Source organism: Hydra vulgaris, chromosome 06, assembly GCF_038396675.1.
Source record: "Hydra vulgaris chromosome 06, alternate assembly HydraT2T_AEP".
Lineage (NCBI taxonomy): Eukaryota > Metazoa > Cnidaria > Hydrozoa > Anthoathecata > Hydridae > Hydra > Hydra vulgaris.
The window spans coordinates 59351597-59495775 of record NC_088925.1 but is presented as its reverse complement, the minus strand read 5'-3'; the positions used below and the strand labels follow the sequence as shown (position 1 = coordinate 59495775).

General features: G+C 28.2%; 7 protein-coding genes and 3 long non-coding RNA genes across 30 annotated transcripts in view; 5 read left to right on the top strand and 5 right to left on the bottom strand.

The window, feature by feature from the left end:
- LOC136082038 (uncharacterized) overlaps positions 1–550 on the bottom strand; it is a 12813-nt gene extending 12263 nt beyond the window's left edge. The window contains exons 1-2 of one of the 5 annotated variants that reach the window (XM_065800590.1): positions 487–550; positions 68–137 (exon numbers count right to left, since the gene is read on the bottom strand). The gene's annotated coding sequence lies outside the window, so the exon portion shown is untranslated. Of the gene's footprint in view, positions 1–67; positions 140–211 lie in introns of those variants that run through there. The other 4 variants (XM_065800592.1, XM_065800591.1, XM_065800589.1 and 1 more) reach the window with 4 other exon arrangements.
- Positions 551–9086: 8536 nt separating this feature from the next.
- Positions 9087–13232, bottom strand: LOC136082037 (uncharacterized). Of its 3 annotated transcripts, XR_010639362.1 has the most exons (5): positions 11923–13232; positions 11557–11653; positions 10857–10929; positions 10096–10188; positions 9087–9276 (listed from the first exon to the last, which is right to left on the bottom strand). It is a non-coding gene; the product is annotated as an uncharacterized LOC136082037 (long non-coding RNA). The 3 variants fall into 3 exon arrangements; XR_010639361.1 differs by lacking the exon at positions 10857–10929; XR_010639363.1 differs by lacking the exons at positions 10096–10188; positions 10857–10929.
- A 15508-nt stretch (positions 13233–28740) lies between these two features.
- LOC136082036 (uncharacterized) lies at positions 28741–31332 on the top strand. 3 transcript variants are annotated; one of them, XM_065800587.1, is made up of 8 exons: positions 28742–29284; positions 29419–29619; positions 29830–29877; positions 29968–30057; positions 30229–30340; positions 30414–30577; positions 30808–30960; positions 31099–31332. In XM_065800587.1, the coding sequence occupies exons 2-7, from the start codon at positions 29485–29487 to the stop codon at positions 30946–30948; spliced, it is 690 nt and encodes a 229-aa protein (XP_065656659.1). In that variant the 5' UTR covers positions 28742–29284; positions 29419–29484; the 3' UTR covers positions 30949–30960; positions 31099–31332. The 3 variants fall into 3 exon arrangements, with proteins under 3 accessions (XP_065656660.1, XP_065656659.1, XP_065656658.1); XM_065800588.1 differs by lacking the exon at positions 31099–31332 and having other exon boundaries at positions 28741–29284; positions 30238–30340; positions 30808–31082; XM_065800586.1 differs by lacking the exon at positions 31099–31332 and having other exon boundaries at positions 30808–31082.
- A 1694-nt stretch (positions 31333–33026) lies between these two features.
- LOC136081554 (uncharacterized) lies at positions 33027–33533 on the bottom strand. The gene has a single exon (XM_065798880.1). The coding sequence runs from the start codon at positions 33531–33533 to the stop codon at positions 33027–33029; it is 507 nt and encodes a 168-aa protein (XP_065654952.1).
- A 708-nt stretch (positions 33534–34241) lies between these two features.
- On the bottom strand, positions 34242–35011 carry LOC136081553 (zinc finger MYM-type protein 5-like). Its single transcript, XM_065798879.1, has 3 exons — positions 34846–35011; positions 34653–34747; positions 34242–34571 (listed from the first exon to the last, which is right to left on the bottom strand). Exons 1-3 carry the CDS (start codon positions 35009–35011, stop codon positions 34242–34244), a joined length of 591 nt encoding a protein of 196 aa, XP_065654951.1.
- Positions 35012–43028: 8017 nt separating this feature from the next.
- Positions 43029–46480, top strand: LOC136082034 (uncharacterized). 3 transcript variants are annotated; one of them, XR_010639357.1, is made up of 6 exons: positions 43029–43142; positions 43818–44132; positions 44832–44930; positions 45586–45742; positions 46041–46103; positions 46189–46480. It is a non-coding gene; the product is annotated as an uncharacterized LOC136082034 (long non-coding RNA). The 3 variants fall into 3 exon arrangements; XR_010639358.1 differs by having other exon boundaries at positions 43035–43142; positions 43818–43875; XR_010639359.1 differs by lacking the exon at positions 43818–44132 and having other exon boundaries at positions 43044–43142.
- An 18069-nt stretch (positions 46481–64549) lies between these two features.
- On the top strand, positions 64550–81559 carry LOC100205519 (probable myosin light chain kinase DDB_G0271550). Of its 3 annotated transcripts, none has more exons than XM_065800573.1 (9): positions 64550–64935; positions 69425–69459; positions 69875–69950; positions 70046–70388; positions 71911–72037; positions 72442–72676; positions 75182–75230; positions 79908–79979; positions 80131–81559. In XM_065800573.1, exons 2-9 carry the CDS (start codon positions 69450–69452, stop codon positions 81367–81369), a joined length of 2151 nt encoding a protein of 716 aa, XP_065656645.1. In that variant the 5' UTR covers positions 64550–64935; positions 69425–69449; the 3' UTR covers positions 81370–81559. The 3 variants fall into 3 exon arrangements, with proteins under 3 accessions (XP_065656645.1, XP_065656646.1, XP_065656647.1); XM_065800574.1 differs by lacking the exon at positions 64550–64935 and adding an exon at positions 65306–65433; XM_065800575.1 differs by lacking the exon at positions 64550–64935 and adding an exon at positions 67428–67484.
- Positions 81560–106193: 24634 nt separating this feature from the next.
- On the top strand, positions 106194–129211 carry LOC101240241 (uncharacterized). 9 transcript variants are annotated; one of them, XM_065800580.1, is made up of 8 exons: positions 106308–106543; positions 109279–109417; positions 125854–125914; positions 126786–126881; positions 127593–127849; positions 127966–128044; positions 128235–128360; positions 128605–129211. In XM_065800580.1, the coding sequence occupies exons 3-8, from the start codon at positions 125864–125866 to the stop codon at positions 129091–129093; spliced, it is 1098 nt and encodes a 365-aa protein (XP_065656652.1). In that variant the 5' UTR covers positions 106308–106543; positions 109279–109417; positions 125854–125863; the 3' UTR covers positions 129094–129211. The 9 variants fall into 9 exon arrangements, with proteins under 9 accessions (XP_065656656.1, XP_065656652.1, XP_065656651.1 ...); XM_065800578.1 differs by lacking the exon at positions 125854–125914 and adding an exon at positions 109134–109179 and having other exon boundaries at positions 106443–106543; XM_065800581.1 differs by lacking the exon at positions 106308–106543 and adding an exon at positions 109139–109179.
- LOC136082033 (uncharacterized) lies at positions 125101–125774 on the bottom strand. The gene is made up of 2 exons (XR_010639356.1): positions 125571–125774; positions 125101–125426 (listed from the first exon to the last, which is right to left on the bottom strand). It is a non-coding gene; the product is annotated as an uncharacterized LOC136082033 (long non-coding RNA).
- A 2276-nt stretch (positions 129212–131487) lies between the features above and the next one.
- LOC136082032 (THAP domain-containing protein 1-like) lies at positions 131488–132315 on the top strand. Its single transcript, XM_065800572.1, has one exon. The coding sequence runs from the start codon at positions 131616–131618 to the stop codon at positions 132306–132308; it is 693 nt and encodes a 230-aa protein (XP_065656644.1). The 5' UTR covers positions 131488–131615; the 3' UTR covers positions 132309–132315.
- Positions 132316–144179: the final 11864 nt, after the last annotated feature.

Here is a 144179-nt window from a genome sequence, read left to right as displayed (position 1 = left end):
TAATAATAGTAGTAATAATAACAATAATAACAACAATAAAAAAACTGGCTGTTATATAAAAAATTACCCATAAATGAACTAAATTTATGGCAATCTTCTTGATTTGATTCCATTTAGTTTTGAAAACTAAAGTTATGCTAAAAAATTATATAAAGTATGAGTAAATGTAATAAAATTAATCAAATCTAAAAGTTACATAATATTAACTTACAGAAAATAAATGATACTTCTTTTCTAATCTTCACAAACAATAAGATATACAAAAAACGTTATAGCTGTATATATACCTACTTTTCAACATTTGAGTTTATTTGAAGTAAAAGTTTTTAACTTTAAAAATTAAAATTATGAGAATGCTTTTAGACATTAAATACATTAAAATGTACTTAATACCTGAAAGCTAAACCTTGTTTACTTATATGTTATTATTTGTCGAAAATAAAATGTATGTTTAATTTTTCATAAAACAATAATAAACATTTTTACCATTTAACGTGAAAACTCATGATACGAAATAATCCACTTTAATTAAAAGTTAGTTAGATCATACTGTTAATAATCACGTGTAAATAATTTAATTTAGTACAACTACAATACAAACTTAATACTACTATATAACTATAATACAAACTTTAGGCTCTACTATTAGTAGGGCTTAAAGTTTGTTATTGTCTTTATGTAAGATAAAATGGTAAAAACCTTTTATATAAATTATTTTTTTAATAACTCCACTAATATTTACAATATATGTCTTGAATCATGAGGTAAAAATAGAGAATGAGAAAAAAAATTAGAGAATGAGGAGAGAGCAAGAAAAAATCTTCTGTGTAAGTCTTTGTGGTTTCATCACTAAGTCGCAGTCATGAAAAAAAATGAAACTAAACTGGCTGCTGACTCATCAGAAATGACTGACTCATCAGAAATGAATGATCAAATTAATAAAACTTGAATTTATACCAAAAATTAAATTACAGGTCACAGATGTCTTAACTACTGAAAATTTTCACACATTTGTGAAATTTGCTGACATTATGAAAAGAATTTTTTAGAAATGATTACTTACGCTTTTTTGAAAATAACATTTTTTAAAAGGGAGATTTAATGTAACTATTATTTGAGCTTATTTATTTTTATAGTTTAGAAATTTATTTTTGTGCCTACATTTAGAAATTAATTCCAATTTTTTGTTTAATAAGGATTCTTGGTTTGCATGTTTAAGTATATCAAATTTTTCTTGTAGGCATAGTATGCATTTTTTTGAAATAATGTTATATGCAGGCTCTGTTTTAAGGATGGACCAATTCAGTATAAAATCATCAATATTTTTACCTTTTAATTCCCATATATATTTTGACAGCATGATGTCTTTTGAATACTTTTTATTTTTAAAAGATTGCTTATGATTGGCAAAACGCTTTTTCCATTCACACTCTGTTATGCCAATATATTGTTTATCAGGTACATTCTTAGAGGAAACAACACATATACCACATATATATACCACATTTTTTGATAAACAACTTCCACTCATTGGACCATTATTTTTTTGTTTACAATTACAATTTTCTTTAGTTTTTTCATTTAGGATTCTTTTTTTTGTTTAACAAAGCATTATTTAGACCTTTTATAATTCTTTCCATAATTTTTGTGCAACTGTTGCTAACTTTAATTGTATTTCGATTAAAAATTTTATGTAATTTGTTAGAGGGCAGGAAATGCTTATCGATCAATTTTAAAACACTTTTCCTATGTTATTTGGAACATTTTTGCTATATGGGGGTTGAATCAAATTACATTTCTAGTTCTATTTTGCTTTTTGGTATTCTTTTTTTTCAGGGCCAAAATTTATTTCAAAATTTTCAAAACCACTTTTTTAAGAGCATCTTCGAATATTCGTTTAGAGGAATTGAATACATTTTTATTAAAGGAGTTTTGGTTTAGCCTGTTATTAATTGATCAATTCCTGATTTCGATTCCTCTAAACGAATATTTGAAGATGCCCTTAAAAAAAGTGGTTTTGAAAATTTTGAAATAAAATTTGAGTAGTTAGAGATTTGCGACTTCCTGTAATTTAATTTTTGGTATAAATTAAAGTTTTATTAATTTGATCATTCATTTCTGATGAGTCTTTATTGATGAAACACTGTGTAAAATAAAATAAAAATTTAGTTAAGTAATTTTTTACTAATTTATAATTGCTCTGTTCTTTTAAGAACATTGATCACTCTATTCTGTAGAATACATTTTTAAGTTGTCTATATATATATATATATATATATATATATATATATATATATATATATATATATATATATATATATATATATATATATATATATATATATATATATATATATATATATATATATATATATATATATATATATATATATTTTCAGGGTCAAAATTTATTTCAAAATTTTCAAAACCACTTTTTTTAAGGGCATCTTCAAATATTCGTTTAGAGGAATTGAATACATTTTTATTAAATTTATATATATATATATATATATATATATATATATATATATATATATATATATATATATATATATATATATATATATATATAGATAGATAGATAGATAGATAGATAGATAGATAGATAGATAGATAGATAGATAGATAGATAGATAGATAGATAGATATCATATGACATATATTATATAATAATATGTTTATATGTTATGATTTTATAAGAAATGTTTAAATAAAGCTCGAAAATAACACTAAATTTGTTACCTTCTTGCTCTAATGATTGATTTTGTTATATGTGATATATATGCTTAAACAGTATATGTGAAAAACTAAAGTAAGAGAAAAAAAGAAATGTACAAAATCGATAAAAAGTTCACGAAAAAACAACTTTAATAGAACGCAGCTCGGGTTTAGACTCAAAAAAGTGCAAAAAACTCACAATTTTGGCCATTTTAAGTCGGAATTTTAGGGTTTTTTTTGACGATTATCGGACATAATAAATATTTTGAGGCGGATAAGGGGGAATTAGGAGTTAGAAAGATGTTTTACACTAATTTCGAGTTATATGGATTGATTCAAAATCTTTTTAAATTCAAATAAGTAAGAATTACGTTTCCGTATATTCGATACATAAATGTTTTTACCTTATTATTCTTTTTATTACGAGTAATATATACGAGTATCAGTTGTTAATTACATACAACAAATACTGAACAATTTTTGATATCTAAAATATAAAATTTATACTGGAAATGAACACATATGTACATGGAAAAATAGATTTATTGATTTGTCTTAGCATGGAACAAGGGTGTGCATACCTGTGCACTGTGCATATTTTTTGTTAAATCGACCTTGTTCTTTTGCATTGGTATCAATGTCAGCAACTTCGTTCTCATATTAGAGACAGACGAACTACTTTTCTATGCAGTCTGCATTAACTTCGCGTTTTCTGTCATGATTTGTATCTCCAGAAACGAGAAAAATATTAAAATCTGATAAATTGCACGGATATTCTTCGAAAAAATCTCCTTGTTTTTTGAAAGGAGCAATTGTCACTTTGAATTTGTCTTCTACACCATCATATTACATTTCGGAAACAACGCAGACTTTTGGCTCGCCTATTGAACTGTTGACAAGAACAACATTATTTGTGTATTCATTAGAGATCGTAAAGTCCCGAAAAATCAACCTTTCATATAGCGCGTTACTTGGATTTCATAGGCATTCGGTTTGTTTCCTTCCTCTCCCATTTGATAAAATTTCATTGATAGATGGACAGAAGAAATTTGGCTGATTACACCAAAATCATTCTCATTAAAGTTCGAAAGGTGTACAATGTATGTTTCTGCTCCTGCTTGTTCACCTTTAAGAGCACGTCTTCTTTGACAACTCTTTATAAAAAGTCAGAATTAGGATAAAATAAGTAAACAAGAATTACGCTTTTTAAAATTAAGTCAGAATTAGAAAAGTCTAAGTTAAGTTGTAATTATAACTCACATTGGCGGTAAACAATATTTGAAATCTTTTTCCGCATCAAACTGTTGCGGATTTGTGCATGGACAAGAAGTCCGCCTCTTCCGTAGAGCACATTGATAAAGATCTTTATCGAGTTCTCATACAGAAACATGCAGCAATAACGGGTGATGCGGAAGTTATTGGACAAATCCTAATTTCATTATTTGAGCATAATAATTAGTTTTTGTGGTTTTATGCGTAAGCATAAACGTTCTATAAAATATAAACTTTATTATTTGAAACACAATTATTTAAAATGAGGTTAAATGCAGCTGAACGAGAATCTTTTCGAAAGCGACTAAAAATGTTTTTTGTAAATAAACCTAATATAAAAAAAAAAAAATCGTAAATCATTTTGAAAAGGAAGGATTTGCTCGAAGGACAATATATAATAACCTAAAAAGACTTGAAACTGTTCAATCGTTTTCTGATAGAAAGCACCCTGGTCGTCCGACATCCTGGACTAGAGAAAAGAAAGCCGAATTAACGAGACTTGTCAACAATCGAAAAGGGGTCAGTCAGAGAAAAATAGGTATTAAATTCGGTGTAAATCAATCGACAATTGGTCGTCAGTTAAAAAAAATGAATATTAAATATAGAAAACGTGAAAATACTCCAAAATACACTATAGAACAACAAATAAAGGCAAAGAAAAGAAGCAGGAAACTAGTTAACCAACTTTATAACACAAAATCACTTCTAGTCATCGATGACGAAAAATACTTTTGTTTTGCAGGGGACAACATGCCTGGAAATTCTGGGTACTACACAAACAACATAAAGACATGCCTAGAAAGTGTTCGTTTTATAGGAAAAGAGAAATTTCCAAAAAAATTATTAATGTGGATAGCCATATCTGACCGTGGTATGTCCGAGCCATTGTTTCGCACTTCCAAGGCTGTAGCGATCAATTCATCAATCAATATTAATGAATGTTTAGAAAAACGACTTCTTCCATTTATTCACAAGTATCATGGAGACTTTATTTATTTTGGCCAGATTTAGCAAGTTCTTATTATTCTAAAGATTCTCTAAATTGGATGGACCAATATGTCTATTACGTTGATAAAGAATCCAGTCCCCCAAATGTTCCTCAAGCACAACCAATTGAAAATTTTTGGGGACATTTGGCACAGAAGGTTTACGAGGGAGATTGGCAAGCTTCAACAGAGCAAGTTTTGTTTGATCGCATTAAACTAAAACTACAAGAAAATGATTTCAACTTTTTACAGTCGCATATGAAAGGCGTCAGAGCAAAATTGAGATCAATTGCAATTGGTGGTGTTTTTTCATATAAAAAATAATATATTTTTTTTAAAAGATAAATGCTTTGTTTAAAAAAAATATAATAGTAGTTTGTTTTTTTATTTATAAATAAGTTATTGACGTTTTTATTTTGTCCGATAACTTCCGCATCACCCGTTACTCAAGTTGACAATTATTTTTAATCAAATTGTCGACAATGTGGAGCAAGCTATGAAACATATAACGCATGAAGTAAGCGCCATACAGCTTTTGACCCTACTCAATTAAATACAGTAAATTCTGTCTTGTTTTCCTAAGGTGTTTTTTTGGCACTTTCGAACTGTGTCCAGAGCCACCACACGGCGCACAGTGGGACAAAATCGAGATTTTTGTGCCAAAATTATTTTCGTAGTTTTTTTTATTAAAATAGCTATAGTTATATATAAAATGCATAAATAAAGTAATAAACATGTAATTATATAATATAAAAAAAAAATGTTAAAAAAATTAATCATTTTGGTGAAAAATACGAAATAATTTTAATGGACAAGACAACTTTTATCAGTGTAAATATTAAAAATATTACTTTTCGATACATGTATTTGTCATAAAATAACTTTTTTAGATTTATATTTACAAAAATTATATATTGTAACAGTAATGAAAGATTTTGTAGGTATTCTTTGTGTACAAAACATCTTTTTTACATGTTCAGTATTTCTTATCAACTGACCATTAACCGAAGACCAATCTTTTGTTATAACTTTTTTTATTGCAAAAAGTTGCAAAATATTTATGATGCATGGCTATTTACATACATTTAGCATGAGATTTACATAGTCAACTGATTGAAGGATATTGGGGGATAGTTTATCTGATACCTAATAGTAAACGTTAGTAGCAAAAAAAATATCGAAAATTGTCTGTTTTCGATGCATAAAAACTAATGATTACATATACGTTAAACTACTTTTAAAAGCCTGAGCGAAAAAAACATAGTTTAAAATGAAAGTCAATAAAGTTAATTTAAAACAATAGTAGCGTAAGAAAGTTGATAAATAAATAATGCAAAATAGCGTTTTGGAACACATGTCAAAATAACGTGTAAATAGCCGCATAAAATTACGCTTAAATTAATATTTAATGTTTTTTTAATTAGATATTCCCTCTAATGAACATGTCTTCAGCATTATGACAATTTTTCACCGTGCAATGCTGATAATAATTTTTTGGTATTTGGCACACTCTGTCCCACTGTGCGGCGGTTATTCTTACTGTTTTTCTCCCGAATGCTCTATTTAAAAAAAACCATAATTTATCGAAACTTGATCCAAAACATCCGCAAACGATTATTTTTTTTGCAAAATTGCAAAAAAATATAGTCTTTCGCATTATATTAGGGTTATATAATAGTATTTTAAGTATATATTTCGTTAATAGAAAATAAAGTTCGAACATATATCATTCGTTTTTTTATAAAATCTGCTTGTTAAAAGTTATATAGATATTAAAATTCAATTTCTTTTAAAAACTAGTACTAAAACTAAAAGTAATCAGCTTGATAGACTACATGACGACGTTATTAACTATTAATATTATTACTTATAAAAAGAGCTTTCTAATTGATCTCGAATTCTAGTTTGCAACTATATGTCTAAATTAAAGTTATATAGTAGTTTCAAGCAAAATAACCATCAAAATGTCTGTTTTTTTACAAAATACAAATATATTCACTTATAAGAAAATATATGATGTAAACTGGAATTGTAGATTTATATATTAGAAATCCATGCGGGAATTTTCAGATCATATGATTTATCATATGAAGGCTATCTAAGAGTTTGTTAGTTGGTTATTTTTTCAATCAAAAAGATGACTTAAAAGCCATTATGGATTTTGTAAATATATTATTGTCGATGTTATGTTATTAATTGATGCGTAAAAATGTAAATATTGATATTATATCATACGTTTGGTAGGGAAGAAATTGTAATTTTGTTAATAAATTTTAAATTTAACTTATTAAAATCCGACAAATTTTAGTTCACGATAAAGTATTAAAAAAACAGTATTTATTTCAAATAACTTTTGCATAATATTTCTGTCAATATTTTTCTATAGCACAATTTAATGACAACTTTTTATTCAACTAAAAATATTCCTGATTCAAAAAAAGTTTAAATTATTATATACATAGTTTTTAAATGTTGTATATTTAATAATCATTAATAATTATATAAGTTGAACATATTTATCAAATAGTTATATGGGGGAGACCGGGGCTAGTTGGCCGCAGGGGTAAGTTGACGAACTGCGTTTATCTTTAGAGAATTTCATCAGAAAGTAACAAAAATTACTCAGAAACTTCCTTATTGGCCATTTCATCATTCACTGTAGTATTGTCAGGATTCGTGCATGCGCATGGGAGATATTGAGATTTATGCGTTTTTTGGACAAAAACCTAACTTTTAGAACATCACTTCCTTCTTACTTTACAAAGAAAATATTTAGTCGTATGAAAAAAAAATTATTTGTAAAGTTCCAGTCACAATTGGTTTACTGTATCCAGTCAGACTTTTTTTTCAAAGCTGCCGTTTTTCAGGATCTATAGACTGTTTATTATAAAAAAAGCTTTCGGGGTAAGTTGACAAATTTTTCACGGGGTAAGTTGGCTCATAGCATTTACTATGGAAAAAAATATTTATTTTTATAAAATTATTATTTTTTTTTTTTTAATTTTAAACAATATTGAAAATATTTATTCTTGCAAAAAAATTAAAAAAAAATTTTTTTAGTTTTTTTTTTCCACAGATAAAAGGTGGGCTACTGTTTCGCTTTTATACGGACTAATATTTGATACCAGCTAAAAGTAATATTAAATTTTGGGATAAAATTGTTGCAAAAATGAATTTTTAAAAAATTTCTATTAATTTTTCACTTTATAGTGCATTAATAATCATTTTTATAGTTTGCGCCAACTTACCCCGTGGTGGGGTAGGTTGGTGCAAATTTTTTTTTTTCTTTGAGGGTCCGGAAAGGCCCCAAGAATTTTTTTTTGTAAATGAATGCAAACTTTATAAGATACCCTAATTCATACTATTTAAGACCACACTTAAACATTTTTAAAAAAATGTACTGTTAGGGCTATAGAGCTCATAGAGTAAAAACCGAGCCAACTAGCCCCGGTCTCCCCTATTTTTTAAATTCATTTAATTACCTAACTTTTACACAATAAATCTAGGGTATCTTTCTTTGCAAAGAAAGACACCCTAGAAATATCAATAATTTATATTTTGGTGTAGCATCCCAGTCGGCAAATTTAGTTGTAAATGCGCATTAGAAACTCGTTTAAATATGTATCGATGTGGTATGTGTGTTAGCCATTTCATCGTGTCGAACACGCATTCGAAATACGCATTAGATGCGTATAAAGACAGGTATACAATACGACGCCTACTGAGTATCAGACTCGCATTTGAAACTCTTGTAAACACGTATAAAACACGATAACCAGAGAATATTCAATACGATATTTTCCTGGTATTACATGCGCATTTAAAACTTTCCAGAATACGCATTATTTACGAATACATGTTAGCCATTTTATCGTGTCAAGCGCGCAAAAAAATAGACATCAGATGCGTATAAAGACAGGTATACAATACGACGCCTACTGAATATCAAACTCTCATTTAAACACGCATAAAACACGATAACCAGAGAATATTCAATACAATTTTATTAACTAATATTAATTCATAACATAATGATAATGACTAGCAGTAAGCAACCCGTAATACGGGTTATGAGTTATTAAATCATTAATAACAATAAAAACACATTAATAACTTGATATATTATCTAAAATATTAAATACAAATTTATCTATAAATATTTTAACTTTGACTTCGAATCAGCAACGTCATTGCTTATAGATAATGACATAAAGACCGCATTAAGATCAGTTGAGTTCTTTTTAAAATCTGTCACAACACAAGTACCAGAAAAGGAAAGCCAAGTAAAGCCTGCAAATACCTAAAAAAAGACATGAAAAAAAAAATTACAATTTTTAATTACAAAATTACTATTTGCATTTTATTGTTAGTAGAATTAGGATAATAATAACAGAAAATATATGAACCTGTCATTTCAAAAAGGGCACAAGTTCATTTACTAAAACTTTTCAAAATCAACAAAAATATGATTTTTAATAAAATAATGCCTAGGTTGCTAAAGAAATTAAACATAGAAGTAGATAAATAAAGAACGTATATAACTTATGTATTTTTTATTTTTTATAAAAAAAACATAAATCATACTGAAATTTTTAATTCAAACTTATAAACTAACTGCTAAAAGTTTTGGACTTATGTCCTTTTCGAAATGACAGGTTCATATATTCTGTCTACAGAATAATTAAAAAAGATTATAAAAAGGCTAGACAACACAATGTATACATTGTTACTATAGTAACGCTGGCAAATAACACCACAACTTAATAAGATATTTTATTAACTTAAATACTTGGACTAAAAAGATTTTATTTATTACAATATTTGAACAATCAAGGGACAATTATAGTTTAACAATTTGAGCAACTATATCATAAAATAGCAAGCAACTCGTAAAATATTTCTTATAAATGGTCATTATCATTTGTGGTATTAAGAAATATGTAAGAGCTCAGTAATTACATAAGTTTTATTAAATCTCCCTCTCATCTAAGAGAGAGAGAGAGAGAGAGAGAGAGAGAGAAAGTGTTTCCAAAGCAGCATGTTAAAAAATGTAAAAAAGCACGGAATAAATAGTAGTAACTGGTTTTAATATGTTACCAGTAAACAAAATTATTTTTACCTTGATTAAAAGCTAATTTCCAGCATTTCTTAATTAAGCTTAGCTTCTCTCGAACTGTTGACTAATGATTAATAGAGTAAATTTCGCATCATACTAAATTTACAAAATTAAAACCATGTTTCAACAGTTAGCTAACTAATCAAAAAATGACAAAGGGAAGACAAACTTAAAAAAAAAAAAAAAAAAGGAACATAATTATGATGGAAATTATTAAAAAAAAATAAAATTATTTAGATTTAAAAGTGTTAATTGTTACTATAAATAGTTAAACTCATACTTTGCTTTGTTCTGAAGTGTCTAAAGTAAAATCAAATTAACAGACATTAACACTGCTTGACACTGAATTCTGTCAAGTAAGTTTTCTGTACGCCGAATTGCATTTCTTACATTTCAACAACGATTAATTTCATCCTGCCTAGATCTATTTTTTCATTTGACAACTATTTTCAAGTTGCCTATTAGCATTTTACATTAATAACTTTGTTGAGCATAATACTATCTATTTCAATTTCACTGTTATCATTAAACATATTACCAGTAATCTTACTATTGCTACAATTGAATAAATGAACATAAAAGAATCTTATAAATTGTGATCTTTTCTAATCAAAGACTCTATTTAAACTTAAGATTTATTGAAATCCATATCTTTTTATATGTTTATATGTATAAGTCATTTATCAAAAATATTAAACAATATTTATTTACATCAATTATTTTTAATTTAACAAAGAATCTACAATGCACAAAATTATTTTTACCTTAATGAACAAAGATAATAAATGCACAATCTTGTATAAAAAAATTAGGCAATGTCAGTCAGTATATTTTACTCTAAAGTAATTATATATATATATATATATATATATATATATATATATATATATATATATATATATATATATATATATATATATATATATATATATATATATACATATATGTATCTATACATATATATATATATATATATATATATATATATATATATATATATATATATATATATATATATATATATATATATATATATATATATATATACATATATATATATATATATATATATATATATATATATATATATATATATATATATATATATATATATATATATATATATATATATATATATATATATATATATACTGTAATATAGGCAGATTTAAGTTTATAAACTTTTGTGTCAACAAATTACAGTCAGTTTTCCATGTTAAATTATTTAACATGGAAAACTGACTGTAATTTGTTGACACAAAAGTTTATAAACTTAAATCTGCCTATATTACAGTATATATATATATATATATATATATATATATATATATATATATATATATATATATATATATATATATATATATGTGTGTGTATTTAAAATACACAAAATATATATCTAATATAATATATATCAAATATAAAATAAATCCAATATAAAATAAAACAAAATAGTAAACTTACTCAAACCAGTATCAGTTACACTGTGTGAAGTAACTAAAAAACACTTCAGCTTTTTTCAATCACTCTAAAAAATATTTTTCAGCTCTTTCCAATAGCACTAAAAAATAAAACAAAACTTGCTTAGCTGAGTTGCCTAGTTTATAAGAATCTGAAAACAGATAAGTAAAAAACCAAGAACAAACAAACATTTATTTGTTAGAACTACTATATTTAAACAAATTAAATTAAACAAAGAATAACGCCAATTCTCCTTAAAAGCTAAAAAAATTTTCAGCTCAAATTTGCTTGCAGACCTTGCTTGTAAAACCATGTGAATAAGAAACACATTTAGAAAAGCCTAGAAAAAATTCATAAAAATTTACATACATTTGTTCTTTTATATCACATAAATCCATCCTATGATAAATCTGAAATGGAAAAATGTAATGGATAAGTAAATACAAAGAAAAACATCATATACAAATCGAAAATCAATATATCTGAGAGAGATAAGATGTCATGATAAGAGAGTAGTGGTTGTTAAATATTGTTATTTCATGTTAGCTTTTAGAAAACAAACCATGTTGGTACTTCATGGTTCTAAAAATTCAAATTGAGATATAAACAAAATATATATATGGCAAAATGATTTTTCTTGAGTGGCTTTTAGTGAATGATTAAAAGCAGTGAGTTTCAATAATAAAACCACTTATAATTTTTAACAATAGACACCAACATAAAGGTAAGCAAAATGTAACAACATTAGTAACATAAATAACAACTTTACGCAAAATCTTGCTCAACATGTTTGCCAAGTCACACACTTTGAAAACATGGAAACAACATAATATAAACATATATAATAACTATAAAAGAAAATACATTTATTTAACTTTATATAACATATATAAACACCTCATATAATATTTATATACACAATAGATACATTTTATACTATTTTAATGACACATTTATAAAACAATTACATAACACATATTACCACATAATATATTTATCAAAAACTTTTTAACTTTAAACATAATATAAACATATGTAACTTGAATTGCGCGAACAAAAAATTTAAAAATAGCATGAAAAAATCTAAAAAGATTCATATATATATATTCATATATAAAAACATATATCTCGTAATAAAATATCAAATTATAATCATATTTAATTTAAATCAAATACTTATTGAATAAAGAGCAAAAAACAGATAGAAGAACTGCAATCCTTATAACAAAATTTAACGTTTAGCAACAATAAAATGTCAGTGTCGGCTAGAAATTTTAATTTATTTTTCTAAATTTTTTAAAACAGTACAAAAAAAAGGTAATAGCATAACAGAAATGTTAATAAAGTAATAATCAACATAATAACATAAGCAAGGTATGAAATGATAGGATTTATAATATATTTAAATTATAATAATTTAGGACTTCATAAAACTAAATAAATTTAAAAGTAGTGATAAATATTTTTATGATAAAGTTTTAGTAACTTTTTTAGTACAAAAAAGTACTGTTACTGTATTGGAGATATGCGATACTACTTTAGCAGAACGATATCTCTTCATACAACTCTTCATGTATTCCTGACTATTCCTTTTCATTCCAGACAAACTTTTTACTAAATTTCTCAAGAGAAAACTTTTTAAGTTAAATTTTGGTTTCACAATTTCAGTTTAAGCATGCGCTTTTAAGCAAAGATTTTCGATTTTCCGTTATATGTTCACTGTTGTAAAAAATGACCAAAAACTACTTTGAGCTGACCCGAGAAAACCGCTTTGACAGGGTGAAACTACAATATTTCCTGACTCCAAAAATGTAAAATTTGAAATCTAACTATTTCGTCCAAGAAAATAATTTTGATTTTTAGTTTTTAGTACTTTGCACAATAGGGCAAAATGACAGCTTTTCAAATTTTGCATTTTTACAGCATTCAAAAACTCTCCAAAATTAGCATTTATTACTCTAAAACATAACAGTCTATATAGCAAGTATAATTTGTATTTATTTTAACTCAGAAGATAAAATTTTACCTACAATTTCATGGTTGAACTATATTATAAACATTTTGTTGCATCAAAATTGAAAATAAGCTAAAAATTCCAGGAATAGGCAGTGAACATGTTTATTTTAAGTTTTTGCATCAAAATTGTAAACAAGCCGAATATTCCGGGAATTGGCAGTGAACATGTTTATTTAAAGTGTTTCACTTATCAGTTGTGTGAGAAAAATTTCAAAATGCCAAATTTTTCAAAAAATCATGAAGATTGTCGGAAATCTATCTGTGTCTTGTGTCTGAAGAAGTGCTCTCGAGAGTTGAATCAGTTCCTTGTTGAAAAGATCCTCAAGCATTACCATACAAGTCTTGATTTGACTGATACCAGAGTGCCAAGAGGCGTTTGTGACTCATGTCGAACAATTCTTCGGAGAAAAGATGAAGGAAAAGATGTTAACCTGCCACCTTTGTTTCCTTTCTCATCTATAAAAGTTAGACCACCAACAAGAAATCAAGGTTGCAACTGTCTTATTTGTCAAGTTGGACATTTGAAGTTGAATGAGAAGAGCCCAGTGGACTATTCTAAACCTGTGGAAGATTGTACCCCTCAAAGATGTGGTGATTGTTTGAGTCTAGTTGGAAGAGGTCTGCCACATCAGTGCACTCCATTTACTTTTAGAGAGAATCTCAAGCAGCTAGCTACAGCTGATCCACTCGCTGCAGAGCAAATAGCTACTCAAGTCATCTCTACTAAATCTTCCACACTTGGTGGTACTGTCAAAATATCGCATCCTAAAGGCGGCCCACTACTTAGAGTTAAAACAGGTGATACTTTTATATATACATATAAAGATGGCAGGTTCAGAGGGAATACCTTTAATTTTAAAACTTAAAATTACAAAAAGTGTTAATATAATTTCATTTTTAGGAAGCTCAAGTGCAAGGGCTCTTTTTCCTAAACCCAGCATCAAAACTGAAGATCTTGTACAAGTTCAGCTAAACACAGGACTGTCCAACCTTGGCATGAAGAAATTGGCATCAACCATCAACAGAGTCAGTGACACCAAGATTGTGGAGACTAGTTTTCTTGCTAATTTGAAGCCATTGGCAAACAGTTGTCTGAGTTTTTTACTCAAACCAGCATCCAAGTTTTATCAGAGAGTAACTCCACTGACTTTGTGGTTGTGCATTGCAAGGATCTTGCCGAGCTTTTGAATGAAGTCCTGCTTTCTCGAAGAGTTTTCCAGAATCATATTGTCAAGTTGGGAATTAATGGAGGTGGAGGATTTCTGAAAGTTTCTCTTGGCATCATGGAGTTGGATTCTCACTGTGATTCAAGGTCACCACCACGGAAAAAACTTTTAACTCAGAGGACTGCCAAAGACAGTAGTGTAAAGCGTCAAATGCTTGTGGCTTTATCAGAAGGACTACCAGAAAACTTTGAAAATGTGAGGCAGATTTTGTCTTTAATCAAGTTAGACAAAGTCAACTTTGTTGTCTCATGCGACATGAAACTTGCCAACATCCTTTGTGGCCTTCAGAGCCATGCAAGTACTCACCCTTGCTCTTGGTGCAACACAGAATCAAAGCATCTTTCTCAATCAGGATCTTTGAGGACACTAGGCTCACTTGTTGCCTGTTATCAAGAGTTTGCTAAGTCTGGTGGTGATATCAAAAAGGCAAGATCTTTTGGCAATGTAGTGCATGAGCCTTTGCTATCTGGTTCTGAAAACAAACTCATCTTGGAGCTCATACCACCAATGGAACTCCATCTTCTCCTTGGTGTGGTCAATCACATGTACAAAGCCATGACAGAAGTTTGGCCCAACGTTGTCAAGTGGCCCTCAGCTCTCCACATTCAACAAGAATCATACCATGGTGGGCAGTTTGCAGGGAATGCCTGTCACAAGCTTCTCAGCAATCTTGACCTCCTTCAAAGAATTGCAGAGACTGAGTCTGCTTTTCAAGTCTTTGGAATCATTGATGCCCTTCGAAAGTTTAAGTCTGTGGTGACAGCATGTTTTGGTATGGTTCTGGAGGATGACTTTTCTGAAAAAATTGATCGCTTCAGAGACTCATATTTGGCAATCATGAACATCAGTGTGACTCCAAAAGTTCATGCTGTTTTCTTCCATGTGAAGCAATTCATTGAAATCAAAAGGGCTCCCTTGGGGATCTTTAGTGAGCAGGCAACAGAATCAATGCATCATAATTTCAGCTCACATTGGCAGAGATACAAAAGAGACCGCAATCATCCTGAGTATGCAAAGAGGCTTCTTTCATGTGTTGTGGACTACAACAGCAAGCATTTGTGAAGAATCAAATATTGAGAAGAATTTATTTTATGTACCATTTGCTCTTTATGTGTTTAGAATCAAGAGGTTGTTTTTGTGTTATGGCTTAGAATAACTAAAAGAATTATTTAAGAAAGTGTTTATTATTTCCATCTTGTTAATGAATCACTATATCAGTTGTGTCAGAATAAACTATTATTCAAGTGATTTTTAGACAGTTATGTTTTGGAGTAATAAATGCTTATTTTGAAGAGTTTTTGAATGCTGTAAAAATGCAAAATTTGAAAAGCTGTCATTTTGCCCTATTGTGCAAAGTACTAAAAACTAAAAATCAAAATTATTTTCTCGGACGAAATAGTTAGATTTCAAATTTTACATTTTTGGAGTCAGGAAACATTGTAGTTTCACCCTGTCAAAGCAATTTTCTCGGGTCAGCTCAAAGTAGTTTTTGGTCATTTTTTACAACAGTGTGTTGATATTTGATCAAGATCGGGTACGATATCGTGCTTTTGATCTAATATTAAATAATACGTATTTTTGATAAATAAGTGGTATTGAACTCGAATTCGAAACTTAAAACTAAATGTGTATTTTTCTGGTGTCAACGGCGGTATGTTATACGTGATCAATACTCCGAGTATTTACAATACTAGATATGCCGACTGGGATGGTTAAATTAAAATTTTCATTACAGTATTACTATTTTTACTTTACTCTTAGTCTGAATCATGTATGCTTGTGACATTTACTTATAGCATAAGTAATATTATAGGTAAAAGTTAAAAGCATATAATATCATTCAGTCCAAAAGTCTTAATCTTATTAAATGTCTTTGACTAAAGCTTAGTCATCGTCATTGTGTCATTCTTCAATGAATTTTATTTATTCATGAAACAAAAATATTGTAACATAGTGAGATTGTATAAATGACAGCCCAAACAGATCGAAACACTTGGTACAGTTACAGTTTTGTTTATTTAGCGTGTTTTATTTTTAAAGATATGGCAAAGAAAAACTTAAAACTTAGCCATAAATTAAAATGGCAATCATTTTAGAATTGAATAATTCAGCTACAATACATTTAGATAATTTGTAGCAAAGTCTCAAAGTCTTTTCTAAAATTAATGCAACAAAAGGTTAATGATTTCCTTACTAAATTAACAAAATACACAATCAACAAAATTTATTAAAAATTACTAGAGTTAGCGAGAATTATTAACAATTTTTCTTATCTACCTGCTAATCTCACATACATATTTTTTATTAGCAATTAGCATATACAAGCACTAATATTTTTTTGTAATTGTGTGTTGACGATGATAGCTTATTATTATTATTAATTTTTTTCATATTTTTTTTCAAATGTGCATAAAACTACTTTTATTAATTTTCATTGTTAACTTATTAAAGCACAGGAGTGAGCATTTTTAAAAGTTAGTTTAAATCTAATCTTATTTTACTTTTTTTGTGTGTGTGTGTGTGTGTTTCGGAATTTTTAGTTACAAATAATTTTTTATTTTTTAGCAGATAAATTGAATGATGATATTGTGACCCTAAAAGGAGTGAAAAAAGCTATTCAATTAAGCATTGATGCTGACATCTGAAAAAGCAGAGATTGAAAATGAGCTAAATGCATTAAACATCTAATATGTAAAAGACTGATTGACCATTAGTAATATGCAAAATCTAATTGATCAAATAATTCTTTAAATGACTTTATGACTGTTGATAAACATGTTCAAAAAAATATAAGACAAAAAAAAATAAGAAGAAATGAGTCATAATGAAAAATGAATAAGAACAATCAAGAAATAATTACAAGAAAATATGGGATTTATTCAATAAGGTAGTGATGGTGGTAATTATGGAGTGTGGAATCTTTTGTGTAGTAGTACTCTGCATTACGTAGTCATGGCATTATTATCTGGCAAAAGTCTCTTGCATTATTTCAACATAATTAAATTGAATTGTTTATACTTGTTATCACATACGAATATTCCCCTTTTTAAACGTATTAGAAAGTGTATCCATAGTGTGTATGTTCATATTTTTAAAATTTAAATTTATATACAGTTATTTTATCTCATGTATGTATTAAGCTTATGTATATAATGCAATATAGTTGTTTTAATTTATATATATATGGTTTTCTGTTTGTTTCATTCATATAGCACTTGTATATATAGTGTACTATAAACAAAACAATTATATTTGAGTTTTCCGTCAAGCGCAACCCTCAACCAGATCTTCATGTTTAGCCCATTCCATTATTTAATTTTCGTATGAGTTTTCTTTTTATACAAACCAATTAGATTTGTGTTTAAAAAGTTATATTGGGAGTGTGCAAACATCAATTTTTTAAAAAGAAAATTATTTTTATAATCTTCCTTTAAAAACCTTTTAGCAAAAAGAAGTACCAAAAGTTACGCAAGGTAATTTGCATGGTATTACTTTTTCTGTAATGTTTAAAACCTCGTAAAACCATCGTCATAAAATGCTTGTTTCCGCTATCGGTACTCCGCCTTATGGTTCTTCAGAACATCTTGTTAAAATAATGCAACCATTTCTAAATAAAAATAAAACAAGGTTACTGAATTCGCCTTCATTTGTCAACAAAGCAAAATCTTGGGTTGTTTCCCCTAATGAAATTCAAGTCTCCTTTGATGTTTGTACCCCTCGATTGATCTCGTTTGATGCTTTGTACCCCTCGATTCCAATCGACAAAACGATTCCTGTGATTATTGACATACTCAACAATTATAAAGATGATCTTGCGAAAAGAACTAGGTTAACTAATACTGATATTCACCAACTAAGTGAACTCTGCCTAAGCCAATGGTACTTTTTATATAATTAGAATTATATCGAATTCTGGCCCTATTGGACTATCACTTATGGTAGTTGTTGCAGAGGCATTTTTGCAACATTTAGAAACAAAAACTTTGAGATTTGTGGAAATAAACTTATTCTCATCAAAGTCATTTAAAAGGTATGTAGATGACAGACATGCGAGATTTGATTCATTAGAAAAACACGACAAATTTTTGGAAATGTTAAATCAAAAAGATCCAGCAATTCAACACACATCGGAAGTAGAAAACAAATGGAAGGAATTAAATTTTTTAGATATAACAGTATTAAACACAAATAATTTCCATTGAGATTTCAAAATCCATCGAAAATCCCCAATTACGAATATACAAATAAAACCGATTCAAACATTATTCCTGCAATAACTTCTGGAGTTTTTAAAAGTTTTATATCAAGCCTCAAAAATGTGTTCCTCAAAATACCTTCATGATGAAATACAATTTATAATAAATATGTTTGTCAAAAATTGCCATAAAAGGTCAGATTTAGAGCTTATGAAAAAAATTTTCTCAAAATCAAAAACAATCCTGTTAGTGTTGTTGCAGATAAAACAGAAAATGAGTACATAACAATAAAACTTCCTTGGATTCCAATTATAGGATTAAAATTAAGGAAAGAGTTCAAGAGATACGGCGTTAAAGTTATTTTTACAACACCGCCAACTTTAAAAACAATTTTATGTAATAACAATATAGTAATAACAGTATATTATTGAGCATCAGTTAAACAGCATGAAAGGCAATTAGCATGCTTTCGGAGCAACAGAACACTGCAAAGTCTGCCACGGTATATTTAGTTGAATGCATCCAAAACAATCGCACTTAATTTTAACGAACACGAAAGAAAAATAAAAGCGTCTCTTGAGATTAATTATGCTCAAACCAATAACGAGATTTGAAACGAGGACAACGGTGTTAAAAAAGCGTCAAATAGCTAAAGACCACTTTTTAAAAAAATCATCGAAATTTCAAAGTAGTTTTCACGTTATGTCAGCTTATCTTTATAACATGTTATTAACGGTTTTTTGCATTCGTTTTTTGTGAGATTATTATCGTATTTTATTTTTGTGTCTGACTGTGGTCTGAATTAATCAGACTGAAATATCACATAAAAAAAATTATTAACAAAGATTTTAGGGTTTAATGTTCCCATTTTCCTGTCACAGTTTTTTTTTTGTGAAGAATCTTTTCGTCATACAATGATCGTAAAAAAATTTTGAATATACTTCTTGTTTAAAACGTCATAGATAACGCGAAAAATTGGTAGAAAAAACATAGACTTGTGATTTGACAACTTTAAGCTCCTACTAAAATGGGAAACATGTATCTGCACCTTTTACGATGACATTGTGGCTACCTTGGCGCCTTTTCACAATTTATTATGTAATGAAATCAAACTGTAATAAAATAATGTCAATTAAACTGTACTAGTTTTCACGTACTTTTCACAATGAAATCAAACTGTAATAAAATAGTGTCAATTAAAAAAGGCGCTGTCGCTAAATTTCAAAAAGGCACCACCTGCTCCAAATTTTTTGCAGGCACAGCATTCGCTCCATATGAAACCTATAAGACCTATAGGATTGCAATAGAAATCCGAATACAATCCTATAGGTCCTATAGGGTCCATATATGTATCCTATAGGTTCTATAGCAGTAGTGGCCAAACCACTGCCTGCGGGCAAAAAAATACCCGCAGCGACGTTTTTAAATGCCCGTTAAACAATTTGGATATTTAGGGGACAACTTTCTTGGTAATGTGATACTTCTATCTACCTCAAATATCAAAGACATCAAAAAACTAGTTTCAGACGGTCAAGTTCACCATTCTTAATAGTTATATTGCTTTGAAGTCTGGCTACCCCTGTTCTATACTATACCTTTTTGATTCCAATTGCACTTTTATAGGTTCTGTATATTTCATTTCTATGGGATTCTTATTGGACCAATATGCTACCTATAGTAATACAATTGCAATCCTATAGGTTCTTTAGGATTCAAAAAAAATACCACATTATTACATCACCATTAAATTTGCTTAACAAACGAACCCAGCTTGCGTCAAAATGCTGCCATGAAAATAAATTTCTAATAAAGAACTTTTATTTCATCAAAGCGGACACTCCGTCGCATTTTTTGTATATATTATATATCTATATATAATATATTATAAAGATTTCGTGTACCCGGTGGTGCAAGACCTGGTACCCGGCACCGAGACCATTAAAGTAAGAATGAAAAAAGATTCAATTAAATCAAAAGTAAATAAGACGACACTTTTCAGCTATATTACATTTTAATTTCTTTTTATGATTTTTTGTTTGTGACAAATAAAAAACGTTGTCAGCGTTCGAATAAATAAAAATAACTAAAACTACCTTAAATTATGCAATATATCCTTGTTTTTAGCAGCCGTGGCGCAGTGCACAGTGGGCCAGTAGGTGGACAAAATGAGAAAAATTTTAGTTGTCTAATCTTGAAAACCTATTTAATTTTAGTATCTACATATATTAGGTGAAATCTATTGATAATTTATTTATATTAAATCCCTTAGTTACCAGGACTCTAAGCATTTGAATATTGAGATAAAATAAAAAAATAAAAAAATTTTAAATACGTAATTAACGGTGATATTAACGTTGTGTTATATTTCAATTACATCTACGTTTTTGAAACAAAAAATTAGTACATGTTATTCTAGAGTATTTAGAGATAAGAAAAACCAATGTGTGAAATAAATTTGTCATAGCATGTTATCTCAGTTATACTTTGAAAATCACAGATTAAAAAAAAAAATTTCTTAAGAAACTTATTTTTTGCCGCACAATAACTAATAATTACCACAATTTGCCATGTGTTGTCTTATATTTATTTGAGCTATATAATGCTTCAATCGAGTTTTAATTGATTGCTCGTCCCCTTAAATCCCCGTTCAGATTTTATGTATGTTTTAACTTGGTTGCTATGGTACTAAATTTGGATAGCAAAAACTCATTTTTACATTAACGTTGTTTTAACAGTATTTTACTTGCGCAAAATACACAATATTGGGGGTATGTATTAAAATGAGATTCAGAATTCTTATGAGGTTAACTTTTTTTGGTTACTATGGATACTTTACTTTGCATAACATAGCAACAACATATTTTCGCTAGTTGTTAGTAATTTAATTACTAACACTGACAGTAATTTAATTACTTTTAATTTTAATTACTAACACTTGTAGTAACTTGATTACTAACAAGTATTAGTAGTCCAGGCGGCATATATATTATAACATTTTACTTTTAAATACAAAATACTTGTTACAATAATTATTTAGATATGGTTTTGTTAAACTTAGACATTCATAAATTTCTCCAAAAAAACAATCTTAGTATTTCAAAACAAAATATTACTGAAGATATATTAAAATTTATTCAGCCAAAATTTGCTGATTTTAAAGACGTTGATTTTAGACATGCTGTTCAACGATTTGTTTACTTGTATAAAAAAAAGTGGAAATCTGCAAACTATACTGTGAAAAATTTTGAAAAGAAGTTTGTGAACTGGCTTAATGAATATTTAATTGTCAGAAAAAAAGACAATGAACCAACTGCAAGTAGACGTGGTCGAAAACAAGTTGCGTTTGATAATAGTTCTAATAAAACTAAAAAACGGCGTGTATCTTGTTTAATTGAATCTCATTCATCTGATGAATTATTTTTTGCTGCTAATAAAAAATTTAGAGATGAATCTGTTGTTATTGCTGCCAAGAATGTTTTAAATATATCAAATACAGATAAAGCAACTAAATATTCAGCAGACGAAGCACTGGCTTTAATAATTGATGCAAGTCTGACAAAAGCTTCCTATCAATTGATTAGAAGCGGAGCCTTGGAGAAAGAATATAACATCTACCCCGCTTACAATGATGTCAGAGATGCAAAATTGAAATGTTATCCTGCAAACATAACAGTGGAGGACTATTCAGCTTCAGTTCCTTTAAAAGATTTAATGACTCATACTTTGCAAAGAATCTGTGCAGTTCAGGAACCTGTGCTAAGGCACTTGATATTGAACGACAAAGCAATAAAAACAATGACACTAACGTGTAAGGCTGGTTTTGATGGTGCTACTGGCCAAAGTATTTATAAACAAGTTTTATCAGAACCCGACATTAACAGAGATTTAATGCGTGAAGAATCATTATTTATTACTTGTCTTGTCCCATTGGATTTGACTGGATTTAACTACAGCAACGAAAAGGTGCCTATTTGGAGAAATCAAAAGTCGTCCTCCACAGCCTTTTGTAGACCCATAAGATTTGCATACAAAATGGAATCCAAGGAATCTGTGATTGAAGAAGATCAGTACATTAAAAGTGAGATAGAAAGCTTGAGTATGATTTTATTAGAGGTTTGCGGATCTTCTATTGAAGTGAATTGTATTATTGAACTTACAATGATTGATGGGAAGGTTCAAACAATATTATCTGAAAAAAATAACTCATACCAATGCTGTTCAGTGTGTGGTGTCTCTCCAAAAAATATGAATAGTCTTGATATCCTTAATATAGATTATACTAACAGAGAGTTCAAATATGGTCTTTCCAGTCTTCATGCATGGATTCGATTTTTTGAGATGTTATTGCACATTGCATATAAAAAAGAAACGAGAAAGTGGCAAGCAAGATCTAAAGAACACAAAGAAAAGGCATCTGTAGCTAAACAAAAGATTCAGACTGATTTTATGAACAAAATGGGACTTGTTGTTGATTTCCCTAAAAGTAGTGGTTCTGGAACAAGTAATGATGGCAATACCTCAAGGCGTACTTTTGCAGCATATGAACAAACAGCTGAAATTCTGGGTATTGACCAAAACCTTATATTCAGATTTTACATTATCTTGGTAACGCTCTCTTCAGGATATGAAATAGACTGCCTAAAGTTCAAGGATTATTGTTTTGACACTTTTAGACTATATGTGTCCCTTTATCCATGGTATTACATGGCTCAATCAGTTCACAACGTATTGATACATGGACATGACATAATTAAAAGCCTTACATTACCCATCGGACTTATGTCAGAGGAAGCTCAAGAGGCTAGAAATAAAGACGTTAAATCTTATCGCGAAAATTTCAGCCGAAAAACATCCAGAAAAGCAACAAATACTGATCTTATCAATAGACTCCTAGTTTCCAGTGATCCTGTTATTTCATCATTGCGTAAATCAACATCACACCAAACAAATCATAAAGCATTTCCTTCAGATGTTTTACAATTACTTAAACAATCTTCAAACGATATTATTGTTTTATAATTTTTTGATGTAATTTAAAATTGATAACGTTTTCTTGCACTATTTTTTGCTTTTATTATTCCTAAAACATTATTTACCTAAATACTCAATTTTTATTCAATATAGGTGGGTCAAAAATCCGATAAGATATTCAAATATCAATTTACCACTTTGTAACTAAGGAAAGTATCCGGTAACTAAGCAATATAAGTATCCATAACAACTAAATTTAAAAAATTATCACTTTTGTAAGAAGTGTGATCTCATATTGGTACTCATGCCAAATTTAGTGAATATAGCACTTATAAAATATCTGCAGATAACAAAAGTAGGTTGTTGCTAAGCAAAATAAAGGTATCCATAGCAACGAAATAAAAAAATATTACCTTTATAAAAAGCGCAGACATCATATTAGTACTCATACTAATTTTAGTGAATATAGCTCTAATATTAAATTAGTTATGAATTTTGTCCAGTAAAAGTGCATTCTGGCCCACTGTGCATTGTGAAAAGCGCAATATTATTTTATGACGTCAGACGCTTATCAATTTAATATATATATTTTTTTGTTAACATGTTTAAGTGGTTTTGTAATGCAAATTTGTGTTTTTTTAGTTTATACGGTATCAACAACTTAAATAAATGTATATATATATATATATAATATATATATATATATATATATATATATATATATATATATTTATTATATGTACATACTTTTTATATAAATATATATTTAAATTATTATTTATATTTAATAGGTATCAAATATTAATTTAATGTATAAAGATAGACTTTTAAACATATATATAATATATATATATATATATATAAACATATATATATATATTTATATATATATATATATATAAATATATATTATATATATATATATATATATATATATATATATATATATATATATATATATATATATATATATATATATATATATATATATATATATGTTTATATATATATATTATATATATATGTTTAAAAGTCTATATTTATATATTAAATTAATATTGATGCCTATTAAATATAAATCATAATTTAAATATATATTTATATAAAAAGTATGTATATACAAATAGTTATATATGTATATATACATATATATATATATATATATATATATATATATATATATATATATATATATATATATATATATATATATATTATTATATATATATTATATATATATTATATATATATATATATATATATATATATATAAAATAATATGCTGACAACATATATATATATATATATATATATATATATATATATATATATATATATATATATATATATATATATATGTTGTCAGCATATTATTTTATTGTGCCTTGAAATTTCTATTACAAGAAGGCACAATGCAGACAACAAAGCAAAAAAACTTATATATATATATATATATATATATATATATATATATATATATATATATATATATATATATATATATATATATATATATAATATATATAGTTTTTTTGCTTTGTTGTCTACATATTCTTTTATTGTGCCTTGTATTAGAATTTTCAATTTTCACAATGAAAGAACATGTTGACAACATATATATTGTATAGAAGGATTGTACCAATCCTATATAGATATACAATATATATATATATATATATATTGTATATATATATATATATATATATATATATATATATATTATATATTTTATAATATTATATATATATATTATATATTATATAAATTAGTCGATCTATGTACTGAAGCCCTCGTGTTTCCCTAAATCAGTGTGACGTCATATTGCTAACTAATACATGCAATATCAGTTATATATTTTTGTTGTTGTTGTTTTTTGTTATATGTTATCTAGCAATCTCTAAATCAGTCAATATGTTGTCCTTTCCTACCCCTAAATCGTCATAGTGCTCAACAAAGTATGCAATATCGTATATATATATATATATATATATATATATATATATATATATATATATATATATATATATATATATATATATATATATATATATATGAGCCCGAGAGTTCTTCCTTAGAAACAAATATATACATTGTATATATTTACAATCTACAATATATTTACATTCTTCAGGTCAGGTTAGGTTATCCTGCTACTGGTAACATGAAATCCAGTACAACCTGTTTTCATGTTAACGTCAGGAAGGGCATCCGGTTGTAAAAAATTGCTTCAACTCTTACATAGTGGAATTTTTGTCATTTTGTAGAACCATCCAAACTGCACTAGTGTGGAAACATGGATGTAATACTTCAACAAAAAAAATTACATATATATATTTACATTGTATGTATATATATATATATATATATATATATATATATATATATATATATATATATATATATATATATATATATATATATATATATTTATATATATACACACATTGCATATGTATATACATTGTATATATACATTTATATGTATATATATATATACTCATATTTATTTACATTTTTTTAGTATAAAATACATTTAAAATACAATTTATTTTTAATTACTTCTGTATCATATTATTTCTTAAAGGATAAAAAATGGAGTGGGCTGTCAAAGGAGAAAAAAAGGCTTGTCATTAATGAAGAAGTTGATACTTTTTACAAAAAAGCTCAGGAAGATGCTGCAATTCATGAGGTTGTTGTTAGTTACGATCATGAAGAGCCCAAGAGTTCTTCGTTAGAAGCAAGTAGCAATAATAGCATTAACCTTGGTAGTTATTGTTCTTTTGAAAGTATCATAGATACAAGCTCAGAAGAAATTAAAAATAAGTCACTTTTAGAGGAAATTCGTGTTTAGGCAATTCAATACAATGTTGAAAATAAAGCATTGGATGATTTGTTAAAAATTCTTATAACAAAACATCCGGAGTTACCTAAATCATGCAAAACACTTTTAAAATGTTCTTCGACCCATTTGAATATCTCAAAGATGGGTAGTGGAGAATTTGTTCACTTTGGCCTAGTAACTGAACTTATTAGGTATATAGAATCTGGTTTGCAAAGCTTTAGGATAAGTTCAGATTGATATAATTTACTTTGCGCTGAAGCTACTCATTTTCATTCTACTCTTATCACGTTAACATTTAATATCGATGGGATGCCTTTATTTAAATCCTGCTCTAAATCATTTTGGCCTATTTTAGCAAAAGTTAATGAAAGTACTTGCCTTGAGCCTTTCATTGTATCTCTTTATTTTGGCACAAATAAACCGAATGACCTGAATAAATATTTTTCAGGGATTGTAGAAAACTTGAACAATTTAAAATACCCAATTGTAGTTTCAGGACAGAGGTATCTTATTAGAGCTTTTTGTATCGTAAGTGATGCTCCGGCAAGAGCATTTATAAAGGGTATAAAGTATTTTAATTGTTACAATGGGTGGGAGTATTGCAGACAAACTGGTAGCTATATTAATGGAAAGGTTGTTTTTGATAATCATGATGCTCCTGCTCGAACTGATCAACAGTTTTTGAATTTTCAAGAAAAAGATCACCAAAAGGAAATGACAGCAATTGGTGGTATTGTACCTCCTGTTACTTGTGTGCCAGCTGAGTACATGCATCTGTTATGTGAAGGTGTGTTCAGAAAACTTTTGTTTTTATGGGTTTCTTCAACATGTAAGTACAAAGGTTCATTTCACATACCACCGTCTAATCAAGTTGCTTTATCAAATAAGATCGTTGAAAATGGGAAACACATGCCTAAAGAATTTAAACACAGAAAAGTGAGACCATTGGTTGAGATGGACCGATGGAAAGCAACTGAATTTAGAACTTTTTTTATTTATTTGGCACCATTAGTCATGAGATCTTTTAAGCATCCCAGTGTTTATGCTCATACTATGCTTCTCCATTTTGCAGCATTTAATATGCTTGGATCAGATTTTTTACCAATTATGGATAACATTTCCTGGTGTTTGAAGAAATTTGTTACTACGTTTGCAGATCATTATGGTAAAAGTAATTTAGTGTATAACATTCATTGTCTTTTACATTTAGATGAGTTTGTAAAAAACCTTGGTCCACTTGACTTTTGGTCATCATTTCCTTTTGAGAATAAATTAAGGCATATTAAAAAGACCATTAATTCCAACACCAATTGCCTCAAACAGTGCATCAATAATGTAATTAGAAATTCAATTTTCAGAACATTATCGCCATCTTGCAATAACTTATTTTACTTATCTACACATTCAGCAGACAATATATATCTCACCTCTTCTGGAATGTGTTACTTCGTTAGTTACCGATGTTGTGTGTAATGGAAATGTAATGACTTTATATGAAGATGTGTATTCCCATCCATATCCTTCTTCATTTATGCATATAGGTTTGCATAAACACTCTAATAGTAATGTATGCAATGTTTCAATAATTAACAAATGTGTGTGTATTCCTTATGAGAATAGTATATTTTACATTATTCCATTTGCTTCTAATAAATTGTTTAGTTATTGAACAAAATACCAGAATTATTTATATAAACTATTAGTTTTTGAACAGCATCAAATTTTGAACTGTTTAACAATTGAAGACATTTGTACTTTTAGCACTATAGTCTTCAATTTAAATCTTGAAAAATGACTTTTATCTAGTTTTTAAATTTTGTATTTAATTTTAAAAAACAGTTTGTTACATAATTAGTTGTATAACCAATTTATATCAGTTGCGTAAAAAATGATTAATTTTTTAATGAGTTTTTTAGTGTTATTTTTTTATCGGCATTCTTATGAATTTTATATCTATGTAATAAAGATATTTTTTATGAAATAATTATATATAGAAAAGTATGAGTTGTTTTACCTATTTTTTATTTACTTGATATTGTTAATTTATATTGCTATAGTCCTAGCAAGTATTGGGAATTTATATAGTTATTTTACTACTATTACTTATGCAAATTTTTTTTTATTGAATTATGGTAATTCTATTGTAAACATAGTGTCATCAGGGTGGCAAATACCCTGTAAATATTGTGCCAGCCCAAAACGATATTTACTGAAATTATCTTTCCTAATTTCAGAGTTTTTTATAATATGCACAAATAGTTTATATTATTTATATTTTTTACAGTGTAAAGATATGTTTTATATTGTTCATTTCCTTAACGACAATACTGTGGAGTATGTTCCAAAGGAATGGCTTAATGGAAACAGCGAGTGTATGTGGCCAAAATGTAGCATGACTTCATTAAAAGGAATGCGCCGGAAGAGACAGATTCCCAATAAAGATTGGGAAAGATACAAAATACGAATTTTATCTACTGCAGGTAAACACACACATATGTGTGTGTGTTTGTGTGTGTGTGTGCGTTTAAGTTATACCTGGTTTATTAATATTACTTTAATGCACAATCAACTCACATTTTTGTTACTTTGTACTACTTTGACTACTTTGTTACAGACTGTGAGGAAAGAGCATTAGAAAAGTTAAAAATATCTGAAAAAACAAGTGATCTTGCTTCAGAATATGAAGGTAATTCATGTCGTAGGAAAACAACATCAAAACGATTATCCCCTTCATTATTTGCTTCTCGAATTCATGTCTAGTGAAGATGATTCTGATTTCAACATGCCTACATCTCTTCAGCAGGCTGTCATTTCTGTAAGTTTATAAAGTGACTATTAAAAACAAGTTTTTTTCATTAACTTGCTTACGTTAATGAAAAAAATGTTAAATAATTATTTTAAATGTGGAAACGAAAATATTTATTTAAACATGGCTTACTCTTGTTGATTACAATCAACAAATTTTTATTTTCTTAAATTAGATAAAGTTTTACTAGATTTTAATAATTAGCATAAAATATTTTAGACATCAACACCAGGTAGCCAACCATTACTGCCAATACCACATCATGCTGTAAGTATTAAACATGTTGCTTGATAGCAATACTATAAGTTAAAATTTGTTAATGTTATTATTAGACATTTAAATTTGATATATGATTAGAATGTTTTTCGAGAGATGCAACACCAAGGAAAATCTAGTCAAAGCTTTGTGTCATTACTAAATGATCCTGATGAAATAAATTTACCTTCAGTAAGATTTTTGTAAATTTTATTTTAGTAATTATAAGTTTGCTGTTAAGTAGAATAATTATAATTGAAGATCATTAAATTTAAATATGCATAAATGTATTTAAACTAGAATTTTTTTTTAAATTGTTTATGTTGATATACTAATAATATATTTTAAATATATTTTGTTGAGTTATATCAGGAGTTCTTGCCAATCCCATACACCAAAAATTCCAGTAACACCCTTACACCAATCACACAGTCAATTGAATACCGATTGTCCTCCATTGAAAATTTACTTAAAGGTGAAAAATCTTTTAAAGTACATATATTAATTTGTCTATCATTTAAATACTTATAACAGTTCGATTTGATTAGATTTAGTAAAATCTGTAACGTCTGCGACAAAAGAGATTAAACATTTGATAGAGCGTATGCCAATTGGTCATACTGAAGAAAGTTTATTTACGAAATCAAGCAGCATAGAAGAGTTAGATGCTGTTTTGTTGCAATGCCAGGATGAAGAAATGGCCTCACTTTTTGCAAGTTTTACTTAAATATTATTGAAGAACTTTTTAATAAAAACTCCGGTTGCATCCATTGAAAAATTAAAAATTCGAATATTTAACCTTTTTTTATATAATACAATTTTTTATATAATTTGAATTCATATATAAATTTTATTTTTTAGTAATCACTTATATATATTTATGTATGTGTTTATACACCTTTGTGTACTTTTAAATTGTTTACTTTCTTTTTCTGAATGTAGATTAACTGGCTAGCAACAGCAGGTGGAAAGTATATATCTGATATGGTACGAAACATTTTGAATGTTTTCATGACTGATGAGTTACATATGAGTTGTTGTCGTTCTGGGAAACGCTCAAACAAATATTCAATTGAATTGTAAAGTTTATTGCAAGTAAGCAAAGTAGCTATTCCGTTAGAGTTAACCGTTTGTCAAATACAAGTACTTATTGATAAAGTTGACATTAACCCTTAATAAATTAATTAATTTTTTGTATAATCGAAATAATAAATAATAATAAACTGATTTTAGTTGCTGTTCGAAGGCATTGCAAAAATGCTACAGACAAATATGTCAATGAAGCCATCACCGCTTCACTGCATAACTCAGCAGATCGTGGTGGTAGACGTATGCATCAAGAGAAGAATGAATAAATAAATTTTTGTAAAAATTTATTTATTCATTTTTCTTATAAATTTTCATTTTTTGTTATAAATTTATTTACAAAAATGTTTGTAAATAAATTTATAACAAAAAGCAAGAAGCATATTATTTTTCATATATATATATATATATATATATATATATATATATATATATATATATATATATATATATATATATATATATATCAGATTTCACGTAAAAAGTTAGTGTACTTTCGTTCTGAAAGTGGTTTTGAGCGATATAAGTATTATTGCCACACGTGGGCCACTCCAACGCCATCCCATAATGAGGAGTGGTAAATATATGGCTAATATATACTTCCCACACGTGGGCCAGATGAACCTTTGCGCACAAATGAAGTGTGGCTTTTGTTCTTATTTAGTGTGGTTTTAGTGCTATAAGCATTAAACCCACATATGGCCCGCACTAAAGCCATCCCATAAAGAAGTGTGGTAATGATATGGCTAGCAAATGCTTCCCACGCGTGGGCCATTAGAACTTTTGCGCACAAATTAAGCGTGGCATTTGTTCTTATTTAGTGTGGTTTTAGTGCTATAAACATTAAAGCCACATATGGGACGCATCAGCGCCATCCCATAAAGGAGAGTGGGAAATATATGGTTAACATGCAATTGCCATATATGGCCCACGTTAAATTTTCTTGTCGGGACAGCATTGCTCATTTTTAGTAAACAATCAATAGAAGCCTTGCATTCTTCAGTGCTTCAATGGGCTAGGTACAAAAGAAACCCTGATCACCTTGGTTATGAAGGCCAGTTACTGAAATATGTTATTGACTATAACAGCAAACATCTTCAAATTCGATTTTTTAAATAGTTCCTTTTTTTTTTAAACAATTAAACTGTGATTTCTAGAATTTCATTCTAGAAATACTTGATATAACATTTGTTGATAAGAAATATTCTTGTCTGAAATTTTTTTTATATTATAAACTATATTAATTTATTTATAGTTTCATAAACTATCAAAAGTTTACAAAAAATTAATCAGAAGTATATATCTTATTTTGCAAATACTAAATAAAAAAATTAACAGCAATTTGAAGAAAAAGTAATAAACACAATAACATAAAGTAATTTTTTTTTAAAGGAAATCATTTCATGTCTGTATGTACGTGTTTTTTCAATGGGAGATCAAGGTAAAATGGGATTTTCTTTTATTTGATATCTTGTTAAAACCCATTTCAGTAAAGATATACTTCTTATCTAAATTAAAAAAAGTAGTTATTATTGTGTGTATTTCCAATATTTGATCAATCATTTTAAACAAAAACAACAAAGCAAACCTGTGGGTTTAACAACTAAAATATGAAGAGTTTTTATGTGTTTTAAATTCAGAACAATTAGAAAAAATGCTTCTAACTATGTGTTTTCTGCCCCATATTTTATACAAACTTGGACAAAAAAAGCACTCTTTTTGCAGACAGGCCCGCCGTGAGCCTTTGAGGCGCCCAGGGTCAAAATTTCCCAAGCGCCCTACTGAAATTGAAAGCTGATCTAATGATCCATAATTCAATACATAAAATAAGCCATTTGATAACAAATCAAAGAGGATAAAAGAATATAGAATTTTTTAATTTTAATTAATGAACATTTGAACAGTTTATTTCTACATAATTGCAATGGTCTTTTGACTTGGTTATACACTCATACATAAAATGATAAAGTCGACACTAGAACATGGTAGAAACAGACCAAAGAAAATCATTAAACACTATTGGATGTTAAGAGCAAAAATTTGTCTAGAATACAACAGCTATTGTTGTTTCAACTTCAGAGGAAATTGATCTTTCGAGCTTTACTCATGGCGAATTTGGAAATCACTTCACCGTAGCACAACTTTTTGGCAAGATCATGCTCAATGGAAATAACCAGAAGATTCGTGAGTCGTTCTTGGCTCATTGTAGACCTTAAAGCTGTCTTAACTAGAGCAAGCTTACTAAAAGATCTCTCGTCTTCCGCAACAGAAACAGGGATGGTGTTGAAGATGCGCAGCAAAATGCAGACTGATTCGAAGAGCGGCTGAAGACCTTTCTGGTATATTCCATTTAATAACGTTATGGAAGTGAGAGATTCTTTTGGACCAAAAAGATTGGATCGCTTCAGAGCATCGAGGTGGCGGACCTCTTCAATAAGTTTCTCTTCCTCAACATCGGTCGCGTAGATTTGTGGCAAGACCTTGCATTTCTCCTCCAATTGGATAGGTGCTTCAACACTTTTTTCTGATTCTTCTTCATTTGACATAACAAGAGATTTCAATGACCACAAGAACGAAAACATATTCGTCGTCTTCTCAGCAGCTTGGAATCTATCGCTGACCTGCTGAATAAGAGTATCAAGAGCAGTATTGAATACGCTCACCTCAAACTCTTTTGCTTCGTCTTCATGGAAATGAGCGGTGTTCCTGACCTCTTCGTGAAAGGTCTTCCTTTTTTTCGTCCTCTTCTTCACAAATTCTGATTGAAAACCAAAAGAAACAAGACCAGATCCTATCAAACGTGCCTCATTAAGGATGCTGGTCCAAGATGATCTCAGTCAATTTAGATCTTCAATAAGAGTCTTAATGAGTTTCATCTCGTCGTCCAAGGAGATATTTTCTGATTGGAGTGCAAGGCTCACGTAGTTGATTGATTGAAGAGTTTTATACCAAAAGTTTGTCATTACGATGAACTCGAATGAATGAACACACTTCTCCAGAGATTTTACTTCATTCAATTGATCAGCTGTTAGATCAAAATCGCGGAGCTTTTTCAAAGATTCGAGGATTTCCCTGGATCGCTTGACTAACGGCTTCACGGCCTCGATTCTAAAAAAAGAGTAACATCTAAGATGCATCGTAGAATTTCACGCCACCTGGCTGCTTCATTTCTTAGCGAGTTTTCAAGAGCTGCATCTATGCCGCTTTGATTTTCTAAGCTTTCTAGCGCCGTTTTCCATTCTATGTAAAAGTTTCGATGCTGGGCGTTATTCTGGTGACTTTTGACTTTCTCAGGTAGCTTGTGCCAGTTGCAGCTTATTCTGGTGTCCGATCCCAAAAGATTGTTTGCTTCCAAACAGAGAACACGGAAAGCAAATAAATGATTTCTTAGATACACTCCAGACCAGCCAATCTCGGCATGTCTTCTCCCCGTTGAGAGAAGTTTTGTAGAAAATTGATTCAGGAACCTTCTTCTTATTAGAATCTTTCGGGAAAGCTGAAGGATTTCGAGGAAGCCCCTGTAGAAGCACAGAATCTCTTTCCACTTTGGAAAGATGTGCTGCCCACAAAGCAGGATCATTGGAAGGAATGGTAGCGATGGGTTCTTCTGTTGACAACACCTGAGAATAAATTTTAAAAAATCTTATTTTATTAGCTTAAAAGTTTATTAACATTATTTCTTTTAAAGAGGTAGAACTTACCAAAATATTCTCTTCATTCACAGCTACCATTCCAATTTTTGATAGGGGCTCTCCCGAGCTTTCAGAAATGTCAGTGACATCGTTTTCATTTCCAACTTATAAAAATAAGTTAAAAATTTATATAACATTGAATTAATCAAATGGGAAAATATCCTTTCACGGGGAAAACTATTTACTACTTGAATCGATTGACTTGGCAGGAAAGAGTTTGAAGCAGTAGGACTTTCATCTTCTCCTTTTTTTGTAACTGTAATACCAAAGTCTTGAAGAGTGCGTTTGTTCTTTTCCTCATTCGCAGTTCTTTGAGCAGCATTCTTTCTTACTTGACAACCAGAATCTTTCTTTTTAAAACCAGACATGTTTTAATTCTTTTTGAAACAGCATCCGCTCATAAGCAAAGAACTGTTTGAATTTCTTCTTGATTGGGTCTATCAGACTATCACATCGATATCACGTGTTTCAAAATTGTTTCAAATTTGAGAGATTTTAAAAATTAGAGAGATAAATTTAATAAAATTGTTTTAATATTTTATATCAATATCAAACTACTTGGATTTAATCTAATCTCTTTTTTTAATAAAGTAAAAAATCTCCGTTTTTAATTGAATGAAAATCTCCGTGCACTAAAGTTATTTTAAACATTTAATTCAGCAGGTTGTTAAATTAATCATTAGTATTCACTTTATTTGCGAGTTTCCGCTATATAAAAAGAATCGCTTTATTTAAAACTAATGTTTTGAAAGTAATGCTAATTTCTTAGTTTTAAAGCATTAATTACTTTTTTTATTTAAAAAGTCCAATTATGAAGCACTTCATTACAAAGTTGAAAATTTAAACTAAAAAAAATTGACCGGCCAAAAAAAGCAATTGACCGTCTATTATATGTTTTAGCTGGTCAAATTGACCGGCTGCTTTTGATTTCTTATTTTCCACGCTGCTTTCCAGTACTTCATCTTTTTTTTAAATAAACATGAAAAAAAAAATTATTTATATTCGGCTTCGTGCGCCCCTGTCGACCTGGCGCCCGGGACAAAACAATCCAGTAGACCCCCCCTCACGGCGGCCCTGTTTGCAGACACACGTACACACAAATGTGAAGTCTAACAACCATAGAATCCCAATCCACTAGTCACATGATATTGCTACTAAATTAGTTATGTGATGTAACTTTGAATCTTTAAAAAGCATAAAAACCACAAAAGGCTGCTATATTTTGGCCGTTTTTTCAAAGGCAAGATTCCTACTTTAAGAGCTATATCTTTGCACAGATAAAAGATATCTTGCTTCTATTTTTTTAGCCTGAAAGATACATGCCAAGGCTTCATTCTAATAAATTTTGAAACTTCCATAGTCGATTATAAGGTTAGAATAAAAACGTAAAGCATCCGTTGTGTCTTTTTAAAGAGTCTTTTAGTGCTATACCCTTTTCTTTAGGCCTGTACACAAACCACAAGTGTTAAATTGAACCAAAACCTTAACAAGTGTTAAGTTGAATCAAAACCTTTAAAACAAAAACTGTTTGCATAGATTTAGGATAAAAACATCAAAATTTAATTTTGGCCAAAAGTCAAGTTTTTCAGACCTGTACGCTGTTGTTATTGATGTTTGACTTTTAAAATTCTTTTAAATAAAAAAACTTTTTATCAAATTTTATATATTTATTTGCTTCAAATTTAACATAAATATTAATAAAAAAATCTCAATATTTTTAAAAACTGACATTCCCTGCTTTTCCCTTGCGCCCTTCATATATACTTTTGCTAAATAATATTTGCTGTTTTAAATATATCACAACTCAACTTTTTAAAGTTAATAGACCTATTTGCAAACTCTAAGATTGCCGAACAACGGAATATATTTATTATATAAATTAGGTTTTCGTAAGCTAATGGAGACTTAATATTATTTATTTTTGTGAAGGTATATTATTCGCTATTAAACATAAATTAGTTTGCATTATATACATAAACCAGCTATCATTTTCAACATCAATTGAAACTGCACTTGAAAAAATATGTGGAAATATATAACATGGAAGTAGCTGAAAAATTATATATATGTGTGTATTTGCTATGTTTATACATATGTGCAGTGCTGGGTAAAATACTTTATAAAAGTATTTAAAATACAAATATAAATAGTGGAACAAAAAAGTATTTTAAATATAAAAAAATACTATAAAAGTATTTGAAATAAAAATACTTTTAAAAAAGTATTTAAAATACTAAATATAAAATACTTTACCAAAATTTACAAGTACGGTAATTTTCAAATTTTATTTTTGTTATTGCTCGAAAGGAATTATTAGTTATTAAACATTTATATAAAAAATCATTCATTCAGTCGTCCACATTTGTTTTTAGCAGCAGCAGTTTTTCGAACATCATATTACTTAGACAGTTACGCCTAGGCGTTTGTATTTGTCCCGGTGTGCTAAACAGTCTTTCAACTGGAGCCCACGATGGTACAGTGGTATTGAATTTGACAACAGTGACCGAACAGTCTTATACTTATCCAGAGCATTCAATCTTGTATATTTAACATTCAAATACAACATGCCCTCTTAATGAGCACCATTTTTTGCACCATCATTTGGAGTATCATCATTATATACAACAAAATTTTCAGTTATGCTTTCAGTGGTCACAATGAGATTGGTCGCTGTCGACGGCTCAATAGAAGTCTTTTTATTTTTGCTTTTAACCGCAGTCATCTTTAATTTAAGATAATTCCCGCAATATAATTTAATAATTACCCTAATGAAACCAAGGTAGATAAATAAAACAAGAAATAATTCAGAACAAATAGTGGCTAAGTGACACTTCAGAATAAACAGCAACAAAGTGAACAATGTGCATTATAAATACTTTAAGCAGTATTTGAATTATAAGTATTTTCAATAAGTATTTTCAATGAGTATAAAATATAAAATACTAATAAAAAGATTTTAAGTACAAATACTAAATACTTCCAACAAAAGTATTTAAAATACAAGTACAAATACAGTGAAAGTATTTAAAATAGTATTTAAAATACTCCCAGCACTGCATATGCGTGTATGCATATAATTTTTAAATTTTATATTATACTTCCAGCAGGAACCTCTAAGTTGTGCTTATTCACAATGCTTAGCTAATAGTTCATACAAAAAGTTTTAAATTCTTGTGGCAAGGAATTTTATCATTTATTTACTTTCGCCAACATCTTTTTTTGAATAATGGTCTGAACAAATTAAACTGCAAAAACAAATTAAATCTTATTTATTCTTTTCAATACGTTCTTTACAATACGTTACGCAAAATCAAAATTTTCTTACACGTTATGAAGTCATAGAGTTATGCAAGTTATACAAGTTAGCACAAAGCTTGACATTGTTTCCATTAGTTGCTCGAAATTTTTATGTACCATTGCATTGCACCAAACATTTATTATTTTGCTGAACTAGAAGTTGAATTTGCGAAAAGGTCTATTGTTTTAAAACGATTAGTTAGGGGTCGTCCATAAGTAAAGTCACATTTTAGAGGGTTGGGAAGATTAGTGGTTTTGTGAAGACTTAGACGGAACTTGTTACTAAAGAGTTACGAAGTTGTGACGAGGAAGGGGGAGAGGGGGTAAAACGGTTGAAAATTGCGTGACATAATTTGTATTTTGTATTTTGTAATTTTTTAATATTGTAATGGTATTGTAATTTGTAACATAATTTGTGGACGACACTTTGTGACAATTAAATAAAAAATCTTTTAATTTTCTCTAATGTTTTGTAAACTTTTTTAAAACTAATTATTTAAAATTAACTATTTTTTGAAAATGATTTTATGTTTACGTCCCTTAGTCTTCGTTTATATTAGCCGCGAAATGAGGGTCATTAGCACCCGGGGCTAAAATAGCAAAAAAGCGCTTTTTTATAGTAAAAAATCAATTTTTTTAAGTAAAAAAGCTTTTTATAAAAAACGAGTATTTTTTTCTCACTTTTTTTTTGGCGCCCCTCTAATTGTTTGCACCCGGGACATTAGCCCGTCTGGGTGGTGTATATTTTCTCATATTTTGATTCTTTAATAGTTTACCGGTCTCACCTAAAATATAATTTTTTTTGATTTTCAAGCTTTGGTGATATCAATTTACTAATATTTTCTTTTGAAACCTCCAGTTTTTTTTTAGTTTTTTTTTTTTTAAATCTTTATAATTTTTATAAACCCTTTCTCTTATTGCACGTAATTTCATTTAATTTTTAAGCTTTTTTCTTTAATTTTGCTAATTTGCTTCTAATTTATAAATAATTATTAAAATTTTGTATTTTAGTCGGTGAACCTTGTTTTTTGAAAGTGAATTTAAATGTAACTCTTGGTTAAAAAACTAATTTTAGTTAAATAAAGTAAGAACCTATTTACGATAGTATCCCGACAAAACAAGGTTTATTCAAAATAAAAAGTATACAAAATTTAAGGTATTTTAAATGCTAACAAATTGCTTATTTTTATAAATAGTTTTTTCAAAAAATTCCCCAAAGAAAAAATCTCCCCGAAAAAATATCTCTTTAGAAAAAATTCCCACGGAAAAAATACCGTCAGGGTTAAATATGATTGAACCCTAACCCTAACCCTGACCATCCCCTATTTTTTTAAATGACTTTAGACATACCATTAATACAAACTTTAGTATTCAACCAAATTCAATGGTTTTCATACAACTAATGATTTGCATTTTAATGTAGTTATTTTTGTATTTTTTTCTTTTATCTAGTTTTAATTGAACTCAGGTTTTAAAAGAAGCTCAAGATATTGCTGTCAAAAAATATAGTGTTGAGGATCCTTCAATTTATATGTTAGCAAGATTGTTTTTTTTACTTTTAGTTTTGATTATAAAGAGTAACTTTGTCCCTGGAAAGTTATTATATTCTTGGGGGATTTTTACCTGAGGGATTTTTTCGTCGGGGGATTATATCCGGAGAATTATTTCTAATGGGGATTTTTCCTGGAAACATAAATATTAGATAGCTTCTAAAATTTAAAAAATATTGGAACAAAAATCTCTTTATAAACCATCTTACCCTGGACCGGCCCAGATAACATCTGGGTCGGTCCACATCAACTTATGAATTTTATAGTTTTGAAAAACTTTCTCTCGTGAGACAACAATATAAATATCATAATGGTTTGATACCTACAGGGTAACAACAATATAGATATTATAATAGTTTGATACCTACATAGTAACAACAATATAAATATAATAACGGCTTGACACGTGAGTTTTCAGTTTCCAATAAGAAAGTTGTAATAAAACAAAAATTAACGACTTTTAAAATTTTTAATTGTCTTCAAGTCCCGTTCTTCCTTAGAATACATTTAGCGGATATACTAATACTCGACATATGAAATAAATATACTTACACAAAGTATTACTTTAGTTGTTATAAGTAACTAAATTTGCATAAAAAAAATTTTCTGGTTGTTTAAAAAGTCAAAATTTTACACACAATTCATAACTTGCTTCGAAACATTTTTATTTTTTTATTTTAAAATTATGTGTTCTAAACTTATGTTATGTTATACTGTTACGCGTTCTGAACATGTTGTATTGTTATGTGTTCTAAACTTGACTTTTATAAAAAATATGTAGACATTGCTTTTAATTAAAGAATTGTTTGTTAGTTTAAAAAAGTTTTTTTTTAATCTACAGAATGTACAAAATTTTAATGAAATGTATATATTTTGAAACTCTAAATAAAAAAAGATTTTTCATTTGTTTTTTTAATTTATTTTATTTACCACACCTTTATTGCATTATGATTGTCTTTTTTTTTTTGTATGGTATGGCAGCAGTTCTTAAATTCTTTATTAGGAACCTCATGAACTTTCTCTAATGTTACACTAATAAACAAAAGCAATCCTTTCACTATAAGATATCCACGTATGAAAACCTTATGCTGATCTTATGGCATGTTGTACCAACAGTAACGTTTAACATATATCTGTCAATTTTAAAATAATACAAATGTGTGGTTTTTTTTATTATCTATAACAATTTCATTCATTTTTTTAATTTACATCCATAAAATTTTTTTTTTTTTTTTTTTTTTTTTTTTTCTATTTATTTCGTCATTTTACACATTTTACAATGTTATCTATAAATTTAAACAAATATATATAATTACAAGCTGACTGGGGCAAGTAGAAGTCAAAATGACTTATCATCAAGCCCCTTTGTGAAATACAAAAAAAAATACAATTAAATTTTACATTTTCCAATATTACATAAAAGAGTGAAATTAATAAGTTTAAAAAAAAAATTGGTTAGAAATTTTAGAAGGTTAAAGAAGAACTTAACGTTAAAAAAAAGAACTTAAAGTTAAGAAAAGAAGAAATTTAAGATAAAGTTAAAATATAAAATAACAAATAAAAAATTACATATCTGTACATATTCGTATACATATTAAAGACAATAAACAACAACAAAAAAATTTAATTCGCTTCATATGCATATACATATTCAATACAATACTAAAATTAAATAAAGTACATAAAAAATTAAAAATACATAACATAAAAAACATAAAAAATTAAAAATAAATAGTAATGTTTAAATTTAGTAAGTGTTTTTTTATAGTTCTTTTAAATGTAGCAATAGATTTTATTTTTTTCATATTTTCGTCAAGAACCGAATTCCACAAGCGTGGTCCCCGGCATATAGTCGAGAAGTCAGATTTTTTGAGTGATGTTAGTGGGATGTAGTAATTACTCATTGAATGTCTTGTTTCATATTTATGATTAATTCGAGTGAAACTTTTAAAAAAATATTTTGGAATCATTTCATTTAAACATAAATAACAAGTTATGGTATATATTTAGTTTGTATACATTTAGAGCATTTATTTCCTTGAGTAACGGCTCGGCACTTTCGTATCTACTTGCGCCCAAAACTAATCTACTTGCTTGCTTTTGTTTTGTATAAATAATTTTTAGGAAAGATAAATGATTGTTTGCCCAGGCAATATTACAATAGTTAATATGACTATGTATAAATGAAAAGTATAAATTTTTTAAACATAAATTATTTAAAAGATGTTTTGTCTTGTACATAATCCCCAGGGTCTTTGAAACTTTGTTCTCGACTAGCTTTATTTGGCTTTTCCAATTTAAATTCTCATCGAAAATTATTCCTAGTATTTTCATTGAAAAAACTCTTTTTATTTTAATATTGTTAATTGTTAGTTCAGGTAATTTGAGTGGAAGGTTCTCGGATTTAGATGACTTAGCAAACAAAATATATTTCATTTTTTCAATATTTAATGAAAGTTTATTTGCTTCAAACCACTCATTAAGATATATTAATTCTGTGTTTACAATATAAAAAATATTTTTTAAATTTGAGTCATGGTACTCCTTGTTTACGATTTTGTAAATAACATTGCAGCCACTTTAAATTGGAGTGAACTACTCCATAATTGTGTAGTTTATAAATTAGAATCTTGTGGTTGACAGTATCAAATGCTTTTGATAGATCTAGAAAAATTCCGAGTGTGTAACTGTCGTTATCAAAACCATTTAAAATTTGGTTGGCAAGATCAATTACTGCATGTTCCGTGGAATGGTTGTTGCGAAATCCAAACTGTTTATGATAAAGAATGTTGTTTTTTTCAAGATAATTGTACAGTCTGTTGTGCATAATACGCTCTAGTATTTTGGAAAAACAAGAAAGTATGGAAATTGGTCTGTAGTTAGATTTTATTGAGTTATCACCGCCTTTGTATATCGGAATTATTTTTGCTAATTTTAGTTGGTCAGGAAAAATGGCGTTTTTTAGGGAAAGATTAAAATTTTAAAAAGAGGTTTCTCTATAATATCTGAGACCGCTTTTCCCAGTAGGCACGCAACGTTTTATTCACGTTTCAATCACGTGTATTTTAGGTGACTTCGTCCAGGTTACTATTTTACGTGAAAGTCACGTGAAAGTTACGTGCCAAAATATCTCGTCTTTCGGAACTTTTTTTATTTTAAAAAAAAACTGGCATAAGAAATGTGAAATAATATTTTTTATTATATTAATTATTTTTTTATAGTATAGTTTTTGTATTCATTATATTAGTTATTATTATTTACTTCTATGATAATATAATTAATTTTTATTGTAGTATTATCATAATTAAAAAAAAAAAATTGGTCTATATAATATCTTTTAACGCGATGCATTTAAGTTGTAATATCTAATATCTAAATTATATCAAATTAAGTTAAATAAATACACCAATTCGAGCCGCGTTACGGAAAATTAAAAAAAAACTGGATCGAGTTTAGAAGGGAAATAAAAATCAAGTCAAAGGTTTTGATTGGTTTATTCGCAACTGAAAAAATAAATATTTACCCTTCTAAGTTGGTTCCAGGACTTTTTCTAGCGATATTAATAATGGCAGAACTTCGATTGAACTGGTCTATTAGTACCCTATTTGCCGTCCCTATTTGCCACACAAATAAGATTAAACTCAAATACAAGGTATGCTTTTTTTCTACTTTATGATATAATATTTTAGACTGGCGAATTTGTCCATTTTCCTTACTTAATTTAGTACGAAATAAGTTATGTTATAACGAATTTAATATCAAATTAAGTAAGCTACATAGACAAATTATAAGTTCTAGCAGAACTTATTCTTGATTCTTGAGCATTAATAATGTCTCTAGAACTTCTGCATTATTACTCAAGAGTCGTTTAGATAAAAACCCAAAATAGATTTTCTTTCTTCATTTGGTTTTTATCAACAAGGTTAAAGAATTTATCCAAGATAATATCAATAAATAAATGTGTTATGTTATTTATTATTGATATATGTATATATTATTATTAAATACTTTATCTTTTTATAATATATGACATCTTGATCTCGTGCTTTACTTGTTAAAAAGGGTTAATACTTATTTATTTCTTTTTTTCGAGTTATATGAAATTATTATTATATATATTATATGACTTTTATTGTTATTATGTACAATATAAAACAGGTTATTAACGCGGATTTGTTCGACGTTTTCCCCACAAAAAGATAATTATGATGCTATTGTATTTGAAACTGCATTTTACTTATCTTTCAATGTTGACGACCTTCCAATATGTAAAGCAAGTTTCTCTCAAGTATAGCATTGCTTTTTTAAAAATTGTTTGATGATTTAGATCAAAGAAATAGCAACACCAGAAAATCTTGTTGCCAAAACAGTTGGTGACTCACCATGTAAGATTTGTCTTAAAAATTTGTGATTTAAGATGATTATTTAATATTAATATTATTATTTAAGTTTTTATTTGTTTCTTTTGAGCTAAATTTGGTGCTAAATTTGGTGCTTTTGAGCTAAATTTCTTTTGAGCTAAATTTGAGCTAAATTATTGGAGAAAATATTGACTTATTCATCAGATAAAGTTTGATGCCTGCTCTTACCCCGTTTCCTTCTTCATGTTTCAATCATGTATATTTTAGGTGACCTTGTCCAGGTGACAATTTTACTTGATTAAAACGTGAATGTTACGTTGCCAAAATATTGTGTATTTTGGAACTTTTTTTATTCATAATAAAAACCTGTGATTAGAAACTTGGAAAGATATTCTTTATTTACTATTTTTTTATAATTTAGTTTCAGGGATTATCTTATTCGGGATATTCCCGGAATACCAGATATTTTTCTGAAATTTATCTTTTTCCAAATATTCGAAAAGTTTTCTATACATATAACTTATATTACAAGTTCCATACATACAACTTATATTACAACATATAACAAGTATATATTATTCATCTATTTGTTTTTATGTTGTTTTAGTCATCATTCATACAAAAATTAAGAAAATTTTTAAAAAAATTGAGAAACAACTTGGCTGAATGCAAAATTAAGGGAAAAATGAGGGGGGAAATATTCTGAATTTTTTCCGGATATTTTCCGTAAATTTTTTCCGGATATTTTAAATATAATGATTACATGAAATATGTAGTTTATATATTCATTATTGTAATTACTTTTTATTTTACTTTTACAATAATGTAATTATTTTGCATTGTAATTTTATAATAATTAGTTTAAAAAGTAGGGCGTAAGATATCTTATAACTTCGCAATGCATTTTTGACAAAAATAAAATGTCACATATAATATTTTATCCAAACATATTATCTTATAACTAAGTTTTATCAATTTAGGTTTAATAAATATATTATAAAGCTTAGTTCAAAATTGTGTAACGTTATGGCAGATAATTATCATATTGCAATACGCAAAAGATCAAACCCTACTACGAGGTATACTTTTTTTTCTACCATATTGTATATTATTTTAGACTGTCAAATTTGTCAATGTAATTAATTTGATAATAAATAAGTTATTATAACTTATTTAATATTAAATTTATTAGGCTACATGACAAATGATAAGTTCTGCATAAAATATTATTGACTAGGAAGACCCAATGGTATTGTTATGTTATTGCCTAGGAATATCATTCTGTAGTAAGACTCAATAACCTTTTAACTTTTAAAGTTTGACTTTAAATTTCACTTTACCCTCTCTTTGTCTACTATTGTGATCGCACTCTGTAGTAAGAATTTGATTTAATTCATATCTTGTTGGAGAATGCAAGTTGATTCTGAGTTGAATTTTCAGCACTCTGTATTTATTGGTGACCTAATTTGACAATACTTTATTATACATATTTTTAGTATTATACTTAATATATTATATATAATTAGGGGTAGATAAGGCTCCTTAGCCGTGGTGAATGTTTCCACAGCAAAAGGCGCCTCAAGGTGAAAATCTGACCATGGATAAGGAAAATCATGATATAAAATCCCCACTATAATGCTTTGTGGTTATGTGATAACTATTACATTTATATAAATTGTTTTAACTTTAGTGTGCATTCTAAAATGACATTTAATGCTGTTCAAAACTTTGTAGATTACTCATTTAAAGCAACTTTGTGGGCTGTCACCTTTGCATCTAGTGAGTTAATGTATGAACAAGTTAATGCAGAAACAGATGCAAATATAAGAAGATGGAAAACAAAGAAAACAAATTATCATGTTATCACAGTACACAGATGTTATCACATAAGGTGAGTACAGGTCTTTTTCTAATCACGCCTATCAGTTATTAACTTTATATAGATATAGATATAGATAAATCTATAGATAGATATAGATATATATAGATAAAAAAAAATTTTTTAAATCTGTATTTTTTATTATGTACTTCTTTTTTTTTAATCATCTGTCGACTTTTTTGTTACATCTTTTTTTATCAAATACTTATTTACTTTTTTAGCAATCAGAGTATAAAATTAGAAGGCAAATGACTTTTATTTTTTTACACTGTATGTAGTATTGTTTTCATAAAATTATTTAATGATTTAGATAAAAGAAAACAAATAACACACTAGAAAATCTTGTTGCCAAAAGTAGTTAGCAACTCTCAAAGTAAGATTTGTTTTAAAAGTTTGTGATTTAAGATAATTATTAAATAATCATATTATTATTTAAGATTTTATTCGTTTCTTTTCAGCTAAATCTGATTCATTAGATGAAGTTTGATGCGTGCTCTTATAGAAGAAAATATCGACTGATTCGTTAGATTATGTTTGAAGCGTGCTTTTATGGGAGAATAGATATATAAGTTTGAAGCGTGCTCTTCGTAAGTTGCAGATCTACGACTTCGTACTTATTACTTATTGGATATAAGGAGGATATTTTAACAAAAGTGCAGCTTTTATTACAAATTAAAAATTTTTATGTCAAGAACTAATATACTGACTAATAAAACCATGTATTTTAATACGTATTAAATATTTCCTCGACGATGAGTTTTTTTTCTTTACACGAAACCAAACACTTATAATTGTAATTATAAAGCATAGTTATTGCTTAAATATTACGTGCCAAAATTAACATAAAAAGCACGTCTTTTAGACAGTTTAAGGGGACCAAAAAGTCACCTAAATATCACGTGCCAAAAGTAACGTGAAAAACACGTCCATAAATCACGTGAATTGGTCATTTCATGAGGACCAAAAAGTCATCTAAATAACACGTGCCAAAAGTAACGTGAAAAACACGTCCATAAATCACGTGAATTGGTCATTTCATGGGGACCAAAAAGTCACCTAATTGTCACGTGCCAAAATAACGTGAAATTCACGTTTTTGTCACGTCGCTGTGCCTACTAGGTTACAACATCAGGTTTAACTTCATCCACACCCGCACTTTTATTTGTTTTCAGCATACTAATTGCTAGTCGAAGTTTATCAATTAAAAGCTCCGTCTCCTCCATGAAGGAATCAGATTTTTTCAAAAAAAATTTAAATGATTTTTTTCCCTCAGGAATTGCACCGGCAAGCTTTTTTCCTATATTTATAAAAAAGCTATTAAATGTTTCAGCAATTTCTTTATTAACAAAAGCATCTCCTCTATTATCATCTCTTTGCAATCTTTTTGGAAGATTATCACTTTTCACAATTCCCACTCCTGTTATTTCTTTAATTACATTCCATGTTTTCCTTGCATTTCCAAATGTTTTATTAAGTAACGAAGAGTAGTAATTTTTTTTGGATTGCTTTTTTAATTTTTCAAAAGAATTTTTATATTTTTTGTATTTGATTTCATTTTTGTAGTTCTTTTTTTTTTAAAAATTTTTGGTAAAGTTTTTGTTTCCTTTTTGACGACTTAATGAGTCCTCTCGTCATCCACGGACTTTACAAATTTTTAAAATTAACAATTTTTTTTATTTTTGGAAAGGCCTTTTCGTATTGTCTTGTAAACATGCGAATAAAAAAATTGTAGCCATCATTAACGTCATTGCAATCAGTTAAAAGTTCCCAGTTTACTTCATGTAAGAGATCACGAAACGTGGCGATTGATTCATTATTTATTTTCCTTACGTATACCGTTTTTGTTTTTATTTTATTCTCAAGGGTTGCAGAATTTATTATCAGAAAAACTGTAAAGTGATCAGTTAAATCTGTTTTAATAATACCACTTTGGATTTTAGTCCTTGTGTAATTATTAGTAATAATATTATCGATAATAGATGCAGTTGTTTTAGTCACACGTGTTGGCTTATTAATCATGGGAAAAACGCTGTATTGCAAAAGTGTATTTATAAAATTCACGACTTGGTTATTAGCTTTATTATTCAATAAATTCAAATTAAAATCACCTAATAAGTACACATTTTTTTTAATAAGCTTTGGTAGCAAATAGTTTAAGTGGTTTTCAAATTAATTGTAATTACCATTTGGCGGTCTATATATTGCAGTTATAAATGTATTTTTATTTGTTTTATTAATTATTTCAATAGTTAATGACTCACAATTAGCGTCATTTACTTTGAGGTTTTCAACATGTTTAAAAACCAATGAGTTTTGGACAAAAATAGATACGCCCCCGCCATTGCCGTTTTCTCTCGGTTGATGAATAGGTTTATACCCTGATAATTGAAAGTTAGAATTTATCGCGTCTCGATGACACCAAGTTTCTGTCAGACAGATAATACTAAACTTGTTACTTATATTATTTAACATCAATTTTAAATTTTCAAAGTTTTTATTTATGCTTCTGATGTTTATATGTAATAATGAAAAATAAGATGATGAAGAATTAAGAACATGTTTAACATCGTCAACATTGTAATAAGTCGTATCTACTGAAATTTCGTCAAAAAAGTTCATGTTTTTATCATCGTCATTAATTCGGTTTAGTGCGTTTTTCCTTTCTGATATGTCAAAAACATTAATCCCTAACCCTGACGGATTAAAACTTAAGTGACTGACTAAAGTTACCTAAAGTGGTGGTTTCAATACGGTTTGTAATATAATTTTTTTGCATTTCTTATACAAAAAAAATGAAATCAAGTTTGCTATTTCTGTTTTAAGTTTACTTTTTACATCAATATATATTATTTTTCAACTCAGATGTTGATAACAAATGGTAAATAACAAAATTTTTTTTCATAAAATGATAAAATAATAATGATAATAAAAAACTACGAGATCTGCTATCAGATAATTTTTGTTTATAGATATTTTGAACAGTTAACCTAAAATAATTTGAATAGCCAAGCCTAAAATAATTTGAATAGGTAAGCCAAAAAATCTCTTTAAAATATCTTGTAATATAATATAAGTTATATAATCACTTACTAATATGTTACAAGAATAGTATAATTCTATTTCAGTTCTGAGGTTTTTAATTGTAAGAACGTACCGTAAAAACCCCTAATTCCGGATGGTTTTAGTAAAAAGTTTCATAACTTCCTTCATATAATGAATTTATGAATGATTTTTTTAATTAATAAACGTCTTTACCAGACAAATCGAAAAATATAAGAAAAAAATTATATTAACTAATGCAATCATGAAAGATTTCAATTTGAAATCTCTCATAACTAAAAAAACAAAAAAAAGGAAAAAAATAACTTTGACTTGCAACAAAAAAATTAAAAAAGTAAAAACACTATTTTGTGCAGAATTTTATGCTAATTATTTTAGCCAAAAAAAATTAAATTACCTTTTGAAATAATTGAAAAAAATGAAAAACAAATTTCCTACCAGCCAAAAAAAAAAAAGACACCTAATTCCGGATAGAGGTAATTATTATTTTATATACCTAAAAAAAATAATAAACAAATTAGCCAGTAGCAATAAACAAATACACTTTTGAGCCCCGGATACAGTTAATTACAATTGGCTATTTTATTTTTTATCACTTTCATGCACATAATATAATATATTATGTTCATGAAAGTAATAAAAAATAAAATAGCCACCAGGGAAAAAATAATTGACACTAATCCAGATACAGCTATTTTTTTTAGCATCCATAAAGTTAACGCATTTCTGTTAATTGTATTACTGTATTAAAGAATATGGATAATTTTAAACAAAAAAAGAGCGAGAGAGTCGAATCCAGCTAGCTATTCAAGCTATTACTGAAAAAAAAATGTCATACGTACAAGCTGCTAAGTGTTATAATGTGGCAAAATCTACACTTTTTGACAGAACAAAAGGATCATCTAATAATCGAGGAGCGCCAAGAAAGATGAGCAACATCACTGAAGCTATTATTGTTGATTTATTAAAATTTATGAGTGATATAGGCTTCGGCTTGAATAGAAAAGACGTGTTTATTGTTGTTGAAAACTATTTAAAAAAATCAAACCAACGTAGTCTATTCAAAGACGGCAAACCGACTAAAAAATGGTACTCCGGTTTCATGAATAAATATCGTAAAGAAATTTGCCCAAGAAAAGTAAGCGGTATGCAAACTATTAGAGCTGTGGCCACACAACCAGCTATAATTGACAATTGGTTTGAGCAATTAGCAGTAGCATATAATGAACATAATTTAGGCGATAAGCCGTTTCAAATATTTAACTGTGATGAGTCTGGTTTGCAATTTGATCAAGACAAAGTCAAAATTATTTGCAGAAAAGGAACAAAAAACCCTAAAAAGCTAGCACCATCGAATGAAAAGCAAATGACGACAATCTTGACTTGTTGTCACGCATTCGGTAATTATTTACCTCATCAAATAATTTATAAAGGCAAACATGTTATGAAAGACTGGTGCAAATGCGGTGCCCAGAATGTTTATTATAACAGTAGTAGTTCAGGCTGGATGGAATCCGAACATTTTTTGTCGTGGTTTAAAACAGTTTTTTTGCCTCACGCAAACAAACTTTCATGATTTAAAGTTCTAATACTTAATGGCCATGCTTCACATATGAGCTTAGAGTTGAAAAAAAAGCTTTAGAAAATTCTATTTTACTTTGGCGTTTGCCGGCTCATACCAGCCATTTTTTACAGCCACTAGATGTTGGCGTTTTTAAAACAGTAGAAGGTGCATCGAAGAGAATTGTCGAAATTTATTTGACTAAAAATCACTTTCAAAGCCTGACTAATTGACATTTTCCGGCCATGTTTAAGGATCTCATCCAAAATGGTGGGTTTAAACCTGAAAATGCACGGAGTGGTTTCAAAAATACTAGTATATTTCCACTCGATCGTTCGCAAATTTCTTTTAAAAAAACATCCGTTGGTGCTGTGTTTCAAGCTGTCGAAAACAACAATATTGAAATTTATTTGATTCTTCAACAGTATCTAGTCCATTAGTTATGGGAAATGCTACCAATACACCTAACACACCGTCAAGAATGTCAAATCGTGAATTTTTTCTTAAAAGCTTTGCTACTTTGAATAATGCTGTTCAACAAGTGGGCAAAGATATAAACAAATCAGTGTTAAATATGCTTCGAGATCAATTGACACCAACTCTAAATAAAAGAGTTCAAAAAAGTGAGAGAATAAAGCGACCAGCTAACTATAATATGACTTCGGCGGATGTCATAGCTTACGATGAAGCTGAACAAGCATCAAAAAAACAAAAATTAGATGAACAAGCTGCAAAGAAATTTACTAGAGAACAAAAAAAGATTTCCACTGCTACTCAAAAAGCGAAAAATGCACAGAAAAGAGAAGAAAAAAAAAAGTTGAGACAAAGTCAGTCGTCTATAATACCAAGTAAAAAAAGTATAAAGACAAAGAATCAATTAGAAGACCCTCATTTTCCTCAAGCTTCAAATAACATTTTAGTATCTGATGATCTTCTATGTTATTCTTGCAAAATTAATTGGACAAATAACTTAGATAACCAATAGCTTGCGTGTGAGCAGTGTTCAAATTGGTCATGCATTGAATGTGTCTTTGATTATCGTCTAACCATGGAATTTATTTGTAACGAATGTGTATAAAATAATATATATTCTTTTTTTATTAAACGATTTCTTTTTTTTAATCGATTAAAATAATTATTTAAATGTTAGTATTATTTGTGTATGTGTTTTTCTGTATTTTATACGCATCCGGAATTAGGGACATAAACACCTAATTCCGGATAAAAACAATATTTTTTAAAAATAAAATAAAAGATAGATTTATATTGCAAAAATAATATTTTTTATATCGTTTGATTTGTCTTGTTATGAAGTTTATTTATTTAAAAAAATTATTTCAAAATTCTTTATATTGAGCTAGTTATGACAATTTAAGTCCTAAACCATCCGCATCATCCTAAACCATCCGGAATTAGGGGTTTTTACGGTATATGCATGTATGCTAAATATATAAAAATTTATTTTTCTAAATCATTATTTTAAATGTAATGATAAAAAATGTTCGTTAAATTAAACTTTAACTATAGTGAAAGAGCCTCTTTGATCACCTTTGAACAATTTTTTTTAATTGTTATTTAATTTGATTTTTGCTGCAATATCAATTTGATATATAATTATCAGTAATTAGAAATTTTTTTTTGTATTGTAATAATGAACAAGCATCAACGCAAGGATCCAGCATTTTTTTTGTCTTCGAGATATCTAACTTTCAGACATGGAGCTAACTCCAAACATTTACATTTCTATACTTATGTCAAACAAAGATACTATCAAAAAAATTGCGGTTATTAACGCCTGGGAACAAAAAAGCCCCAAAATTTTTGCCCCCCTTCCTGCCCCAAACGCGAGAGCAACAAGTTGACGAATTATTTTTTGTACTATTTTTAAATAGCCTTATATTCATCGAGAAATTTAAAATACATGGTATAATTATTCAGCGTTCAAAAATTATGGCCATATACAATTTGCAACCCCCTCAAATTGAGGGGGATTATTATCTATTATAACTTTATATGGTCATAATTTTTGAACGCTAAAATATTTTACTTTGAAATTTAAAATTTATCAATGAATATAAGTTTAGTTAAAAATAGTACAAAAAATATTTCATCAACTTGTTGCTCTCACATTTAGGGCAGGAGGTGGGGGGGGGGGCAAAAACTTGGGGGCTTTTTTGTTCCCAGGCTCCAATCATCAAAATTTTTTCAAAGCATCCTTATTTGACATAAGTATAAACATATAAATGTTTGGAGTTTGCTCCATGTCTGGAAGTTAGCTATCTCAAAGACCAAAAAACGCTAGATCCGCCCCTGCGTTGATGCATCTTAAAAAACAAAATGAATAATTATGCTTTTCCAATAACTTCGTTCTTAAATTCCTTCGAGGTATCCTTTGAGAAATTTGAACTTTCTTTTAAAAAGCTTAAGCATTTGGTCATGATGATATTAATTGCAATGTTATTATCGACTCGTAGGAAGTCATTAAAGATATTCTATTTCAAGTTTTACAATGTTCAATAAAACAGGGTATTTTTCCCGACAATGTAAAAGCAGCCAGAGTTCACCAATATTTAATTGGGATGATGCAACCAATGTTTCAAATTACCGCCCAATCTTAATTTTGCCTGTTTTTTCTAAAATTTTAGAGAGAATTTTATATAATGTAATTTTCAATCATTTACCATCAAATAATATACTGTATCAAAATCAATACGGATTTAAAAAAGTAATTCAACCGAACACGCTATAATCCAAATTACCCGCAATATTGCTGAACCTTTTGAAAAATCTCAATATATGTTAGGTGTTTTTATCGATTTATTAAAAGCCTTTGATACCATTGACCACAAAATCCTATTTAAAAAAATAGAGTATTATGAAATTAAAGGAAATATTTTAATGATGCTTAAAAGTTATTTAAGCAACCGTAAACAGTTTGTTTACAGTAATACAACTGTCTCTTCCGACTTATTAGATATAACATGTTGGGTCCCTCAAGGTTCTATACTAGGACCTCTTCTTTTTCAAATTTACATTAATTATCTCCCTAAAGCCTCAAATTTAATAACGGTCATGTTTGCCTATGATACAAATCTTTTTTTAACTCATAACAACATCACAACATTATCCCAAAATATGAACATTGAATTAACAAAAGTTTCTGACTGGTTTAAAATGAATAAGCTGTCACTAAATGTTGAGAAAACTAAATGGATACTTTTTCATCAAGCTTCAAAAAAAAAGGCTACTGCCTCATGTCATGCCCTTACTTTTTATTGATAAAATTCAAATAAAAAGAGAACTAACTACTAACTTTTTAGGAATCAATATTGATGAAAACCTTAGTTGAAAGTATCACATTGATTTGTTGTGCAACAAAGTTGCTCGAAATATAGGAGTAATGTACAAAGCTAGAAATGCTTTAGATAAACACAATTTAACACATTTATATTTCTCTTTAATCTATTGCCATATAAATTATGCAAATATTGCCTGGGGTAATACCAATAAATCTAAACTGCTACCTCTTTATCGTCAGCAGAAGCATGTTGCTTGTCTTATCAATTATAAAGATCGATTTACTCATGCCAAACCAAAAAATGCCAAATTATTTCAAATGAAAATTTTTAATATTTATCAGCTGAATACTTTTAATATACTTTGTTTTATGTAAAAATGTAAAACCAACGTATCTCCTGTTTCTTTTTATAATCTATATGCTTTAAAAGTTAAAAATAAATATAACTTAAGAAATGACAATCTAATTCGGCAACCTTTTTCTCTAACTAATTTTGGAAAGTCATGTATTTTGTATCGAGAAGCTTTTCTTCGAAACAAAATAGTTTAAAAAAATTTGGATTTTTTCCATGAATGGAATTATCCTTAATTCAAAAAAAACTAAAAGATATTATTTTATCTTTTGAAGACATATTATAATATTTTTAAATTCTTCTGAAAATGAATATGAAGCTTATTATATAAGGTAATTTGTAATAGTATATCTGACCCACATCTTATGTGTTTATAAAAACAGTACTTTTTAAAATATTTTTTTGTATTTATATAAAAAAGTATCAAGTATTTCTTTATACCAATTCTTACGAAATTTATATTCTTGCAAATTATTACTACGACATTGTTTTGTTTTTTATTTTATATTTCATGTTAATTTAATGTACTTAATATTCACGAGCGGTTCTCGATGATAACCGCTCGTGAATATTAAGTACATTAAAAAAAAAAAAACGATGATAACCGCTCGTGAATATTAAGTCGAAAAAAAAAAAGACTGCGAGTCTCCGCAGTCTTTTTTTTTGTTTTTATTTTTATGCCTGTATATTTTTTTAATTTTTTTATTGTATAACGATTTTTATCTTAACTATCTTATTGTATAAATTTATTGAATATTTAAAGAAAGAACAAACAAAAAAAATAATAATAATAATAGTTAGACTCATTATTCATTTTAAACATAATTATTTAATAAAATCCCTATTTACTTGGTTAACGTTGTCATATCTATTTCATTATATCCTCTATTTAATTATATTATCTAATATGTGCTTTATTGGTCAGGAAAGAGGCATGAACTTCCTGGTTAAATTCTATTCCGCAGTGCGCTGTGATAAGACTGTTAGGACTTCAGAGAGCACCTAAATAGTTAATCATATAAAAATAAAAATAAATCATTTATTATGCATCCATAAACATTAACCACGATCACTCACCACAATCGTTCATCACAATCATTTATAATGAACCCACAATCATTCGCTTTGATCACTCACAAAGCTCATTCTTAATGCCTCAATCAGTCGCCGCTTTCATTCTTTATGCTTCAATCGCTCACCACACTCATTCTTTATGCAGCTAAAAAGTATAACTGCAACATAATGTAAATCAATCGGCGCTTTAAATGTGTATAAACTCAATTTACATCAAGTTTTATTGTTTATGTTCAAAACTAAACTGGGATTGTCCCTAAAAATATTTTCAAACTTGTTTTAATAAAATTAATCATAAATATTTAACAAGGTTTTTATATAACAACATTGTTCTTCTCAAATGTAATTTAAAATTAACTTCCTATTCAATTAAATACCGCAGACCTTATCTGTAGTAAAAATTCATAGATATTGTCAACAAAACAAGACTACATTGGAGCAATTTAAGAATGAATCAATACGATTATTTCATGTTCATGGATCTTAATTTATCCGACTTTAAATGTTTCTTTTAAAGTAAGCTTAATCAATGACAGATTTATTTATATCAATGAAATTTAAGTGACGATGTTAAAAATTCAGCAAGTGAATAAAATTTAAAAAAATAACATTTCTTTTTTATATTTATATTTATATTGTATTTATATAAATAACAATTCTTAAGTGAAAATCACGAGAAATAACTTTCTTATTTTTCTTTTTTACCTTGTAAATTACATTGGGTGTTTAATAAATGAAATAATAATAATAATAATTTCATTTTATTTTTTTATTCTTTTTTGTTTTAGTGTTTTTTAAACATTTTAGAAAATTTAAAAAATAACATTTTATTTTATTTAAAAAATTTTATAAATTTTAAAAAATTTTATAAATTTAAAAAAATTTTATAAATTTTAAAAAATTTTATAAATTTTAAAAAATAACATTTTATTTTATTTTTTTTATTCTTTTTTGTTTTAGTGATTTTTAAACATTTTTAGTCTAGTCAAATTAGGGTCCGACCGGGACAAAATTTGGATAAAGATGAATTTGGTATCATTCGAAGCGTAATTTTATATACTTTAACATATCCAAAATCCACCAAATTCCATTTTGGGCAAAAAAAGTTATGATTATTTTAGCTCACCTCACTTTTATTCAAATTTATTGAAAATACAAAAAAAAACCGTCGTGTCTACTGTCAATCAGTTGTAATAACTTATTATAAAGTTGCTTAGTCTTTATGAAATTATGCGCAGATATAGCCTAATGTGTAAAAATTTAAAATAATTAATTTCAAAAATGCTTCAGAAATCATGTTCTTAAATGCTGATGTCAGCAGTTTTTTTACAATATTTTTTATTTAGGCTAATGCTTATTGTATATTAAAACACCTTTACTTAAAAATTTATTAGATAAATAGTTGAAATTGAGGCTGAAATAAAAAAAAATTTGTTTATTAGTATAACTATTTAAAAAAACAAGCATTTTTGAAATATTTTCTTTCATAATAAATATATATTTTTAACAACTTTTGAATAATTCTTCATTTAAGGTTTAAATATTAGTGCTTTTTACGCTCGATTAATATAATTAGAAATAATATCAAAAGTCAAACATTTTTTCAAAAATGCTTCCATCTCCATCTTTACTACTTTCATATTCATTTTTGCTATCATCAATTGTGCATTTGTGTACTCCAAACCTTGGCACAGTCCACAGGGTGTTATGCAATTTATCCCATGACGTCAACATTGGCATTGTTTTCCACATGGTGTTTAAGTATTAGTGCCGCAGTTACATCTTACGATTTTAAGAATGTGGATTGGTGCAAGATCCTGAATAAAAAAATACTTAGGTTGAAAAGTTAATTAAAACTATTTTTGGGAGCTGGTTTAAACTTAGACTGTTTATTGAACAATTAGTATTATCAAGAAATCCGTTTTGAAAGTAAAATTGGCATTTGTGGTTTATTTTGCTGCTCCAATATACGTACCTTGTCTGACTTTATAGGTACTAAAACGTCATTTTTCCTTCTCCATCCCCACTTTGTTTTATCCATATTGACTCCCAACCATTGCTGAGTTTATAAATACACTCAAAACGAATGGTACTTGATCGCGCTTTCGGTTGTTGGTAGTAGTTCTGGCTGAATTCCTTTTTTGGAAGTTGCCACCATTCTCGTATTTTTGTTTCCTAAGTTGTACTAGCGAGACTCGTTTATTTTTTTCACCTATAGTAATAGTTGAGCTAAATTAAACCTCTGAAAAACAATATGGACGTATAGTTATAAAATAAACAATATTATAATTAAATAAAAAAAGATAATTGTCTTGCATACCATACATGTTCAAAACTACTTGTATTCCAACATTAGCTACCTGATCTTGTGTTGCAAAGGGATCTTGGAATACTGTACATAAAGATTGAGCGAACTCACTATTCGATTCAATAAACTTCAGTGCAGCTATCTTTCCTTGACCAAAAAGCGCAGAGGTAGTATCACATCCACTCCATGCATGGATAAACAACAAACATTTTTTCACGTGATATGATAAACATAATGTAACATTCTTTATGCTGATTGTTTCCGTATTTTTTTTCATACTTTTTTTAGTTTTGCGGCGGAAAAAAATCTCACACATAATTTGATCCCACATGTGAACCAACATCGCAGGAATGTATCATCAGCTATGATAGTCACACATTTTCCATTTTGTACAAGCTCAATTTTTTTCGTAGCAATGGTTCTATCAGCGTCTCCTTCGCATTCCACTACTATATGATTTACTATAGCTTTATTCCCAATGCTTTGATCAAAGCAGTTTTGTTATTGCTGTTTGACAGAAATTTAGATTGTTTGCAGTTCACTTGGTCTTTTGGTTGGAATACAATGTTGATAAACTTTCTCCCTCTCCTTTGATATTCTTGATCTTTGATGGATGATTTGTAACCATCAAAAATAATTAAAGTACGACTACCATACTTTTTTGTAATATATGTACAATGTTGTTCAATAATGTCTGAATATGTAGCTGGGAGACTCCGAAAAACTTGATGCAGCAAAGCTCCGCCGTCAAGAATATAGGTTGTGTCATTATTCTCTGTTAAAATTGTTAAATTCTTAATGAGTTCTCTATCAAGCTCTGCTTTGTTTGGTTTCCTCATTAATCCATCTTTGAAGGGAGATCTGAGCTCCGGTGTTAATTCATATTCAAAGCAGTCAGTCAAATCTTCAACTCTCTCAATTTGCATGATTAGTCTTAGGAACAATACATTAGGATCTACGTGGACTTCATCGCCATTAACTTTAACAGATGGCATCAGCTTGGCAAGTATTTTGACCTGCTTTGAACGCTTGATAACTGCTTGATTGACTGCAATATTATTAAGACTGTTTTGAATCTCTAAATTCACATTTTCTCCTTGATCACAATTGATTTCATCATCCTTATCAGCTCATAGGCCAGTAAATATACATTGAAATCCCGAGTCTTGAAATTCAAAAGGTTTAAACAGCTCGAGCTGCTCCTTTAATGCTTTAAAATCTTTATTATCTCTTTTTAGCCGAGACTCACCAGATTCACAATGTTGCTAATTGCTCTCAAAACTATGCTTTGTCAATGTTGACATGGAATCATGGATTGCTCCGCATTCGTGCAAAGTACTGACCCAAAGATTCCTTGTAGTCTCTGACATACCCCTTTTTCTGGTTAAGCCTCCACTGCTTTTTATTGATCTCATCATACACTGTTCAATTACTAAATCAGGCCAAAGACCAGCCCAGTATCGATCTGTGCGTCAAATACAATGGTAACCTAATTTACAGTACTGCTCATAGAGCTAAGAATGTTCTGAATTAAGTGAGTGCATGGATTGTAGGTATAACCGAACACTTTTGGCATAGTTTATATGTCCTGTTGCGGCAAATAGATTAAGCTTAAGCCTGATGGCTTCCAGATGTTTGTGCCAATTCCCAGTTCTCTCTGCTCTGATGAAAATTTTGATAATGCTAATGTGTTCAAGATATTGCAACCATAGTTTTGCTTTTCTGGATGAACGGGAAAGCTGTATTTTTAAATTTTCAATAAGATTTAAGAATCTTATAACTACACTGCTATGCTTTATCTTTATCAAATCCATATTTTCTTGGACCAGATCCTGATACATATTTTCTAGAGAACTATCAGCTTCATCTTTGGGGCGTTGTTTAAAAAGTAGACTCATTAAGGGAGACTCAACTAAAAAGTGAGCTCTACTGCTTTACCAGTCATTATATGCGTGACAGAGTTGCTTGCATAAATAAGTTCGAGTATTCTATTCAGTTCTGATCCCTCCATGACCATACCAATACTTCCTAGGAAGCTCATTAAGGTGTGAAATCCTCCCAATCAAATAACTATATCCAATTGCTTAGACTTTGCAATTTTGTAAGCTTTTAACCATAAATGCTGATCAAAAGTTACACTTGGAGTAGGTAAATTGATTAATTTTGCTTGGTTTTGTATAAAAACTTGTGTAGAATAAATGCAGTTTTCATTAGATGGGTTTAAGTTAATGATAGGCGCTTTGAAACACTCACTTCCAGGATGACATTTACCATTATGATGAAGCTGCATAAATCTACTCCATTGTGCTTGGCTCTCACCAGCCGTTGAAGTGAACGAACTTTGCAAGAAAAAATCAATACCGAGAGACAGTGATAAAGTCTATGGTGACTGAAGCTTAACTATGGGCTTGAACAATATCTTTGTCAATGCTGCTGTGTCAGAAACGTTATACCAAAAAATTGGAATATTTATTTTAGAATTTATTTCTGCTGCCTTTAAACCATATCTTATTCTTTTAATTCGATGAAGATTATCCAAAATTTTAGAGTTCATCATTCTAGCAGCGATGACTCCCATTCCAGGAAAAGTGTCTTTACCATCTAATGTGCAGATATTATGATCAACATTGTCTGCCACCCACTGAGTAAATAATCCATTCAGCACTCCTTCAACAATGTTATCGTTGTTAGCCATAACAGAGTGTTTAAATCGTGTTATTTCTGATGGACTTATGCAAAAGCCTAGTTTAAATAGCTCATTTGTCAACCATATTGATGCAAACGTATGATCTAGTTCTATTCCTAAATCAAAAGCAGAGGCGGTACGTAAAACCGCGATTGAATAGCTTTTGTTATAGTTTGACCGATGGAAGATTGTTTTAGTTCGTCAGATGTGATTTGTTTCATGAAGAGGCAAAGTAATGGCCTTAAACTTTTTTCATGATGCTAAATATCGTATATAGATGGGTAATTCTCTGTGCTGAACTTTAGATTTAAAATTTTTGGCTTTATCAACTTAGCCGCGGTAATAATGATAGCTTCACCTTGGTTTGCATCTTTTTTTTTCTTCTAATTTTCTCTTTAAGTGCTTCATTGAATAAATATCTTTGGAATTCGCTAGCTCTTGCATTTTAATGTGCAACTCAGTAGTTGTCACAGGAGCCATTTGACTCTCAAACCAACCACGAAGCCTTTCAAGGTGTTCCGCCATTGTTGAATTTTCTTTGCAACCAGGCTTTTCTGCTTCAATTAAATTTGACCTGTAAATATATTAGGACTTTCTAGATTAGCATTTGAAACATAAAAATACACATAACGAATGTAAAAATTCAAAGCTCGATCAGAATCGGTCAATATGTTACTTTATTATGGAAATACTACAAATCACTTTATCATTTGCAATTTGTACTTATTAATTGCATTTAAGAACATTTTTGATATATTGCTATAACATGAGAAGATAAATCAATTCAAATATATTGGAATTAAAACCTGTTGGTGGAAACCCTGCTGATTGAAATTAGCTTATAACATTCAAAGTGGTATACAGCATCACTTGCAACCAGATCACAACAGCAATTCAAACGAGATTTTACTTCAACTGTCCATGTATCTTTTCTGTCTTCACAAACCTTAAGCATACTTTGTTTGAATTTTATTGTACGCACCTGTATTACGGTTTTACGATCACAATATTTAGAATCGGGTAATGCTGGGTTGCCACAAATGAAGCAGCATTGCTTCCAGTTGAATATGTTGGTCTAAGTTATAAATAAATTTGTTTACAAAAAAATACAAATGTTAAGCTAGTGTTTTATTATTTTTAAGAAAGTGGGATGTTAAGGACCGCACAATGAATTTATAAAGAACATAATTGAACTATATGACTCCTTCATATATAAATATATTTAATTGTATGGATCAGTGACACAAACACAAGATTGAGTAAATACGAAAATATCTTACTAAACGCAATTTTTAATGTTAGGGCTTTCCATTTGACATTTCAAAAGTTTTCTTTTCGGATTTGTAAAATTACGCCTGTATGCCACATGAACAGCAACCGTGTCCCTTTCCTTAAGTTCTTCTTCAAGGTTTTTATCGTTCCGTACTTGTGAATAATGAATTAAGGTATTAATACCTTTCCTTCCAACATTAATCGTTTGATTAACCAGGTCACTATCTTTGCAAAGCAGACAAGTTTCTTTTAATGTTTTCAACATTGTATATTTTATTTTAAGATATATTTAATAATTTATCTAAAATTAAAACATGAAATTTAAAAATAATATTTAACAACATCAGCATATGGCTCTTCAGTTTACCAAGTACATATTAGTGCATTTTGAGCATGCTATGCTGGTATTTTTATATTTTTATAATTTGTAAAGTTTAAACTATATTTTTATAAAATATTATATGAATCTCTCATTTTTCGCTGAATTATCACAACTTATTGACAGCAAGTCGTATGGGTTTAGTTTATTTTAAAGAAAAAATCCACAAAGTGAGGTCAGCAATTATATTTATTACTTTTTTTGCCCAAAATGAATTTTGGTGGGTTTTGGATATATTAAAGTAGATAAAATTACGCTTCGAATGATACCAAATTCATTTATATCCAAATTTTGTCCAAGTTTGCCCTTTTTTAGGCTTATTTTGACTAGACTATTTAGCGGTTGAGAGCATTTTAACACTTCTTAATTATTTGCTAATTTGAATTTCTTTATTTTCTTAGTCATTTTCTGTTTTCAGTTCTAATTTATGTTTTTATATATATTTGTATGCTACGGTTATGTAGAATTTTTTTATACATATAGGGCTCGGCGATAAGACAAAATGTGTCTTCTTATTGTGTCTACTTATCCAGCCATTAATTTCAATATATGTATATGCCATGTAAACATTCTTTTACGGCAGAATAAATTAAAAAAAAAAAAAAAAAAAAATCAAATAAATAAATAAAAAGAAATGAAAAAAAAATTTTAAAAACCTTTTTTTAGTTACATTTCCATCATTAACATTTTTTAACTTGATTACATCCCTAACTATATTTATACTTCGAAGAGTTAGTACTTGTTTTTTTTGTACCACTCTCATTTTATCATTTTCTAGATGTTGGTGTCTATCGATACGCAATTAATTTTTGTTCCCATGTCAAAAGAGTTTTTGAGCATATTACTTTTAAAAGTTTTCTGCAAAGACAAAATGAAACCGTCCATCAAAATAATGTTTTCGCCAACTGCAAAGAAGTTTTTTATTTTCGGTGGAGTTTTTACGAGCACTTATAGTCGCTATGACACTCATATGGTCACTATGACATTCATATGGTCATTATGATATTCATATGGTCACTTGATTTTAAATTACAATTTTGGTTTCCACTCAACATCAACTCAATTGTTAATACATTTGAAACACCATCGTTTAAACCTGAATCTTTGTGTTCTCAATCACCAGAATTTATGCCAGTACCACCACCACTAGCATCTGCAACTATCACTATTTGAACCAGTGCCAGCTGAATTTATACCAACATCATCTAGTATCAATGTATACTGTATAACATGAGCTCTTAAGTCGAAACTTATCTCGACAGCTTTGCAACAAATGTTTTTCATCCAACTCGTTAACACAAAAAAGATAAAAAATGTTGAAGTTTAATGATTCAAAAGAGAGTGTCTCAAAAAACTTGAAAAACTCGAGAGATTAAATGATGTTGACTTTAAAAAAGCAGCAAAGTAACCTAGGAAAGGCTGGAATATATATATATATATATATATATATATATATATATATATATATATATATATATATATATATATATATATATATATATATATATATATATATATATATATATATGTAAAATATGTTAGTGTATTTTACAAATAGAGTGCTCAATGTTCTTAAAGAACAGAGCAATAGTAAATTAGTAAAAAACACTTATCTAACTTTTTTCTTCTACTTGACGTTTCACCATTGCTGGATCATCAGGAAGAGTATATATATATATATATATATATATATATATATATATATATATATATATATATATATATATATATATATATATATATATATATATATATATATATATATAAATATATATATATATAAATATATATATAAATATATATATATATATATATATATATATATATATATATATATATATATATATATATATATATATATATATATATATATATATATATATATATATATATATATATATATATATACATATATATATAGGAACCCAGAAAAAAATAATAATAATTATAATAATTTTTACTAATTATTTAAAACTTAATATTTAAGTTCGTTTTTATTCTTATTCAACATCGCATTTTTTTTGGCAAAAGCATTTGATTCTTTGAATAATCGAAATCATACCTCTACGCTCCGGTTTGTAAACTTTTCTAAATCAGAATAAAAATGTAAAGTGACAATGAGACCGCGGTTTTAAAACGGTGTTTCTTACAACGTCCGCTTCTCAGTTTTTAAATCAGCCTACTTTCATCGGTCGTTTTTTATCCAAGTGTTCTTTTAGTTTCATTGACTTTTATTGAGTTATGAGAATTATTTATGTAACTCCCGTAGAATTAATTATGTAACTCCCGTAGAATTAATTATGTAACTTCCGTAGAATTAATTATGTAACTCCCGTAGAATTGTGTATTTAATTCTCCCCAAATGCAGCGGTAGAATGAAAACTTTTTTAATCGAATCAGGTTTTTTAAACTATTATTTATTTTTTGATTCCACTTTATTCTCCTATACATTATTCTAAAGATATTTGGTTTTCAAAACAATTGACAACTGATTTTTAAGACGTGACAATTTTGACTTATGTCACAGTTTTACCGCCATCATGTTAGCAATATCAGAGAAAGTATTTAAAAATATTAATTGGTAAAAAAAATTTCAATATCAGCGTAGATCAATGGTTTTTTAAAAGAAGAATAAAGTAATTATTTAGGAATACGTTTTTGAAACTGAGATTCATTGCATACAATATAATATTCATCACATATAAAACATATAACTTCATCATGCATGTTTGACCCTTTTTCCATTTCGAAATGGATTGCCTAAACTTGTAATCCTGAAATCACAATAAGACGTTGGCTTAATAAACTTCAAACAAAATTTGCTTGGCGTTTCCAACTTTTTAACAAAGTTATTTATTTTAATGCGTCATTTCACAGCTTTTTAAATGACACTAAGATCTTTGAACTGTTATTAATATTATGTTTTCGGTTCATTTTACACTTTTTTTAAAGTTGAAAAGTATCTTTTAAGAAGAATTTAGAATTTAATTTTTTTTTAAATAAAAATATAACAGTAATACGGTAGAAAAATTAAAATTAAAAAGTTAGTAAAAACAGGATTTATAATAAATTCTGGTAACGTTCTTATTTGTTACTACGCTGAAGATTCTACGTCAGTTCAGCTTTGATTTCTTTAAAGTTTACTTTAAACATCTTTTGATTTGCTTGTCAAAATTTGATGAAGATTGAATTAATGCTGTAGAAATCTTCGAAAGGTATATGTTACCATATGTTACCACAAAGTTTATCAAAAAATCTTTTGTAGTAACATGTGCTTTATCAATTTGTATTTTGGATATTTTACAAAAGATTCCGATGTTTATTTGTTTTTCCCTCTATCAACGTTTTTATCTTAAATACTCCGACTTTAGAAGGCACAATATGTTAAGTCGGAAGTAGCAATATGTCAAGTCGGAAGTAGCAACTTCTGAGTATAATGTCAAGTCGGAAGTAGCAACTTCTGAGTATAATTTCAAAATGTTTGCGCTTCATGTAAACTTATCATTAAAGAATTGTCAGCCAAATAGTTTCATAACAGTGTTAAGTGTTTTTAACAATAAAACCAGCTACCCGTAGCAAATATAACTAGCTAAATGCAAAATAAATTTAAAGAAAGTTGTGTCCTGCGAAATGAAACAAAATGCACAAAGAAAACCACTCAACTCTATAAAAAGCGTTTAAAAAGTTAATCGAGATTTCAGTTTTAAACTCAAGTAAGTTTTCATTTCGTTTAATTGTTTGGTAAAGACTCAAAACAATAAGAATTGTTCTTCAACTTTATTTGGTTATAGCCAGTAAGAATTTTAAATAAATGGCTAACAAGAATTAGTAACGTTACCTGACTAGAAAATTTGATGCACGCTGCTTGTGATATACTCAATTATGGAGTGGCGTAAATGTGGGCTATGTATGGTTATGGTATTTATGATACTTAGATTGTATAAGTATTATAGCCACTATTGGGCCGTATGTGGATTGTACCTGATAGTAAAATGAGGGTCATGCGTAGATATGAAATAAATCCCAAATCCCCACATGGCACTCATTTACGTCATTGCATAAACTGAGTGTTGCTATCATTTAATAAAAGATAAAAAATTTTCTTGTCAGGTAATAAAAAGTATATATTTTTTAAAAACTAACATAGATATAGTATGATTGTGTAACTTTTTCATAAAACTGCCTTTGCGTAAATTCTATAATAAATAGTTCATAGTTATAACTATAACCTTTAGTTAATGGAAAAATCCTGTTAATAAAAGTTAGCGAAAATTTGTTTTTTAAAAGTAGCAATGATGTAAAAACATAACTTTATTTAAGAAATAAGAGTTTTACAATTATTTAAAAATAAATTAAAAGATTTAATTTTTACGATAAAAGTTGTTTAATTACGGTATCAGTTATGGTAATATCAAAGCAGTCAAATAAACAACAATCAAACGGCAGTCAAGCAAATGACAAAATTATAAAATGAGAATTTAAGGAGTCAAAGGAATAGCTGCACAGTCAAAGGAATGACTAAACATTTTAACGAATGGCTAAACAGTCAAAGAAATAGCTTATCAGCCAAAATAATAGCCGTGATAGTAACTCTATTAACAAGTTTCACAGTTTTTAACACTTTTCCTAATTGGTTGCCTTTAAATCAGTTTTTGCTCATCGTTAATGAATAACCAGTAAATAAGTTTTAAGTTAAAATTTCTAAGTACCTTTTTAACTTTTGTAAGTTTCTAAGTACTTTTGTAGCTGATAATAAGTGTTATATTTCAATTGTAATCCTATTAATATAATTATTGATTTGGATTACGTTGGAATGAAACACATTCAAAAACTGCTGTGTATAAACATGTTACATTTATGAATTTTATGTTTAAAAAGCTTATATTTACGATAAGTTGACATTATTAGAACTTATCTTATTTAAGTTACAAATCAAAAATTTATTTTGCAACTAGGTTATTATAAAATTTTGAATAACGCTTTGGGGTGGGAGCAGATATCCTTAGACAAACAATTAAATCTTTTATTTAGCCTAAAAAGTGTTTGTTGTTCTATTTTTTTATTCCTAAAATGTAATTTGGGTGCCTACATTTGAGGGCAGCAAAATTAGATTTTAGGAATAAAAAAGTAGAACAACAAACACTGTGTGTGTTTATATATATATATATATATATATATATATATATATATATATATATATATATATATATATATATATATTTATATATATATTTATATATATATATATATATATGTATATATATATATATATATATATATATATATATATATATATATATATTTATATATATATTTATTTTGCTTTTAATTTCATTTTTTTTTTCCTTTTTTTTTTATTCAAATGTTTATTTACTTTTTCAAGAATTTTATGTTTTATATGTCACTCCATTGACTAGTTTGTAACTATATGAGTAACATCTAACCAAATTATATTAATTTACGATGAGTATTTGTAAATTTTTATTAATATAGTTGAATAATATATATATATGTGTATATATATATATATATATATATATATATATATATATATATATATATATATATATATATTATATATATATTATATATATATATATATATATATATATATATATATATATATATATATATATATATATATATATATATATATAAATTAATTTTAATAAAAAAGGCAGCGTATAACATTTTTTTAAATATATTTTAGATAAAATAATATATTAACGAAACTTCGTTGACCTATTGTGGTCAGCATCATCAGGTAAGGAAAAAACGTTACAAAATATCTATCTCGTGTCGAATTCTTGCTTTATTTATCTCCAGGGATTCTCTAACTTTTCTGGAATGACTGCCAAGTATTCTGGAATGACTGCCAAGGTTTTAGGATTCAGCCAATCAAAAGTACCACGGCATGTTCTAGAATGTTCTGTGGCTCCTGAACTCGACCGTTTTCGATTTTTACAGGCTTTTTGGTGTTCCGCACTTCTTAAAATGATTTTCTTTTTGGTCACACCAATATATATATACTTCCACATGAACATTTAAGCTCGTAAACACCCGGGTTCGAGTTCGGTGGTAGTTTTGTTTTGTTGTTGCATAGTATGTTATTTAGATTGGGAGGTGAAGTAAATATAACTCTGATGCTTTGTTTTCTAAATTCTTTTCGGAGTGTAGGGCCAACAATAGGTATCGAAGGTAGTTTAATAAACTTATTTAATTGTTTAGATGTAGTATTTTTTGAAACGCTGTCTAAATAGTTTTTGGTTATTTTTATAAGATTACTTTTGTTATAACCGTTTTCTAAAAATGTATCTATGATGAAATCAATTTCTTGTGAGAGGTGTATTTGGGAGCAGATTTATTTTGCTCAACAAAGAAACCCTTTAAAGACGCCAGTAATTATGCTTGGGTTGATGTTAGAGTTCGGTTTCATTTGAACGTTGGTTATCGCATCCTTACGGTGTATTTGAAATTCATAAAATCCGTTCATTGTATTTGTAATAGATATATCTAAAAAGTTAAGTTGTTTTCTTCCGTTTTCAAGTTCAACAGTATATTTTATGGACGGGTTTTGTTCATTTAAATTTTTAAGAAACAGTTCTTGTTTTTCTTTCAAATCGAAGCGAGCATGGGTATCGTCTACATATCTTTTGTAAGTTATTGGTTGGAATGAATTAACAAAGGCTATATTAAGGGCTCTTTTTTCTATATTTTTTCAAAATATAGAAAGAAAATCAAAACTACCACCGAACTCAAACCCGGGTGTTTACGAGCTTAAATGCTCATGCGGAAGGATATATATATATATATATATATATATATATATATATATATATATATATATATATATATATATATATATATATTGGTGTGACCAAAAAGAAAATCATTTCAAGAAGTGTGGAACACCAAAGAGCCTGTAAAAATCGAAAATGGTCGAGTTCAGGAGCCACGGAACATTCTAGAACATGCCGTGGTAATTTTGATTGGCTGAATCCTAAAACCTTGGCAGTCATTCCAGAATACAGTATAAGAAAAGTTAGAGAATCCCTGGAGATAAATAAAGCAAGAATTCGACTCGAGATAGGTATTGGGCAAACTGTTCTAAATAGAGATGACGGGGATAATGTGAAAACAAAAACTTGGGGACCAATTTTGATAAAAATTGTCAACTTTTATATTATTATATAATATATATTTTTCATAATATATTTTATATTATGAACAAAACGTCATTTTTATATTATTTTATTGGTTTTTATATTTTACGCTTTTTAATATCTTCTTTTTTAAACGGTTGGTTTTATGTTATTTTTTAACGTTTTTTCATTACCTGATGATGTTGACCACAATAGGTTAACGAAATATTAATATATTATTATATCTAAAATATATTTAAAATATAGTAATACGCTGCCTTTTTTATTAAAATCAATTTATATATTTATAAACATATCGTATAATAAGAAATGACTTTTAAAGATTTTCCAACAAAAAAAGTATTTTTACATCAAATAAAAACTGGTCTTATTATTGGTTTTATATCTCTAAATCAAGTCAAGTATAGTTAAAAAGTGTCAATCTTTATCAAAGGATGTAATTTTTAAATTTGTAAAAATAATTGACAGTATAAATCTAGCATAAGATTTTAAAATAATTAAAAAAAAAGTGTCAGTCTTGAAAAAATTTTTTTAATTTTAGAAAAAATTTCGAAGATCAAGAAGTAATGACCATAGGTAATATTTGAATGACCATAGGTAATATTTTTTACTTCTGTACTATTTGTACAAAAACCACAGAAGTACATCTTTTATGCATATTACAGGTTTCTTTACATAAGATATAAAATATTTTTCATAAATTTCCATATTTTTTAATTTTACATTTTGTAAAAAACCTTGTTTGTCAATATTTACCGAACTTCGCGTAACCAGAAACCTTGTGTATTTACTTTTAACAACTTTTGCATTATCTGAAATTAGTGGGTAAATTTTTTAGAAATTTTTATGTTACCTGAAACACAGTACAAAAAAACTAACATTGAAAAAAAGCATGTTTAGATGTGTTCTATTCTAATTTTTGCAAACAACCATAAAAGTATCCTTAGTATTACTAGTATCCTCACTCGTTTTTCCTCCTTTTTTTTACTAGACAAGAAGCTTGAACGTGTTGCTAAAGAAATAATTAGTTACGACGAAAAGTACGAAATTCTTGAAGAGCTTGGAAAGTGAGACTCTTTATACAATAATATACTTTGTGTCTTTTATATACTTTATTTTATTAGATTTTGATATTATTTTTTTGTGCTTCAACTTTTTTCAGAGGTTCGTTTGGCTCTGTAAGTAAATGTAGAAACAAAGAAACAAGAGTTCTTGTGGCAGCAAAATTCATCCGCAAAACAGCAAAATCGAAAGTGGAATTTGAAAATGAAGTAAATGTTATGAGGAAACTAAACCATAAATACCTAATAAAACTTTACGATGCTTTTGAAACAAGACGTCAACTTATAATTGTTATGGAGTTAGTTTCTGGACAAGAGCTTTTTCAAAAATGTGCTCAAGAAGAGGTTCAGCTTACAGAGTATCAAGTAGCTCGATATATGAGACAAATACTGGAGGGAGTTAATCATATGCATGAAAAAAATATTGTTCATCTTGATTTGAAAGTAAATGACTTAAATATTTACAATTTATAAATATTTTACCATCTTGAAGATTAAAAATTACGTATTAAAAACATTTAAGTATAATTGAATTTATATATATATATATATATATATATATATATATATATATATATATATATATATATATATATATATATATATATATATATATATATATATATATATAAAATCAATATATTATATAGATTTTATAAATATATTATAATTTATAATATATAATAAAAAAAATTATAATTTAGCTACAAATCAATATATACAAATATGTAATTATACTGGTACTAAATTTTTTATCGATTTGCTTAATAACGCTTAGATATTAATATTTAAACGTTATAGAAACTAGGTAAAGCGCCTACTGTAAACTGCAAATCGCTTGAAGATTATTTTACCAGTTATTTTTTAGGCTATAAATATGACTCGGCCCTGTTCCAACCAAAACACTTAGTTAATGGCTATCGCTATTGTCAGTTAATTTATTTATCGTTAGTAATATATTTAAATGAATAAATAATAATTTAAATTTAAATATTTAAATAAATAAATAGTTATATATTTAAATGAATAAAATATATTTATTTAAAGCAGAAAAGCCACGTACATTTTGAGAGGGCATAACCAAACACTGGAACGCCAGCTTGTACAAAATTGTAAAGAACAGCATAACTTTTTTTCGAATAGAGTAGTTGTCACATGGAATGCGCTTTCCCAAGCAGCAGTGAACGCTCTATCCGTCAATGCTTTCAAAGACAGCATAAAAAAGTAACTTTTAGAGACACAATTGCTGCTTTGTCTGTAGCTTCTGTGTATTTTTTTCGTCATCATAGAGGTGCCTGGTGTAGCATTCCTTTATCAAACTATAAACAGATTTATTGTATTTGTTTTTTTTTTTTTTTGTTTTGTTTTGTTTTTTTATCTCGGAATAATAATAAATAAATAAAAAAATGTGATCTTTAATATAAAACTTTTTCTTTTTTATTTGCAAAAAAGTTCACATTTTAAATATTAGACCAATTAAAAAATGTTTTGTCCTAAAAATGGCAAAGAAAATATCAATTTCTCTTGATGCGCAAATAAGAGTAGTTAAGTTGTTTTCTCAAAATCAGTTTACTCGGACATGGCGCGTTTTGCAAATGAGCTCCTTATTTGGAAAAATGTTCCAAGTTTGATAGGTTTGGTGCAGAGTTTACATAGTTACTATCGTCATTTCTTAATGAAAATGCTTTGTTTTTTTCTAATTAAAAGCTATGATTTTAATTTCTAACTAGTTAAAAGTAGCTAGAATGCTTGAATTTAACTAGTTTTTTTTGGAGTTGTTGCTTGAAGTTACTGCAGTTACTTTTAGAGCTTCTTTACCAGCAATATGTTGCCTAATTACTATAAAATTTGTAACTATTTTTAGTTTACGATAATGACAAAATAAAGCTATTTTTTTTTTTTATTGTTTTGAGATATTTCGTATAATTTGTTTTATGACAAAAAAAAATTTTCGTTTATGTTTTAGCCAGAAAACATTTTATGTTCGGGCATCATGGATGAAGATGAGATAAAAATTATAGATTTTGGATTTTCAAGAGAATTGAAATCTGAAGAACAAAATAAAGTGATTTGCGGAACAGCAGAGTTTATTGGTATTTTAACTAGTTTTTTAACCATTTATATATTTATAAATTTAATTTAAAATTTAAGTTTAAAACCCTGAAACTGAAAGACCATTGTTATGGAGAAGAATACTTTTTTTTACAACTTATTCATTACAACGACTGCTTCCACTTTGGCTTCTATTTACTTCATTTGACTGCCTACGAGATACAAACTGTGCTTGCCATTTTACTAGATATCTTGATACGTCATAAGATCGTTGAACAAGTCAATTGACACATCCTTGAAAGAATTCCCTATTAAGTTTAATCTCATTTGACTATCAGTATTTAAACCGTGGTTTGTTAGTACTTTATTTCAGGGTGTACGTTTTTCACACAAGTGTCTTGGGTGTGTTTAAGTTCAATAAAAGTTATTTAATTTTTCATTTAAGCTCCAGAAGTCATATCATTTAATCCCATCACACTGAAGACAGACATGTGGTCCATAGGAGTTATCACGTATGTCTTAATTAGCGGTATTTCTCCTTTTCTTGGTGGCAACGATAATGAAACATTTGATAATGTTACTATCGGAGACTATAGCTATAATGTTGAGGACAATATCTTTGATACAATTTCGGAAGAAGCTAAAAACTTTATTGATTGTTGCTTACAATACAAACCATGGTAAATTAAATGACTTAATTGATTACATTATTGTTCTAAGTGTTTTGCAACTGATATCTTATTTTCAAAGTTTTTGTTTTTATTGTTACCCTTTACCATCCATATTGTACTTTTTTTTAAAATACTTTTATTGTGGTTGTTTGTTTTACTAATAGTCATTGTTGTTCTTTGTCATACTAATTGCTATTGTTGTTTTTTGTCTTGCTAATCTTTATTGTTGTTCTTTGTCTTACTAATTGTCATTGTTGTCCTTTGTTTTTCGAATACTCATTTTTGTCCTTTGTCTTACTAAAATTTATTGTTGCCCATTCTCATACTAACTTTCATTGCTGTTGCAAAATAGAATTGTTTGCATCTTTTTTTTTTTTTTTTTTTAATAATAATAATAGTTTTGAATTAATAGAATTTTTAACAAATAACATAGTTTTTAAAAATCAACATACTTTATAATATAATAATATAAGTTTTATCAACTTCTTTTAAAAGTGCCTTTGCACTTTTAAAAGTTTGATACAACTTTTTCTTCATTTTTTTTTTTTTTTTTGTCATTTAAGGAAAAAAAATTTGGTTATACAGTCTGTGGCCACAATATTATGATCACTTCAGTTTTTCCGCATATTTTGTTTTCAAAGTTATTTTAAAGTAATTTTAAGGTGAGTATATTATTATTACTGACTTATCATACAATACTGGCATTTATCAAATAAAATAGAAAAGAAAATTTCTTTATAATCATAACCAATGTGAATTTAGGTGTGTTTTAAGTCAGCAATGTGAATTTTTGTCAATTTTTAAAAAAAATGTTGTTGATCTGTCACATACATTTTTTTTTTATATTTTACCAGTTTTTTTTTTGAGTGAAAAGTGTTTTATTATTTTTGATACATTTTAATAAGTTACTATAAATAGCAAACATTAATATATAGGACCATTTTATTAACATTTTTAGTGTAATAAGTTGTGATTGAAAATTTCAACAAAAATTAAACCTGGGTAAGGGTAAGGACATAAGTCCAAGCAAAATTTCAGAAGTAAAAGCACTTTTACAATATTTAGAATGTTCACAATGGGAAATATGTAAAGTTTTGCAACCTTTTGTCAATAAAATCAAACACAAAATGAAAAACGATTTCACTCTTTCTCCTTAAAGGAATGGACGGAGTGGGTCAAAACGTAAAACCACTCTCAGGACAAACAGAATTATAAGAGATATTTGTCTGGAAAATAGAAAAAAATCATCTCTCTTGTTTCGGAGCGCACAGTGCGGAGACGCCTGGCTGAAGTTGGTTTAAAATCACACAAACCGGCTAAAAAACCAATTTTAACTCCAGCAATGATAAAAAAGAGATTGCAATAGGCAAAAAATCATAAGTATATGACTATTAGAGTTTGGAAATGTGTAAGTTTATCAATTTTGAATGAAATATTTTTAAAGAAGTGTTTAAATATTGACAAACTTAATTACAACCACACTATGATGATTTTTTCAGGTGTGTTTTTCAGACGAATCAACTTTTGAGATCTGGACAAAGCCATCTTCGTCCGAAGATGATCAAACAAAAAGTACCATCCAGATTGCATTGTACAAACTATTAAACATCCAACTAAAGTTATGGTGTGGTCAGTTATCAGTGGTAAACACACAGGAAGACTATATATTGTCAATGGGATGATGAACCAAATACAGTATCAAGAGGTTATGGAGAGCAAACTTATCCTCCAAATACAAGAATGATTTCCAAGTAGCAATATATTTACATTTATGCAAGATAGTGCTTCATACCATAAAGCTAAAAGGATCACAAACTTTCTTAAAAATAAAAATATCCCTGTTTTAGATTGGCCAGGGAACTCTCCTGACCTGAATCCGATTAAGAAATTGTGAAACCTCGGAAGAGATTTCATTCTCAAGAAGGAAATCTCTTTCGAGGTTTTAACAAACAAAAGGGATTTGATTCAAAAATTGCTCTATCATTGGCACCACAATGAAAGAATTAAGACAGCAGCAATAAACTTTATTAAAAGTATGCCAGACCAAATAGCTAAAGTCATTTTGTTGAAAGGAGGAATGACAAAATATTAATATTTTTTTATGACTTGCAATCAAAAAGAGTAATTGTTTGTTAAAATGTGTGTATATTGGTTTGAAATATTATTTTATTATTAAGGAAACATGTTTTATCAATGAAGTATAACTAATATTGTAATTGTACTTTTTTTATACTTTTTACAAACCCTTGAAGTTAAAAATGCACAAAAAATGTAGGTGATCATAATATTGTGGCCAGGGACTGTAAGTTATGTAAAAGTTAGTTACTAACAAGTCTATAATAAATACAAATAAACACTCGAGGAATCTCTATAGTCTATGATTAATTTTAGACAAACTGAAATTTTTCTTTTTAGCCATAGAATCTGTGTAATTTTTTAGCTATAGAATCTGTGTAATTTTTTAGCCATAGAATCTCTGTAATTTTTAGCCGTAGAATCTCTGTAATTTTTTAGCCATAGAATCTCTGTGGAAGAAGCACTCAATCACAAATGGCTTAATAAAGTAAGAAGTTCTTTTTTATTTTTTCAAAATTTATTTATACAATTCATAAATAAAATGAAGTTAGCACAATATGGTTGTTTTTTTTTTTCTCTAGAAAAAAGAAATAAAAGCGTAGAATTGCTTCAAATATTTTATTTTAAAATGGTTACGCAAGATAAACTAAATGATAATTTGTCTGACTATTTTGCGCGAAGTTCGGGAAGTCAGACAAAAAAACTTTGTATTTCTTGATTATACGTTTTTCTATTACCCGAAACAAATTTGTTCTTGCGGCATTTCTCTGGCCTTAGAAAAAGAATAATGAAATATCGCGTAGCTTTAGGGAGTTTATATTTATTTATTTGTTTTAAATTTAAACACAGTTTAAAAGTATTTAAACAGAGTTTAAAACAATAATTTAGTGTTCACAGTTGCAATCAAAAAGAGTTTATTTTAATTGTATAATAAAATAATGAAAAAAAGAAAGCGTTTTAGTATTTCCATTATTATAAATTTGTTCTTCAGGTATTTTTTTGAACAATTATTAAAACCAAGTTGACTTCCCAAATTTCGTGCAATAAAACATTGTCTAGTTTTGTTTGCTAAAATGGTTAAGTTTGATTTATTTTTTAAAATAGTATCTATAAAGCAGTTCTACGCTTGTATCACAAAAAATAGAATGGTTATAACAAATCTAAGGGAGAGTAGGGTAATGGCGAACGCCAGGCAACTCCGAACAGGGTCAAAACAGCATAATAGAAAAATATATTTGACGATTTCTTTTTGCCTGCTGAGAAGGGGTCCCATGCTCAGTTCTAGATGTACAGTAGTGTAATGAAGTTGCCATTTTTGTTCACAATAAATTGATTCTAACTTTTTCTAATGATTTCATGCAACTTTTTTCTTGAGAAACATTCCTGTTGTAGCTACTATATGGATATAATTCTTCTTTTGACATTGTTGTTGCATAGTACCATAATGAAGGAGTTTTTACCACGTATTATATTTAGGTAAGGTAATATAACCTTAATAGATTAGTTGTTTCTCAATTGTTTGTGTCTGGGGAAATAACGAACAATCAAAGGGGGGTATTTTCGAACGTCTTAAGTGTCAACACATGGGCGTTTGCATCTAATTTACCAAAAAAGGAAAAACTGAAAATGTTTAAAGAATAAAAAACTCAACCATTATTACTAGTTCGCCAAGTAGAAATGTTTTAGAGTAAAATAAAAATAGGAAGGAACAAGAAGTAAAAATACTTCTCCCAAGATTTTATCTGTGAATTTTGCAGTTAACTATAACAATTAGCATTTTATTCGTTATTACACAACATTTTTTGTGATTACCCCACGGTGTGTTAGGAATTGCCCATGTAAGTAGAGCCATTCAAAACACAAATGGTTTTACTTTTGCCCTATATTTTTAATTTATAATAAGATTTATAAAAATTGTTTTTGAGGATTTGTGATGAATAGTTAAAATAAACGAAAAGCAATAAATATGATCAATTTCTTTGATCATATTTATTGAACTGGTGTCTTTATTCCAAAATGATCTCTTTTTCTCAAATTTATTTTCTTTAAGTTATAAACTTTTTTTTTTTTTTTTTTTGGTACTTTTACTTCGTAAAATTATTTAATGAAGTTGATTAAAAAGTTAATAAATATTTTTATAAAAAACTTTATTGGCTGATGCAGAATGTAAAAATATGGGCTTTCTTGTTTTTCAATTTTTCTTTAACTACTAAATTTTAATTAAACTTTTAAAAAAAAAAGGTTCACCATTTTAATCAGCATTTTAGCGGACCATTGGTACTTATGTTAAAAAAAATGGTTGTGGTCACAAGAATTCATAAAACCATATTTTAACATAATTGTTAAAAAAAAAAATTAGCTCAAGTTATTTTTAGCGTGTTTTGTTACACTGTGACGTCACGGCGTGATAATTTTTGAGAAAAATATAAAATTGCTTAACTAAACTACAACCCAGTGGGCACCAGGCATTCTTCAGACGTCTTCCGGTTGATGCATGCTTACTGGAAAGCAACTTTAAAGTTGCAGAACGTTGTGCGTTCTTTTTATATAAAAAGCGCTCAACGTACTTTATATAAAAAATTTCTGCTTCTTACCTAAAACCAAAGAAAGAAACCAAAGACAAAATTTAATCTTTACATAGCATTGCACATTCTAACATCCAGTGCATCCTAAGTTAGTCCGCTTTTCTCTATGCTATTTTTCTAAGTCGACTCTATCTGATTTTTACTCCTATTTACTTCTGTTCTTCCTCAAACTCTCTTACTCTTGGTTTACTCTCGGTTGAAACAGGTTATGATGCTCTTTAGTAAGCTGAACTTCCTTTTGCGGACCTTGGTATTTAGTCTTTATATGGCATATAGCTGAAGGAGGATAAACCACAGCTCCAAAACCAAAGAATAAAGAAATGTTTAATGTATATGTGTGTGTATATATATCTTTTTTGATAAATTGTTAAACTTTTGGCCATGTCATAATTTATTTTAATAAAAATCTTTTAATAAAAAATTAGCATAAAAACATTGAATATGTGCATAAGAATCGAGAGGTCTGAGGTTCAAGGCTAGTTCCGGCCATATTAGCGTTATCTTAACAAACAGATAGAAAAAACTCTTGGAAGTAAAATTTTCATTCAGTGAGCTTAAAATGTGTGCATATTCAACTTTTTATGCCAGTCAAGAATCTTTTTTCAAAGTTAAATTTGTTATTTATGGTAAAAAAAATACCAAATTAATAACTTAAATGATGAACTAGGATAAAAAATTACTACCTTGGTGGAATGAAATACGCTAATTGTTAACTTGGTAAATGACTTTTATTAATTATTAACTTGATAAGTATGGGTCTTACTTATCAACTCTAGACTTATGAATAAATCTCTATAAGTTTTTTTGATGAATATATATATAATATTCTTTTTTGATTGTTATCAAATTTACTCTAATATAATAATAGGCCTTGAAAAAACTTTTTTTGTCATTATTACTTTCAATAACAATGCCACTGCATGGAGAGACAAGTTGAGCGTGGTGGTATCAGAGGCGTTGTGAGGATCGATCTTGGGATTTCTCGCTTACAAAGCAAACAATACACCTCTAAACACTTGCATGCCAAAAATAAAAGGAAAACAGCACACCAAAGAGCAATTTGCTCTTGCGAAGACCAAAATAGTAAATTTTCACTCAAAAATGCTGCTAATAAATTTGACATACAACTAATAACTCGTTAAAAGCGTGTCCATTGCATAGGTGGAACAATTAGTAGTGATTCAAATTCATGGCTGCAATAACAATTTTAATCAACTCTTATCCGTTTGGGGCATTGATTAGGGCTGTCCTATTTGTGAAAAGGCCTACCCAGGTATCCCACAAACAAAATGAGTGGGTACTTGGTTATCCGTTAAAAAAACCATATTTTTTAAAAAAGTCAATTTTATAAACAGTCAATAAAAAACTTTGATTCAATGATGTCATTTATTTAGAGTTTTTCTTTTTCACTTATATATAAATTTTATTTTATTTGTCTATGTTGCTCAAGTCAATATAAAAATATTAAGATAACTTCTTTTTGGTACTGAAGTCGCATGTGTGCACATGTGCTTGATAAACAAGTAGGAGAAGTAGTAGAAGTAGGAGTTTAGATTTACATAAAGAAAAATATTGTAAAAAGGAATGAGGAAAAAGTAGTGTGTATCTGAATATAATAACCCTACCCGGGCAGTAACCAGCAGGCAGGTTCCCAGATGCCTGGGTACCCTTCAACAGCCATTGCTTTGGTAATAGTTATACTAATGTCATCATACTAGTTATAGAGTATTTGTAACAGCAAGATCAATCTCATCTGTTTTCTAACAGTACTAGAGGGAGACCGGTACAAGTTTTGCACCAACCGGTGTAGTCATAATTTGAGCATCAGAGTCATTGGCAATATTTCACTGTTCAGAGTCATTTGTTGCATACAAAACATTTTTGCGCATTTTTAATTTTTAGTTTTACTCTTTTTCTTGAATACCCTGGGTATTCAAGAACATTTTCTTGAATACTCTTAAGGGTATTCAAGAACATTTTAAAATATGTATTTTTAAAACATCAGTTGCAATAATGGCATGACAATGAAGCTTTTCCGTTTTTAAACTCAAAATTAATTTAATGACAAACTAAACTCAATTGGTTTCACTTTTATGGTAGTATTTATATTAAGTATTTTATGATTTACCTTTATCAGATATTAGGTAAGAAAAAAAGTAAACAACCAGCCTGTTTAGTAACCTGACCGTTTTCTAGGACCTATGAAATTTTCAGTGAGATTTATATAGAGTTTTTAAATATGCTTGTGAACAAATGTTTACTAAGAAAATTACTAATTACATAGCATACTAAACAATTAGTAGGTAATTAGTATACTAATTATTTAGTATATATTGTTGTTTAGTATATGCCACAATTCTAAAAAAAACCTAATCTAAAAATATATATTTTTTTAGAATTATGGCAGTTATATACTAAACAATTAGTATAATAATTACCTATTAACTGTTTAGCATCCTATGTAATTTATCTTATGTAATAATTTCAGTCAGCATATATATCTAAAACAATATGCTGACTGAAATTTTCTTAACTGTAAATAGAACTGTGTTTTTTTACAACTATTTTTTTAATTTTAGCTAAAAGGTTTACAACTGGTTTTGGACAATAAAGAAAACTTAAATCAATTTTTGAACCGTCGAAGATGGCAGGTGAAAATTTTTATTTTACAGGATTTACATTTTATTTTTTATATTTTATAATTTTTGAATGTTTATATTAGTTTTGAGCTAATATTTGTACTTTTGGCTATTAATAAATATTTCAATATACTATTAATATAGATATTAATAAAATTTCTAGAGAATTTTCAACACCGTAAAAGCAGCCGGCAGGTTTTATTCGATAATTAAATCAAATTTCGATAATCAAGAATGTACTGACTCTGACCCAGATGATAGTATTGAAACAGAGTTAACATTTAACAGAATTTCAAATCTTGTCAAAAAAGATTTAAATTCTGATTTGCAAACCTCTTGTTCTCAATCACATAAAAAAAGCGAAAAAATTGATGATGTATCACCTTGTAGTGTTTTACAAGATGTGTCAGGATACCATTCGGATATTTATTGTAATACTACTTATAGATCCACAGATACCAATAACAACAACATTAACAACTGCGTAAACTGTGATGAATTAAAATGTGATAAATTTGAAAAAAGTCAAATCGAAATGGAAGTAGGCAATGTAGAAAAAATGGAAGTTGAAAAAACAATAATACCAGAAACGGAAATTACACCCAAAAGTAGTATAGAAAAACTTTGTTTTTCTTCAAGCGTTAATATAGATGATTGTGTTAAAATAGTAACCAAAGAGGAAAGAATGCTACGAAGAAATATTGATAAAAAAGAGAATTTTATGTTAACTGCCGAAATACAGCAAAAACATCGTACTAAACGACTTTCAACGAGCGACTGCGAGTCAATTCAAGAAGACGACGATGAACTAAAACTTGCTATAAAAAAAAATAAAGACGGAAGATCGAATGAAGAAACTTCAAAAGCTCAGATTCAGGATCAAGGTTACCTACAGTTTGAAAAAAATGAAGTTACAGCTAAATTAAAGATTGATAATGCTTCAAAATCTGATTCAATAAAAAAAGCGGAGCCATTACCAAATAAAAAAGGCTTCGAAAACTCAACCATAATAAAAGAAACCTCACCAGTATTACAAACAAAAGGTAAATCAGACCAATATCCCAATAATGAGAAATCTGAACAAAATCTTATTACGTTGAATCAAACTAACATTTCTCAAATTCCAGAAAATGTCCAAAACTTAAAAATAAGCAAAATAGATTCTTGCAAAATTTTTGACGTAAAAAATGACAATAATCAGCAACATTCAAAAAAACTGTTTTTCCAAGAGAAAAAACCGGCGCTGAAGAATGTGATCTCTGTCACAGACAAAAAACCTACAGCAAAAGTAAACTTTGTTTTGGAGCACAAATCATTAGCAAAAGCAAACTCTACCAAAGAGACAAAGCTTAATGCAAAAGGCGTCAATATAACAAACAAAATTGCATTTTTTCAAAAATAAATTGTGATTAATAAAAGAAAAATAGTTGAATGGAGTCTAGGACAAGCGAAGATGCATTTTTTACCTTGTTAGATCAAAAAATTTGCATTGTCAACAACATTGTTTGTTTATTAACTGAGCGCTTATAATAAGATTTTGTCAAAAAAATTAAATTTGTATTTTCTATTTTTTATAAAGTAATTAAGCTCAATGGAAACTATCATAGATCACAGGGGAAAAAATGGGAAACAGGGGAAAATGTTATTTGTGGTAGTTAAACGTTGCTATCCTCAATGATGACGCTACAATGGTAAAATCATTATTGTATTTTATTATGTCACCTAGAGTCTCAACTTGCTGACGCCCTCATAAAATTACAAGAATACTACAAAGATCGAACCCTTGCAGACAAAAAGTAAAAGGAAATAAATTAAGGCAAGCAAAAAATACAAAAATACAAAAAGAAATTCATAACTATTCCTAAATAAGTTTTTGTTATTTTTTTGTTATTCGTTGTGCTTGGTTTCATTTATGACTATAATATATATATATATATATATATGTATATATATATATATGTATATATATATATATATATATATATATATATATATATATATATATATATATATATATATTTATATATATATATATATAATGTGCTTTTTATTAATTTTTGTTGTTGTTTTAATACTTAAATTATATAATATCGAAACAACATATGTTGTTTTGATATTTAAACTCAAATTTTTCACTTTAAAAATCAAATATTTTTTTCTTTTTAACAACTTTACATATCATTTATTTATATATTTAAATGGTAGCCTATATATATATTCATATATAATCAAACAATAGTTAGTCTTATATTTTGTGCTCTCATCATGGTAAATACTATATTTACGTCACTTCTCCAAAAAATTGTCGTTAGAAAAATATATACAAAAATGTTTATAGAGATTTTTTATAAACTTTTTCGACTCCGTTAAAAAATTCGTTTCAAAATAAGATTTAAAATTTAAAACCAAAAAAAAAATTAAAAAAACGAAATCCGAGAACTACATTAATCTTTGTTTAAAATAATTACGTATATTTGGTATCAAGCTTAGTTTGCTTTATTAAAAGTTTTTTTGTTTCATCTTTGTGTTCGTTTGTTTTTTTAAATTCTAGTTGCAATAAATTTTTTTCTAATAAGATTTAGCTTTGTTTTTAAACTTTAATTATGTGCTTGTAATTTCAAACATGATTTTCGGTTAAAAGTTTGGTATTCAAACAAAACTTTATTAAAAAATTATTTCTACAGTGAGTTATAAGCATAAAACTCAAGTTTTGGCTGAAATACTCGCTTGCGGAGTACACGCGCTCGCAGCGTATTAAATTTCTTTTTATTTTATTCAAATAAAAAGAATTTAGATTTATTTTAATGATGGTATTCCTTAGTTAGACACTTTAACATCTGAGAACGTGATAACGTCAATCGATAAAATACGGCTCAGGAAAAAAGATCTGACGTTTTATGCCGACAAAATAGTTTGAGGTGTACTTTAATTTTAAATGGTGATCTACTTTTGAATGGTGTGCCCTAATTTTGAATGGTGAACCAATATAAGTCACTGCGTAAAAGTGCTTAAGATCTCCTACATCTGTTTTTTTTTTTTTTTTGAATATAGCTTTGCGTAATTTATGGACGATCCCTAAGGAGAAAGTCGATTGATTTTCTATTAAGTCCATAAATTACGCAACGCGTAATTTATGGACTAAATTTATTTAAAAAACGGATGTATGAGATCGTAAACACTTTTGAATGAACTAATTATAAGTTTAGCTTTTATCCTAATTCCTATAAATTTTAATCGAAGCTTGAAAACAGGTTTAAAAAATTTAGACCTGGAATATTTAGCCTTTAGAAAAAAAAAAATAAAGTTAAACAAAATTTTGTCAGATCTACCCTTTGTTAAGTTATTTATAAATTACGAGTAATTTTTTGACGTTTTTTTTTTTAAGAATTAATTTATTTGCCAAATGAATTTTTGTTACCAAATAATTTTATTAAAAAACTGCACAAAAAAAACGTAAAATATTTAAATTTTCAAAATAAATTTTCGTTTGAAATATTGTGTTTTACAACTGTTTTTACTTAAATTCATTTATGTCACGCGCTAATTTGACAAAATTATGACCGCCATTTTTCGTGTGTCCCCTCTCTGAGTATATAGGCTATCTTAGGGTTCGGACTATTGCAATTGTAATGAAAACAAGAACAGTAACAATTATTGTTATTGTATTAACTTAATTTAGTAACAATATCAATACTTGTGATTTACAACTATTGTAATTCTGTAATATAATAACAATAAATATTGTATTGAAATTCATCTTTATAAAACAATAACAATATCTGAAAAAAAAAAATGTATTGTAATGACCCACTACAATAACAATAAATATTGTATTGTAACTCGTCTTTGTAACACAATAACAATATATTGCTATTGTAATAAAAAAAATTATTTTAGTGTCAAAATTTAATAAATATTTTAATAGTCTAGTTGCCGACTATATACCCTTGTACCCTTGAAATAGGGTACAACTAATATTTAATGATTGATGCTACTTTACTGAACCATAATGGGAGGGAAAGGGGTGCCAGAATGGTAAATTGGGCAACTTTAAATATTGAATAAGTTCCTTTGCAGCATTAAAGTCAAGAGGAAAAAATAAAAGGGCCGAATAAAATAATTTATGAGTGTTATTTTTCAAAATAGTAAGGCTATCATCAGACAGGCAATATTTTGCGGCCATTTAGAGCTTAGAAATACATAACAAGATAGGTGATGCGAAATCTAAATATGTAAAAAATAAAATTTGCAATATATTGCAAATCCGTAAATAGAAAATAGAAAAAATAATAGTAAGTTCGTCAGAGATGAATATAAATACGTTAAAATACCTTAGCTTTTCTACTTTAATGTAAAGTAATACACTACAATAGTTATTGTAATTGTTTCATCAAAACAATACAATAGTTATTGCAATTTTATTTCATTAAAACAATAAAATACAATAGTTCTCGAATTTTATTGTATTGTTATAAAAAAAACAATACAATACTTATTGTAATTGTTTTTCATCACAGCAATACAATACCAAAATAAATTTTTTTTATTGCTTTTGTAATATTACAATAAAATATTGTATTGTAATGTGTAATTGTATTTAATTTTTACAATTACAATTACAATAGTAATTTCCTAACCCTAGGCTATCTACCCCATCCCATTTTCATCTTCATGAACAAATTTTAATACACGGAGTGTTTCAAAATGTTTCTTAAGTATTGCTTCCGCATTAAAAAAATTTTATTTTTTATTTTGGATGACTATTTATACTCGCACCACTTGTTTAAAGTTCAACTTTTTTATGTCTTCTGAGTTTTTAGGCGCATTTTCAAACGATGGGCCCGAATATATAGTTTTTATATCACTAACTATATACTTACGTCATCACAAATAATGAAGGTTATTAATCTAAACCGATTGTGTGTATTTTTAGTATTATAATATTTGTTAACTGGTGGTATTTTAAAAACGCAAAAATGTGTTACAAAATTAAAAAAACGTGATTTTCAAACACAATGGCGTTGAGGCTCAATACACAGCAATTAAAAATTTGCTAAATTCTTTTGAATTCATACAGTTCACCCACTCCAAGCACTAGCTATTTAAAAGCGATTTGTTTAAGTTTCATGGCCGACCATTATTTTTGCCAACCCCTCGCCACCATGTCGGAGAGCTTCATGTAACTGTAGCTGTAAATAAAACTGTTAAACGGAGAATATACTATTTAAATCTCCGAGTTAGAGCTGGTATAGTGTTAATGCAAACAATGAGGCAGTGTTGTTGCAATTTAATAATCAAAGTGACAAGGGCACCTGGTTGGAGAAGCTGGCTCTAATGGCGCCCAAAATTTGCTGATCAAACCTGATAGACCATAAAAGGTTAGAAAATAGTAAGGTAAGAATAAAATGAAAATACTTTAAAAAACCTTAAAAACACCTTATAATACTTTAAAATATTCACACAAAAAAAATTTCAGTTCCTAACTAAATTTTAAAATTATTTAAATTAAGACTATTGACAGGTGCAGAGATTATTGTGAACTTACGGGAAAAAATCAGGTCGTTAGGTAAAATTTGACAAAAATGGAGCAAGAATTTCGCACGCCTGGTTGTTAGCAAAGACATTTTCCTACATAAAATTCAAGTTGCAATTCCTCAAAATTAGGCAGGTTCTTATTTAGAGTGACAAAATAGTCAAAGAGATCAATTGAATGGCTGAAAATATTTCTCTCTCCTGGACATCGTGGTTTTTAACCTGAGAGTTACGCAGGTTAAAAACCACAATGCCAACTTAAACTGATTCTGCAGTTTTTAAAGTAAAAGTTTCATAATTTCTAATTTTTTATTTTTTTTTTATTTTAGTCTTATTAAAATAATATAGGTAATAAAAGTAACAAACTTTTTAAAAACAAAAAGTTTCGAAGTTAAATGTTAAAAATAAAAAACAAAAAATAAATCTAAACCAATTTTTTTTTTCTACTGACAGACTTTGTTCTACTGACAGACTTTTCTCTACTGACAGACTTTTCTTAAAATCAGTAGAAATAAAAGACAAATAAAATCAATTGAAATAGCACTTTGAGTTTATCTTGTTAAAATTAAATGTAATAATTTTTAATAGTGTCATTTTAAACCTTATTTTATCTACATTGAATTATTTTTAATTTACTCTTTTAAGATCAACGAGACTTTTGGCAGGTGTGCCATTCTACTGAATATAAACCTGCTGCAGAGGTGGTATTTAAATTATGGTGAAACCGTGTTTTATATTTTGTGATTTTAATGTTGCATGAATTTTCAATTAATCATAGTTTAACGATAAGTGTGGTTTGAACGTTAATATTTAGCTCTAACTTATTGTATTTGTACATTTTACATTTTTTTTCTTTAATGCTGATCAACTTTTAAAATACAATTTAAAATAAAATTTTATGCGTCAACGCCTAAACTTAGAAAAAAGTTATGCATGGTTTATATTGTGTGTTTAAAATTCTCTGAAACAAAAAGAATAATTAAATATTAATTAATATACATTAATGATTTATCTTCAACATCAAACTTATTAAATTGTATTTTATTTGCAGATGACTCTAATCTATTTTATTCTCATAAAAATATTGAAACACTTTTTAAAGTAGTCAATTAAGAACTAAATAAAGTAAATGAATGGTTTATATGCAACAAAATGCCTTAGAATGTTCAGAAAACAAAATTTTGCCTTTTCTACAAACCAAAGCAAATCAAAAGAAGTACCTCTTATTTTTCTCCAAATTAATAAAACTGACATTAAAAGTCAAACTTCATATAAATACAGCATATAAACTCCGTTGAAAAAAAATCTCAAAAATTATTGGTATGATCTATAGAGCAAAACCAACTTTAAGTTTTAGGTCCTTAAAAAGTTTAATTTTTTCTTTTATACATGGTTATTTAACTTACTGCAACATCATGTGGGCAAGTACTAATCACACTAAGTTTAGAAAATTGTACGGCGAGCAAAAACATGCTGTTAGAATTATATTTGGAGCTGGTAAAGCTGTTCCTCTTGAACCGGTTTTGTGTAGAAATGGTGCCTTAAATATTCTCAAACTTAACATCCATCTAGTTTAACAGCTGTTAGACATGAACTAGTTCATGTATAAAACAAAATGTGGACTGTCTCCAAAAAATAGTAAAACTTATTTTGAAGAAATACATCCTGAGAATTCTACAAGATATTCCATAAACATAAAAATTTGTTGTACCAAAATCTTATTTAAAACTGAGCTCTTATTCAATTCAGAATCGCGGGCCATTTTTGTGAAAAGTTTTCCAAACATTGTAGCCGAGAAGAATATTTCACTTTCTTTTAAAGTCAGTTTAAAATTAAATCAAAGCGGTGTTTAATACACACAGATATTGATTTATCTTGTTTTAAGTGTTTTTTTAAAATAGATTAACAAAATAAAATCATCTAAAACACTACATCAACTAATGTAATTAATTTAGCAATGTAATTAATTTAACAATGTAATTAATTTAAGCTAATCTTTAATCAAATGACCCTATAAGTTCGAAAACTAAATTAAATAATTACTGATATTATTCATTTTCATTAATCGCATTTTCTTTTTTTTTAATATTTTGGTTCTTTTTTTTTCTTTCCTTTTTTTTTTTGTTTTTGTCTTTTGTTTGTTTTTTGTTTTATCTAACTTATTTATGGAATTACTTATTAATTAATGATCTTATTTTAATGTTAATGTTTTTGTAAATATTTATCTTACTTCATAGTTTTGATATGACAAAAATAATGTCTTCTTCTTGCCCCGGCCATTAATTTTATTTTTAAATTTATGTAGTTTTTAATATTTCTTCAACGGCAAAAAATATTCTTCAAAAAACAGGGCCGACATACAGGTTTCGAAGTGAAGGGGCACAATTGTCAATTTTTTAAAAAAGTCCTCTATATCTAGAATTTTCTTTTTTTTTTTAAAAAAAAAGGTTTTTTAGAAAAAAAGTAGGGGCAAGAGGGGGCATTTCCCTCGTCCCATCCCATGTCATCGGCTCTGAAAGAAATAAAATAAAATAACACGTGTTAAAAATTCCGTAAAATTAAAGAGTTTAGGAAGTTGCCTATAAAACTTTGTTATTTTTATACTTAATAAACGTAGTTTTTATAAGTTTTCTTATATTCATGGATAAAGAAAGCAACTTTCATAAATTTAGACTTGAAAAAAAATAAATGTTAAAAATTTTTTAAATGCCGCATTTAAAAAAGGATTGATTCATAAAATTAATAACTCAGTTTGAATTACGGGCACCCTGAAGGTGACCTAAGACCTTATATCATTTCTCATGAGTTTTTATTTTTGATTTTGAAAGTCTATGTGCGCATTCTAAAACTATCAAAATTTAAATCATTTTTGGTGGCTTTTTCATAAAATTAATCTATAAGACCAGTATTAAATAGAGGTTAATGCCCCTCTGACTCGCTCAAAAAACTCTCCAAGTGGATCAAATAGTTGAACATAATTTGTTTGGTTGTTTGACCTAGTGGATTGATATTTTGAGGATCAGATTTAGAAATAACTTCTGATAATAATTTGGACTTTTTAGTTAGAATATTGACTAATATATCACGTTTTTAAAGTTAGCTATCTTTTTTATTGAAGAAAATAAGGTAGGTTTACAGGAATAAAGTAGCTTAATAGAACCATCTTTTTTATTGAAGAGAATAAACAGTGGCTTTATACAATCATCTTCTTTTTTTTTCACTTTACAATGTTAGTCGTGATATATCAAAATAAGCTATTAAAATTACTTTACAAATATATATATACAAAGCGTAATAACAGTGTAAACTAGGTTTCCGAAAGAAGATCACTAAGACCCTTGCACCGGAACCTTAAAAACAATAATAAATAAACTAATCTACGAATACTTTGTACTCAATGTTTCCAAGTATATGACAATTTTGATAAAAAAAAGTGTAAATGCTAATCATAATGCAAGCTCAATTTAACTCATGTTTCCAATTACGTATCCATTATGGTTCATGTGAATTAGTCATTGAAAGTGACAGATAGTCAATCAGATCCAATAATCAATAACTATTTATAAATTATAATTTGATCTTTCTAGCTTTAACTGCAGCAAATTTATCTATTATGTCGTCAAAGTCTGTTGATTATAGAGTTTCTCTTTTGACATTAAGGATTGCCAAACCAAACGTTGTTGCCCCAAGAATTCAAATTTTTCATTAAGATCATTAACCGTCTAAAGTGAGTTGTTAGTTCTTGTTGGAAACAATTCAATATCATTTTCAAAATTCCGCCAACTTCATCTTCAGCAAAGAGGGCTTCTGCTTTTTCACTCCATCTGGTTTCTGCTTCCCGTTTAACAGTAATCTTAACAGCATTTTTCAATTGTTCCCATCGAATAGTCGAATGAGAAAATATAGATGTTTTAGATCTCTAACAGTACAGGCAAGTAGGTTGATGAATTCATTTTGAATGTCTGGCGACAGATAAGAGACGGACCCTGGATTTTCTTTAGCATGCAGTAGATGGTTTGCAGTGAGAAGGTCATACTCAGGAAGGAGTTTCAAAAGGGCAAGAAAGTTTCCAATATTGGCTCCTTTATCAGCAGTACTAAGTTTTTCTCTATGACCACATAAAGCCATGTTCTGAGAAGCAAGAACTTTAATACAAGAAAGAATTCTTTTTTAAGATATTTCGCCAGTGTTGCTTTTCAGATTCAATTTGGGTTTCGAGTTCTGAATCTATTCCTTTTCTATAAATTATTCTTCGTTCAACTTCTTTCCATATAGTAAATGATTTGCGGTGACATGGACTGTTCTCGTGATCTTTTATTTGTTCTGTGTGTCTCCAGTTAGTGAATCCACCAGCTGATTCAAAGAAAGATTGTGAACTTTAGCTGGATGTTGGAAATAGTAAACAACAGAAACAATAAGCTGCTTCCTTAACTGTTGAATATAACAACCACGAACAACCCACGTCATCACCATTGGCAAGTTGTCTTTTGAACCACGTCGAGTTCAATGAACGTCCTCCTGAATTTGCAACAAAAGGTCCATTCTTGTCTTGAAATAAATCAGATCCGCGAGCTATGATCTCAGTTCTAAGACTTTGCAGCATGATAGGTTGCTTTGTTGTTTGGTCAAATTTTAAAAAGCCAACATCAAGAAATGACAATACAGCAGGAATAGGAAGATCTTCAACCGTTTCTTTATTTTTATCGTCACTGTCATTTTTAGGATCCAGATCGCGGGTATCTTCAACTCCTTGGTCCATTGAGTCTTCTTTATTTTCGGTAAGCAAATGATAACTGCCTTCATCTCTGCGGTCATTTTCAGATTCTGATTCAGTATGCTGTCATCTTCAGATTCTGATTCACTTTCTGCATCACCTATTTTCGCTTTCTTTGAACATAGAAACTTGCTTATTAATTCCTTGGACTTTAATACCACTTTCTCGCCATTTTTCTGTTTTTTCGACGCTGAGCCCCACTTAGTTTGTGCTTTGGCATGTCTGAATTCGAAAAATAATATTGTGATGATTAGAATTAGTTTCTCTTCTTAAATATTATAAAATTATAATTTATAGATTTTAAAACCGTTGTAAATTAAAGGCTGAATTCTCGGAATCGAACTTGTTTACATTTATCATACATTGATGGTCTTAACTGCTTTAAACAGTATATAAACTCTACGTATAGAAGACGCGTTCGACTCCGAAAATTCTGCCTTTAACCTTTTAGCCACGTTAAATGTTTGGACGTGGACGATAATGCTGTACAACGATTTAAGTGTTGAAATTTCGTCATTTTAGAATAAGTAAACTCTCAAAATTGTAAAACTCAGTTTTAGTATGGTATTAACACTTACCTTTCGCATTGATAATTTTAGTTTAGCTGAAATGTTTATATTTCATATTGATTTATATTGAAATATTATATTATATTAAAAATTCATGAGTTTCACCGTAATTTTAGGTTGAGTTTGTATTACTAATACGTATGCACGTAATGCTAGCTCGAATGTGTTCGAGTTTGAACGCTCAAACTTTAAGTCAAAATTTCAACGTTCAGGTTCGAGCTTTTTTCTCTTAAAAGTTCGAACTTTCAGAAAAAATGCCCTTACTGTCATTTCAATAAATGCAGCTGAAATATAAGTAAAAATTAGTGTTTTAAAATTTGTTACATCTTTTGAAAACAATGCTCTTTCCTTTTTGATTTATTTGTAGCTATTTAAATTTTAGAAAAACAGTGTTTGTCTGACCACTCTAAAAAAACAAACAGAATAACGTCACGTGTAAAACTATTGCAATTCAGAATGTGTCAGTTTTTTTCCAGTTAAAAATTAAACGAACAGTAACCGTTTGACCACTGTTTATTTACGTTTTCAAAAAAATAAAAAGTAAATAAAAAGTAAAAATAAAACATGGCTACTTTCAAAGACGTCAGCACATTTAGAAGATCTGAGGTTTGGGATTATTTTAAATTTTTTTGGGTTGCTTGTTACTGGTGGTTCGGGTTCTGGCTGACTCTTAAAGTTAAATAATAGATAAATTAATTAGTAATACTGTATAATGTTATCAAGGGAAAAAATTAAATTTTTCATTTTGTTTTTAAAAAAATAAAAAGAATTTGGTCATTCAAAATCAAAATTTGGTAAAACAAGTTTATTTCATAGGTGCAGTGCACGATAGGCGAGACAAAATTGATTAAAATTTGTTTGACAAAAAGGTTCGTTAAAATAGTATTTTTTTTAAGAGTGTATTTGTTGCTGGGTTTTAAACTGAAAAGATCTTAAAAGACTGGGGATAGATTGTTTTTCCACATATAAACAAAGCATAAAATTTTCAAAACGTTGAGTTCAAATATATTTAAAATTTTCATTTCAATAAAATATGGTTTACAATGAGAAAAACGATCAGTTAAGTTAATTATGCGAATTGCTCGTTTCTGATAGCAATAAAGGCTCGTTTCTGATAGCAGTTTCTGATAGCTCGTTTCTGATAGTTTCTGATAGCTCGTTTCTGATAGCAATAAAGGCTCGTTTCTGATAGCAATAAATTTACTTTTTTCAGTCCTTCCCCAGGCAATATTAGCGTAGTTTATGTAGCAGTGAATAAATGAGAAATAAAGTTGCCTTAAGTTTTTTTTATTGCAATAAGAAAAACTAAAGACAACTTTAATCTTTGTATAAAACTCCATTGTGTATAGCAACTTTAGTGCATACATAAATTATGTAAGTGCATAAATTATATGTTAATTCCAAGTAATGTTCTCATCGAGATAAACACCTAAGAATTTAATAACAGAGTCTCTTTTTATTTCAATTTCATCAATAAAGATTTGGGGCAAGTTTAAGGGTAAAAATTTTTTTTCCTAAGCGACTGAAAGAGAGTCCATTTAGTTTAGCCAGTATTTAATGTTAATTTATTGGATTGGAACCAGTGAGAAAAAAGTTTAAATTGGTGTTTAAAAGTTTAAATAAAAGTTGGTGGCAAAAAGTTCGCTTAAAATACTCTAAAAGATGAATAAATTAGTATCATCAGCGAACATGATGCTCATCAGATTAGTTGCTTTATTTAGATCGTTTATATAAATTAAAAAAAGGAGGGTTTTGAGGATTGAATCTTTTGGAACTCCACAGGTTATATTAAAACAATTGTTGTGATAGTTGTCATTACCAACAACAAATTGTTTTCTGTTTGTTAACCACCTAACAATTGGTTATTTACTCCATAGTATTTCAGTTTTTCGAGAAGGATGTGATGGTCAACCGTATCAAAGGTCTTTGATAGGTCGATAAAAATACCTAATGTATATTTTGATTGTTTAAAAGATTCTGAAATTTCATTTGCAAATTGGATAATTGCATACTATGTTGAGCTATCCTTTTTAAAACCAAATTGATTAACATAGAGCAGGTTATTTTTGTCAAGGTGTTTATATATTCTGTTGCACATAATTCTTTCTAGGATTTTTGAAAATACAGAGAGCATAGAGATGGGGCGATACTTAGTTATTTGGGATTGGTCACTCTCTTTAGAAATAAGGTTAACTTTGGCAATTTTTAATTGTTCTGGAAAAATTCCTTGTTTAATTGAGGCATTGAAAACTTTGAAAAGAACATTTTTTAGTTGCTCAAAGTAATCTATAATTACGTTTCCATTAATCACGTTTCCATTAATCACGTTTCCATTAATCACTTTTCCATTAATCACGTTTCCATTAATCACGTTTCCATTAATCACGTTTCCATTAATCACGTTTCCATTAATCACGTTTCCATTAATCACGTTTCCATTAATCACGTTTCCATTAATCACGTTTCCATTTATTTCGCCTGGTCCACATGATTTATTTTTTCAAATAGATTTGAACGCCTTTTTAAGTTCTTCAAGTGTTAAATAAGAGGATAGCTCATCAGAGCATATGCACTTATCCAAGGGTAATAAGAAGTCACTAAATAAAGCTCTGGTGATTGGAATCTTATTTGATAGTTTAGGACCTATTTCAGTAAAAAATTTATTAAATTCATGTGATATAGCGTTTGGTTCAAATATACTAGTGTTATCAATTTTAATTATTTGTAGCAAAAAACCAAAGCATGATTTTCGTTTTCCTGTAATTTCCTTCATTATTTCTCAAATGCGCTTAGTGTTATTTTTAAATTTGTTAAGTAATTCTGAGTAATAAATTTTTTTTAAGTTTTTACGAATTTTCTCAAATAAATATTTATAGTTTTTGTAACCTTTTTTGTTTTCTGCTGTTTTTGTTTTTACAACATTTATATATAACTTTTGCTTGATTTTGGAAAATTTTTTAAACCCCTTGGTAATCCAAGGAGAACTTAGATTTTGCTATTATTTCAACTATGGGAAAGTTAGCGTCGTATACAGAATAGAGAGTTTTAAAGAAAGTTTCAAATATGTCGTTTGTATTATTATTTATGTTAATATTATTCCAATGGAGTAAGGATAGTTGGTCTTTGAATAAATTAAGGTTATTCTGATTAATAATACGTTTCTTCAATATTTTTTTATTGTTGATGTTTTTTGCTATACATGTATAAATTATTACAAAAATGGGAAAATGGTCTGTTATATCAGTTTTTAAAATACCTTTTTTCATACTATTGTTAAAAATATGAGTTTAAACAAAATTGTCAATTAAAATCGCTGAGTTTATAGTTACTCTGGTAGGGCGATTGATGAGAGGGATTAGTCCTGTTTGATGGTAGATTGATGGTAGGGCGACTGATGAGGGGGATTAATCCTGTTTCAAAAAATGTGTCATAAAAACTTTTTACTTTATAATCATTGTTACAAAGAAAAAAATTCATATTAAAATCCCCAAGTAAAGTATTTTTTTTTCTTTTCGGCATCGCCTTTTTTAATTATGTATTGCAAAAACATGCTAAGGTTTTCACTCACGCCAGCAGGTAGCCGGTAACAACACCTAATTAATAAGCTTTTTGTTTGGTTGTTTTCGATTTCAATTGTTAAAACTTCTTTGTCGGTAAAAAAAAACTTGTTTTTAGAGGCAATTTCAGAAAGCTGAAATCGCCTCTAAAAACAAGCCTTAGTGTTTCGTGCGCATAAATTAGAACTCCACTACCTCGTTTGTTATTTGTCTCTCCAATGAAATAATATTAAAATGCGGAATTTAAAAATTACTATTTAGATCTTTGTAATCCACGTTTCTGTTAAGCGTATTATATTAAGAAGGTTCTTCGTTTCTTCTAGCTGATTTAAAAGTTTTTCAAAGTTACTATTTAGGCTTCTCATATTGAGATTGAGAATTCTAATTGGATTCGAATTTTAACAATAAGATTCTTAAAAAGATACTCTTCTAGTCTGAAAAAGTCTCACAATAAAAATTATTGTCGGGTTCTGAGGTTTTGTCCTGGGAAAAAAATTCTTTTTCAAAAATATTAAACGCGAGAGATTTAAAATTATTTAATGTAGCCATGATTGTTTTATATAAGTTTAAATAAGTTCTTTTTAAAAATTTGAATTAGTTTACTTTTTTCTATTGTTATCATAAATAGATTTTTAAGACAAATAATTTTATTATACCGAACCGCAACATTCACTCCATTTAAGCGTCTTCGTTTAACGTCAGTAAACGAAGTTTACTGACGTTAAACTTTACTGACGTTAAAACTTCGTTTAACGTCAGTAAACGTCCTGATAGCAACGGTTTCAAAACAAGTAAGATGACGCCTTTAGCTGAGTTCATTGAAAGTAGTATCAAAGAAGAAAAATTGGTTGATTTTTTGCAACAAAAAAGACTAATGCCACTTCAAAAACTTTGTTTATGTGGTCAAAGAATGGTTGTACAAAAGTATGAACGTTGTCAAGTATGAATTACTTAACGTTTTTTTTATTATTTACACAGAACAGATTATCCCTTGTATCTTTAAACTACTGCAAATAATCATTAACACTAATCCTAAAGTTTAGGATTAGTGTTTTATAGTTAAGGGTTAGTGGCTCATCGTAGAGATAGATGAATCTTTATTTTTTAAACGAAAATATAATGTTGGGCATAACGTTAAAAAACATTGGATTTTGGGGGGCATTAGATGTAACTACTAAAAAAAGGATATTTAAGAGGGGGTTAGAGGGGTTTAGAGGATCGAACAGCTCAGACATTAGTGCGAATAACACCGCACAACACATTTTTTGCTTCTTTAACACCATTAGGTGTTTCTTAAAGATTTTTGGGTGCTGATCACAAATATCACATCAAAATTTACGTATCACGTACCGTTTAAGAGAAATCTTCAATTTTATTTTTTTATAAGTTTTTGCTTAGATTTATATGCAAACATCTCACTCCAATTAGTGACTCAAGTACAGTGTCTGTATCAATATAACTGCAAGCAAATTTAATGTTATAGCCGTTTTGCTGTCTAGCGATATGTCTCGTCAATGTTGTGACAGCCGCGATACATTCTGCTATATCTGTGGCAAATATACACTTGCGTCTCAGAGACGTTCTATAACTGCTCTTGTGAAGAAAGCATATCATCTGTTGCAAAATTGGTGACCAAGACAAGGAATGGGCGCCTCACATTTGCTGCACAACATGCGGTTTCAATCTAAGAGCCTGGCTCAGAGGCACTCGTAAGTATGCCGTTTGCTGTTCCGATGATCTGGCGAGAACAAAAAGACCATGTAACGGACTGTTATTTTTGTTTGACTAATATATCTGGTTTCTCTTCCAAAAACAAGAAGTCAAATGAATATCCTAATTTGCCTTCAGCAATGAGACCTGTGCCACATGACGACAGTCTCCCAATTCCGAAACCACCAGAGGATTGGACCTTAGATGAACCAGATGAAGAAACTCCAGTGCAGGTTACTGACAGAGACATTAACCCAGATTTTGAATCTTGCTCACCAGGTGATCCACATCTAATAACACAGTCAGAATTGAACAATTTGGTTAAAGATTTGGGTCTGTCAAAAGCAAAAGCCGATTTGCTGGGTTTCTGGCTGCAGGGATGGTGTCTGCTGTCACCAGGTACAAAAATATCTATGTTCAGAAGCCGGCACCATGATATCATCAAGATGTTTCCAAGAATAAGTGATATGAAGATCAAAGGAGGCATTTTTATTGGTCCCCAGATCAGACATGTTATGAGTGACAAGCGGTTTGAAGAGCTGTTAGTTGGCCACGAAAAAAATGCCTGGAAAGCCTTTAAAGACGCTGTTGACAATTTCCTTGGCAATTACAGAGCGCCAAACTACGTTAAAGTCGTAGACAAACTTTTCCGCGAACACCAGAAAATGAAGTGCAACATGTCACTCAATGTTTATTTCCTTCACTCGCACTTGGACTTCTTCTCCGTGAATCTCGGTGCTGTCAGTGAAGAACACGGTGAGCGGTTTCACCAAGACATTGCTACAATGGAGAAACGATACCAGGGCAACTGGAATCCGTCAATGCTTGCTGACTACTGTTGGACACTGCAACATGATGCACCAGAAGTTGAGTGCAAAAGAAAATCAGGAGCAAAACATTTTTAATTCTGTTGAACTAATGGCTCATGCGGAACATAAACGTGATTAAAAAGGAAAACATATAAATGTCTATTCCTTAGAGTTCCTACGTGATGCAGTAAAATAAAAACTATATTTGTGCATACCCTATAGGTACCTGTCACAATCACCTAAAACTTTTCAGGAAGCCAGACTTTTTTAAAAATTTGTTGTGCAGTGTAATTCAACAATTGCACCTGGATTAATAATGCACTCAGATCAGTGGGCTTCCTATGCTAATTTAAATAACTTAAGTGACAATCATTTCATTGTAAACCATACAATAAACTTTGTTGATCCTGACACTGGAGCGACAACAGATCGTGTTGAGACGTTTTAGTGTCTGATGAAACGAAGGTTAAAGTATGTTTTTAGATCACAGGGTGATTTAAAGTGGTCTAGGCTAGATGAAGCTGTCAACAGAAAATATTTTGAGTTTTGTAATAAAAATGTTTGAGAAAATTTCTCTATGTTCTTAAAATACATTAATGATAGGTATTAATCATAGGTATCCTCTGTAATGTAATGTAAAACAAGTAGTTTATAAGCTGTGAGGTATTGTAATATAATATGGTATTTACATTGAAAATATCTTGTTCTTTTTTATGTACAACACAAAATTTAGCTTGCAAAAACTATAAGAAGATAAGCCACAAAGATACCTTTGGAGGATCGATTAAAAGAAGATAAGCAACAAAAAGATATGTTAAGAAGAGAAGATACCTTTAGAAGATCGAATAAAAGAAGATAACTTAAGCTAAAAGAGGGTACGTTCAAAAAAAAAGTTAAAAAGCAAACATGTTAAAATATAATATACGTTAAGAAGATAATCGTTAAGAAGATACTTTAAGTAGATTTAAAAATATGTTAATAATAATGATTTCATTATAAATTATTTTAATATTTAATGTATAATACTTAATGTAGACATGTTGATAATTTGTCATTTTAATTTTAGATTTTTTTCATAAAATGTTAAATTTTTATTAAAATGCGTTTACGCTAGTGATGTAAATTTTCCTGTAAAATTTGATTCAAAGTTTACCGGTAAATTGACCGGTAAATTTAAATTCGAAAAGGGTTAATTTTCCTTTAAAAAAATGATTTTTTTTAAATAAGTAAAAAAAATTCAAAATTTACCCGGCGGTAAATTTTGCGGTAAATTTATCGAAAACTTTTCAGGTAAATTTTACCTTCGCAACACTAATTTACAAACATTTTGTTTCATTATTTTTTTTTTTTTTTTTTTTTTTAATTTTTATTTTAGGTGCCCCAAGAAGTCCTAACGGTCTTGTCGCAGAGCACCGCGTAAGTGCATTTAACCAGGAAGTTCACGCCTCCTTCCTTACCGTGACGCGAAATTTTGACCAGAGCTCGTTTCGAACCTGGATCTCCTGCTTATAAAGCAAGCGCTCTAATCACTGCGCCACGGCCGCACAATTTTCAACGTTACCATTATAGCGCGCAATAACGTAATATTTTAGCGTCCATTCTGTAAAATACCAAAATACGAACTCCAAAAATTATAGTTCCGAGACTTTACGAGCTTCGCCGAGTTTGGGGTGCGCCGTGTACAGGTCTGCCGGTTGAGAACTATTGTGCGAGGTTTTCCGTCTTTTTTTTATCCAGTGTGATAGGCACGCTCGATTTCAATATCTGTAACACCAAGTTTTTGTTTGAAAAATAAATGGACTTTTCCTTCTGTTTGTCCCAAAGTTTCTTTTTCGTCTTTGTATAAACCATTTATTCGTAGATTATATCTACGTTTTCGATGTGTTTTTTTTTAAATTTCTTTTTCGATTATTTCCTTTTCTAATTGTTCACTATTGTTTTCGTTTTTTTTTTATCAATAATGTTTTTGTTAAAGTTCATGCTATCGTTTATTTCTTCAATTTCTTTTTTAATTTTTTTGATTTTAATTACATTTTATTAGCATTGGTCTCAAGCTCAATCTTTCGTTTATAATTTTCAGATTTCCACTGATTATGTCTAAAACTGTTTGTTCGTGTTTTTTAAACATAGCTTCGGTTTCTTTTTTAAACTCATTAAACATTCTTTTTTAAACTCACCAAACATTTGTTTAAACAGTTTCTTTATTTCTTGAAGAGTCAATGCCATATTGATTTACAAGGATTTGAGTTGATTTATAAAAAGATATGTATTTATATGTTTACATGTTTTGAGAACTTTTATTTCTTTTTCTTCAGTTCAAGTGCTTCAAAGAAAACGCGTCCGTTCGCTTGAAGAGCACGTGTTGAAAAACCCTAACCCTGATCATTGGATTTGCGATAAAATAATCCTAAACAAAACAGTTTTTTTTTTTTTTAAATGAAATATTTACAAATACACAACGTTTAACTAAAGTTATCAATAAAGTACTTCTTATTTATATAATCATTTAACTATAAACACCTTGTGTTATACACACAAACAGTTCTTCGCAAGACTTCATTAAAATTGGCGTTGTGTTGTCCTACCTTTCGTATTTCCTAAAATTGTTTGAAGTTTTGATGGATTGGTTCCAACTCTTGCTTAGTGTAATACCTTTAGGGTATTTAATTAATTCAAAATTTTTAGGATTAATATTTTTATATGTAGAAATTTAAAAAGTTACCCGTTATTTTTTTAAATATGCTTTGCCAAACTTTTCTCCTTTTATAACATTAAACTCTTCAACATGCTGCTCTACTATATGAACTTAAAGAGAATTGTTTAAACCAAGATCTCTAAAACTTTGCCAAAATCTTTTAATATAATAAGAGAGTTTAAATTTAATGTTTTCCAAAACATCCATGAACAACATCGCTAAAGACTTTCAAAGCTTTCATATATTTTCCGCCAAAAATATTGTGCTCATCCAGATAGATTTGAAAGCGATCAAGTTTTTTTTGAAGCTCGTTGGATCCATTTTTTTCTAACCTGTGTTTAACTTGATAAGGTACTCAAGCAAGATTAGTTGTGGAGATATAACTATTTACAAAATGAAATCCTTGATTAGTGTCCTCAAGCAAGTTTTTTCAACTGACTTGAGAAATTTGTCTACTATGCTTAGCAAAATATGTGAGCCTGGTATGTTGACAATTTCCAAGATCTTCTTTGTTAAATTTCCAGTCAGTTAAGGAGGATTAACTACGTTACTAAAATTTTAAATGTTCTTTTGCAATGTTTCTTCCAGCAGCCATCAATTTGTTATACAACTCACACGAAAATTTAGAGAATCAACTCTCATCATAGCTTGATTTTTTTCACAAGATTCACTTTCTTTTGATTCTGTTTCACAAGATTCACTTTCTTTTGATTCTGTTTCACAAGATTCACTTTCTTTTGATTCTGTTTCACAAGATTCACTTTCTTTTGATTCTGTTTCACAAGGTTCACTTTCTTTTTATTATGTTTTACAAAATGGACGAGGATGCTATGAAGCCCCTGACTAGTTTCCGACCATCAGAAGAAGAATCTTTAGATCTTATGAAATAGAGTAATTCTGACAATTAAGTTTTATTTTAATCAACAACATTTTTATGTTTGTTTACTTTTCATCAATAAAGAGGAATAGAGGGAATAGAGGGGAATAGAGGGGAATAGAGGGGAATACCGTCAAAACTTAAGCTTTATGAACACCATTATACTTGAAATTTTTACATCCAACAGAACTCTCATCTCAATCTCATCAGAACTCATTTTTTCTTTCTTGAATGCGCTTCTAGCTCTGGCCTCAATGTAATTGATAAGGTAATCTTTAGATAGCCTTGCTCTCCATAAACCCTAATTTTAATGTCACACCGTTTGAACGGATCCTGACAATCCCAACCTAGCTGACCTAAGAACGCCACTTATATGGGGTGATAGAGTACACATCAAGGTACCCTGTGATGAAAATTTTGAAATCTTTCAATTTTGTCCGTGGAAAATAATTTATTTTGAATGTTAAAACTAAGTGAAATTTTGACTTTATAGTGCGACAATAAAAACACCAGTAGAATGAGAACTACTACATATAATTTGATAAAAATTGGTGCAAATGTAGCATGGATACACCAAACTCTGGACAAAATTTCAGTCGGATTGATTTACTGGATAAGAATTTATGACAGTTTTAGTTTATATTTTGTTAGTTTTTTGCTACTTAGACCTCAAAACGTTACCTATTACTGTGATATTCGATCACTATATTCAAAATAAAGGTTACATGAGTGTTCTACTATGTAGTATCAACATGTTTTATTATAATTGTTTTATTGCTACATAAACCATTTTCATTCTTTAGAAGAATGTATTGATTCGCTATTGGAAGCGTGGTTTAAATTGGCGTAAATTCCTTATCTTTTGAGTATTTGTTTGTAACTTTCTAATTTTTTGAGTATATATTTGTTACTTTCTAATCTTTTGAGTATATATTTGTAACTTTCTAATCTTTTGTGTATATATTTGTAACTGTATTGTGTGTATATATTTGTAACTTTCTAATCTTTTGAGTATATATTTGTAACTTTCTAAACTTTTGAGTATATATTTGTAACTTCCTAATCTTTTGAGTATATATTTGTAACTTTCTAATCTTTTGAGTATATATTTGTAACTTTCTAATCTTTTGAGTATATATTTGTAACTTTCTAATCTTTTGAGTATATATTTGTAACTTTCTTTTGAAAAAAACTAGAATACTTAGTAGTTTGATGGTTGAGTTTTGGAGAAAAAAAGTTTATTTATTGTCGATATCAAAACCTTTATCAATAAACCTGGCTAGTTAAAACAAACCGTCTTAGCTAGTATTCTAAAAATTCCCTAATTCAACTTATCAGTTTCAAGTCACATTATTTTGTCAACATCAAAGAGGAATCATCATTATAGTACAAGGACAAGCGCACATTGTAATCTCTGGCGAATTTGGGACAGCAAACGTAATTGTGCTTTAGAAAAAATGGTGACATCCTTATAGGAAGCTTCCTTTTTTTAAGGCAATTTTTAACCCCTCCCCCCCCCCCCCTCCTTCATCTTTGTCACTGCTTGCTCTTTATGCTTAAACCACTTTAAAAAGAATGTCATAAAATTGGAACGCCGAATTTCTTCCTCATTAAGCCGTTCAGCAAAGGCCATATTCTCTTTTGTTGCAATTACGGCTATCAATCTCGTTTGCACTTGCTGGCAATGTAACCTGTAAAGCATTGTAATCTGTACTTTCACTTTTTTTTTAAGCACAGGTCAAACTCGTGAAAGTACAGGTTACAATGCTTTCAGATTCTCTGAGATAAACTCAATTGCAACAGGGGCGGAACAGATCATAAGGAGGAAGTTTGAATTATTTCAAAGATCAAGGAATGGTGCTCTAAATTTTGGAGACAATAAAAATAAATACAGAAGGAAAACGATTTTTGATAGCGACGTCTGAAATAAATTTAAAATTCTGTTTCGTCGCATGAGAATTTTAGGGTTTTATTTGCATTTTTTTATGTTGTGAGAACTTAATTTTCGATATTTAATTTTAAAATGTTTTAATGCTATTATTCTTTATAGTTATAAATTACAAGTCGTTTATGTTATTATGGTTTCATTATTAAAAATATATTACTATTCATAATACTTTTAAAGTTGTTTGTTTTTATTATTAATTATTAATTAAAACTTTAATTGTTAGATTCTTTTAACATAAAAAAATGCAGATAGAACCCTATAATTCTCATGCGACGGTTCGTCCAACAGAAGATTTTATTATTTAATTAAAAAGTCTTAAATATAAGTTCCAATAAAGATAATTAATTTCTTAACCATTACCAGATTCATATTGAATTTTGATAAGAAGTTGATATTAAAAATGAGTTTAAATATCTCGAGGGTCTAGATGAGTTCCATAATGATCATGAATCATAACCGCGTCAAAGTTTTTTTATTGTTTGATCTCATTTCACATTTTATGACCTCATTTTGACAACCGGCTTTTTTGCAACGGTTTTTAAACGGTTGCAAAACATGCAACTCTCTTCGGACAAATATTTGTAATACTGCTTCTTTTTTTTCGTTTTGTTTTGTTTGGCTGTTTACATTTTTGTCGTTGTTTATAAAAACAAACGAACAAGGCTTCTGAAAGAAAATCATAATGATCTTACTGTCAGAACGTTTTACAAGTTTTTTACATCAATACATACATATGTATTATATATATATATATATATATATATATATATATATATATATATATATATATATATATATATATATATATATATATATATATATATATATATATATATATATATATATATATATATATATATATATATATATAGGTATGTAACATGAAATTTTTAAATTCATCAAATTCTAGGTTGTTATATATCATTAAAAAGAGCTTTATTTCATTATTCCAAAAGTGAAAAAAATTTTCGAAATCGAACCACCCTACAAAAAGTTATGACGTTTTAAGTACCGATTTTTTGATATTAGGATTTGTTGAAGAAACTGTGGTCAAAATAAAGTTTTTATTAACTAAAACTATTATAACTTAATCAATTCTTATCCAAAAGTTTACATCTTGGTATCAAAAGATGGATACAAGAGTTATCTACAAATTTATAAAGGTTTCTAGATTACGGGTGCATCCGGGGGCAAGAGGGGGCACAAAACCACCATCAATACCGGCAATAAAGACTAACAGTATTCGTAAAGAAGTGGGTTTTTTTTAATGAAAATATAAATTTTTATATACAAGATGTTTTGTAATTAGCTATCCGACCACAGTCAAATATAGAAGTTTTATCATTGTCTTTGGGTGGATGTAAGGGTGATGGTTTCAAACACCCTATTGTCGAAAATGACTCTTTTTTTTAATAAATATTTATCTTTATAATTAAAAAGAAATCTAGTATCAAATCAAAAATTATATTTTACTACTTCACATCACTAGCAGTGCAACCTTTGTTTCAAGGGGTGTAAATGGGGAAGGGGCGTATCATTGCCCCCCCCCCCTCTTTTACAACTTAAAAAAAAATTATATTTTTAATGAGATTCGAAAAAATATTTAAATGTAATTAAAATAATAAACTTTAATATAAAAACATCTGTTACCAAAATTCAAAATACATCACATAATGCTTAGTGATAATTATAGATGGTTACCCCTCTGACCTGAAAAAATTTTTAAAAACAAAAAATGTTTTATAATATTATTTTAATTAGTTTACATCTTGGCTTTTAGTTAATGATTAAGATATTAAATTCTATTAATGAAACTATATAATGATCATTGTTAACAATAGACACGACGTGAATGTAAGCTAGATCCATCTATCAAAAAAAAGTTCCACTACTCACTTTATATTTTTACAAGTTCCACTACTCGCAGTAATTTTTTTTGTGCTAGTTCCACGAGTCGCTGTAAATTTTTTTTGCAAGTTCCACTACTCGCTGTACATATTTTTTGCAAGTTCCACGACTCCATGTACATATCTTTGCAAGTTCCACTACTCACTGTACATTTTTTTTGCAAGTTCTACTACTCGCTATAATTTTTTTTGCAAGTTCCACTACTCGCTGTACATATTTTTTGCAAGTTCCACGACTCCATGTACATATCTTTGCAAGTTCCACTACTCACTGTACATTTTTTTTGCAAGTTCTACTACTCGCTATAATTTTATTTGCAAGTTCCACTACTCGCTGTAACTTTATTTGCAAGTTCCACTACTCGCTGTAAATTTTTTTTGCAAGTTTGACTACTCGCTGTATATTTTTTTTGCAAGTTCCACTACTTGCTGCATACTACATATATATATATATATATATATATATATATATATATATATATATATATATATATATATATATATATATATATATATATATATATATATATATATATATATATATATATATATATATAAATTAGTAAAAAACACTTATCTAACTTTTTCTTCAAATTGAAGTTTCACCATAGCTGGATCATCAGGAGGAGTTCCTGAGAACTCTTCCTGATTATCCAGCAATGGTGAAGCTTCAAGTTGAAGAAAAATTTAGACAAGTATTTTTTACTAATTTATTATTGCTCTGTTCTTTAAGAACATTAAGCACTCTATTTGTAAAATACACTAACATAATTTACATATATATTGTGCAAGACTGTCATTGCTCTATCGGAATCATATCATTCATAATTATTATTGATATAGTATGTATTAAATATATATATATTATATTATAATATATATTAATATATACTATAATATAGTATATATTAGGTATATAATATAGTATAAATATAATATACTATAAATAGTATATTAAATTTAATATACTATAAATATATTATATATGTCTATATATTTTTAAACAAATATTAGTATATTATTAATATATGATATATTCTAAATACGTAAAAAAGCAATATATTATATTATTAAATGATATAAAGCTTTTTAAAAATGTAATAGTATGATTGGACTGAGCAAAAAACATGTATTATTGATTTAATATATAATAAATGCTATTTTGACATTGATACTTTATAAATGTAATATTAGTACTTATATCACAAAATCACTTTATAGAAAAATCACATAAATTTTTTAATAATAATTATTATTGGCTTTTAAAAACGAATATTCAATATCCTTCAGTACCCCCCCCCCCTCTCCCCCAAACAGAAGTCGGAAAAACAAAATTTAGGTACCAAAAGTGAGGGTAAAAATAGGGTATCTGCTAGTTAAAATAAATTCTTGAAATTTGGCATGTGCATAGAAAACGTATAAACTTAAAAAAATAGGATATAGGGAATAGGATAGAAAAAATATATAGGGATATAGGGATATAGGGATATAGGGATATAGGGAATAGGATAGAAAAAAAAAAGATGATATCTTCAACATTTACTAAGCACAAGAAGTACAACACACTTTTTGATATCAATAAATAACACTTTAACTTTCGTCAATATAATAAAAAAATACTCTTTAAAAAAGTTCAACCATTCTACTTTTGAAAAAACTTTTAAGTTAATATAAAATTCTAAAAAAATATGCTACAAAACATCATCCTACCATACTGCCTAAACGCCAAGTTTTAAAAACGTGGAACAGTTTTTTAGCACAAAAATCGGTTCCGTTAAACGCGGGATTTAACATACCGAATATATGTATATATAATTATATACATATATACTATATATGTAAAAATTATATATATGTGTGTGTATATATATATACATTATATAAACTTAATAAATCCCATTTATTAGTTTAAACTAATCTCAATTTTATATGGCCATATAAATCCTACTTTTTTTCTAGACTTAAAGGAAGTTGTGATAAAGGAAGTTGTGATAAATTGTAGATCTACTGTTATCACAATTTCCTTTAAAAAAGACTGCTGGATCATCAACATCGTCTATAGACGATGTTGATGATCCAGCAGTCCATGTTCAGCCTAAAAGCTTATCCACTAATAAGATTGAACATTTAAAACAATGGTTAATATATCGTGGAGATACAGTGCAAGGTGTTAATACTCTCAAAGATGCACAATTAAGGTATGACTTTTTTTAAATGCGATTAAGGTATAGTTTTAATAGCTAAAGTTTTACTCGATTTTTTGGAATTCAATACTTGCGCAATACTATATCTATTGTATCTTTTTTTGTTATTCTGTTATTAAAAACTATTATTATTATATAACTATATATTACTATAAAATTTAATATTGCTGAATTAAAAATTTAATTTATAGAAAAATTGCTTATGAAAAAAAAAATTTTTTTTGTCAGTTCTCTTTTAAATTAATTAATTCTTGAATAAATAAATAACAACAATTTAAAGACATTTCATGTCGGTTTGAAATTTGATTTGAAATAATAATATTATTTTTAAATGTTTAATTTTCATGTTTAAAACATAATTTTTTTAAGGTATTGAGCTATATCAATATGGGTACATCAGAAATAATTGTTGATCCTACGCCAGAAAAGAAATGGCTTTTTAAAAAAGCTGAAAAATTAAAATTAAAAATTAAACCATTTACTGATCTAAACGCTTGTGATATCAGTTGTCCTGAATTATTTCAACCGGAACTACTTAACTTAAATCAATCAGATGGTTGAACAAAAAGTCTTGAAGATATACCACTTTTTACAATAAAAAATATTCTAAAATATACCAAAGATGTTAACTTCAAAGTAATTTCAAAATCAAAAATTTTGAAAAAAAAATTTCAAAGAGGTGAACAGTTTGTTGAAGAAAAATTTATTGATTTAAGTTCTGTATATACTAAGCAGAGCAATGGTTCTGTTCTGTTCCACAAAGTAGAGGCAGAATAGAAAAACCAATGATAAATAATCTGCAAATAAAATCCTCACAAAGCAAAAAACTGAAACAAGATCAAAATAAAACAACTACTGAAAATAAAGGGATTGTATCTACTTTGCATAATACATGTGAATCATCAATAGAAAAAAATAAGGAAAAAAATTCTAACTTAATAAACAAAATCTCAATTATTAGCCCTGATTTACATTTTATCGGAATAGTTAATCAGAATTACCAAAATAACATTAAAACAAATTTTGGCATGATGCCAGAAGGGTCTGTACTTGCTATTCATGCACCAATAATGCAACCAAACTTTAAAGTATATTCAAATCTTAAAGATATAACAAATATGCCTATATTTAATAGCTATAAATATCCAAGTTACCCATTTAACAACAATGATTGTAATCTTGATGAGTATTTACAAAAAGCAACAGATTTAAAGGCATTAAAACTAATTGAATCACTAAAAATTAATAGTGATGACATTAATCAAATTGAGAGATTGACACGCAATCAAGCTCGTTGTTCACTTTGGTTTGAAAAAAGAAATAACCATTTTACATCATCATTGTGCAATAAAATAAAAAGTGTAAAGGGTGAAAAGGAGCTTAAAACACAAGCATACAATATTGTGTTTCGAAAACACAAGCATACAATATTGTGTTTCGAAAAGCATACAATATTGTGTTTCGAAAACACAAGCATACAATATTGTGTTTCGAAAACACAAGCATACAATATTGTGTTTCGAAAAGATAAAAATATTGGTAACAATATTGCCCAAAGGAAAATGAATCATGGTAAGTTTTATAAACCAATAGCAATCTCCAATTACGAAAAATATCTCTTGTCTGAGAATCATGTTGTAATTATTGAACTATGTGGACTAGCAATTGACAAGAATAATTTTATTCTTGGAGCAACTCCAGATGGAAAAGTTCAAGTTTTCGGAATCATAGAGGTAAAATGTAATGAAGAATATAAAAATGTTGACCCCAAAGACATTTGTTTTATGTCTAAAAATGTATTAAATACAATGAATGAACTGAATTGATCACAACATATGAGGACCATAGTTATTATGACCAAATACAAATGCAGTTAGCTTTAACATCTCAATCATGGTGTGACTTTATATTTTATATTAATAAAGGAATGGTTATTGATCGTGTGCAGTTCTTTAGTGAAAAGTGGGACAAGCTAAAAAAAAATATTCTTGATTTCTATTTCATTCACTTAAAAAACCTTGTTGACCATTCAAAAAATAACTTAGAAAGTGCTCTATTTGTTGATGAAATTAACATAATAATTGAGTAAAACAATATTTCAAAATAATTGTTATTTTTAAATTATTCTTATTATTTAAAAGTAGACTTTTTAACACCTTCCCCCCCCCCCCTTACATTCTTGTATACAGCTGTATGCTTTTAACAACTCTTCCCTTCCTGTTTTACATTAATTTTGTTTTTTAACAAATCCGGGCTCTGGTTGATGTTTTATCTCAGAGTACTGCTTTTTTTAGTATCACCTAGGGTGATTGACTTATGCAAATTGTTATCTAAAATTTTATTTCAAACAAATTTTCAACTTAGTTTTAATTTTTAATCTTAGAATTTTATTTTATTTTCTTAAGTGGTTTTTTATTACGTCATATATATTATAATATTAAACTTAACTAAAAAATTGTTGCTTTTGGATTCTATTTGCATACTACTTTAAAGATTCAGATCATAAATCATTAATGTCAGTAAATATGCAAATATAATATTTATTAAAGATTCTGTATAAGTTTTAAATCTGTTTACAATTTAGTTCTGAATAGAGCTAACAAATGTTATTTGTTATTTACAAGATAAAGGTAATAAACATTTAGAATAATTATTCATTTTAATTACTTTAAAGGAAAAGAACATTGATGTTAAAAGTTCAAAAATAACTTGTCAAATTTTCTTTGTAGTGATGCTATGTGAGTCAAGCTACTAAAAGCAAACACACTTTTAGAAATGATTTCAATAGTTTAACATCTGTCCAGGTAAATGAAAAACTTCAGATATGCGGTGATAGAGATTTTAAGAATCAAGCAACTAAATTTGAAGGTATTATTTTATTACTTACTTGGCATTTTTTTCAATTCTAAGAATAAAACTAATGAAAATGTTGCCTTGGCTATTCTGTTCATAAATTAGACATTTATAACTTGTCTAACTCATTTAACGAAGTGCACCAACAAGAAGGTAAGCCATAGGGCTTTGCACTCCATCTGTAAATTGTCATGTTGTTGCCTAAGGTTAGCTCTCCATTTCTGGATACTTTCCTTTTCTTGATAGGCAGTTCATGTAAAGTATTAGTATTGTTGCCTAAGGTTAACCTTCCATTTCTGGATTCTTTCTTTTGCTTGAAAGGCACTTTATGTATAGTATTAGTGTTGTTGCCTTAGGTTAGCCCTCCATTTCTGGATTCTTTCCTTTTCTTGTTAAGGCAGTTATAGAATCTTTTTCAAGTTTTTTATGTTTTTTTTTTTTTATTTCTTAATAAATATAAGATAAACTTAAATACAAAATAAAATACACTAATATAGTTAAAAAAAAAAGGTAATTATTAAAGTAACATTAAGTAAAAAACACTAAATCAGACAAAGTATTTAAAACTCTTTCAACATCAGGAGTTATTTTTTTGATAAATAAGATATTTTTAAGTTTTTAAATTAAATTATTTATTTTTTTTGAATTTTTTATTACTTTGTATTTTTTTGTATTTTTTGAATTTTTGTCTTTTTCTCTCTGTTTTCTAAATTCTTAACAAAATCGTTCTAAAGGCAGTATGCAGCATCTTTACGTTTCTTCGCTTTACTTTACATGTCAGCTCTCTGGTACTTCCTATATATATATATATATATATATATATATATATATATATATATATATATATATATATATATATATATATATATATATATATTTATATATATACATATTTATATATATATATATATATATATATATATATATATATATATATATATATATACAGGACTCGAATTAACGTAAAAAATCTAATCGCGATTTTTTTGTTGCTTATAACCCCTCCTCCACTCCCGCCGGAGAGGAGGGGGCATTATTTATTTTAACTTATTTATAATAACATATATAATAAGTCTCATTTTTGCATAAGTTATCATATCATTTACGTTCAGGGGTTGTAAAGTAGCTTTAGTTATAATTTACATTATTACTATTATTAATTGCATTAAATCTAACGGCTGTATTTTTGTAAAATCAATGAACTTGATATAATCTTCTTTTAATTAATTATTTCATTTTCTATTTTATTTACATATTTTAAACTGTTTAAAACAACTAGAATATTTAATTTTCTATAAATTTTTAACAGTAAAAAAAATTATTTAAAACTCTAACAAAACAATCTTTAAATTTGAAACAGTTATAAAAAACTATTAAAAATGACGAAAACATTATCGTGATAAAACGTTAAAACTTAACATTTTCACGAAAATCCGCACAATCACAAACAAGAATGATAATTAAATTCTTATTAAGTAAGTTTTCTTATCTAAGTAACCTTATCAAATTCCCATGATATTTCTATATATTGCTTTTTCATTCAATGTATTTTTTAATAAAAGTTAGCGTCACTTTTTTCATTCAATAAAATAAAGCGAAAGAAAAAAATGTGTCTAAATAATAGAATCTTTTACTTAGATCTAATACTTTTTTTGATTGCTAATAGAAAAAGTATTAGATCGTAATCGTAAATATTTTGATCGTTTTGTAATCCTTTCACTAGTTTAATGCTTAAAATTTTTCAGGATTTTTACTAACAAAAAATTATTTTTACTAAGCAAAAAATCATACGCCATTACAAGTTATTATTTAATATTTTAATTTTAAAGGGTTACAATGCACTAAAATAAAATTAAAAGTTGTCACAGTTTTCTTCCTTGCTTTCACTTTCTTCCAAATCCGATATTGTAACTGTCGCTAGATCAATGTTTTTCCTGACTTTCTTTTTCTTTTTTCCGGATAACGATGAAAATTTGCTGACAATCGTCAGCTTTATCATTTTACCATTCGTTCATAGCAGTATCAGGCTCAAATTTGTCAATCTCAGGACCTTCTTCACTTATCCGAAGTAGAGATTCTAAGAGATCTCGTCTAAGACAACTTCTCCAATCATTTTTTACGCGATTCATACATGAAAACATTCGTTCTACTTTCGCATTTGTAAAAGGATAAATTAAAAATAGTTCAAAAATATCAAGAATAGTTCGGCATTCTTCGACCAAATTTGATTTGGAAAAAACATTTTCCCAAATTTTCAAATAATACTCAATTTGATTGTTACTCATTTTGATTGTTATGATAGGAAACATGTATGCTTTTAAAATGATCCACTCATGAAGTATATTATTCAAATCACATCCTACACCAATTAAAAATTCAGAAAAATGTTCAACAACTTCACCAATAGCTTTATCGCCAAAAGTTCCATCATTCCCATTTAACGGCCAGTTATAAATGTCAAGTAAAGCTACCAAATGTATAAACAATGGTGATTTTTGGAGAGATTGAAAAGGGCCTTCCATACATATGGTAATATTTGCAATAATTAGCTTGTACTCCTGATTCGAATAGGTATTTAATCGTTTGTTTTTTATAAATTTTTCCTTCCTTAAACCGTCGGTCTTTTTCCTGCATTTGAACATTTTTGCTAGTTGATTTTCTAAATCTTTTATTTTTCTTTCTTTTACTTTATGCTCCGCTTTAAAAAAAAAATTTTCGTTACAGAAGTCACTGCAGTTTTATACTGTAAAAGAACACTAAATATTCGCGAATAGAGTATCAATCTTCTAAAATAAAAAAAGAATAATCACGAAAAAAAGAAAGATCGCGAAAAAATTAATTCTAAGAAAAAACTAATCGCGAATATATATAACTCTTATATATGTATATATATATAAGAGTTTATTAAAGTATATAAGAGTTATAGAAGAATTTTGATATATTTAACTGTGACAATTTTAAATGCTTTTAAATTAGCTTACCTGTTCAATTTAATTTTTGATAATTGTATCTTGGAAATTTGACAACAAAGCAGCTACTGAAATAATTTGATTTAAAGAACCCATCATATTCATAGGGATAACATAATCAAATATATGATAACACTTTAACCTCTGTATCATTCTCTCCAAATGGATTCTTTCATTTGCAATTTGTTGACTTAAAACTAGGCAACTCATTCTATTATCTCCTAATGAGGGTAGAGCTCTAAAACTCAGTTTTATGCTTCTGAGGCCGGCTGGTAGTTAGGTTTCCCGAACTCTGTGGTAGCTCTCAGAGAGGCTGATTCCATCAACAGCTGAAAAATTATCAAAGTATTAACAGTGCCATGTTGCGCATGGATGGTGTCCCTGTTTGTACTTTTGGTGTGCATTGCGGAGCCCTTTGTTACGGCTTAGGGTTTATTAGTAGTAATGAGGCAATTGCTTGGGCTATTAAACAGTGTTCTGAGTACTATCTATGCTTTGAGTCAAGTTCTTCAATCTAATTTAAAAATGAATAAAGTACCAATAGTCACATGCTTGGCCTGGGCATTTACATTCGTAAGAATTCACCCATTTGTCATGAAATTAGGTTTGAATCCACACACTATTCTTTCATGTGCTTTCGTTTAGCACTACTCTCCTTCATCTCAAGACTGCACTCTTTTTGATGTTATTTCTGATCATATTGACCAAGCCCTCTCTCTTTATCCATCAGCTAATATAGTTGTTGTCGGTGACTTTAATGCTCACCACTCTGAATAGCTTGGCTCTAGTGTCAGTAATTCTGCAGGCATTAAAGCCCACAACTTTTGCCTTTCTCAATCCCTAACTCAAATAGTCAACTTTCCAACTTGCTTTCCTGACAACTCGAATCATTTACCTTCACTACTCGACTTATGTCTTGTTTCTGATCCTAGTCAGTGCTCAGTTTTTCCACATTCACCATTCAGTGCTTCTGATCACAGTTTGATCTCTCTAAAACTAATATCTCATTCTTCTTCATCACCTGAATCCCCCTATATCAAACCTCGTATAACTACAGTAAAGCTGATTGGGATTCTTTCCGTGATTTTCTTCGTAATGGCCCTTGGGTAGAAATCTTTTGTCTTCCTGTCAACAAATGTGCTTCTTACATAACTTCGTGGATTCAGGCTGGCATTGAATCTTTTGTTCCCTCTCGACGATTCCAGTTCATGCCTCATTCTCCTCCATGGTTTTCCTCACACTGTGCTGCTGTGATTGCCAATTGAAACCGTTACTTCCATATTTATCAGCAAAACAATTCTCCAGAAAACAGACGTCTGTTTATTACTGCTAGAAACAATTGTAAAAAGGTTTTGTTTAATGTCAAAACCCGCTATTCTCAGGTCATGAAATCTCGTATCTCATCTCAAAAATTAGGCTCTCGTGACTTCTGGAGAATCTTTAATAATATCAATAATAAGGGCAAATCTTTAATTCCACCTCTCTTGTGTGGTTCAGACTTTGTCACCTCACCTAAAGACAAAGCTGAATTGTTTGCTAAAAACTTTTCATCAATATCATCTCTTGATTCCACCAGTTGCAATCTACCTGATATTGCCAACAAACAGGTTGATCCATTGCTTGACATTCATATCACTCCAGCATCTGTATCTAAAGTGATTTCCTGCCTAGACTCTTCTACAGCTTGTGGCCTGGACAACATACCTGTTATTGTCTTGCAGAAGTGTTCTCTGGAACTGTCGTCTATACTCTCAAAACTATTCAACAAGTGCTTATCAGAGTCATGTTTTCCAGCCTGCTGGAAAGCGGCATCTGTTATCCCAATCTTCAAAAATTCTGGAGAGTGATCTGATTCGTCTAACTACCGTTCCATTAGTCTTCTTCCTATCATAAGCAAGGTTTTTGAATCTTTAATTAACAAACACTTAATTTCTCATCTTGAATCGAATAACTTACTTTCTGACCATCAATATGGGTTTCGATCTTCTCGTTCTACAGCTGATTTACTAACAGTAATAACTGATGGTTTTATTGTGCATTAGATAAAGGTGGAGAGGTTAAGGCCATCGCTCTTGACATTTAAAAAGCTTTTGATAAAGTTTGGCATGCTGGTCTTCTCCATAAGCTTTATTCCTATGGTGTATCTGGCAACATCTTTAAGATTATTGAATCCTTCCTTATCAATCATAGTATAAAAGTTGTCCTCGATGGACAGCACTCTTCTTCTTATTCTGTAACTTCAGGGGTTCCTCAAGGTTCTATCCTTGGCCTTATACTCTTTTTAATTTACATCAACGATCTTCCAGATATTCTTGCATCTAAGGTGGCATTGTTTGCTGATGATTCTACCGTTTATTCTTGTCATGATAAGAAACCAACATTCTCTGATTGCTTGGAGGGGGCTTTTGAGCTTGAAAAGGATCTCACTTCTGCTACAGCATGGGGCTCACAGTGGCTGGTGAACTTCAATACAGATAAAACTCAATTTTTTTCAGCCAATTGTTATCGCAATAATTTAGATCTTCCTATATTTATGAATGGTGATGTACTCAATGAGTCATCTACTTTTCATCATCTAGGATTAACTCCTACTTCCGATCTTTCTTGGAAACCATATATCAAATCTGTTGCAAAATTAGCATCTGCTAAGGTGGCATCTCTTTATCGAGCTCGTCACTTCCTTACTTCGGATTCTATTCTCTATATCTATAAATCTCAAATCCGGCCTTGTATGGAATACTGTTGCCATATCCGGGGCGGATCTTCTAACGATGCCCTTTCTCTTTTAGACAAGGTGCAAAAACGCATTGTAAACATAGTTGGACCTGCTCTTGCAGCCAACCTCTAACCATTGTCACATCGTCGTAATGTTGCTTCTCTTTCTCTATTCTACAAATACTATTATGGGCACTGCTCTAAAGAGCTAGCATCTCTTGTGTCATCTACTAAAATTCATTTTTGTGTTACTCATCATTCAATTAAGTCTCATCCTTTTTCTGTGGCTGTTCCTAAGTGTTCCAAAAACGCTTATTTGTCTAGTTTTTTTCTTCGAACATCAGCTCTTTGGAATTGGCTTCCTTCATCTTGCTTTCCTGATTCATATAATTTGCAATCCTTTAAGTTGTCTGTTATCTTGCTCTACAATCTTCATCTTTTCTCTTTCAGTAACTTCCAACTTTAATTAGTGGCTGCTTGCATCCTTGTTGGAAGCAAAGATGTTTAAAAAAAAAAAAAAATTGTTCTCTACCCCTCAAAAATGATGGTAAAGCAAGATTAACACCAATTGGTCTGAGGTATTCTGCTATTGTGAAGCCACAGTCACTCATTACACTTTCACCTGGATTCCATAATGCTTGACTTAAAAATCCACTTTAAATAACAATTTCTTTGTCAGAAATACTCCCTGGGTAGGGATTTGAAATCCACTCTCCCAGGTGCAATTCCAACTAAAACTTTAACTGTTGTGTGACTTGTAATCTGAATACATAATTTTGTGCATAAATAATTTAGATGGTGTTTCCACCTTAAACTCTACACAGTCAATGATACACTTCACAGTTGGGAACTTTTCCTTCATTGGTTGCGGCATTGTTTTTGTAACTTGCTCCATACTAGGCCATATGCAGATTGATCCAAGTCTTATATACATAAAATTTATCCATGTATTTACAGTATTTGAGACTGTTCCTTCTGAAATTTTGTATAAAAACAATAAATGACGAAGATCAAAATTCCTGCGTAAACGAGTCAATGTTAAAATAAATGCATTAAGTGGCTTTAATGCTCTTGGACGTCCGGTGGACGAACTTTTTTTTTTTTTTCGGTTGTATAAAATTATGTTTCTTCCATTTTCACCAGGATCTAAAAGTTCTAAAACAGCTTTTAAAATGTTAATTGATGGAAATCCAGTATAACGATTACAACTTTCATCATTTTCCATAATATGATCAGTGAAACAAATTCAACATACACCTAGAAATTCATTACTCCTTTCTAAATCAACCTTTAATATGTGGTTCTCCTTTTCCAGTTCATTTAAGCGCTTTTTTAAATCATTTCTTTCGTCCTCTACTAATTCACCTTCAGCAATATCAATTTTAAAGTCTACTTTCTCTAGTGGTGCTGACAATGATGTCGATAAAGAAGAATCTATTTCTATAACTGGCATTAAAAATGATGTTGATAAAGAGGAATTTACTTCATTTAGCGGCGGTAACAATAGTGTTAATGCAAACAAAACGTCATTGAAATTTTGAAGTTGAGGCCTGCATACTTTCTTTAAATATTGTCTGAAACTTGGTGGTTTTCTAGATGTATCTGCCACTGAAAAGTTATTCCATGAGTGCAATATCGACCTAGTACCTTTTATAAGTCTTATCCGTGTACCACCAGGGGTTCTATGCATCATTTCTTGTAAGAAATGCTTTTGACATAATTGAGTAGATTTTGTTATTTTAAAATTATCTTTATTTTCTTGTCTTTTTATCAAGTTGCACCAAATATTCCTTTCTCAAGTTTCGGCTGGAAATGTGAAAAAACTAATATTTTTTGGAACTCTAATTCTATCAAAATCAAAGCTATATGAAAAACATTCATAAGAAGCACATTGCGACCTAGATGATATCGACATTTTTAAATATCGTTGATTTGTTTTGCTTGTTACAAACACTGCATCGTTTTCACGGAATGCTTTATGAAAAGGTCTATTAAAAAGGGAGGAAAAAAATTTTAAGTTTATTTTTAAAGATCTAAAAAGTATTGGATATATCAAAATTTGGTATAACAATTTTATTCCGAAGATATGGTGCTCAAAATGTTATGCAAAATTTGTTAAATCTTGTTCTGCAAATTGGTTCATATACAAAATTTTTATTTCTAAGTAACCTTCTATTAATCGGTTTTAGAGAAAAAAGGTCTTTAAAGATAGGTATAGTTAAATCGTTTTTCCACATGTAAATAAAGCGTAAAATGTTATAAACATTGAGCTCGTAAATATTAAGTATTTTTATCTCCATAAATAATAGTTTGGAATGAGTAAAACGATCCGCAAAGTTAATCAATCGGATAGTATGCTTTTGACAGCGATAAAGGCATTTTAACTTACTTTTTTCGGTGCTTCTCTAAGCTATGTTGGCATAATTTGTATACATGTGAATAAATGAGTAATAATAATTTGGCTTAAGGTTTTTTTGTTTAAATATGATCTAGATTTATATAAGACTCCGTTACTTTTAGATGTTTTGAGCATATATAGTCATTATGCGGTTTCCATGTGATGTTCTTGTCGAGAACCACTTCTAAAAATTTAGTAAAAAAACCTCTTTTTATTTCGACATCAATAAAAATTTTTGTGGTAAATAGCGTTTTTTTAGAGAGCGAATGGAAAAAAATCTACTTGGTTTTATTAATGTTAAGAGTTAACTTGTTACATTTGAACCAGGTAGATATGTTTTTAAGTTCATCCTTCATTGAAGAAAAGAGTTTGGATATGTCATTATTAGTCAGGAATAAATTAATGTTGTCGGCAAACATGATACTCATTAAGTTTAAGGCTTTATTTAAGTCATTTATGTAGGTTAAGAACAAAAGTGGCCCCATGATAGAACCTTGAGGAACACAGGAAATATTTAGAAGATTGCTTTGGTTATAGTTATTATTAAAAACAAATTGTTTGCGGTTTGATAAGTAACTTTGAAGCCTTTTTATAGTTATATACTTTATTTCGTAGTATTTTAGTTTTTCAAGGATTTCATGGTCGACAGTATCGAAAGCCTTCAATAAGTCAATAAAAACACCTAATGTTAATTGGGATCTTTAAAAGGAATTTGAGATTTCTCGTATAAATTAGATAATTGCATGTTTAGTGGAATTATCTTTTTAAAACCAAATTGATTATTATATAAAAGATAATTGGAAACAAGATAATTGAATACTCTATTGTACATAACACAAATAGCTCCTTAAATTTGCGAAAGGGCCCCTAAATTTTCAACCGGGCCTTCCGATATTGCTGGCAATCCCCCCTTCCCCCACCTCCCATTGGGGTGTGAGGAAGTCTAGCCACGGCTCTGTTTATATGTAATTACAATGAAATGAAAAATTAAAGTATTTTCTTTTTCTGATAATTACACCCACTCCTCTTTTTTTTGTGACTCCCTTTTTTGCATGACGTCTTCTATGGATGGCTTATTATTTATGATTTCTTAGTGCTCAAATCAGTCAGGTTCATAAAACATATAACAAGATTTTTATTTTGATATTTAAAACCGAAAAATTCTGCTGACATGGAGACTGCAAAAAAGAATGGTGGTAATTGGTGTGTGGCAAACTCTCCCACTCTCTATTGTTGTGTTCTGAAATCCAATGAACTTAATATAATTTATGACAATCGAATCAACTATAAAGCATTTCTCAAAATTTTTTGCATTAAGAAATTTAATTATTATAACTTGTAAGAATAAATTTAGTAAAAAGGCAATTAAGCTATAAGTTTTATTTGTACATATGTACATATATTAGGGTGCATTGAAAAACAGAAATTTTTTAAAACTGTCTTGTAATAGCTCGAAATATATGCGATATAATAAATTATCACTTGATTTAAAAAAATTTTGAAATAAAAAATATTTTTAGAGGTGCCCCAAGTCAATCGAACATTTACAGGTTCCCTAATATTTTTGATAAAAAAAAGTTATACAAAAGTATTATATATAGGTAAAACCCTGGTCAACCTGGTACTCAAAAGAAATTTTATAAAAGGTTTAAAAATAATATTTGTTTCATATAAAATTATTATTTTGAATTTTGAATTTTATTGCATAATAACTATGGCTTTTTAACTAAAAATAAAAAAAGTTCATTTTTACAAGTTTTTTGATATTTTTTTTTTCGATATGTTTATTTATAAAACATTATTTTCGAACTTTTTATAAAATTTTACTTCTTTTGAGTACCAAGTTGACCTAATTTTGAAGAATTTTTTCCCCAGAATATTTGGGGCCATATAAATGTTCAAGGGTCTTGGGGCACCTCTAAAAATATTTTTTTTTTCAAAATTTTCTGTTAATCCAGTGATATTTTATTATATCGCATATATTTAGAGCTATTACGAGACAGTTTAAAAATTCTATTTTTCAATGCACCCTAACATACATGTACTTAGTATCGCATGAATTTTCTCAATTAAATAACAATCAGTTTGATATCAGAATAAACTTGGTCAAAAACAGATGTTGATTTTTACCAAATTAATTTTTTACCCCAATTAAACATTTTAATAACTATTTTTGTAATGTATTGTTTAGACAAAGAAAAAAATTTTTAATTTCAAAATATGCAAAAAACGCAAAAAATTTTGATTATATAATTGTTACAATCTTTTTCAGTTATTTGTATTTTATGACAGTAAATCTAAATAAAATACGTATTATTTCGAAATAAAATCCTAAAATTGTCCTGCATCACACATGTTTTTAAAAAATGCGACCTATCTTTTTTTTAATAAATTTTTAATAAATTAACATATTATTTTAAATAAAATGCTTCATAATTTATAAAACAACTTTAACATAAATTTAAAAAAATGCAGTAATTAGATTTAGTTTTATAATAATTTTTTTATAAAACTGCAATTATATCCATCTTAACCCTGGTAGCAGGAAAGAATCCCTCAGGAAAATATCCCCCGGAAAATCCCCCAGGAAAAATATTTCCTTAGAAAAAATTCCCCAGTATTTTTTTTTTACAGCGCATAAAATAAACGATATATCAACATAATAGTTGTTTATAATATAAATGTTTTATACATATCATAATACAAACAGAACCTTAATCCTTCATTTTTCATAAATCTTGCAAATTGGTAGACCATACAAGGAGTGTACATACATCGACTGACAAATAGGTAGAATAATCAAGGAGTTTACATACATTGACTGATAAATAGGTAAAACATGCAAAGAGTGCAGCCACATTGACTGAGGGTTTTTGTTTGGGCAGGCAATCTATCAATTTCAAAACAAAAAATTTTTTTTAATTTTAATTTTTGCGGGGGATTTTTTCGTAGGGGATATTTTCTTTGGGGGATTTTATTATCCTAGAGCTCTTAACCCTTTAACTTTATAGCACGACACCGGAAACCGCTACTTTGTATTTGTATTTTATAGCACGACACCGGAAGCCGCTACTTTGTATTTGTACTTTGTAAGTAAACAGCGTAACTTTACCTTTACAGCGTAACTTTACTTTTACAGCGTAAAAGTTTAGCGTAAATTCACTGAGTAAAGTGTAAGTAAACAGTGTGTAACTAAGTGTAAGTAAACAACATACTTTGTAAGTAAACAACGTAACTTTACCGCATAACCTTAAACCGTTACTTTGTAAATAAACAGCTTAACTACCGCATAACTTTATTAAAAACATTAATATATAAATTATAAAAACATAAACATAAACAACACTACCGCATAACTTTGTTAAAAATAATAATATACAAATTATATAAACATTAGTCACAATGTACTTTTTCCGATAAAAATATATTGTGACTGTTTCATAAAATAATATTATAAAAAGGTTAGTCACTTTAAGATAAAATATAAAGGCATTAAACGTCACTTGAAAAACGTCAAAAATTACTCGTTTTATGGTTTTGACTTTTAGTAAATCGTTTTATACATTTTTGTTAACTTAAAATGACAGGAAAGTAGTCGAATAAGTCAGCTATTAATAATAAGTGGTCGAATAAGTTGTTAATGTACAAATTTTTATGTTTTTAAAGTTGTTAACTATAATTTGATCAATTCTAGTAGCTTTATTTTTTTTTCCTTCTAGTCTATTTGTAGTTATGATAACATTAAAAAAATTCTGACTTTCTAATTGTTGTCATAATGAAGCAAAATTCAACACATTTTTTTGTTTATTTTGCTAAAAAATATAATTATATTTTTCAATTATATCGTCAATCATATCGTCAATCATATTTTTATTTGTAATTAAGCTTTTTAATTGTTTGCTAAATATTTTTTTATTAACAGAAGTATATGACGAACACAAATGAGTTTTTGCAAGAGGCATAACCTCAATAACTAATAATTCAAAGAGGTGCGCCTTTAGGAAAAGTTCTTTACATAGTTTGAATCTAATTACTTATGAATAATATGATTCTACTCCTCCACCTGCTTTTACAGAGCCTCTGATTTAATGAAAACTACAAAATTATTAAATTAAAAATTAAAACTATTTTAATTTTTCTATCTTGGTACAATGGTCTGTAAACACAATATGAAAGTTAATTTTGACGCTAAACAAAAGTTGTTTAATTTTCTAAAATAATCTAATACCCTAGACCAGAGGCGATTTTACGGGGAGGGTGTGATTTTCAAGTTATAGTCGGGTTTTTTCACGAATTCTTCTTATTCACGAAGTTAATCGGCTAGTCGACTAACTTCGTGAATAAGAAGAATCCTCAAAAAGTACCAACTGACTTCTTAAACTTCGTTTAAGAAGCCCCCCCCCCCCCCTCATTTTATTCGTAGAATTGCCTCTGCCCCTGACTGCATAACTCAGTTAAAAGTTAAGCGTGGTTTTTGTTGAGTATTCAAAACTCTCTTAAAGAAAACAAAAACAGATAGGTCTATCACCACCAGCCGAAAAACCGATTTTGATGTTATATTTTTATTAATGGTTTCACCGTTACGAAAACGTTATAAAATATTACAGTTAGTTTCCGTAACGAATGTGAAACCGGTAATAAAAGCACGCAACGCTTAAAGTTGGCTTTTAAATATAAAACATGTGTTAAACTCGAAATTGAAATGAAATGGCCGTGAATTCATTGTGTTTTTTGTTTATGCCTGGATCATGGCATGTCTGTACGGGTTAAATTCCGAAAGTGAAACTTTTGGAATTAAAACCCGTGATGTGTTTATGTTATGCTTTATGCTTAATAACACGACTAATTATATCAAAAAATATGAGTCATAAATAAATAATTGTTTTGAGTATCTCATGAAATTATTAAAAAGAAAAGGGTTATCGATGACAAGACTTCTGCGAGTTTCCATTGACTAAAGGTTTATTTTTTTTCATTTTAAAGACTTGTCTTCTCTTTTTACATCAATATTACTTTGTACATTAAGTATATCTTAATATTATTTCAATTTACTATTGTATTTAAGATCGTACTGATCTTATCATCACAACCTTTTACAAGTGTGTGTGTATAAACTACATCAAAACATAGCCGACAAAATAAAACGTAATTAAATATAGTAGTTCTAAAGAAAATATAAAATTACAACTAAAAGAACCTGAGCACATCATCCATTAGGATAATTAAATTTTTCAGTTTATATTTGAAATTATGTTTCAAGCATTCTGAATGTATTTGTAATAAAGGTATATTTTGTTAAAACTTGTAAAAACTATGTAGTTGCAAAAAGAAAAAAAAAAGAAAACCTAGTATCGGGTCGGATTAAAGTGTAGTTATCAGTAATATTTGATGAACTTCCAAAACAGAGGCATATATTTTTCATTCTCTCATTATATTAAAAATTGATGTTTAAATTTAAATGTTTTTCCAAAGTATTATAACAGAACGATTATTGTTAATTGCAAACTTTTCGCGCTCATTTTCTTTTTTCAGTTATCTTTTAAACAGTAATACTGATAATATATTTTTTCAGTAAAAATTGTTAAAAAAAGCTCGTTAATACAATTCCATAATGGCCGAAAAAATATTTAAAAATCAATAGTCTGGTCTCTTTTTTGTAACAACATAACTTCAGACAGGACAGTTTTCGTTGGCGTTCGGTGGCAATGGAAAACAATAATATTAATGGTATTTACTTATGGTATCAAACGCCATAAAACTTTGCTTAATAAAGATAATTACAATAAATATTGAAGCTTGGTTATGTATAAAATCCTACTGTTAACTGACTTATTATATAAATAATTTAACAGTTAAATTTTTTATACAAAACCAAACTTTAATATTTATAACCATTATTTTGATGAAAATACCATTTGGTAGAAACCATTTGAAATTTGAACTGTATTGCAGAAAATTTTAGGTTATTTGACGTTCAGGGTTAAACTAGGGTTTAATGAGGTTTGGAGGTTCCAAATTTTTCCATGGTAATGTTTTTTTTTTTTCAGTAGCGTATTGTTCGTCAAATCCTAAAGTTTTTAAATGTTTTTATCCAAAAAGATATTTTATTAGATTTTTTGCAATCTGATCTTTGAAACCATAACTAAAAATTATTATCTTCTTGGTGGCAATATTAATAACGTTCACAGGTCAAAGTCAAAGTTTAATGTCGCGTACTTTAATCTAGTTTCACATTTGTTATGGAAACTTACTATAAGTTTCTATAACGGTGAGACCATTAGTGGAGACTTAATACCTTAATTGCCGTTTTGGTAAATAGTAAATTTCACGGAATTGAAACCCTAAAGAATTCTAGACACGTGTTATTCTTTTTGTTTAAGGGGATTTTAAATACCCAACAGAAACCCAGCTTAATTTTTTACGGAATTGTGTCGGCTGGGTTGCAAAAGACTGGATTGCTTCAAAAAAATTTTGATTCATCTGCAATTCATCTGCAAATGAATCAAAACTGGACTACCATGGTAGTCGTAGACCAGTTTTGATTATTTTTTGATTTTGATTTGAAGCTGGGCTACGACTACCATAGTAGTTATAGTTCCTCTTTCATAACTGGTAAATCCAAAAGCATCTTTTGGTTTTTCTCATATCCTATATTCAAAACAATGCTTTGATTCACTTCAATGTCAATACATTTATCTTTATGTATTGAAATAATAAATCGATGCAATAAGCAGTGTGAGTTTTAGTTAGCTTATGTGTGAGTTGTTAATTAAAACACGAGTGTAAAGTATATTTTTAGCTATGAATACTTTTAAAACATAATTTGATACATTACTCCTGCTTTTTTCAACTACGCTTTTATAGGCAACCAAGTTGCTTGAATAGAAACGAAAAAATATATTTTAATTTTATGAAGAAAATTCAACGGTTCTGAAATTCACTTGTACTACTGTTACTAAATACTGTTATTACGAGAATTATTTCGATTAAAATTTATATTAATTTACATTTCTAGAATATTTCTAGAATATATGTTAACAATTCAATTAGTTAAAAAAATATTTCTATAAAATTATATAATCTTTATAAACTTCCTGTTTTAATTGTTTTTAATATTTTATTTGCAACATACAATGGTTGATAATGGAGGTATTATGAAAATAAAACATGAAAATAAAGAATGAATAATGTGTAATATCTTTGTTTTATTTTTATATGCGGTTTAAACTTTAAACCGAAGAACGAGATAATACCGTTTAATAAGCACTATTGTTCGTTTTAACCGCAATAATCCATTATCACAAAAACAAAAAGAAACGGATTGTTTTTGTTATTATAACGATGATATTTGCTTTGTGATTATATCGTACGATTGTTATGGATACTGAAACTTTAAAAAGTTTAGTAAGATTTCAGGATTGAAATATCTAAGATTGTTGCTCTAAGGAGGTGATTTTTATTTTTGATATACCAATGGAGTTCAATGGAAAAAAAGAATATCGCCAGACGAGTTTTATGCCAGACGGCACTTTTTTATAAGTACCATAAAAGTTTGTTACTAATAAAAAATAACTGCCAAACCTAGTCTTTCTTTAGTCTTTGAAATTCGCAAAAAATGTTAAAACCAAAATTCTCATTAATTATTAATTTAAACTAATACAAAAATTCACTTAAAAAAAAAAAAAACAACAACGCGAAACAACATCGAAACCAAAACTTTGTATAACCGTCGAATAATGGCTTATTTATATCTGTACGTATTTTAAAAGTCTGTTGGAAAACAATATGCAACGAAACTGTCAATAATATCAAATGAAAATTGTAAGCGTTTTTCCAAATGATTATAAAGAAGGTTTTATAAACAGCAACTCTAAAATAACCAACCTGTTATCCATCGAAACTACTCGTTTGGGAATGTTTCGCCTACTTGCTGTTCTTCTCTCTATGAGTAATAGTATAACTTTCATAATCCTGTTGAACTTCACTCACCAGTGAATATCTTTAAAGTTTCTGTTTATATATATATATTTTTTGATTTTTTATGCATAATTTAAGTATGTTAATTTAATATAAAATAAAACGTTACCATTATTTTTTCAACCGTGACCTAAACTAAAGTTGTTTCGTTTTAATTAATAAACGTTTCGTAAATGACTTCCAAGAAATGTTCTTTCGTTTTGAATTAAGTTTCTTGTAGTTGTTTAAAAGCGCATTTCAATTTTTGTTTTACTAATACTAAAAGAATTAATTCAAAAGTTATTAAATATATTGGATTTGAAATTTTATTTAACTTTTAAACGAAATCGAAACTTTATTTGATATTTTTGTTGTAATAATATTTTTTTTATCGACCAGTTTTTTTTAATAAGAATTCATATTATGGCAAAGATGTTAGACGAAGAAGAAATATCTACTCCAAATTATTTTAAGGTAAAAGTTTGTTATACCATCACGTTAGAAAAACTTCAGTATGTATATATACACTTAGCAAGTTTTTGTTTTTATTTAACGAAGTTTGCTTTGTTTTGGCAAAATTGACGTAATAGAACATTTGTTATTACGACGTTCTTAGATACGCAACGTAGAAATTTCTTTAAAATAAAAGCGTTAAAACCTTTACATTTAAAAGATAACTGTCCGATAATTAAACAGCGTAATACATTACAGTTATTAAATTGTTAATAATAACAGATACTTAAAAAAAAAATTTTCTACAATTAAAAACTTAAAGTTATGCTTATTTTGATCATAGTTCACATTTAGCAAATCATTTAGTTTATGTATTTCCTTTATTTCTTTTTCGATTTCGATGACAGCTGCGATGAAAGCAAATGTTTTTTGTTTGACAAACCGAAACTAGTAAGAAAAATGCACACTAAACCGCATTCGCGTCTTGCCGTGCGGTTTCTGCATGAATTGTACTTAAATATTTATTTTTCAAAAAAATATAAAAAATCGACTCTGATGTGAATGCTTTTTTTAAAAAAAAACTAAAAAAAAAAAAAATTTACGAGTTAAAATTTACTAAAGCGAGCTGAAGGATTATATAAGGTAACTTTGTAAGATATTTTTCAACTACTAACAAACCATTAATATAAATTACGAAATAAGTAGATTGCATATAAATTGCAAAACATTTATTTTTTTAAACCGTCATCAAACAATAATTCATTAGTCAGCAATCTTTTCTGTGACGTCAAGTCTCATTTTTTGTTCTACGCAAAATTGATTTTTTTTTTTTACTACCTGTACTCTGTTTTATTTTAAATTGGTTCTAATACGTGAATTATTCATATTATAGAATTTTCCTATGGAGAAAGTTGCAATACCTTTTCAAGAATCAATCTCACCTAGTTCGTCTTATAAAATGCGCGAAATAGACCGTCAGCTAAAAAAGGTAAATTAAATTTTTATTTATTTTTTTTGTTTTAAATCTAAAAATTTTTGGGCTTATTTTCATTTTCGATTTTACTTATTGGTGCTTTAAAAACTTAATGTAAACTGAAACATGGAAATCTAAAATGTAAATTTTAAATTTCCATGTTTCAAGCAAAAGGGGGCTTTTAGCGCCTTTAGAATACCTACATGCTCTAGCAGGGGGTTTGTCGAAAAAGTTAACAATGTAGAAATTATAAAGGGTACTAATACAGTCAAAAAGAAAAATCAACTTTTGAATTTTGGCTAAAATTGATAAAAAAAAAATTATATTTAAAAGAAAATGTTATTATTGAGTATTACTTAATGTATTTTATCAAAAACTTGACGAGTTTGCATAAAAAGTAGTATAAAATTTAGAAAAGAAACTTTCCTCTTTTTTTTTCATTTCTGGCTTGGTTTCAAGAGTATCTTTTAGCACTACTTGATGTCACGTCAAAGCAAGAACAGAAAATGTTACAATTTTGGGGGAATTTTTTGTGAAAATTAAATTTATTTTATGCTTAACTATGCTTTTTGTAACGGCCACTCATTTTTTTTAAACCCTCCATTCCGTTCTGGATTTTTAAAAACAAAAATGGTTTTATAATTACATTTAAGAATCTATAAATATAAAAATACACTGCGAAAACAATTAACGTCATTAATTACTTTAAAATTTTTTTCTTCTTAGTTTAAAAATGACGCAATTTTGTGTCAGGCGTTTACAGACGATGGCCTCGCGTGTACTTCGACGTGTGACGATTCATTTGAACGGGTATATAAAAATCCAATTACTGTTAACTGCAGTTCAGAAATTCAAGATTGTAAAAAAACAATTGAAGAACTTCTTCGTATTAATAATAGGTTAAATCTTGAGACTGCATTCTTGAAAAATGAGAATTCCATTCGTAACGATCAATTAAAGCAGCAACAAGCAACTATAATAAGGTAAAATATAAAAGTCACAAAATATAAAAGTATTTAGAAAAAGTGTCGTTATGTTTTTATTAGCGTTAAAAGTACAAAATTTCTGTGATTAATCCCTTTATTGATTTTATTTTTAGTTTACAGTCGGAAATCGGAAGATTAACGGAAAATCGTCACAACAATTCGTCAACGGATATGCAAGTTCTAAAAGAGCAGGTAAAAACGTTTTAACGGCTTTCTAATTTTACCAGTTACGTTTTAATTTTAAGAGTTAAATTAAAATTCACAGGTTTAGTTAAAAATTGACGCGTTAAGTTTTAGTTTACGGGTTAAATTTTGGTTTTACGTGGTTTTTCTCAACTTATTTGTTGTTTGTTTGATATCTCATATATTGCCTGTCATTTAGCTCAATGTTTATCACGAAGACTTTAACGCTGAAAAAAGGGAAAGATTAAAACTAAAGGAGCGAAACATATTTTTACAGACGCAACTAGAAGAAGCTAAAAATATACTAGAGAGTCAGCATAAAAAGGTTTATACATTTATGAATTTGTTTCTTTTTGTTGTTCATTTAATTTAGGGTCATTTTTTTGTTACAACGGATATTTTTTTGAAATAACGGGATAAATATCGAAAATTTCATCAATAATCTGCTCAAAAAGTTATAAAAGACTTATTTTTTTGGTATATAATTTACACAGTATGTAATTTAATTTTTGTGATATATATTAATACGATACTTAGTATACAATAATAAGTTTTTTTTACTAATTTAGTTGCTGTTGTATTCAGAAATATTTCCCGATTCTGTTAACCAGAAAATTAATCCTACTGTCTTTACGGTACCAAAATACAAAGTTAAAAGCACGCCAACTTCACCAAATTTAAAAGAATCAAGACATTTCACAACGAATGTAAATACCCGATTACAAGAAAACTTATCGCTTTTGCATAAACCTATACCTTTAAAAACTCCTTTGCGAAAATCTAATAGTAGCCATATTGAAACTTTCCGTTTTAAAGAAAATGAGTTAAATTTTTCTCCTTATTTATGCAAATCTAAAGAAGAAAGAAATTTCTCATCAAATAAAAACCTAGACTTGTTGTCGCCATCGCATTCCTGTATTGCAAACTCTGATAAAACTACGACTTTATATAGCGATAGCGACAGAAGATTTAACGAACATTTTTTTGAATTCGATGAACATTCAAATAGGTACAAAGACCTTGATTCTTTCTCTGATATTATATGTAAAAAGCATTAATTTTTTTTCGTTCTAATTAACTTATAACGCGCAATAATAAAGTAATTTTGTATATTAAATTTTGTAAATACCACTATTTTATAACTCTGAAAAAAGAAAATAGCAAATAATAAAGAAACGAATTGCTTTTTTTATATTGTTTCAAGCGGTGTTGGTAAATGGCGTAAATCTTCCACTTTTTTACTTCAGCAGTTGGCGGCTGCGCCTCAATAATTACTTAGAAAGAAAAAAGTGAATTCCAAAATTTAATTTCAATGATAAACGAACACAAAGCAAAAAAAATATATTCAAAATTATATATAACAGTTTTCAAATAAAAGAATTAAAAATTTTAAGAAAAATTTTTAGTTTTATATAATAAGAAAATATAAAATAAAAAATAAGAATTTTTTAAAAAACCGAATTCTTTAAATCTTTGCAAATAAAATGAAAATATACTGTACTATGTTTTAAATACCAATAATTAAATATTGCTCTAGAAGATTTCATGATTTGATGAATTAAAATTATTTCTTTTAGTTTTGATTTAAAAATATTTTTGTTTGCAAGCGTTTTGATGTTGTTTCTAACTACTATATTCCATAATTTGGGGCCTCTAGCTCGAGACGTTAGAATTATCTTGTTTTTGCAAACTGAGAAAATCGATGTCAAAGTTTGAGTTTGTTTGCTGCTAAATGGAAAAAATTATTTGGGAATTAAAGTTTATCGTTAGATTTACAATTATTCCGTTGTTTATTTTTAAATAAAAATGACGCTAACGCCCTTATTCTCCCACCCTCCTTTGGAGATAAACAAAAAGATGGTGGGAAAATAAGAACAAAATAACTTTGGCTTTTTGTAAAATACAAAAATGTTATTTTGTTACATCTTACATCTTTAATATATTAACTACATTTTTTAACAAAAACATGTTGAAAATTGATGAAATTTTGTTTTAGGTAGTTATTCTTCTTACGCAGTGCTGTTGTTAGGCACCACCACGTCCCTAAATTAGGGTTGGCTGAGACCCAGCGAATCTCCAGGGAACTCTTTTTAAAATAAAAGGAGTTTTTCTTTGTAATACCTAAAAAAAAAATTTATTATTTTGGGACCCTAATGAGGGTTATTTATTTTGGGAGGGTCTCCGACCGACTAGCTACTGCACTGTTCTTACAAGTTTAGTTCGCGTCGGCTCTGAACAAGACTAAGATGTCTAATTTAAAACAGAACACTTCGCTACACAATAAAATAAGGGTTTTATATATATATATATATATATATATATATATATATATATATATATATATATATATATATATATATATATATATATATATACATATATATAGGGTTACAATACATTCAGTTAAAATTCAATCTGAGTTATTGAAACGTAATAAATTCAACATCAATAGGAAAGTAAAGCTGCCATCATTTAAAATGTAAAGGGTGTTGTCAAAATATGTTGAAAGTAAAATTAAGTTACTAATAAAATCACGTTCAACAATGATAAATATTCTTACTGTAGTAAGAATTAGTACTAGTTAACAAATTTGAACAAATAAATATAAAATAGTGAAAAAACAATGAACAAATAAGAACTTGAACTGCATGCATTTTAAAGCATTTTATTTAATTTATATATTACTTTAGATCATATTAATTTGAATACTGGACCCAGAGACTTTATTCCCAATTACACTGTGGTACTCCAGATTAAAAATTGAAAAGTTTCTGTAAGTATCCTGTTTTTGTTCCTCAATGTACTTCGTAAGTCCCTTAAGTTTTATGAACTTTATTGTATCTAAAGTTAAAAGTTTTGGAGCCTAAAAAAAAATATTAAAATAGGGGGGAGATAGGGAGGTTACAGAAACCTCCCTATCTCCCCCCTATTTTAATATTTTTTTTTAATAAAGAAAATTTGACTTTTAAACCAGCATTTCTTTGTAGGACACTGCAGTGTCCCATGCATGCATGCTTGGTTTTTGACAACATTTGAACTTGCATCAGTCAATAAATAATTTAATAATATTGTTGTGATATGTTGTATAAATAATACCATAGTAGATTATGATATGAAAATAAGATAGGATATGAAGGCAATGATCAAAGAATAAATTTACTTATAGAAATTTAGATGTTTGTTTATTAGTTTCAGAATATTGTATTATGTGTGACCACGGCCTTCTATAATAACAGGTCTTGACATCGCGCAACTAAGTTGTTAAACTGAAGGCCTATTCCTAATACTGTGTTTACATTTTTATCTTTTAACATTAGACGAAAGTTTGTGTTCGCGCTTTTTTAATAAATCTTTAAAATTTGATTGGTTTTTATATTAGATAGCGCAAGACGATAACATTGTAAGGTTCAAGGCGTTACATTGTAAGGTAATAATCAATGATATATACTACATAGATATCTTACTCGAGCCGCGGTTGTGAGGCAAATTTGTTTATCGGAAGCCATATTGAATACTGGCAAAAAACGCAAAAAAGATATAATATTTTAAAAAAACACCTAAGTTTACTTTTTTTAAAGAAATGGTTATATCTTGCTCTGCTTATGGTTGTGTAAACCGATTTACCAAAGGCGTTGCAATATCTTTTCATAAATTCCCTTTAAAAAATAGCGAGCTGTGTCGAAAATGGGTTGTGGCAACAAAACGTTCTTTATTTGTTCCTACGAAATATAGTTATATATGTAGTGTTCACTTTCATAAAGAAGATTATAATTATGAAAATGCGAATAAACCTCGTTTAAAGGCTAATGTTGTACCATCTATATTTGATTTCCCGGCGAAAATGCATTGTAAAAAGCCAATCAAAAGAAAACATGTTTCCAGGAATGTAACCGAGACATACAATCAAAAAAAGATATCTCCTTCGTTGCCATCTTCTTCTCAAAATCATATTTTAACTAGTGTTGATTTTACTATTGATAATCTAAATAATAAAGTTGACTCTCCATCTAAAGTAAAGCTTAAAAGAATAATTAAGACTCTTAAGCAAAAACTAAGAAGAAAAGAATTGAAAATCAATACAATGGCTGAAATTATTAAAAAACTTGAAAATGATAAGCTTATATCTGCTGATACAGCTCAATTTCTTGATAATAGTTTTTCTGGTCTTGTTAGTGATTTATTTAAATCTGAACTAGTGAATAAATGCAAAGATCCTAGAGGTCACAGATATTCAGAAGAAGTGAAGAAATTTGCTTTGACACTTCAGAAATAACTTTTTATTCACCTCGTGCCTATACTTTTGTCAGATCATTGTTTGCTTTGCCTTGTATAAGTTCTTTATCAAATTGGTCTTCATCTATAGATTGCTCACCTGGGTTTTTTAAAGATGTTTTTTCTTACATACAACAAAAGGGATTAGAAGATAATACATATAAAGATTGTGCATTAATCTTTGATTCTATGCATATTAAATCAGGTCTTGTTTATAATCCAAGTAATGGTAACTATGAAGGCTTTTCAGATTATGGAAACAATATATCTGAAAAGCCTTCACAATATATCCAAATTGTATAGCTACTGAGGCTCTTGTCTTTATGCTTGTTGGACTTCAAGGTCATTGGAAATGTCTTATCGGTTATGTTCTATGTGAAAAGATTTTAACAACAAACTTGGTTTGTCTTCTAACTAAAGCAATTAATTTGTGTATTCAACACGGTATCGATGTTCACAGCGTAACTTGTGATGGTGCTTTTTCTAATTTTAGTGCAATGAAAAGTCTTGGTTGTTCGTTTGATAAAGTTGAAAATATGAAAACTCATTTCAATATTGAATCTTATGATAAAGTTATTTATTTTATTCCTGATCCTTGCCATATGCTAAAACTTGCACGAAATGCATTATGTGATCTTGGTTTATTTATTGATAGTCAAAAAAGATTTGTAAAGTGGGAGCACATCACAGTTCTGCAAAACTTGCAAGAAGATATTGGATTAAAGTTTGCCAATAAGTTAGGCAATAGCCATATTAATTTTCAGAGACATAAAATGAATGTAAAAATAGCCACCCAAACACTTAGTAATTCCGTAGCAGATGCTATTGAGTTTCTAATGCTATCTGGCCATCCCTCTTTTCATGATACTCAAGGAACATTAGATTTCATAAGAACAATTAATAAACTTTTTGATTTACTTAATTCAAGAAGTCCATTTGGCAAAGGTTTAAAAAAACCCTTATTTCTTAATGACAAAATCCATTGGTTTAATGTTATTGAAAAGTCAGTTAAATATCTCGCTAACCTAACTGATAAATATGGAACTAAAATTCTTAATCATAGAAGAAAAACCTTTGTTCTTGGTTTCATTGTCTCTGCAGCAAGCATCCGAGATTTGTCTAATAATTTACTATCAAGATCAGAAAATTCATCCAAATATGTGTTGACCTACAAAATGTCTCAAGATCACCTGGAACTGCTGTTTGCTTGTATTAGAGGAAAAAATGGTTTTAATAATAATCCAAATATCATTCAATTAAAGGCGAGCTTCAAAAAAATCCTTTTAAGAAACTTTCTGATTGGTTCAAAGCATGCAAATTGCCTCACTTTTGAAAAAAATTCAGCTGGTTCAATATTTTCATTGAAATGGAGTAAAAGCAGATCTCCAATCATAGAAACAGAATTAAAAGATCAAGATAAAAATATAATTGAAAATTTATCAAATAGCCTAGAAGAGATTTCGACATCAATATACAAAGAAGCAATACTTGGTTATATAGCTGGTTTTATTGTTAGAAATCTTAAAAAGAAAATAACTTGTTGCATATGTGCTGAAGCACTTAACAAACCAGATAATTTAGTTTTTGATCATGACTACACAGTATTTTACAAATTGTCATGGTTATCTTTTATAAATTTAAAAAATCTTGGTGAATTAAATATACCATCTATTAGCGTCATTAAAATTATTGAAAAATGTGAGCAAATTTTCAGAGTTTTTATTATAGGCCTGAATTCAACAATATTAACCACTTCTTTACGAAAAAAACTTGAAATCCTTAATGGGTTATAAAATTAATCAAGAGCTTGCATGTGAAAAGTTGTTTCCGGAACTAAATGAGCATGATTTAGATCACGAGATTTTAACTGAAGATATGCACTCCTCTCAACTTTTGAAAAAGATAATTAATAAATATCTCTCAATTCGTCTATTTCGTTATGGAAAACAGTATACTAACGATATTCTCCATAAAAATAAAATTGGTTTACGTCAGCAGTTTAATAAAATAATTCTATTTAAAGGCATATAAATATTTGTTAAATTTTAAAAGGAAGTAAAATTGTTAGGGAGATAATGCAAATAGTTTCGTTTTCTAAGATATTCTATTTTTATGAAAAAAAATTTATTATATGTTAAAATTATATATTTTAATATATAATATATATATATAATATATAATATATATAATATATATAATATATAATATATATAATATATAATATTTTTTTTAAATATCCCCATAACCAGGTTTTGTGTATATATATAAATATATATGTATGCATATATGTATATATATATATATATATATATATATATATATATATATATATATATATATATATATATATATGTAAATTATGTTAGTGTATTTTACAAATAGAGTGCTCAATGTTCTTAATGAACAGAGCAATAATAAATTAGTAAATAGTAAATATTAAAAAATAGTAAAAATTAGTAAATAAAACTCTTCCTGATGATCCAGCAATGGTGAAACTTCAAGTCGAAGATAAAAGTTAAATAAGTGTTTTTTACTAATTTATATATATATATATATATATATATATATATATATATATATATATATATATATATATATATATATATATATATATATATATATATATATATATATATATATATATAAATTATGTTAGTGTATTCTACAAAGAGAGTGCTCAATTTTCTTAAAGAATAAAGCAATAAATTAGTAAAAACACTTATCTAATTTTTTCTTTCTTCCACACAGTGTTTCTCCATCAGTAGGTTCATCAGGAAGATTCTTCCTGATGAACCTACTGATGGAGAAACACTGTGTATATATATATATATATATATATATATATTTATATATATATATAAGATACATATATATAAATATATATATATATATATATATATATATATATATATATATATATATATATATATATATATATAATGTTTACTTATGATAATTTTCTTTTCATAAATATCAATTATATTAGAAAAATACAATTTGCATTATCCCCAAAACCAGGTTTTGTATATATATATATATATATATATATATATATATATATATATATATATATATATATATATATATATATATATATATATATATATATATATATATAATATATATATATATATATATATATATATATATATATATATATATATATATATATATATATATATATAGATATATATATAGATATATATATATATATATATATATATATATATATATATATATATATATATAGATATATATATATATATATATACATATTTATATTATATATAGATATATATATATATATTTATATATATGTATCTTATATATATATTGTATATGATATAATATATATAGTGGAAATACTATTATTAATAGTTAATTTATTGTATACTGGTAATAGAGTATTTACTAAATACCTCCTTAATCCAAGCTATGTCCAGTTTTTTCAAAGCATATCATAAATAATAGCTTCTTTCCAAGGTAATTAACTTATTTTTATAACTATAACTTTAAAGTAACATCAACTACTTTAAGTTTACTAATATAAAAATAACATCCAGATTAAGTAATTATAATAAACTCTTTCGACAAAAGCGCAACATTAACGATACTAACAAGATTATTTTGTGCCATTTTTAATAAATAAATCTAAACAGGTCAGACCTATTATTTAATGTTTATAATTTCTTGTAAAACTAATGCTAATTCTTGTAAAACTAATGTTTATAATTTCTTGTAAAACTAATGTTCATAGCTAATTTACGATGTTTTGCCAGTATTCAATATGGCTTCCGCCAAAAAAAAAAGCCTCATATTTCCGAACGGGATTTTTACGGAGTTAGACTATGTATTTATATATCATTGGTAATAATATTGTCAATATTATTAATATTGTTTTTTTAATATTTAAAATGCCTTTAAAATGCTGTGTATCTCTTTGCAAGTCTACAACAAAAATATCAATACTCAACTACAACAAAAATATTAATTTATAAATTTCCGAAGAATCTATAGGGGAGAAAAAGATATAGTGAAGCTATCCCAAGAACTGGTTTTATTGTTACAGACTATACAGTAGTATGTCAACTTCATTAGCCAAATGAAGCACCTTTTGAAAGCAAATATGGGAAGCAACGACCTTTAAGCCCATTATCTGTTTTTAAAAATAATCCGCCTAGTTGTTTAGCCACACCACCAAGTAAAGTTAGGAAAACTGTAACTTCAAGCGGTTTTCGAAGCATTTTACCAGATGAGTTAAATGATTTTCTAAAAGAGGATGAACTTATATTTGACGATATTCAATCTTTGTTAAGTGATAATAACGATGTTATTGTTTTCCAGCTTAATAAAAAAAGTTTACACATACAATCAAAAATGTACAAACTTGGTGTTCCATTATTTATTTTAGTAATTTTCAATGATTATTCATTTGTAGCTAACCATAATGGCACAACTTGTAATTTTTCATCTTTAGCTGTAAACAAAGTAAAGTTAATAAAGACAAAATCAGCTTTATTTGAAGCAGTTAGATTTTTAAAAAATAAAGAAAGTTCGCTTCAGTCAAATATTCTATTTGAACACCTTAATGCTATGAGAAAAGTTAATGTTGGTGAAGTTTTATATACTTCAGATATTATATGTAGAGCATATGAGTATTTTGCTATGCGACGAAGTTTATATGATTGTTTGTGTATTGACTACAAGTTGCCAAGTATAAGGACTTTAACACAATTGACTTCAAAAATAAGCTCAATGGAGGACCTAAGTTTCATAAATAGTATTTTTATGAATTTAAATCCATTGAAAAGAACTTCCATACTACTAATTGATGAGGTCTATGTCAAAGCTTCATTACTTTACCAAAGAGGTGCTTTGTTTGGTCAAGCAGTAAACTACCCTGAAAAGTTAGCTAAAACAATTTTATCATTTATGATTAAATGTCTTTTTGGAGGTCCAGAATTTATATGTAGAGTTCAACCTGTTGCAAATAGTTCTTCTGAATTTCAGTTTGCTCAATGTCAACAAATTGTTGATATGATAAATAATATTGAAAATAGTAAGACATTGGTAATAATTACTGATGGTAACCGTGTAAATCAAAGATTTTTTGGAATGTTTAAAACAATTGATAGTAAACCATGGTTAACAACATCAGGTATATATTTATTGTATGATTATGTGCATCTCTTAAAATCTATACGAAACAATTGGTTGACAGAAAAGACTGACGAACTTCAATTTTTGAACAATAAAGAACGGGCTTTGGCTAAGTGGAGTGATTTAGAAACTTTATATAAAACTGAGTGCAATAGTCTTTTTAAACTCTCTAAACTTACAGCTAAATCAGTCTATCTAAAACCAGTAGAGAGACAATCTGTAAAGTTTTGTTTGTCTGTTTTTTTTGCGAAGAAACAGTAGCTGCACTAAGAACGCATCCAGAGATTGAAAATAAAGCATTTGAAGGTACTGCTTTATTTATTAAAAAATTTTTTTTTTTCGAATGTTGTTAATGTCAAAGCACCTGGTGCTGGCATTCGGTTTAGAAATGAATTATGCGGAGAAATCCACTCAGTTGGTGATCAACAGTTACAACTCTACAAGATATTGCTGAATTGTCAAATTTTATGAAACCTACAGGCAATAGCGCATTCATGTTATGGCTTTATTGATCTTGTAGAAACTTTGTTGAGTAATGGAGCAAAGTATGTCTTATTAGGTTGGTTTTCAACAGATCCTCTTGAAAAAGCTTTTTCTAAGCTTCGACAGGGATCTGGAGGTACTTACTTTATAAACGCTAAATCTGTAATTGAAAAAAATAATATTCAACATACTAAATTGATATTACAACTTGACATTCCTGTTGATGGTATCGATGGTCATACTTGCGACATATGTTTTAGAGATATTTCTACTGATGAAAAAGAACTTCTGGATAATATACATGATCTTGAAAGCTCAGTTAATAAATCTACATTAGTGGCTATAGTTTACATAGCTGGCTATGTGCAGAAAAGCGAAATAAAAATTTACGATGATTCTACCAATTATTATTATAAATATGGAAGTTATCTGTATAGCCTAAACAGAGGCGGACTTGAAATTCCTTCTGATACTCTTGTTTAATGGTCAATATTTTGCTTTTTTTTTTCAAGGTGCTACTAACCCTTTATGCAGAACATTTTGTGTTACTCAGTTTCAGTTCATTGCTGCTAAATATAAATTTAAAATCACAAAAAAACAATGCAGAGTATATTCTAATATTCTGCTAAAGAATTACTCACTAATTACCACTCCCAAAATACTAAAGCTATCATAATTTATGTGAAAATTAGTTCAATGCTATTTTATTTATATTAAAACATAACAAGTAAATAATGCTATTTACTTGTTATGTTTTTTATTTTCTCATTAGCCTATGTCTCTCAATATGTTTGGATTTGTAAATATTTATCCTGTTGAGATATATTGATAAAACTTTTTTTTTGCTTGAATCAACTTTTGTTGGTGTTTTTTATTGTTGGTGATTTTTATTGTTACCATTTTTAGCAAAAAAAATTAAAAATACAGTTATCTTTCTAATATATAGATATATACTTTGTTATGGTTCTGCTTGTTATTGATACTATTTAATGTTACATAAATATTCTTAATGAAATTTGAAATACGAAAATTATGATTATCTTTTAACAATTTTTTGGTTTTCTTTTTATATTTCCGTCTTTACTAGAGATTATTATTAGAAAGCATAGACTGCCATTACACCCTACCTAATATAAAAATATATCAATATAAGTTTCTTTTTATATTTCCGTCTTTACTAGAGATTATTATTAGAAAGCATAGACTGCCATTGCACCCTACCTAATATAAATATATATCAATATAAGTAAAAGTGAAAGTTTAATCGGCCTTTAGTTTTTACGGCATTTTGCGCGATGTCAAGGCCTGTTATTATAGAAGGACGTGCGTGTGACGAAAAAGTAAAGATACTTTTGCATCTAGTGGCTATTGCACCCAACGTCTACATCATTGAAAAAGTAGGTTTTTACATTTTTGTTTTTGTTTTTTTGTTTAACTACTTATCCTAATTGATCACTTTTTTTCAGGATTCTCCTCATGGGTTTAAGCTCATTACGCATAATATGTGTTCAATTACCCATAATACGTTAGTCATTGTAAGTAATAAATTAGGAAATAATTATTTGTGAAATATTGTAGTCATTAATGACTTCAACCTGGCTAATAATTAAAATTGCTCGACTAATAAGGTTCCTTATTAAAATTGCTCTCTCTCTCTCTCTCTCTCTCTCTCTCTCTCTCTCTCTCTCTCTCTCTCTCTCTCTCTCTCTCTCTCTCTGTGTCTCTCTCTCTCTGTGTCTCTCTCTGTCTTTCTCTCTCTCTCTAAATATAAATATATATTTTTATATTTATGTATATTTTTTTTTTTAGAAAATGTTTGAAGAAAGTTAGAAGATACTAAAAACCGTGGTATTATGCAAGCCGAAGTTAATCAATTAATTCAATCGACAAAAAACGGCGTGTAAATCGCAAAAGAAAAAATTATATTTTTAATATTCATTTTGGATGTATTGATTAATAGCATTTATTTTAAAATAAATTCATTTTGCAACACGTTTTTTAATTTTATAAAATTTCGTCATAATAGTTTAAGGTAAATCCCACATAGGTTATAGGTGGAAAACATCACATGTAAAAGATAAAAAAAAAACACATTTTGAATACCAAATGAGATAAAGTAGCAAATACCAGATTAAGTTTAGCCTTTATGAAAGCTTCGATGATTAATTTTAAATTACAATTTAAGTAATTTTTAAATTAAAAGAATTTTAAAAATTATCATAGAAGCATTCGGACTTTCATTTGTCTAGTATTGACTACTTTTATACCATTTGGATTAAAATATGTGGCGTTTAAGATCTATCACATGTAGTATTTTCCACCTATATCCTATGTAGGATTTACCACATAAAACCCATGTGGGATTTACCATATGAAACCCACATGGGACAAAATAATAATCCCCATATGGGTTACATATGGTAAAAACCCACGCGTATCCCATATGCGCTTTTTCACTGGGACCTGTGATTCCATTACAACAGTTTAACTATTTGTTAAAAACTATTATAAATCATAAGCTAAACAAAAAATTTTATTATTTTTTCAAAATAATAATTATATGTTTTATATATCAATACTAAATAAATAACAGAGAAAGTCACATATAAAAAAAGTTCACTTTATTAATGCTTTGTAAAACGCAATATCAGCAGGAGGCATGTATGAATACATGGAAATGATATCATTTGCTTTTTCAGCAGATAAAGGCTGATAAGGAGCACGTAAGCAAGATGCCATTGGTATATTTGTCTTCAATGGTTTGGCAATAATGCTTGATGCTGCTCACTTGACAGACTTATTAATACGAGCTTGTGAATTATTATCTGAAAACGAGGTTTTAAAAAAAACATGGTATGGCAGTCCGTTTCGATAAACAAAATTTTTAACTCTTGTATAAGGCACTAACTAATAACTTGACAATTCAGCAATAATTGAAAAATTCTTCCAATCTACTAATTGCATTTGGTAAACAGAGAATGGTTTTTTAGGATTTACATTTTTAATAGCTCTTTCTAGTCCAAGTGGACAAAATATTTCTGCAGTACAGAGAGATTTTTCAATTTGACTATGAATGTTATCACATTCTTGAATGCTGGAGTGACCTGGCTCACAGAATTTCTGCTCAATGACTTTTATTTGTGGGTATCCTATAATAAGTTCACATAAAGCTGCTGACATAAAACTATTGCGGCTTTGTGGTACACATGAATCAAACCAAAGTATGAACTTATTTATGTCAAGATCATCTATGATTTTTAGAGGCGGGCATGTTACAACTCCAGCAAGATCATTTCCTCCACGACCAGCCATAGTTTCATGCCAAAGGACGCAATAACCTTTCTTGTTAAGCGAACAATGGCTAATTAAGTTATAATTTGAAAGTTTTCATTTGTAAAAAAAGTTTCAAACATTAGCTTGAGGCAAATTTAAAACATTTTCAAGATCAATACAAGCAATTGCAGTTTTAGAATCAGCATTTTGACAATCTTTTTCACGTTCAGTTTTGGTATTATTCCTTGCTATGTGCTCATTATAACTATCTGTCTGCTCATTGCTTGCATTAACAATGTTGCAATATTCATAGCATGTGTCACATTAATTTTTCTTTGAGTTTTGAAATTCTATGTTGAACTCGTGATTGAAGATATAACGATACAGATATTCTTTTACTGGTGTGTAGTCATTTTCATTACAATATATTTTAAAAAGATCATACAGTTTACGGGTGTATACGAACACTGCACAGGACGACACCGGACCAACACCGGACATCACCGGAGTATAAAAAACACTCTTAGTAGAGCGAAATATGCATAATTTACATTCGTAATACATAAATGCAATAAAAATTTGTCCAAAAAAAAAATTTTTGAAAAAATTTAAATTTTTATAACAATTTTAATTGTGTACCCACATGTAAAAATATTTATTTTTAATTTATTTAGTCAATTTTTTATAGCACACGTGTATCTCATTCACGCGCGCGCACCCCTGTCAGATATTAATGTTTTTGATTTTTTGAAAAAAGAATTAATTTTCATAAATGCGTGTTTGGATTTAAGAAGAGCGGTAGGCTTTTTTTACAAGAATTATAAGTTATCCTTTTAGACTGCTTGTCCTAACCAAAAACCCTTTGCACTTGCATGTACATTCCACTGCGCCTGTCTCTATTTTATTCAGTCGATGTATGCACAATCTACTGCACCTGTCCCTATTTTTAATTTAAATTTAAATTTTTTTTTTTTAATTATTTGATTTTTATTGTATATGTATCACAAATATAACCTACGTATGTTTCGCTCTACTAAATTGTTTTTTATACTCCGGTGTTGGTTCGGTGTGGTCCGGTGTAGTATTCGTATACACCGTACAGTTTGCATATATTGAGTGATCCTTCCATATATTCTTTATTTGTCTTTTCCCTGCAATAATGAGCCTCAATTCTTGGGAAAAGATTTGTATGGTCTCGTACAACTTTTTTAGAGACTTGTGGTAAGCTTTTTTTTATGTCTTCCGAATTTTGATTGCATTGGCTATCCAGTAGTTAAGCATTTATTAAATTGTGAAGTAAAAAATTCTTTGGCTATTAATATTCAATGTTGAAAGATAATAGGATTTACAAACTCTATATTGTGTTTTAGAAACAAAAAACCTATAATAATAAGACATTTTTCTTCTCGAACTTTCATCAGCTTTGTTCGACAGCGTTTTTTCTCCAGATTTTCGGTAGTTTTTGAAAAGAAATGTTTTTTACCGTCATCATTTAAGGTCCAAAAGTTATCAAATATAACTTGACACTCGATCATAGTTATATTAGAGCATTTGAATTTATAATTTCCGCAACTTTTTAGCGTTACGATAGACCTTTCTGCCACTTGTTTACCTTACGAGTTTGTATTAGCTTTACCCGACCGACGTTGCATTTTCCTTATAGTTTGTTGCCAAGTATTCGTATCAGCTTTACGTTTCCTAGATACTCCACCATGGGGTGACCTACGAGAAGGTGTAATACCAAACGGCTCTAAAGAATAAAAAACTCCATTAACTTTTTATTTGATTATCCAGGATAAATCATTTCAGGGTTAGGGTTAGGGTTAGGGTTAGTGCATATGTTGTGCACAAGTTGAGCGCGGTACTACCAGGGACGTGGTGGGGATCGAACTCGGAACCTCCCGCTTATGAAGCGAGCGCGTTACCACTAGACCACTACCGCATATGTACAAATGTACTCGTGCATATGTACAAATGTACATATGCATATTTGTACATTTGTACATATGCATATACATTTGTAGTATATGCATATGTACAAATGTACTCGTGCATTTGTACATATGCATATGTACATTCGTACATATGCATATGTACAAATGTACTCGTACATATGTACAAATGTACACTCGTGCATATGTACAAATGTACATTTCTCACGAAAACAGTATGCTATATATATATATATATATATATATATATATATATATATATATATATATATATATATATATATATATATATATATATATATATATATATATATATATATATATATATATGTAAATTATGTTAGTGTATTTTACAAATAGAGTGCTCAATGTTCTTAAAGAACAGAGCAATAATAAATTAGTAAATTAGTAAAAAACACTTATCTAACTTTTATTGATAAAAGTTAGATAAGTGTTTTTTACTAATTTATATATATATATATATATATATATATATATATATATATATATATATATATATATATATATATATATATATATATATATATTATATATATATATATATATGTTTGCTGATGACACAAACTTTTTTTTGTCTAGCAATAATATCATAACACTATTTAATGACATGAACATAGAGCTAATTAAAATTTCAAAATGGTTTAAGTCTAATAAGTTATCAATTAACATAGAAAAAACTAAATGGACTCTATTTCATCCAAAATCCAAAAAACATCTTTTGCCAAATGATATGCCTCAAATATATATAGATAATATTCAAATAAAACAATCAAAAGTTATACTTTTTCTTGGTGTTTTTATTGATGATAACCTTACGTGGAAAAATCATATTGAAACCTTGCGCAACAAAGTTTCAAAAAATATTGGAGTACTATATAAAGCGAGAAGTTTTGTAAATAAACACGCATTAATTCAACTTTATTACTCACTTATTCAATGCCATCTAAATTATTCAAATATCGCATGGGGCAGTGCTAAAAAAT

What these genes read in the sequence shown, in the direction of transcription:
- LOC136082036 (XM_065800587.1), top strand. Translation starts at nt 29,485, where the DNA reads ATGAAGGTAATTCATGTCGTAGGAAAACAACATCAAAACGATTATCCC. An exon ending in TTCAGCAGGCTGTCATTTCT is followed by an intron (nt 29,620 to 29,829) that starts GTAAGTTTATAA and finishes AAAATATTTTAG; the next exon opens with ACATCAACACCAGGTAGCCA. An exon ending in AAGAAATGGCCTCACTTTTT is followed by an intron (nt 30,578 to 30,807) that starts GCAAGTTTTACT and finishes TTCTGAATGTAG; the next exon opens with ATTAACTGGCTAGCAACAGC.
- LOC136081554 (XM_065798880.1), bottom strand. Translation starts at nt 33,533, where the DNA reads ATGTTTTCGTTCTTGTGGTCATTGAAATCTCTTGTTATGTCAAATGAA.
- LOC136081553 (XM_065798879.1), bottom strand. Translation starts at nt 35,011, where the DNA reads ATGTCTGGTTTTAAAAAGAAAGATTCTGGTTGTCAAGTAAGAAAGAAT. An exon ending in TTCAAACTCTTTCCTGCCAA is followed by an intron (nt 34,748 to 34,845) that starts GTCAATCGATTC and finishes TATTTTTATAAG; the next exon opens with TTGGAAATGAAAACGATGTC. An exon ending in TGAATGAAGAGAATATTTTG is followed by an intron (nt 34,572 to 34,652) that starts GTAAGTTCTACC and finishes ATTTATTCTCAG; the next exon opens with GTGTTGTCAACAGAAGAACC.
- LOC100205519 (XM_065800573.1), top strand. An exon ending in ATTCTTGAAGAGCTTGGAAA is followed by an intron (nt 69,951 to 70,045) that starts GTGAGACTCTTT and finishes AACTTTTTTCAG; the next exon opens with AGGTTCGTTTGGCTCTGTAA. An exon ending in TGCTTACAATACAAACCATG is followed by an intron (nt 72,677 to 75,181) that starts GTAAATTAAATG and finishes GTAATTTTTTAG; the next exon opens with CCATAGAATCTCTGTGGAAG.
- LOC101240241 (XM_065800576.1), top strand. Translation starts at nt 125,297, where the DNA reads ATGAAAATTGTAAGCGTTTTTCCAAATGATTATAAAGAAGGTTTTATA. An exon ending in CTGTTGAACTTCACTCACCA is followed by an intron (nt 125,476 to 125,853) that starts GTGAATATCTTT and finishes TTTTTTAATAAG; the next exon opens with AATTCATATTATGGCAAAGA. An exon ending in CAACAAGCAACTATAATAAG is followed by an intron (nt 127,850 to 127,965) that starts GTAAAATATAAA and finishes TTTTATTTTTAG; the next exon opens with TTTACAGTCGGAAATCGGAA.
- LOC136082032 (XM_065800572.1), top strand. Translation starts at nt 131,616, where the DNA reads ATGGTTATATCTTGCTCTGCTTATGGTTGTGTAAACCGATTTACCAAA.